Source organism: Podarcis cretensis, assembly GCF_951804945.1.
Source record: "Podarcis cretensis genome assembly, chromosome: Z".
Taxonomy (NCBI): Eukaryota; Metazoa; Chordata; class Lepidosauria; order Squamata; family Lacertidae; genus Podarcis; species Podarcis cretensis.
In genome coordinates, this window is record NC_137184.1 from 17173620 (window position 1) to 17275554 (window position 101935).

General features: G+C 44.5%; 3 protein-coding genes and 2 long non-coding RNA genes across 13 annotated transcripts; 4 read left to right on the plus strand and 1 right to left on the minus strand.

Annotated features, from left to right (window-relative positions):
* The first annotated feature begins 8018 nt into the window (after positions 1 to 8018).
* Positions 8019 to 12675, plus strand: BRD3OS (BRD3 opposite strand). Of its 3 annotated transcripts, XM_079961544.1 has the most exons (4): positions 8019 to 8365; positions 11390 to 11700; positions 11815 to 11842; positions 12330 to 12675. In XM_079961544.1, exon 4 carries the CDS (start codon positions 12345 to 12347, stop codon positions 12597 to 12599), a length of 255 nt encoding a protein of 84 aa, XP_079817670.1. In that variant the 5' UTR covers positions 8019 to 8365; positions 11390 to 11700; positions 11815 to 11842; positions 12330 to 12344; the 3' UTR covers positions 12600 to 12675. The 3 variants fall into 3 exon arrangements, with proteins under 3 accessions (XP_079817670.1, XP_079817668.1, XP_079817669.1); XM_079961542.1 differs by having other exon boundaries at positions 8023 to 8365; positions 11815 to 12675; XM_079961543.1 differs by having other exon boundaries at positions 8023 to 8361; positions 11815 to 12675.
* A 2998-nt stretch (positions 12676 to 15673) lies between these two features.
* BRD3 (bromodomain containing 3) lies at positions 15674 to 54460 on the minus strand. Of its 3 annotated transcripts, none has more exons than XM_079961288.1 (13): positions 54256 to 54460; positions 46368 to 46698; positions 44002 to 44139; positions 42974 to 43121; positions 38743 to 38969; positions 37317 to 37688; positions 35713 to 35841; positions 33178 to 33369; positions 32013 to 32045; positions 28576 to 28817; positions 23617 to 23909; positions 22540 to 22668; positions 15674 to 20232 (listed from the first exon to the last, which is right to left on the minus strand). In XM_079961288.1, the coding sequence occupies exons 2-13, from the start codon at positions 46566 to 46568 to the stop codon at positions 20120 to 20122; spliced, it is 2217 nt and encodes a 738-aa protein (XP_079817414.1). In that variant the 5' UTR covers positions 46569 to 46698; positions 54256 to 54460; the 3' UTR covers positions 15674 to 20119. The 3 variants fall into 3 exon arrangements, with proteins under 3 accessions (XP_079817414.1, XP_079817413.1, XP_079817415.1); XM_079961287.1 differs by having other exon boundaries at positions 31980 to 32045; positions 54256 to 54459; XM_079961289.1 differs by lacking the exon at positions 32013 to 32045 and having other exon boundaries at positions 54256 to 54459.
* On the plus strand, positions 27459 to 42937 carry LOC307207547. 3 transcript variants are annotated; one of them, XR_013834703.1, is made up of 5 exons: positions 27459 to 27756; positions 31996 to 32106; positions 32809 to 33002; positions 34885 to 34919; positions 42811 to 42937. It is a non-coding gene; the product is annotated as an uncharacterized lncRNA (long non-coding RNA). The 3 variants fall into 3 exon arrangements; XR_013834702.1 differs by having other exon boundaries at positions 31996 to 33002; XR_013834704.1 differs by lacking the exon at positions 32809 to 33002.
* LOC307207576 lies at positions 38955 to 42626 on the plus strand. The gene is made up of 3 exons (XR_013834737.1): positions 38955 to 40355; positions 40439 to 41468; positions 41755 to 42626. It is a non-coding gene; the product is annotated as an uncharacterized lncRNA (long non-coding RNA).
* Positions 54461 to 63691: 9231 nt separating the features above from the next.
* On the plus strand, positions 63692 to 81358 carry WDR5 (WD repeat domain 5). 3 transcript variants are annotated; one of them, XM_079961458.1, is made up of 15 exons: positions 63692 to 63933; positions 65736 to 65913; positions 70089 to 70246; positions 70953 to 71061; positions 71865 to 71938; positions 72450 to 72539; positions 73597 to 73686; positions 75213 to 75296; positions 75853 to 75908; positions 77066 to 77112; positions 77208 to 77283; positions 78216 to 78249; positions 78969 to 79043; positions 79265 to 79352; positions 80273 to 81358. In XM_079961458.1, the coding sequence occupies exons 3-15, from the start codon at positions 70166 to 70168 to the stop codon at positions 80371 to 80373; spliced, it is 1005 nt and encodes a 334-aa protein (XP_079817584.1). In that variant the 5' UTR covers positions 63692 to 63933; positions 65736 to 65913; positions 70089 to 70165; the 3' UTR covers positions 80374 to 81358. The 3 variants fall into 3 exon arrangements, with proteins under 3 accessions (XP_079817584.1, XP_079817585.1, XP_079817583.1); XM_079961457.1 differs by having other exon boundaries at positions 63694 to 63933; positions 65736 to 65909; XM_079961459.1 differs by lacking the exon at positions 65736 to 65913.
* The last annotated feature ends 20577 nt before the right edge of the window (positions 81359 to 101935 follow it).

The window sequence follows — 101935 nt, forward strand, 5'->3', positions numbered from 1 at the left end:
GAACAGTCTCCACCAGCGAAATACAGTACAGTACGATCTGGCAGGTATGGCTATGACGCCTTCATATGCACCTCATGCTGTACCAATAAAAGAAAGGAAGAGAAAGATATAACAACATTCTTATTTCTTTCTTAAATACTCGCTCATTTTCTTCCAGGGTATAAACACGGCGGTAAGTGCCCAACCTGGCTCCAGCCCCATGGGAATCCACTTGCACGCTCGTGCTTGTTTCTCCCCCAACACAGAGGGAGGAGGAACTGCATCCTGATCGCTCCTCCTTTCCAGCTGCATCCTCCCTGCTTGTGATTCCCGGAAATGATATTCAGAGGCATACTGCCTCTAACTGTGAAAGCAAAACAAAGCCATCGTGGCTAGTGGCCACTGGCAGCCTTACCCTCCACAAATTCATCTAAGCCCCTTTTAAAGTCATCCGGATTGGTGACCATCACTACAACTTAAACTTCACCTCCATCTCTCCCTCCACACACCATCACCTGACAAGGAGTTGCAGAGGTTATCACAAATACTCAAAGAGCATCCTACTGGTGTGCTCAGACCTGAATATTGTTTCTCCAGTGGCATAAGTTCCCCATGAAATGCTCCTGGGTGCTGTGAGGCTGCTTGCCACTCCTCTCACTTTGCCTCCTACACCTGTGCATTGTGTGCATCTGCCTGGTTCACTCAGTCCCCTTCCAGAGGTGTAGAATTATGCACCTGCAGAAGACACTTCCCATTGAGTCTCTTCATGAGTGTCTGCTCTTCTAGGCAACTTTCTTCCAGTCATGAGGCACCCCTAGATCAGCAATCCTGATCGTGTGTGAACTGCAATTCTTACTTGGCATGCTCTGACAGTATGTCTCCAGTTTTAATTCACGAAAGGATATTGCTTTAGCTCTCTTTGTAACTAAGAATGTTTCCAGCCCTTTACCCTCCCAGTCAGTTTTCCCTTTTGTGTCCCATCTCTATAGATTGTGACTATGTTTTATCACCTATAGCTCTAATCTGTGCCAGGACCCCTTTGGAGCCGAAAAGCAACAGATTTATTATTGTTGTTATTAAAAGTCTGTGCATTGCTGGTCTGATACATCTAGCTACTTTAAATGAATTCAAATCTCCAGAGCCTGATGAGCTGCAACCAGGGCTACTAAAGAAGCTTGCAGGTGTAATCTCAGAACCCCTGTCTATAATATTTGACAATTATTGGAGAACAGGTGGGATCCCTGCAGACTGGAGGTGGGCAGATGTTGCCCTCATCTTCAAAAAGGAGAAAATAGAAGTCCCAGGTAACTACCAACCGGTGAGCTTGACATCATTACCAGGAAAGGTCCTAGAACAGGAAATTCAACAGTCTGTCTGGGAGTACTTAGAAAAGGATGCTGTGATTATTAAGACCCAGCATGAGTTTATCAAAAACTAGTTATGCCAGACGAATCTCATTTGGTTTTTTTTGACAGAGTTACAAGCTTGGTGGATCGAGGGGTGCTGTGGATGTAGTGTATCTTGATATCAGTAAGGCTTTTGACAAAGTCCCCCATAATATTCTTGTGGAGAAGCTGGTAAAATGTGGGCTGGACAAGGTGGTAGTTAGGTGGATTTGTGCCACAGATTTATGTCCTGGACCCATTGTTGTTCAACATCTTTATAAATGACTTGGATGAAGGAATTGAGGGGATGTTCATCCAATTTGCAGATTGTACAAAACAGGGAGGGGTAACCAATACCGCTGAAGACACAATTGGGATTGAATATGACCTTAACAGATTGGAGAACTGGGCCCAAACTAACAAAATGAATTTCTACAGTGAGAAATGTAAGGTTCTACCATTAGGCAGGAAAAACAAGCTGCACCAGTATAAGATTGGTACTTGTGAAAAGGACTTAGGGGTCTTAGTAGACCACAAGCTTAACATGAGTCATCAATGTGATGCAGCAGCAAAAAAAACTCACAAATGCTATTTTAGGTTGCATCAACAAAAGTATAGTGTGCTGATCAAGGGAAGTAAAAATACCTCTCTATTCTGCTTTGGTCAGACCACACCTGGAGTACTATATCCAGTTCTGGGTGCCACGATTTAAGGAGGATATTGACAAGCTGGAACATGTGCAGAGGAGGGCAACCAAAATGATGAAGGGTCTGGAAACCAAGCCTTATGAGGACTGGTTGAGGGAACTGGGTATGCTTAGGCTGGTAAAGAGGAGACTGAGAGAAGATAGCTTTTTGTGATAGCTGCCTTCAAACATATAAAAGGCTGTCACATGGAAGACAGAGCAAGCTTGTTTTCTCCTGCTCTGAAGGATATGACATGAACAAATGGATTCAAGTTGGGGGTTTTTTAAGCAGAGGTTGGATGGTCACCTTTCATGGATGCTTTAGTTGAAATTCCTGCATTGCAAGGGATTGGACTAGATGACCCTTGGGGTTACCTCCAATTCTACAATTCTATTATTATAGGAACAATTATTGCTACAGCTGCATTTCCCTGGTTCTGCCTTGAAAAGGGATGTTTGCAGCTTTTCAGACCCTGCCAATTGATTCGGCATATTTGTGTTCACATTCAGGTAAGGAAGCAAGCTGTGAATAACTCCCTGCTGTGCTGTAGACATAATGACTGTTTATAAAAAGCTTTCTAAGGCAACTGGATGAGACTCTGGCAAAGTCTCTCTCTCTCTCTCTCTCTCTCTCTCTCTCTCGTCCAAACTCAGGCTGCATTGGCACCAGCAGCCTCAACATATTGATTTCCTCTCAAGATTGTCTCAAGTCTTTCCCTGATGGATCTTCCAGCATCACATTAAAGAGAGACCAACAAGCTATTCCCATGAGTGAATTCACAAAATGCTGTGGGAATCCCTACCCCAGGTGTTCAGATTCTCAGGTTCAGGGGCCAGATGCAACCCTCCAGGCCTTGTTTTCTGGCTCTCAAGAATCTCCCCAGACCACAACTTTTACTGTCCCCATTCTTGCCTGCACCTGGAAATGTGATCCTGCTGCTTGCTTGCTTGAATGTAAGATATGGAGAAGAGTCCTGCTGAATCAAGTCAGTGGCCATCTAGTCCAGCCTCCTGTTCTCACAGTGGCCAGCCTGGTGCCCATTATGGGAAACCTGCAAGCAAGCATTATGGGAAACCTGCAAGAGCTCTTTCCCCTCCTGCGGTTACCAGCAACTGGGATTCAGGAGCTGTGGAGGCAGAGCATAATTATGATAGTTAGTAGCTGTTGATAATGGAAGCTGTGGGATGGATGGAAGACAGAGAGAAATGGGTAGGTGTTCAGAATGTTCTGAAATTTGCATGGTTGAAATGTAGATTCCTGTGCAAATATAAGTTGCACCTGCTTTTCCTTCTCACACCTCACACCATTAGCAAACTCCTGAAGGTACACAACTGTGGCATTTGGATTATTATTATTACCAGGGAGCTTTTTTCAAGGGGAACTTGCCGGAACTCAGTTCCAGCACCTTTCAGGTGGGTTCCAGCACCTCTCAGGTGAGTGCCATTGTCATTCTAAAAGAAAGACGACTTCTGGGTTGGCACCTCCGGCAATGGCTGAGCTCCTCCGATCGGGAGGAACTTACTCCGTGAAAAACAGGGTCTGACTGCCACGGCGAAGGCGGAGACCCACTGAAATCACAGGTGGAAGAAGCCTGTGAACCTGGGATTCAACTGGCACCTTTTGCGCCTCCCCTACTCGCGGGGAAACCCTGTTTAGGGGATCCAGAGCGATGTGGGGTGAGCGGCGCGGTGCTCTGAATCGACTGCTTCTTTCACGGAGTGAAGCCACATTGCTGTTGCTGGAGAGCGCTGACTTTTTCCTGTGGACATTGGATTTTAAACAACTACCCGTGAGTAGAACGGAAAATTGGATTTTTAAGTACCTTAATTTGGCGCCGAAGTGGGAAGGTCATAAACAGGAAGTCCGCCTTCCGCTTTTGTAAATAGACTGAAGCAAAGACATTACAAGCTAAAGTCTTTGAAAGCTTTTGATAAAGGATTAAATCTCCATCGGTTAAAAATACAAAAACCCCCTTGGAAGCAGGTGAAGAGGGGGAAATTTTGAACCTAGCAAGCCTGCAGGAGTGAGGGGAAAATCAAATTACCACAGCTCTGAACCTGGGAACGGCTGCCAGATGATGCTTGGGGAAAGTTTACTGACAGAACGGATTTGACAGCTAGCTAAAATAAGAGCAAGATACTGTTTCCATTGTCCTCTTCTGCATTTAAAATGGAGAAAAAGTAACTGAAAATTGAAACTATGATTATTGCCTGAGTTGTGCTTGAAAGAACTGATACAAGTGGAGACTGTTTCCCTCTAGAGGGAGCCTTTGAAATTGTTACAGGAGTGTAACTGGGAGGTCTCCAGCTGCAAGATAAAGATTCTGAGAACCAGAGATTGACCTTGGACTATTCAAAATGTTGATAGGAGAAGTTATTTTGACTGCATTATGCAAGACAAACTATTTGCTGGAAGAGATTCATAAAAAGATGGATGACATGACTTTTAAAATGGATAATTTGGAACAGAAAGTGACTAATACGAGACAAAAAGCGAGCACCAACACAGAAATAATCCAGGACCTGGCACAGGAACCTACCTTGGCAGAACAAATGGTGGAGGAAAAGGAGAAAGTCGTTGTTTTGGAACCTAAAATAACACAAGCGGGATCCTTAGTTCTACAGAAGCAAATTGAGGACTATAAATTGAGGCCTTTTATGATTGAATCTAGAAAAAGCCAGATTTTGAGGATTGGATCCCGGCTTGGACTGAAGAAGGAAAGTTGGAAAGATCTCTCTGTCCAGGGATTAATTGACTTTTGGGACTTGGACTTGGATTTGAAGGAGATTGAAGTTTGGGGGGCCTTTGGATTTGGAGGAATCTTGAAACACGTCCTGAAACACTGTATAGACCCTAGCTTCAACTATGGAAATTTGGCTGAACTGTCCAGAAGGAATAAAAGTAATGTTAGGATGGAGTTCTCTCGAGACTTGCTCTCAAGCATTAAAGAATATGATCTGCAGAAGGGACATGGGAAAGAGTTAAGAGCCTCGGACATAAGATCTCCAGGTTGATGGACTATATGGAATTGACAGAAAGGACTGGCAGAATCCGAAACCAGGGAGAGGAGTTGATAGAAGAAGATTGGAAAACTTAAAGTTTATATATAGAAATATCGCAAAATTAATGAGTGATAGAAAAATTATGGATTGATATTTTATGGATTTAGCAGAAATGTTATAAGGAGTTAAACACATACAAACATTTTAGTTTTAATGTTAAAATAAGGGTAAAAGAAAAAAGAAAAAAAATGGTGAAAAGAGGGAAAGTAAAGTTACATTATATTGAGATAAATTACAGAACAAAAATTGGAAAAGATGGAAAGGATTTGCTGAAATAGATAATCGAATTAGAATACAAAAAAGGGAGGTGTGAGGAGGTCAAGGAAATAAGCGAATGAAAAATAAGTTGGGAAGATTAGTTGTGTTTTTTGTTTTTTTGTCCCTTTTTCTTTTCTTTTCTCTTGTTGTGAAGTGTTGTTTTGTTTTTGTTTGGTGTTATTGTTTTTACTTTTGCTTTTTGTAACCCTTGAGAATTTTAATAAATATTATTTTTTAAAAAATAAATAAATAAAAGAAAGAGGGAGGAAAAATAGCACTTCTTATTATATATTATTTATTAGACTTCTTAACTGCTTGTTATCCAAAGGTCTCCAAGCAATGTACAGCATGTTTAAAGCATAAATAATAATGCATTATATGGTATAAATAACTCCCATAACCTACACAAAGATTTTATACCTCCAGCGCTTTTTTTTCTGGTGGAAAACTTTGTTCTTGCACCTCTCAGGTACGTGCCATTGCCATTATAAGAGAATAAGAGAGGCATTCATGGTGAGTTCCATCACATATTTTTCTAGAAAAATAGCACAGGATACCATGCTGTTGTTGCGGTTGCTGTTGTTGTTTTATTTAATTTGTTAGTCACTTTACCTTGGCCAGGCCAACCCAAAGTGACTTACAACCAAACAAACAGATGGCAATAAACCACACAGAGGAACATTAAAACCAAATGGAAAAATAAATAAATTTTAAAATCCTGCGTACTTTAAAAAGGTTATAGTTAAATGCCAAAAGCCTGGTTATAGAGGAAAGCTTTTGCCTGGCGCCTAATGATATATAATGAAGGTGTCTGAGAGAGCCAACAAAGAAAAGACCCTTTCCTGTCTTGTCACCCTCTGGACCTCTCACAGAGGAGACATACGAAGAAGGGCCGCAAATGATGGTTTCAGGATCCAGGTCATTTCATATGGGCAAAGACAGTCTTTGAGGTATTGCAATCCTGAGCTGTTTAATGCTTTATAGGTCAAAACCAGCTTTAAACAGCCATAGCTTCTTTCCCCCAATAATTCTGGGAGCTATAATTGGTTGATGGTGCTGAGAGTTGCTAGGACACCCCTCTAGGACACCATGGGAGCCAGCATGGTGTAGTGGTTAAGAACAGTGGGCTCGTAATCTGGGGAACCGGGTTCGCGTCTCCACTCCGCATGCAGCTGCTGGGTGACCTTGGGCTAGTCACACTTCTCCAAAGTCCCTCAGCCTCACTCACCTCACAGAGTGTTTGTTGTGGGGGAGGAAGGGAAAGGAGATTGTTAGCCGCTTTGAGACTCCTTAAGGGGAGTGAAAGGCGGGATATTGTGTCCAAACTCCTCCTCCTCCTCCTCTTCTTCTATTCCCCTCTCAGAGCTACAACTCCCTCAGTTCTCTGGGAAGAGCGGTTTGATTGTTCAACTACTTTGGAATTATAGAACTGGGAGGAGATGGGGGGGGGACTGTCTCCTAACAACTCTCAGCATGCTCAATAAACCACACTCCAGAATTATTTGGGAGCAGCCACTTTGTCTTTAATGAATTGTAGCAGACTTTGCCAAGCTGGTGTTTCCAGATGTTTTGGACTTCAAATCCTATTGGCCCCTCCCGAAAGCACCAAGCTGGCAAAGGTGGGCATCTGTGTAGATTTGTGTAGAGAACAGATCTGCTGCCCCTTGTTGGTGGCTAGCAGGTATTGTTCCATCTTCCTGGTATTTTTCTATCTCTCCTTATTTGAAGCATTCTTGCTAGAGGGAATTGTTGCTGATGTTGTTAAGATACTTTTGGCATCCTCATGCCATCGAGCCTAAAAAGAGGAAACTGGGAGAAGAGCCATCTTCATATAGCTAAAGGGCTGTCACAATCACATAGAAGATGGAGGAAGCTTATTTCATGCTGCTCTGGAGAGAAGGGCCTGAACCAATTGATACAAACTCCAAGAAAGGAGATTCTGATAACTTTCTGACAATAAGAGGTGTTGGATGCTCCTTCACTGGAAGTTTTTAAGCAGAAGTTGGGTGGCCACCTGTCAGAGGTTCCTTAGCTGTGATTTTTGTATTGTAGGGGGTTGGGCTAGGTGACAGTTGGGGTCCCTTATAGTTCTACAATTCTATGATTCTGCGCTTTGCATGCAGAAGGTCCCAGGTTCAGTCCCCAGCAGCATATCCAGTGGGGCTGGCAAAAGACACACACACAGCCTGAAATCCAGAAGAGCTGTGTGGACAATACTGAATTGTTACATTCCCTTTTTTATTGACATTATGGGCTTTTATTTTTACTTTTTCACAGCACAAAAGCATTGGAGAAATGCTTCAACGGCATGTTCACAAAAGAATCCATGGTGTCCCGACCTTGTCTGGAGCTTATTCGGTGCATGAGACCTCTTAATAAAACTGGATCTTTTGACTTGACAGCATCCTCATTCGGTGAAAGGGAGGAGAACTCAGCAGCGCTACAGCATCTTACATAAGGGGTGGAACCTTCCCGGCAGCTCTACACTACAAAGCTTAATGGGCATCGCAACGGCTGAACTGTCAGGCCGTCTTCCCCACCGGATCGGGGGAAACTGCAGTTTGAGCTGGGGAGGTGAGAGTTCTTTGTTGCAGATTTTAGCTTTGCAAAGCGCCCCCCCCCCCCCCCGCGGAAGACGCAGGTGCCCATTTCCTTCTCTGGCCGCGCCCCGTTCCTTGTGGCCCTCCGGGGCCTGCAGTGCGGCTCCCAGGGCTCCTGGCCAAGGTGAGCTAGCGCACGCGGGCGGAACTAGCTCCGAAGCCGCGGTAAACGGGGGCGGGCTCAGGCGGCTCTGCCAGCCAGCCTCTCCCTCCTCCTCCCGCTGCCAGGAGTGGGCGGAGAGGCTCGGAGCGCCGCCCGTCGACGCTGCCACCTCCTCCTCCGTAGCGTAGAGACAAACGGGGACGCCAAGAGCGCGCAGGAGGAGCAGGAGGAAGAGGCGCCGGGCCCTGCAGCCTGGCCGCGGCTGTACGCCCCGACGGAGGCCGGGAGGTAGGTGAGTGACCGCAGACCCTTAAGCGCATCAGCAAGGACAGGAAGATGGAAGAAGGGGGCTGAACGACGTCTCTCTTTCTGCACCCCCTGCCCGCCCCGTCACCCGCCCATTCCCAGCTTTAGGGTTGTTTGCAGGTACGTCTTTTGTTGTTGTTGTTGTTGTTGTTGTTTAGTCGTTTAGTCATGTCCGACTCTTCGTGACCCCATGGACCAGAGCACGCCAGGCACTCCTGTCTTCCACTGCCTCCCGCAGTTTGGTCAAACTCATGCTGGTAGCCTCGAGAACACTATCCAACCATCTCGTCCTCTGTCCTCCCCTTCTCCTTATGCCCTCAATCTTTCCCAACATCAGGGTCTTTTCCAGGGAGTCTTCTCTTCTCATGAGGTGGTCAAAGTACTGGAGCCTCAGCTTCACGATCTGTCCTTCCAGTGAGCACTCAGGGCTGATTTCCTTCAGAATGGAGAGGTTTAATCTTCTTGCAGTCCATGGGACTCTCAAGAGTCTCCTCCAGCACCATAATTCAAAAGCATCAATTCTTCAGCTATCAGCCTTCTTTATGGTCCAACTCTCACTTCCATACATCACTACTGGGAAAATCATAGCTTTAACTATACAGACCTTTGTCAGCAAGGTGATGTCTCTGCTTTTTAAGATGTTGTCTAGGTTTGTCATCGCCTTTCTCCCAAGGAGCAGGCGTCTCTTAATTTCGTGGCTGCTGTCACCATCTGCAGTGATCATGGAGCCCAAGAAAGTAAAATATCTCACTGCCTCCATTTCTTCCCCTTCTATTTGCCAGGAGGTGATGGGACCAGTGGCCATGATCTTCATTTTTTTGATGTTGAGCTTCAGACCATAGTTTGCGCTCTCCTCTTTCATCCTCATTAAGAGGTTCTTTAATTCCTCCTCACTTTCTGCCATCAAAGTTGTGTCATCTGCATATCTGAGGTTGTTAATATTTCTTCTGGCAATCTTAATTCTGGTTTGGGATTCATCCAGTCCAGGCTTTCACATGATGAATTCTGCATATAAGTTAAATAAGCAGGGAGACAATATACAGCCTTGCCGTACTCCTTTCCCAATTTTGAACCAATCAGTTGTTCCATATCCAGTTCTAACTGTAGCTTCTTGTCCCACATAGAGATTTTTTAGGAGACAGATAAGGTGACCAGGCACTCCCATTTCTTTAAGAACTTGCCATAGTTTGCTGTGGTCGACAGCAAAACCATCAAAATCCACCTATTGCAGTGTGGGTCTCTGCTCTCAGCAGGACTAGCGTTATGAACAGACTCCAGTTTTATGCTTTGACTTCTATACAGTGGTACCCTGGGTTACATATGCTTCACGTTACATACGCTTCAGGTTACAGACTCCGCTAACCCAGAAACAGTACCTCAGGTTAAGAACTTTGCTTCAGGATGAGAACAGAAATCGTGTTCCAGCGGCGTGGTGGCAGCAGGAGGCCCCATTAGCTAAAGTGGTGCTTCAGGTTAAGAACAGTTTCAGGTTAAGAACGGACCTCCAGAACGAATTAAGTACTTAACCCGAGGTACCACTGTACCTGTTTACGAACTACTCGGTTTATGAACTCCACAAAACCAAAAGTAGTGTCCCGGTTTGCGAACTTTACCTCGGTCAAATAACAGAATCTGTACGGTGGAAGGGCACTGTTGGTGGGAGGCCTCATTAGGGAAAGCGCACCTCGGTTTAAGACCGCTTTCGGTTTAAGAACGGACCAAGGTACCACTGTACTTTCGTATGCTCTGCATGCCAATAAAGGAGATGGACTGGTAAAAATGGGGAAAGTTGCTGTTCCACTTGGGTGCTGCTAGCGGTTTTCCCATTAAGGAATCTGGTTGGCTGTTGTGGGAACAGGATGGTGGAGAAGATGGGCCATTGGTCTGATCCATTGGCAGGGCATTTCTTATGGTCTTTCTTCCAGTATCAGAGGCAGGCTGCTTCTGCATGCCAGTTGATGGAGAGTTGCTGCTGTTCTTCTCAGGTCCTGCTTGTGGGCTTCTCATTGGGGCATCTGGTTGGCCACTCTGAGAACAGGATGCTGTTTTGACGGTGGACCCCCTTTGCTTTGATCCAGCAAGAGCTTCTTATGTTCTTATCAAAGTACATGTTAAAAAAGCATCCTCCTCGTAAGTCCTGTAGGACAGAAACTCAGGCGTCTTAAAACAAGGCACTTTCCCCCAAGCGTTTTGCTTAGCCGAGTCAAACCAAACATGTTGTTTTGTCATGAGTGTTTGTTTTTAAAATCTGTTGACTTTATCTATGTTTTGATAATTAGCATTTGTTTTTAAAATCTGTTGACTTTATCTCTGTTTTGATAATTTGTTGTTGTCTCCTTGTTCTTAAAGTTTGTTAGTTTTATCTGTGTTTCTTATAAATATTTCAGACTGCTGTGTGTAAACCACTTGAGAGATTTATCGATTGGCTGAATAAGCAAGTCTGTAGAGTTTGTTAATTAAGCAAAACAAACAACTCAGTACTGGCAGTCTTTTCCGCCCCAGACCTACATGGAGATGCCTCTGGGGACTGGACCCAGGACCTTTCATGTACAAAGCTTGTGCTCTACTTCTAGGCTATAGCTGTGCTTGGAGGGAAGCCTGTGGCTCCGTGGTAGAACAGTTGTTCTCCATGCAAAATGTACCAGGTTCAGTCGCCAGCGCCTCCAAAATGGCCTGCCCCTGAAACCTGAGGAACTACTCTCAGCCTGTGTAGACAATACTAAGCTAGAGAAACCAGTAGTCTGACTCAAAAAGCAAAGCAACCAGGACCATCTGAGTCTATTAGTGCTGAGGCTTCTACAATCCAGTTTTGCCCTGGAAATGTCCCCTGCCTAAAACTATGGCGAGCTGCTGCCAGTCAGTGTTGACAGTACTGAGCTAGATGGACCTGTGGTTTGACTCATTAGGAGGCAGCTTATTATGTTTATATGCCAAAAACCTGGAATGCTTTTATCAATCTCTGCTATGGTCCTGCATTCTCGTATCCCAACTAACTCTGATTGTTCTGCAGATTCTTCATTATCAAAGAGAAATGACTTGGATTTGATCCCAGCTCAGTTGGCAATGAGTAGGAAAAGTCCACAACCAGTTCTGGAGATGGTCCCAGCATCCAGCATTCTGGCACTCTCTCTCCATGGAAACAGATGTGTCATCTACACTCAGTGTGACTTCCAACCTCTGAGCAAGCAAGAGAATCACCAAACTGCCCTCTAGTCAAGTTCAAGAATCAATCATCAAATCCCTCCCCATTTGACTTGAAAAAGAACGTCACCCATACTCCTCTATTTCCCAGCGTAGTCCTGATGGCTCCTTGTTTTTTTGGTTTTTTTTAATAAATAATATTTATTAAAGTTTCAAAAATTACAGAAAGAAAAAGTAAAAATATCACATTAAACAAAAACAAAACAACACATCTGATGCTTCCTTGTTCTCCAGTCCCTGAAGAAGCAATAAACTGGGGCAGGTGAGTTCAAAAGGTAGACAAGATTAGGAAGCAGAGGTGGGTGAGGGGGGCTGAAAGAGGTCACACCAAGGAAGAGATGCAAGGGAAGGTGCAAAAGGACTCTTGAGAATGGGCTGTCTCTTGTATCAGGACTCTACCATCTTGGTACAGCCCTCTCCTTAAGAGTAAGATGATGGTCCTCATGGTTCTGAATAACCTTTAACCCTCCTGCGTTATATGGACTCGTGAGAATTTCCAGGGCAGAACTGGATTGCAGGAGCCTAATAGACTTGGGTGGAGCCTGTTTTTTGCCCTTTGAATCAAGCGCCTTCTGATGATGTGTCCATAGCTGGAGTGTTTCCTGTTGTGACCACAGGCCGCCCTTACGCTTCCCACACTTGCTGTGTCTGGCAGGGTTTCTCTCCTAGCCCAGAACACCTCCCCTGTGAGCCCTGAGCCACGGCTGGAAGACAATGACAACAAGGCTTCCTTCATCTTTTGTGAACAGGTGGTAGCTGTGGGGATGAGCGGACGGCCACCCCTGGCTGAGAAAGCTTTGTCTGAGACTTATGCTCGTCTCCGGTACAGGGATGCCTCTTTGCTGATCTGGCAGCAGCAGCAGCAGAAACTCGAGTCTCTGCCACCAGGAACGTACCTGAACAGGAGCCACAGCATGTGGTACTCACAATATGGCAACCAGGCGATCTTGGTGCGGGATAAGAACAAAGCGGACATCCCCAGGGATACCGGACAATCCAGGTTTTGCAGCGTGATGTGATTTCAAGAGCCAAGAGTGAGCAAGCGAACCCAATCTCTAGGCTAACCAAAATGGATCCAGAAAGTGGTTTTCCTTTTTTTAAAAAAAAGTTTTATTTTTTATGTTGTGGCTCTATTTATCTTCTACTGCATTTTTGGACAGTGTTCCCGAAGCAATTTGGGAAATGGATTTTCAGGGGCCTCAAGTGGCTGTCCAACAGGTTTGCCTAGATTCGTTGAATCTGTCCAAATCAATTTTGAAACTTCTTTGCTGCTACTTTGCGAAAGGCTGTTCCTGATAGACAACAGTGAATGTCTCGTCTTCACTCATCCACCTCTATCCCACCCAGGACTCTCCATTACAGATGGAATTTGAAGGTGGGGAGCCGGAGGCCTTCCAGATGTTACCCTGACCATTCACCAGACATCACAATTGAGAGCCACAATCTCCCCATCTGTTTTAAGTGGTGCTGATGTAGGCAAAGATTTCTTCCCAATCATCTGTTCTGGAGAGGAGTCACATAGGGGTCATTTTGGGGAGGTAGGAAGTGCAGTTCAAAACACCTGCTCTAACACACCTTTACCCCTGGCTGCTTACAAACAAGAGCCATTCCACCACCATCCCTTTTGCATGCCAGCTTTTTCCTGCTATATGTCCACATAGCGGTCTCCCTCTAAAACAAGCAGGATCTGGAAAATAATGTGATAACCCACCTGCTTGAGCACTTCTCTTTTGCTAAGGGAGGCAGGCCATTGAAGTGAATAAGTTATCTCTCATGGACAGGAGTTTGCCCCGTTCATCCTCTCATTCTGAAGCAGGCATGACTGCAAGCTTGGACTTCTAGGGCCTGGACTGTCAAATTGCTGCTGTGTTAACAGAACTACGCTAGGTTTGGGGGATGGAAGTGGCTGGGAACAGTTCAGAAGAGTTTTGTTTTGTTTGTTTGTTTTTTAAAAAAAACTCTTTTAAAGATGTACACTTCTCTCTGCAACCAGATGCCTTTTGTTCATCACTTGCAGTATTAAAATGAAGGGATACCTGTGTCAATGGCTGCAGCAAATTATTGCTTCTATGTGTGGACACACACTGACTGCCAAATGCAAAGTCTGTTTTTCAGAGATTATCAGTTCAATTTAGCTTGGACAGGCACCAGACTTGTGGCATTCTGGGAGTTCCCATTGCCTCTTGGGTAGGGCGCAAGAGGAGCAGCTGTAGTGACCCTTGAGGCTCTTTCCAGCTCTACAGCTTTCAAATGCTCCATGTCACACACATAGGTTAATCAGGTTCTCTAGGCCTCCACCCTCTTGCAGACCCTGACTTAAATTTAGGGGAGGGGATGCAGCTCAGTGGCAGAGCACCTGCTTTGCATGGAGAAGGTCCCAATCCCAAATGCCATTTCCAAGGATAGCTGGGAATGCCCCTTGCCTAAAATCTCAAGCGTGCCACTGCTGCCAGTCAGTGTAGACAGTACTGACCTAAATGGACCAAGGGTCTGAGCTCTGCATAAAGCAGCTTCCTATGCTCCTATTTAATTCAGACTAGTTCTTTAGAACTACTAGAATATTACTTTATTTTAGGGGAAAAGATGTAGCTCTGCAAGAAGCAACCTACCTCACAGTGTTGTTGAGAGGACACAACTGGGGGGGGGGGGCAAAAATACTACACCATTCTGAGCTTCTTTGAGGAACAGGATAAAATGAACCACAAGACTGGAACAATACCATCATAAGAAATTAAGAGCCTGCTGGATCAGGCCAGTGGCCCATCTAGTCCATCTTGTTCCCAAAGTGGCCAACCCATGAGAAGTCCACAAGCAGGATTTGAACACAAGAAGCAGTCCCTATCCTTGTGGTTTCCAGCAACTGGTATTCAGAAGCATTGCTGCCACCAATCATTTAAACCTACAGCTGCCAGGTCTGGAGAATCCCAGATGCTGAGATTTCAAGGCCCCAACCTGAAGCCTAGGGTGATGCCACCCCAGAGAAGGTCCAGCAGATGAAGGTTAATTGGGAGAGACATGGGGAGGTGGGCACACACTGCATAGTGTCTATGCTATAATTGTAGCCAGCTCCTACCAGGCTCTCTTGCCCACCTGGAGATTCAATACCTCCACCTGCCACCTATGGCTTCAGATGAGAGCTGGAGGTCTGGCAACCCTGCAGAGGCAGCTTCTTGGACCCTACTGCTGAGATGTGGGAACTGGAAGTATAACCTAAACCCTTTTAGATCCAAGTCACCGAGATGTGAAGAACCGAGGAGCAAAGCCTAGTGAGATGGGTTGGAGTTTAGCATTGCCATGGTGCGGTGGGGGTGGGAGTTAGCTGATGAAGGGCAAGCAAGATCTTGGTTGCCTTGGGTGGTCGAGTGGAAACTGATGGACCTAACTTGGCATAAAAAATGGCAAAATCTCATCTGCCCAGATTTGATTTTACTCCTCTCCCAAGCTTCCTCCTTCCTCTGTAGACCTTGGTAAAGATTGGGGCAGCTTGGGACCTCTGCTGTGCTGCCAGGTGTGGTCCCTTTGTAGTTTCAAGACAGATTTTTTAAAAGTCCTCCTTCATGCAGCACTTGGTTAAATTATGGAATTCACACCCACAGGAGGCAGTGATGGCGACCAACATCAATGGCTTTAAAAAAGGATTGGTCTGGCAACCCCAATGAAACCTTATGTTAACTTGTGAGGAATGGTTGCAAGAGTTGGGTGTTTTTAGCCCAAAGAAGAGAAGAAATGATGGAAGATGGAGCAAACTTGTTTTTTCCTGCTCTGGAGGTTAGGACCCAAACCAATAGCTTCAAGTTACAAGGAGATTTCTGACAGCAAGAGCTGTTTGACGGTGGAACAGACTCCCTTGGAAGGTGGTGGACTCTCCTTCCTTTGAGGAATTTAAGCAATGGTTGGATGACCATCTGTCATGGTTTCTTTAGTTGTGATTTCTGCATTGCAACTTCCAACCCTACAACTTTTATTAACTCTGCTGCACAATAAATTGAAAACAGAGTTGTGATCATCACACATTTGCCCAACACCCCCCCCAAGGCTTTACAAACGTGTGTATTACAGAAGTGGAATTTGCTTCAAAAAATACATAAATAAATCAGGTCTTTGTTCCTTTATTATTATTTTTTTCCAAACTGTTCTACTTTTAAAACAATTAAAGATACAGAGACTGACCTGGAAAGGGGGTAACTAGGAATATACAAATAAATCATGCTTTTATCTGGAAGGTACTAATACCTGTCAAGTCCAAAGTCTGTACAAAAAAAGAAAGCAAACAAATCCCCACCCTAAACCCATCCCTGGGGGGAAAAAACCCCTGAATACACAAATAAGGAATTAAGCACCCAGCACAGGAAACTATCAAAGAGCCATAGCACCTGTTGGTTAAAGTCAAATACATTTAAATTAAAAGTACTCCCAATTCTTTAGAACTTTGTTTTTCTTTCTTAAAAAAAAAAACCAAGACAAATCTGCATTTTTCTTCTTCTGTCACTCTTCAAAATGCAGGATAGTTTTTTTTTAAGTGACCATTGGTGTTAATAAATAAAATTACTTGTATATACAAGAAGACAAAAACAAAACAAGGGACAGTTAATTATGGAGTGTGTCTTTTGAAAAAAGTGCAGGGATCCAGACTGGAGAAAGTAGTTTCTAGAAAAATTGATGAATCTTACAAAAGTGTTGTTATCTCTCCCCACCCCCACACGCACCCCAGTGTATCCCCCCTCCCCCCTTCCTTTGAGGTAAAAGGTTTATTTGGGAAACCTGCACTTTCACAACACAGAAGTAGCTTTCCAGTCTTAAGAGCTTCTTTCCACTGTTAGAAAAAATGGGTTTAAAAAGGAATCAAGAGAGATTCACCCTCCCCCATTCATTTCCTATTTGGGGGACTTTGCTTGGGTCTCAACTATGCACCTCAGTGACCTCCTAAGCCAAGAATGTGCCCTTAAGTTAAGCAATTGGCTCTACGGTTAACCACATCCTCACTATACATTTACAGCACACTCTTATATAACCATTTTAAACAGGCATAGCTTCCCACAAATAATCCCAGGAGCTGTTGTTTGCTCAGGGTGCTGAGAGTTGTTAGGAAATCCTATTCCTTCTCCCAGACATACAGTGCCCAGAGTGGTTTAACAGTCAATCCCTCTTCACAGGGAATTCTGGAAATTGTAGCTCTGCGAGGGGAATAGGGGTCTCCAGAAATTCTCAGCACCCTGAACAAGCCACAGTTCCCAGGATTCTTTGTAGGAAGAAGCCATGACTGTTTAATGTCATATCATAATGCTTTAAGTGTATGGTGTAGATAGGACCTAACACAGACCACATAAATTTAAAGCGCTAAGATACCGCTTTAAGCAGGCATAGTTTTCCCCAAAGAATCCTGGACACTGTTCTTTGTTGAGGGTGCTGGGAGTTGTTAGAAAACCCCCTATTCCTAACACAATATCACAATTTTTGTTTATTTAAACAATTTATATACCACTTCACTACAATGAGTCTCTTAACAAAGATACAATATATTTTCTTAAAAAAATATCAGTTAAAACTATAAAATCAGACATCAATTGAAATAGCTGCTGGAATAATAATAAAAAAAGTTTTCATTAGGAACTGGAAGATCAACAGGGAGAGAGGGTCTGTCTGATCTCAACTGGAATGGAGTTCCACAAATTTGGGGCCACAACACTGAACGCAACATGGCTCCTGGTTGATATGAGCCATGCATCCAAGTCACAGGGGATTACCAACTCCCTTGAAGAGTTCAGCAATTGGGCAGGGATATAAGGGATTCAAGGTGATCAAGTTATCCTGGCCCAGATTATTAACGGCCCTGTAAATTAATGCAATAACCTTGAATTTAGCCCAGTAGCATATGGGCATCCCCGAGAAGAGGTACTGATTGTTTAAGCACCCTGGGAATTGTAGCTCTTAACAACTTCTCAGCAACCAAGGACTGCCTCCTGCAGTCAACATGGTGCCCTTCAAATGCTGGTGAACACCAGCTCCCAGCATCCTTGGCTGTTGATCACACTAGCTGGAGGCCATGGGAGTTTGGAGTCCAGCCACCTCCAGAAGGCATCACATCACCTAAGCCCAGGTGCTGTGTCTTTTGGAGATCAGTTGGCCACCATGAGGACAGGATACTGTACTAGATGGGCCATTGGTCTGATCCAGTAGGGTTTGTGTTGTTAGAAGCTCTCCAAACATTCCTCATGGAGGAACACCACAACAGCTACTCAGGATGCAGTTGGCTTCCATATGTTGTCCGGACCTCTCAAAAACTGGACAGTGGTGCCACATGCCTCACTGGCTAATGTGAATACAGTGATACCTCAGGTTACATATGCTTCAGGTTATATACACTTCAGGTTACAGACTCCGCTAACCCAGAAATAGTAGCTTGGGTTAAGAACTTTGCTTCAGGATGAGAACAGAAATTGTGCTCTGGTGGCGCGGTGGCAGCAGAAGGCCCCATTAGCTAAAGTGGTGCTTCAGGTTAAGAACGGACCTCCGGAACGAATTAAGTACGTAACCAGAGGTACCACGGTACTTCCTACCTTCCTACCTACAAAAGGATGATGTGGACCTAGGGCAAAGAGACTGAATGACATCACATAGAAAAGGTCCCGAGTAACAGACTGACCAGGGTGAGAGGGTTTCGTTTTTTAAAAGCCATCAATACAGAATATTGTACAAATGTTAAATCAAGGGGTGTATCCAATTGCTAGTCCTAGGCCACATTCACACCACATATTTAAAGCACTATGGTGCTACTTTCAACCACTATGGCTTCCCTCAAAGAATTCTGGGAACTAGTTTGTTCATGGTGCTTATACCCCAAGCCCCCAATTCCTTTCCCAAAACTATGGTTTGCAGTTACCTGTGAAGAGGGATTGATTGTTAAAACACTCTGAAAATTGCAGCTCTGGAAGGGGAAGAGGAGTCTCCTAACAACTCTTAGCAACCTGAACAAACCAGTTTCCAGGATGTTTTGTGGGAAGCCATGACTGTTTAAAGTGGTCTCATAGCACTTTAAATGTATGGTGTGAATATGGTGCTGCTTAGAGCAGACCAAGTGAAAGTAAGGGGTACCCAACCAACTTAGATCCATTCATTTCAGTGGGTCTACTTTTGAGGGGAATTTGGTTGGATGCAAACCAATACTTCACAGACCCTTAACAACAGCAAGCAAAACTGGAAAGGACTACTATCCATCCCCCAGCACCAGCACCAACCAAGGTTTGCAGATTGCCGAGAAAAGGTCATTGGGTTCACCCAGAGTTCTACATCAGTGAAGTTCTTCCTGCGCTCTAAGTGTGCACAATGGGATTGGACCATTCCCAGACATTTTTTTAAAGCTAATGCTTGTGATGTGTATCGTATGCCTCTCAACCTCCTCCATGCACACACCCAGAGCGACAACAACCTCTCCTTTTCCTGTCCTGTAGCCAAAGCAGTTTTTTGTTTTTTGAGTTTCAACAATTTCATCTGCTAGCTTTAATAGGTCAGCCAACCTCTCATAACAGAAGCACAAATCTCTAGTATCATTTTTTTACTTAAAAAAAAGTTTAAAAGAAATATCTAAAAAGGTACATTTTAAAAACAATCCACAGTACGTGAGCTTTCTTCTCCTCCTTCCCTCATATATATATAATATATTTATATATATATAAAAAATGATGCTCTTCAGCACACATGTAGACGCAGGGCCCAATCCACAAGGAAGGTCTGCTCATGGTCTCTGTACTCCCACCCCACCAAAACAAACGGGAGAGGTGCATTTTGTACACCTCCCTCTCATTTGAGAGAAGGGGGCATGCCCAGGAGCATTCCATGGTGGATTGGGCCCCTTGGAGGTTAGGAATACTAGTGCTAGCAACAAATACAATCAACTACTTCAAAAGCTAACGTCTTTCAGATACAGTACCGTTTTACAGAGAGGTTCTCCTCCCCACCACCCCACCCCATTTAAAAAGTTCCGCACTCCACATCAGCAGCAGCACTGAGCTGAGTCTTGGGCTGTATTAAAAAGGAATTTCCATGGGGGAGGAGGGAAGAGTAAGAGAGAAAAGTTACCAAAAAACACCCCCTTTTTTAATATTACATCTCGCAAACATTTTTTTTACTCATCTCTCCAGTTCCCACATCTCTTGCTGTTGGTCACCAAAAGACGTCTCAATGATTTGATTTTTAAAAAAAGTTTAGAGACCTTATATGCAAGGGAAAGTTCTTGCCTTAAAAAGTCTAGCCACACACACACCCCAAAAAGATCTTGCAACCTAATAAAAGCTGGGTGGGGAAAGTAGGGGGAGGAAATTAAATTCTGGAAGGTTTTATAACACTGAATTAAAAGAAAAATTAAAAGTAGAGGGGTGGAATGAGATGCAGAGCTGGTCCTGTTGCAAGAAAGCAGGCTGGTTTGTTTTTTAAAAAAATAGAGTAATGAGGAAGAAGCAAAAGGGGACGCTGCAGAACTTTCCGGGGCAAGTGCCTGTGAGACGTCCATTTGCTGTCTGGGAGCATTTAAGGGTCTGTTGCTTTATTCTGAATCGCTACTGTCCGAAGTGGAGCTTGAGCTGCTACTCCCCGATTCTGAGGAGCTGCTACTGCTCAGGCGAGAAGGGCCTCCAGAAAGGGTGGAGCCAGATTTTTCTAGCAAAAGAAATGAGAAAAGAAATAGCATTTTAGGTGAAAGCAATCTTCAGCCTGGATATTTAAGATTCAACTTCTCTAGGCTAAAAATAGTGCATTCAGACGTGTGGAACTTTGAATTAGGATCCCAGATGAGAACACTAGTGCTTCTGTCCCATATTCTAACACTTGTTTCACATTGCAGTACCTGTTGCATTAGAAGGATCATAGACTCAAAGAATCGTAGAGTTGGAAGGGGCCAAAAAGGTCATCTAGTCCAACTCCCTGCAATGCAGGAATACCAACTAAAGCATCCACGACAGATGGCTATCAAACCTCTGCTTAAAAATCCTCCAGCTACCCTCCGAGTTATGACACTGTGGCTTTAAAAACCAATATACTGGAACGTTGTGCGAAATTTCATTCGTACCAGTTGTGGAACGACAAATGTCACTGGGCATCAGTGCTACTCTTCCACCCTTTCTGCACATGCACACTTCTGTTCCCCCATGATTCCCCCCATGAAAATGGCAAAAGAGAACTGTATGGTTGGCGTAACTGCCTCACATTTTATCTCTTTGCTCTCCTGATTTTCTGGGTAAAGGAGGCTGCAAATGGATTTTTTCTGGAATCACAGTAATGAGTGCTAAATATGTACTATGTTCCTCTAGATTTACGAAACTGGCTCTTACACCATGTGGAAGCTTAACTATAACACAGAAATTGGCTGGGGAACACCATGAAAGTGGAATAAACTGTTGTGTGAATGCAGCCAAAACAAATCCTCCTTCCCTGTTAGGTCCCTAAATAAAACCCCCAGGAATGATGAAGTCTAATTCTGGACATAGTTAACTCACTTCAGCAGGAGGCAGTAATGGCCACCAACCTCAATGACTTCAAAAGAGGGTTGGACAAATTCATGGAGGAGAAGACTATGAATGGCAACCAGCCAAGATGGCTATGCTCTTCCACCACTGTCAGTTATGTTTTGGAATGCCAATTATTTGGAATCACAAGTGGAGAGAGTTGCTGTTGCTCAGATCCTACCTATTGGTTTCCAGTTGGAGCATTTGGGTGGCCACTGTGAGAACAGCATACAAAACTAGATGGGCTCCCTTTGGCATGATCCAACAACATCTTCCTATGTACTTATATTATTCTTGGACATCATCATCATCATCATTATTATTATTATTATTATTATTATTATTATTATTAGCATTTCTATACAGCCCTTCATCCAAGTATCACAGGGTGGTTTAAAATATATAAACAAATGAACAAAAACCCATAGTTACAAACAATAAAATCCCCCTCCCCAGTTTAAAAGGCCATAGATTATTTAATTAGCCAAAGGCATGGGAGAATAGGAATGCTTTTATCTGTTGCTTAAATATAGGTAGTGATGGCGGCAGGCGAGCGCCTCTGGGGAGAGCATCACACAAATGGGGAGCCACCACAGAAAAGGTCTGTTCTTGTGTTGCCACCCTCCAGTTCGCTTGTGGAGGAGGCACGCGAAGAAGGGCTTCAGATAATGTGCACAATGTCCAGGATGGTTGATATTAGGAGAGGTGATCCTGCATGCAAACCTTTGCATAGGGAAGGTTGCACAATGGCCAACACAGTACAGTGGTGCCTCGCAAGACGAAAAGAATCCGTTCCGCGAGTCTCTTCGTCTTGCGGTTTTTTCGTCTTGCGAAGCAAGCCCATTAGCGGCTTAGCGGATGAGCGCTATTAGCGGCTTAGCGGATCAGCTGGTAAGCGGCTTAGCGGATCAGCTGGTAAGCGGCTTAGCGGATCAGCTGATAAGCGGCTTAGCAGATCAGCTGATAAGCGGCTTAGCGGATCAGCTGTTAAGCGGCTTAGCGGATCAGCTGATAAGCGGCTTAGCGGCTTAGAAAAAGGGGGGGGGGAGGGAAAAAACCCAGCAGGAACTCGCAAGACATTTTCGTCTTGCGAAGCAAGCCCATAGGAAATTCGTTTTGTGAAGCACCTCCAAAACGGAAAACCCTTTCGTCTAGCGGGTTTTCCGTCTTGCGAGGCATTCGTCTTGCGGGGCACCACTGTATAGTGGTTAGAATCACAGAGCTGCAAGCCCCAAAGGATCATCTTGTCCAACCCCCTGCAATGCAGGAATCAGGAGTGTCAGAGGCTAGGATCAAGAAGGCATGGGTTCAAATCCTCCATTTGGCCATGAAGTCTACTGGGGCGGTCACACTCCCCTGCCCCTTCTTCTCAGTCTAACCTACCTCACAAAGTTGTGAGGACAAAACAGGGAATCAGATGCAGTTAGTAAATGCATACAGGAAGGGAGGAGGCTTTGTTCACCTTTTTTCGCAGGCTTCTTGTTGTTGTTCAACTGCCCACTGACGTCCTGAAGCCTCTTCTCCAGCTCCTTCTTCTTTTCCTGAGCAATCTCCTCCTTCGACTTTGCCACCTGCTTCTTCCCACTCGCAGCTGCGGGGGAGAAAGGCACAATTGGTGACATGTGAAGAGAGAAGGAAGAGTCAGCAACCACTGTCTTTTGCATCGTCATGCCAATGACTCCCAAGAGATGCTGGATGGGGGGGGGGGGGTCAGATGGCCTCTTGTGGGTTATGCAATAGCATCTCCCCAACTCCAAAACCTGAGAAGTGGAGTGGTGTGGGGGACAATTGGGGGAGTTGCCCTGGAGGAACAGCCTTGAAGGAAGCCTCTTTTGACAGGCTGGTGGGGAAGGTCAAGGCAAACACAGAGATGGAGGAAGAGAGATGGGTTTTGGACCTTGTCCTGGGTGCTGACAACCCATGTTATGCCACTGTGAGTGAGGGAAGGGCCTTAGATGGTAGAGCACCTGCTTTGTTGAATGCCCAGTGACATCTCCACGTAAGGCTGGGAAAAGAGCTTCTGCCAGTCAGCATAGACGTCCCTCAGCCGGATGGACCAAGGGTCTGACTCGGTATAAAGCAGCTTCCTATGCTCCTATTAAATAATCCAGCCCTTTCCTCAGAACTATGAGGATTAGAATCATGCCATGTTTAGAGGAGGAGCCATAGCTGAGTAGCAGGGCATCTGCTTTGTATGCAGAAGGTCCCAGGTTTAAACCTCAATGGCATCTCTAATGAACCCAGGGCCTTCTGCATGCAAGCATAGGCTCTGGCACTGAGAAGTGGGCCATCCCCTAAAAATAAAAGAAGTTCATTGTTTACAACCTTTGGGACCAGTTGTTGCTTAGCCTACCTCACTGGGTTGTTGTGGGGATTAAATGAGTGGGATTAAATGAGGAGGGGGAAGAGACTCATGTATGCCTTTTGAATTCCTTGGAGGGAAAGGTGGGATATGAATGCAATATATAGGTAGATAAAAATAATTAAGATATGGCCCTGCTCATTTCAGGATGGGTCCTGGAAGGCTCCCTCCACTTACAGAATGGCTTCCGTTGCTTCTTCTGCAAACAGGATTTGACGTATCTCTCCAGCTCCCGTAACGTGGTAGGCTTCAAGGTTTCGAAATCTATCTCAATTTCATCGGGGTTGGAGTCCCGGAGTGAGGGCTCCCTTGACTGGATGATGTGCACCACCCGGCCCAGCTTCTCCCCCGGCAAGCGATTGATGTCCAAGCTGAGTTGGCGCTTCTCATCATAGGTCATGGGGAGTCCCTCTTCCTCCTCATCTGAATCGTAGGCCACAGGAACCTGTTTCCCGCCTTTTTTCGGCTGCCTGCAAAGTTACTTTGCTATTATTGCCTGCAAAGTTAATTTGCTCCCCACTGTGAGGGGAGGGAGGTTTGTGGCAAAGTGGAAAGAGAGGGTTTGGTGAGCAGCGTGAGCAGGGAATAACTAGGGGCTGCCTTCCCTGCTTGTGTTACAGTGGTGCCTCGCAAGACGAAAAGAATCCATTCCGTGAGTCTCTTCGTCTAGCGGTTTTTTCGTCTTGCGAAGCAATCCCACTGACGGCTTAGCGGATTAGCGCTATTAGCGGTTTAGCGGCTTTTAGAGGCTTATCGGCTTAGCGGATAAGCGGCTTAGAAAAAGGGGGGGGGAGGAAAAAAAACCCGCACGAACTCGCATGACATTTTCATCTTGCGAAGCAAGCCCATAGGAAATTCGTTTTGCGAAGCACCTCCAAAACAGAAAATTCTTTCGTCTAGCGGGATTTTCCGTCTTGCGAGGCATTCGTCTTGCGGGGCACCACTGTACTCACCAAACCCTCTCTCTTTCCACTTCCAGTGAAAGCATTTCTACAAGCACCAAACACGAGGAGCAGTACCCAACTAAGTTCTACTCAGAGTAGACACATTGAAATTATTGTACCCAAGTTCATAATGGCCATCAGTTTCAGTGAATCAACACGGAGTAGGGCTAGCATCGCTTTCAACCCCCTTAAACAATTTCTGCAAATGTGCTATTAATATTCCATAAAACGACTGGGTCACACACTTTGGGGAAGCTTATATATGTGTGTGTGTGTGTGTGTATATTAACATCCATGCCGACACGACCTTACAAGGGGCCGCTCGGGACTTCGTGGAAAGCATGGCCTCCATGGGGCTGTCCCTGAATAAGTCTGGCCCAACCCATAGCCGCGGATATGCCTTGGACCTGGTGTTTACCTCTATGGATGTTGGTGGTCTGACACTAGGTAAAAGCGAAACGAAAGAAGTGCCATGGTCAGATCACTTCCTGGTGCAACTGGACTTCTCTGCGACCCATCCCCTCTGCAAGGAGGTGGGACCGATTCAGATGGTCCGCCCCCGCCACTTAATGGATCCGAATGGTTTCCAGAGAGTGGTAGGGGATGCTTTATCCCATGTTGATGGCCTTTCAGCCAATTCCCTGGTGGCCCGCTGGATTGTGGAGTTAACCAGGGCTATTGACTGTTTGGCTCCAAAGCGCCCTCTCCGATTGCATGGAGCCCGGACAGCCCCGTGGTTTTCCACGGATCTGAGGGCAATGAAACAATCGTTGAGACGGCTAGAGCGCCGGATAACTCATTCCGAATCTGACCGGACACAGGTTAGAGCTCAACGTCGAGCCTACCAAGTGGCGATAGCGACGGCGAAGAAGACTTTCTTCGCCGCCTCTATTGCATCTGCAGAAAACAGCAGCAGGAGACTTTTTCAGGTGGTTCACAATTTAGCGGAACCACCTGTGACATTGGGGCCCAGTACGGGCCACATGATCTCCTGCAATGATTTTGCAAAGTTTTTTGCAGATAAAATCGCTCAGATTCGGGAAGAAGTAGACTCCACCGTGGGAGCAGGGCCAGAGCAGGAGAGTGCTAGAGTCCTGTCTAGTCAAGTTGTGTGGGATCAATTCTAATCTGTTACCTCCGAGGATGTGGACAGGCTGCTTGGACGAGTGAAGCCAACCACCTGTCTCCTGGATCCTTGCCCATCCTGGCTTATAAAAGCTAGCCGGGAAGGACTGGGTGATGGGCTTCGTGGGGTGGTGAATGCTTCCCTCCGTGAGGGAGCCTTCCCAGACCCGCTGAAAGAGGAGGTTATTAAACCGCTTCTTAAAAAACCATCTTTAGATGCGGCCACGATGGCCAATTATCGCCCAGTCTCAAATCTTCCATTCTTGGGCAAGGTGATTGAGCGAGTGGTTGCTGAACAACTCCAGGCACGCCTGGAAGAAGCGGACCATTTGGATCCCTTCCAGTCGGGATTCAGGCCTCATCATTGGACTGAAACTGCCTTGGTCGCACTGGTTGATGATCTCCGGCGGGCTAGCGACAAAGGTGAGAGCTGTTTCCTAGTTCTGCTGGATCTCTCAGCGGTGTTTGATACCATCGACCATAACATCCTTCTGGACCATCTTGAGGGGCTGGGAGCTGGGGGCACTGTCATACAGTGGTTCCACTCCTTCCTCCTGGGCCGTGTTCAGAAAGTGGTGGTGGGGGATGAGTGTTCAGACCCCTGGGCTCTCACTTGTGGAGTGCCTCAGGGTTCTGTCCTCTCCCCTATGCTTTTCAACATTTACATGCGGCCACTGGGAGAGATCATCAGGAGGTTTGGGCTGGGTGTTCATCAGTATGCGGATGATACCCAGCTCTACCTCTCTTTTAAATCAGAACCAGTGAAGGCGGTGAAGGTCCTGTGTGAGTGTCTGGAGGCGGTTGGAGGATGGATGGCGGCTAACAGATTGAGGTTGAATCCTGACAAGACAGAAATACTGTTTTGGGGGGACAGGAGGCGGGCAGGTGTGGAGGATTCCCTGGTCCTGAATGGGGTAACTGTGCCCCTGAAGGACCAGGTGCGCAGCCTGGGAGTCATTTTGGACTCCCAGCTGTCCATGGAGGCACAGGTCAAATCTGTATCCAGGGCAGCTGTTTACCAGCTCCATCTGGTACGTAGGCTGAGACCCTATCTGCCTGCAGACTGTCTCGCCAGAGTGGTGCATGCTCAGGTTATCTCCCGCTTGGACTACTGCAATGCGCTCTACGTGGGGCTACCTTTGAAGGTGACCTGGAAACTACAACTAATCCAGAATGCGGCAGCTAGACTGGTGACTGGGAGCAGCCACCGAGACCATATAACACCGGTCTTGAAAGACCTACATTGGCTCCCAGTACGTTTCCGAGCACAAGCCCTAAATGGCCTCGGTCCAGTATATCTGAAGGAGCGTCTCCTCCCCCATTGTTCTGCCCGGACATTGAGGTCCAGAGCCGAGGGCCTTCTGGCATTTCCCTCCCTGTGAGAAGCCAAGTTACAGGGAACCAAGCAGAAGGCCTTCTCGGTAGTGGCGTCCACCCTGTGGAACGCCCTCCCATCAGATGTCAAAGCGATAAACAACTACCTGACATTCAGAAGACATCTGAAGGCAGCCCTGTTCAGGGAAGTTTTTAATATGTGACATTTTAGTGTATTTTTCATCTTTGTTGGAAGCCGCCCAGAGTGGGCGGGGTACAAATAATAAATTATTATTATTATTATTATTATTATTATTATTATTATTATTATTATATATGTGGGGGGGCAACCAATTACAAAGGGCTGGAGATGCAGTGCTATAAGGAGCAGGTGGCCCAAGTGACGCCAATACAAAAACCTCACACATACACTTAAGTAAAATAATGTTGTTTACCACCCCCTCCCCTCCTCTCTCTCCTCCTCCCAACTTTATACTGTGTACAACATCAATGTCTCACACTGAACATAACTGATTTGTAGAAAAGACTCTATGAAAATAGAGACAATGTCCGTACTTCTGTAACCCAAGAATTTTTTAAAATAAAAACTATTTTTTTAAAAAACAAAAAAACCACCTCCTCCTCAGGGGGGCTTTCCCATGCAACCTTGGGAGCTGATCCTCTGTGACCAACTCCTCCTTTCCTTTTGATTAGTTCCAGTCAGCACAGAGCAGGAGGAAGCTTCTTTTTTTGTGGGATGAAGCATCCAAATCGCTAAGTAAAAGAGTTAACGCTCACAAAGGGCTATAGAACTCTGTGATGTCACAGGCCGTGGCAGTTATTTTCCGTTGGTTCAGTTATGGCAGTTATTAACAGTCTTCAGAGTCGGAGCAGCAGATATGTTCCGTTATGCTGCTGTCTACCTCAGAGTTAGGTCAGTCTGCAACAGTCTTTTGTTGTCTTAGGTATAATATGTATTAGTAACAGAAGTAACATCTGCCTGCCTTGTATATTTAATCTAACAAGTTCAAGCACACTGTGTAAAAGTTGTTTGTTATTTAAGCTTTAAACAGGGAGTGTCTTGCATATTTTTTTTATAGGAGGGAAAGGGAACTAATGAAAGGATCAGACCCGGGCTCTCTTCTGCGTAACTCTGTAAATGGGAACTAGAGTTTAATTCCCACACTTTTCAGTGACTTAAAAAGCCCCCATTCAATGCTGATTGGGTGGCTTTAATAATAATAAATTTTTATTTATACCCCGCTCTCCTCAGCCAAGACCGGGCTCAGGGCGGCTAACAACCAATAATAAAAACAAGTTGATTAAAATACAATTTAAAAGATTAAGATACAACATTAAAACATTAGGATGCAGCCTCTTCACAGGAGGAGAAAGGGGGAAAAAAGAGGGGAAGGGAATCAAATTGATTCTAAGCCAAAGGCCAGGTGGAACAACTCTGTCTTACAGGCCCTGCGGAAAGAAATCAGATCCCGCAGGGCCCTGGTCTCATGAGACAGAATGTTCCACCAGGCAGGAGCCAGTGTTGAAAAGGCCCTGGCTCTGGTTGAGGCTAATCTAACTTCCTTAGGGCCCTGGACCTCTAGGGTGTTGCTATATATGGACCTTAAGGTCCTCCGTGGGACATACCAGGAGAGGCGGTTCCATAGGTATGAGGGTCCTAGGCCGTGACATCAGAGACAGGGACCGTGCTGCAGAAACAGTAACCCCAGACCACTACACCTCTCTCCTTTACCTGTTTGCGGTGGTGGTGCTGTTGGCCTTCTTGGCCGGTGGCTTTTTCTGCTGGGCCTGCTTCACCGGCTGAGTGACCTTCACCTTCTTCTCTTCCTCAGCCTTTGCCTTGTGCTTCTCTTTCTCCTTCTCTTTTTCCTTGTCTTTCTTTTTTTTCTCTTTTTCCTTCTTCTCCTTCTTCTTCTTTGGCTTGTTCACGGGGGCTTGCGAGAGAGCAGCAAGTTGCTCGTGGACAGCCTTCAACTGGCAGGGGAAGATGGAAGAGTAAAAGCTTAAGGTGGCCATATTGCTCCAGAGCCAGCTCCGTTGGAGGGAATGAGCCACTCTAAAATTGTGCCAGGGGATCCCTCCTGCATTTCCCACCCCACCTAGATCATTCTCCATCAATTAATGAGAAAAGAAATCACATTCAGCAACTATCAAATTTGGGTGAAATTCTCTCCCTTTTACCTTTATCTTACTTTCCTGGTGGCTGAGGGATATTTGCCAATGTTCTCTCAAATCTACAAATCATCTCACCACTGGCTGCACTTTCTGCAGGATCTTACAGGGGCTACCACCAAGCAGTGCTCCTGGCAAAATGCCATTGGCGAGAACCAAAAACTAGCCCCTCCACCACCTCATGTGTGGTGGCTCTATATGCGCCTGCCATGATCTGGGCTACAACTGCATGGATAGCAGTGGCTTCATACCCCCCCCTCTCCCAATTGATTGATTGCATATTTGTATACCACTTGACTGTAAAAAACAACAACAACAACCCTCAAAGAGGCACCAGATGTGGTCCCCTCCCCATGGAGGTGTCAGTTCTCAAACAACCCTGCAGACGTAGGGTGGGAAAGCAACAAGCCCAGCTTTGCCTGTCTGATATATTCCCAATGCATTGACACCAGGGGAGTGAGGAAGACACACTGCGTTTGGTGCCTGCTAAAAATTGTTTAGCCAAGCTTTTTTTTGGTAACTTGTAATTTCATTTTATAATGTACTAGGGGTTGCCACCCCTGCTGTCGCGTTCCCCAGCTGTGTGCCAATGCAGCTACCGCGCGTGTTCACTTTACTTGCTAACCCCATCTACCCCTTTTGGCTTTCCGCGACACCTGACCAACCTCTCTTCCCTTTACACCTCACCTATCCACTCTCCCCCCCCCCCAACAGCTTGCCCTAAGCCCCACCCCTTTTAAAGGAGGGGGTGGCAATTCACAGAGTGGCTTGCTAAACAGCTGTGTGAAGCTCCTCTCCCTTCTATGTTAAGCCTCACTGCAGGCACATTTAATGGAGGGGGGAGGTGTTAATAGAAAGCAGCTTGTTAAACCACTTTATGAAGGACCACTCTGCCTTCCATTAAACCTGACTCTAGCTGTGTTTAATTGGGGGGGGGGGTTGCTTCACACAAGAGCTTGCTCAGCTTTTGTGTGAAGAGCCTCCCCTCCCCCTAAGCCTTGTTGCATGCCTTTTTAGTGTAGGCAGTAGGTGCTTTGCAGTGCTTCCCTTCCCTGTTAAAATAGCTCACCTGTTCTTCATGCTGTAGTTGACACTGCCCCCTACTGGCGGCCATGCAAACTGCAGAGCATAACGGCACCTTGCATTTCTCCATACTGTATATAGGAAGATATCTTTTTAAATTCCTATTTTATTTTGGGGGTAGTGGGTGGGAAGGTTTGATTGGCCGTCATTGCGTCTAAAGAAATAAAAGCCTCTCTCAGTACAATGACTGATGGGCTCTTTCCCATGTTCAACCACAAGCTTACAAACACACCACAGACCACCTGAATGAAGCTCGTGGCCTACTGGTAGTGCACAGACCAAGGTTTGGGAACCCCAATCTTCAAAGCAAAAGAGATGCCCTTACGGGCAGCCTCCCCTACCCACTTGTGGGGCTGTCTTTCCCCCCAGAGGTCTGTGAACATCCAGTCCCGAACATTTCCTTGCTTGGCCATCAACTGATGGATGAACACATCAACATTCAGAATAGGGTCCCTTCTAATGTCATTTTTGTTTTTTCTATCCCTGCATTTTTAACTTGCCCCAGGCACTAAGGATTGAGTGAGAATGGAACTTCGTATTTTTTTTAAAAAACACACACACATAAAAATAAGGGGTCCTAAAATAAAAATGGAACAAAAACAGAGCAAGGGGTCCCTTTTAAAAGTGTTAAAACACAAATAAGACTTGGTTCAGCAATATCACTGTGTGTCCCACCTCCACCCCAGGAAGAAGCAGAGACATCACCTTTAAAAGAATTATCATGAGGACTAGAAATTTGCCCATCATTTAAAAAAAAAAGAAAAAAGTGGGATTCTCAGGAAATCTGGTGGGAGCACTGATTATCGCTTTGGATTGCAAACACTCTATGGACTCAGCAGCACTGGCTGTGGAAGAGAATGTACTGCCAATAGGTTCCCCCCACCCCCCGCCCAATGGAGGAGGACTGAAATATGGGACTTTGTCTAAATCATCATCAGATCCTTTAACAAAACTCCTAAGATAAGCATCAGTTAAAAGCAGTGATGAGGCCCTGCCCTTGGGGGCTCACAATCTCATTTTTTCCTACTCTCCTGCCATGCCAAGAGCAACAAAACTCAAAAAAGCCCTCTAGAATATAAACTGTTGTAACAAAATAGTCTATAGCGGGCCACCTTGTTCAATTCTTATCTAAACCAGGTGTAAGAAACATGTGGTGCCCTCTAGATGACGCTGGACTTCCAGCTCCCATCAACCCCTGCCAGCCACACTGACAATGGTCAGATGGGAATTGTGGTCCAACAACATCTGGAGGGCCCCCAGGCCCCCCCCATCCCTGATCTAAGAAGGAGTATTCCACTACTGCATGCAAGAGGTGGAAGGATGCCTCTATATAGAAGAGGCATTCCCTCATGTGAGAGTGGAATCCCTCTCCTTGGATAAAGGGTGGGGAACCCGTGGTCCTCCATTTCCTGTTGGACTTCAACTACTATCAGCCCCAGCCATCTTGGCCAATAGTCAGAGGTTGATGGGAGTTTTAGTCCAGCAAACAGCTGATGGGCCATTGATGTTCTCCAGTGCTGCCTTAAGCATTCTCTCATCATTGACCAGATCCAGGTGCTTTTAAAGTTCCCGTCCTCCATGACTGTTAAAAGGATCAGAACTCAAAGCTCTTGACCTCTTGTCACCCTCTCTTGTTCCCCTTTCACCCCCAATTTATTTTAAAACAAATTTATTATCAAAACACCTGCAGAATCCCACCTTGCCAGCTGAAGCCCAGAGCTTTACTGGATCAGCAGGACGGAAAAATTATCTCACATGCAACACAGCAAATAGATATTATATATATATATATATAGCTATGCTAATGCTACACAACTTGACATATCCGGACAGCAATAAGAAAATGAAAATTTTAAAATTAAAATTAAAATAAACAAATACATTCCATCCATTCCAGTCTCGGGAGTCATTGACCTTGTAGCACTGCCTCAATGATCGGGAACAGTCCTGTGTGAACAAGAAGACAGGCGAGGAAGCTAATCGTGCATCCTGAGTGCGAATCCATTCGGTAGGAAGGGGGGGAAGGGTAGGGGATCCCGCAATCTGCATTTGCCACATGAACACACAAAAAATTACACTCTGGTCTCCCAAGGAATCCTGAGAATCTTTTCATTTTTTCCTCTCTTTCCTTTTAAAAGGGCCAACTTTCTAGCCCTCCAGGCCACTCAAAGTGCATGAAAACGCAAGGGCCAGCAGCATTTCCCCCACTCACAATTCTTTTTTTCATAATGTATTTTTTGCATTATAAGAACCACACAATGTATGCCTTCAGGCACCCAATTTTTTAAAAAAGAAAGAAAGGTTCCTAGTAAGCCAAAACTGTTTGGATTATTTTGGGATTATTTTTTTTTTAAAGCCTCTGAATATTAGCCACATTGCAGTTTACTTTATAAACACTAAAAAGCAGGACCTTGTTTCAAACAAGTAAATGATCATTTAAATTCTTCAGAGGCAAGTGTAGCTCTCATATTACAGATCAGCCCAACTGAGACTAAGTGACTTATACTCCAAAATAAGTTATTTTGCTGAGGTGGTTCTCAAACTGAAGACTTCTAGAACCATATGTGTGCTGGCTGAACACAAGGTTTTTTCACAGACATATTTCATAGATACCAAAATGTCAAGCAAGCTCACGTGTAGAGGGGCTTTTATTGGAGCTTGGCCTGGAACCCATTGGGAATGAGATCTCAACGTTTGTTTGTTTTTAAAGGACCATAAGAACATAATAAGAGCCATCCTGGATCAGGCCAGTGGCCCACCTAGTCCAGCATCCTGTTCTGACAGTGGCCAACCAGATGCCCCAAAGGGAAGCCCGCAGGCAAGACCTGAGAGCAACAGCAACTCTCCCCGCTTGTGATTCCTAGCTACTAGCATTCAGAAGCATCATTGCCTCTGACAGTGGAGGTAGACCAAAGCCATCATGCCTAATAGCCATTGATAGCCTTCTCCTCCCTTAACCTGTCCAATCCTCTTCCAAAGCCATCCAAGTTGGTGGCCATCACTGCCTTGCAGGACTGAGTTCCACAGGTTAACTGTGTATGGTGTGGAAGAGGACTTCTGGCATGGGGTCACCTCTCACCTGCTCCTGCAGCTCAGCCAGCCGTGTGGCTCTTTCCTCTTCAGAGTCTGAGCTGTCCGAGTCGGAGGAGCTCTCCTCGCTGCTATGGCTGCTTTCCATGCTTTTGCTGACAACAGGTGCCGTCTGTGGGGGCTGGGCCAGGGGCTCTGCCGGCTCATCCGGCATCTTGGCAAACCTCATCTCAAAGACGTCCTGCGTGCGGAGAGAGAGGGCATATGAAAGAGAGAGGTTTGTAGAGGGGGCAGAGAGAGCCCACAACCCTTCTAGGAACATAAGATAAGCCACTGGCCACATCCAGTTCAGCATCCTGTTCTTAGAATGGCCACCCGGATGCTCCAAAGGGAAGCATGCAAGTAGAGTCCAAGCACAAGAGCCCTCTTTCCTTCTGTGGTTCCCAGCAACTGGTATTCAAAAATATCATTGCCTCCGACCACAGAGAAAGAGCACAGCCATAGAATCAAAGAATCACAGAACTGTAGAGTTGGAAGGGACCCCAAGGATCATCAAGTCCAACCCACTACAATGCAAAGAATCTCAGCTAAAGCATCCATAGCTAGCAGCCATTGACAGCCTTATCTCTTCCACGAATTTGTCTATTCCTCTTTTAAAGCCATTTAAGATTGGTGGCCATCACCACTTTCCATGACAGTGAGTTTCCCCACCCCCTCCACCCACTATCTCTTTGGAAGCAGTGTTCCCCAACCTCCCATTCAAAAAAATAAACAATTTGGAACAAAGGCAAGGATGTGAAACACAAGAGCATCATTGCTGAGTCACCCCCCCAAAAAAAAAGATGGGACGTATATTGGCCAACTGGGCATAATCTGCTTTGATGCAGCCTAGTTGCAGAATCCTCTCACATTTAGCTGTTATTTCTACACTGCAGGAGATTGAACTAGATGCCCCTTGAGGGCTCCTTCCAACTCTCCAATTCTGTGCTTCAAACCAAATCGATGAAAAGCTAGCAGGACTGGATGATAAATAGCTAAATTACAGGAAGCAGATGCTGAAATTGAAATGCCTTCCATACAAGGATTTGGAGGAGAAGATAAAATCACAAATAGTGATATGGAGAATTGTCTGGATATGGCATTGATGGATTTGAGAGGGGGGAAGCACTGGGAAAAACTTCATTCCTGGCCTTTCTTCAGTTCTAGCAGACAAAGTATATTCTGCAGTCAATTTGGAGTGAATTCAGAGAATGCTGCTGCTAAATTTATGCTATTCTCTATGGAAAAAGACTTGGAAAAACAAAAAAAAAATCAAAGGTCCTAGAAGAGCAGATTGGGATGCTATCATAAATACAACAGGAAATGGAAACACAACAGGAAATGGAATTTGAACATACAGGACATGGACTAATGGATATATAGTAAGAAAAATATAGATTATCCTAATATGTGACCACACTGGATAGATTTAAAATGGACACAGAAGAATTTACTGTCAGCTGATATGGAATAATGCTGATGGGAATTAATGGAGGTAAAGTTAATATTAAAGAAAAAATATGGTTGACAGGTACCAATAATAACAATTCGGGAACCTATCTTAGGCTTTTTGTGGGGAAAATAAATGATTGATTCTGAGTCACCTTGACTTAAAAGAAATATTGTTTAACAGAAAATAGAGAAGATGGGTGTTAGCATGGACTGAATGTTTTAAATAATCATATTTTTAATGTACATGGAAATGTCACTCTTTCAGGGCCAAATGCTGGGAGGAGAAAGGAAAGATTCCAGGTGAGAGCTGGGAATGAGCTACTGTCCCCTTTAGGTGGTAAGGGCTAAAAATTACTCTTAAGAGAGGACTCCATATTCTACTTCTTCTGTTTGTATTTTTTGTAGCAGTTTTTATTGTGTTATTTAAAAACTTTAATAAAAATCTCATTACAAAAAATGATAGCTCCCCCCTCCCCTCCCCAGAAGGGACACTTCTGTCCATAGGTCCAATTATGCCAACCAAACCAAGCTCCCTGTCCTTCACCTTCAGGTAAATACCCAGCTGGTCTAAAAATGCCTCACCTGTCAGCTAACCAGAGGCATCCACTTGATTATCAGTGCTTGTAAAGACCTCTGCCTTTGCCTGCATGATTCCCCCCACCTCCCGCAACTGCTCAGGCAAAACCCCCCCAACCCCCCCCCCCAGGTCACCCAATATCACCGTGACATCAGGTGGCTGACAGGCCGGCATCCTCACCCACCTGTCACAATTTTGCCCAGTGGGAGGAGAGGAGAAAAAGTTCTGGCCCACCAGCGGGACTTACTTGACCACCTCTGCTCTAAAAGTGTCCCCAATGCAGATGTGCATAAATGATCCACTCTGCTCCTATGAGGAGGCTGCTTGTCACTTCTCTGCCTGAGTCACTTCCCTGGGACAGGCCAAATCAGGGACAGAAATGCATTATTTTGGAGGCAGGCAAGGGGAATTAGGCACAATCCAAAGCCTCATAGGCACCTTTAACAAGGAAATTAATTTATTTCTCATATCAGTTTTTGAGTCTCTGTTCTGGTTCCATTTTGTCCATCACTTTACCTGAAGCTTCCTGGCCATAGCCACGACTTCATGGTCTGGAGGGTTGTACTTATAACAATTAGAGAACATTAACCGGATGTCCGCCGCAAAGCTCTGGGCATCTTGATAATCCCGAACGTCCATTTTTTTCTGCAAATACAAGAAAGTCGGGAGGGAAGGAAGAACAGGGAGAGGGAAAGTTGGATAACAGGTCGAAAAAGCCCTAAGCAACTTGAATTCACATATGCAGAAAGGTTTTTATTTTATTTTAAAGGCAGAGTTTAATCTGGGGCAGGGCTGGAAACCATCGACAAACTACTATGGTCACTGCAGAGAACAAAACAATTATTTACAAGCACTTTTGATGCTTAGAAATGCTACAGGAATAAAATGATACAGCTGAGAGTATGTCATGTGGGATTTAAGTTTTGCTCATGTATGTTGTGAAGGTGGTGGACTCTCCTTCATCGGAGATTTTAAAGCAGAAATTGAATGGTCATCCATCAGGGATTCTTGAGCTGTGATTCCTGCAATTCAGGGGGTTGGATTAGATTACCCTTGACCCCTGAACCCTAAAATTCTATTATATCGGAAATCTGCCAGCAAGCATTGGAGGAACAGCAAAAACAAGTCCACTGTTGATGGACCAGGCCACAACTCCCCCTCATCCAATGCCAGCATCAGCCTGGCAGCTGCCTCTGATGGTAGTCCCTGGGTGCTGCCTGATTAGTTTTGACCCGTGACAGGGTCTTCTCTGTGGTGGCTTCCTGGTTGAGGAAAGTCCGCCCTAGTGAGAAGCACTTGTCCCAACATTATTAATTTTCAGGAGGGGTTTGAAAACATTGATGTATTACCCTTTTAACCCAAGCTTGTGGTGGCTGAAGAAGACTGTTCCTGGCAACCCCAAAATCACTGGATTTAAAACATTTTAAATTGTAACCGTTGTTAATTATAATGGTTTTTAAACGCTCCAGCGTTGTTTTTTCTTTTAAACTGTATACCTGTTTGCTGCCCTGAGCTCCTTGGGGAGGGAGGGCTGGGCATGAATTAAATAATAAATATAATCAGTAGGATTTGCAACTGGGACAAGTTCAAGAAGTTATGGTTAGTGTATTAAGCCCTTAACAACTTGGGACCAGTTTACCAGTGAGATCGCCTTGGTCATATATAAGCACTTGACTGCTTCAGTCCATAGAACTGGCACTGTCCCATGTGCCACATAATGCCCACTCTGTGCTTTTAAGAACTCAAACTTGCACTGTAGAACGCCCTGCCTATTGACAGCAGGGAGGTGCCTTCACTACCTGGTGCTTGCTTAAAACCTTTTTGTTTGGACAAGCCTATCCAGGCATGCAAACAATTCCTAGTCTCCTTTTAACTTACTCTTATATTTCACTATGAAAAGGTTAACAGACCTTTTTTAAAAAGTGATCTAGCGGTTAGAGTGTTGGCCTAGGAACTTCAAATCCTCCCACTCGGCCATGAAGCTCACTGGGTGTGACCTTGGCTCACAGCCACTGCCTCTCTCAGCCTGACCTAACCTACCTTTACAGGGTTGCTGTGAAAAGGGAGGAGGAAAAGGTGGGCTATCAACACAATGAATCAAGATTTAACAGGGGACATACTTTCACAGTACTGAGATCCATCGGGTGCTTGATGATGTCATGGTAGTCGTGCAGCTCGAGAGCCTCAGCATCCACTGGCTTGTAGAAGGGCCAAGCATATGCTGCGTGCTTCTTGGAGAGCATCTCCTTGAGGATGCTGTCACAGTACTTGAGGTGTTCGGAGAGCTTCCCCTTCTTCCCCGCATGCTGGGGCACCTCCCCATCCTCCAGGTCTTTCTTGGGAGGCTTGATGGGCCGGCCCCCGCTCTCCCGGCGGGCCACCACCTTTGCCTGTTTGGAGTCCAACAGCGGGGTGGGCGACTCACTCCGACTGGCTGTGATGGCTGATGTGGTCGGGGTGGTTGTGTCCGCTTTCCGCTTCACTCCCTTTTTCTGAAATTCAAAGGAAAACACACATACACAATTTTTTAAAAATTAATTTTCTTCTAAAAGGAGAGGCTACAAATAATAAATGATGAATGCATGGGCCCTTTATTCAGAACTATGAGGACTAGAATCTTGCTTTGGATGGGCCATAGATCACTGGTAGTGTATGTAGGAGGGTCTCAGGTTCAATCCCCACTTGCAACTCTTTTTTTCTTTTTAAATTTATCATTTTCAATTTTACATAGTTTGCACAATGGCATTTAACCAAAATACAAACCATACATTTATCATCGATTTTCCTTTCCGCCACCTTCCATGCTTCGTTTTATTAACCCATTGCCGCTCCAAATTCTAATTATTCCGTATTCTCTTTTTTTGAAAACAAAAAACAAAAAACAACAACAACAAATTGTCCAGTAGCACCAACTAAGTTTGTTCTGGGTGTAAGCTTTTGTGTGCATGCACAGTTCTTCAGCTTATACCCAGAGCAAACTTACGTTGGTCTCTAATGTGTTACTGGACAATTTTTTAATTTATTTATTTCGACTGCGTCACACCAACACGGCTACCTGAATCTCTCTTTTTCAGTTTTATTTCAATATACTTCATACTGCTGAATTTATTCTAACACTGCTAACATTTTAGTTTACAGTAATTTTTCAAGTATGTTGCAAATCTTTTCCAGTCTTTCTTAAAAATTCTTTCATCCTGGTCTCTTAGTCTGCTAGTCAAATTAGCCATTTCTATATATTCTATCAATATAATCTGCCATTCCTTTGCTGGTATTGTGCCCTCCTTCCATTTCTGAGCATATACCATTCAGGCTGCTGTAGTTGCATATGAGATTTTCCTAATCTCTAGGTATATCTGCATCAATTATTCCTAAAAGAAAACTTCCAGTCTTTTTACAAATTTCCTTTTAAACATTTTTATTTTCAATTCATTATGTATCATATCCCAGAAGCTCTTAGCCATTTTACACGTCCACCACATACTGTATGATAAAAGGTACTTCCTACTCTATGATTCCTGTGGGTTGGATTTATTTTCTTTTGCTTACCTTGACAATAGGTGACATAGCAGTTACCACAGGCATGATGGGAGCGGCAGCAGGAGGGGGAGGCAGTGGGGGCACAGCAGCAGGGGCCGCAGCAATGGGGGAGATGTTCGCGGTGATGGTTGGCACAGGCGTGGCAGCGATGACTGGTGTCTGCGACACGGAGGGAGGGACATTCTGGAAGGGGGCTGATGGAGACACGGAAGATAAGGCTGCTGGGTGCTGAGCTCCTAGTTGTTGTTTTTTTAAAAAAAGAAAAACAAGAGAGAAAAGGGTCAAAGTAGCAAACCCCTCCCTGGTTCTTTTGGGGATGAAGGCCAGCTCAATCAGAAACATTCTACCCCAGCTGGTCATGATGATAATTACTGTTTAAGAAACGGTACCCGAGTTTGCTGCTTTTTTCTTCCTTCCCCTCTCCCCTCCCTCTCCCTTCTTCCTTGTGTGCCGCTTCTTTCATGACTGCAAGGTCTTCTGCAACGTCTTGTTCCATTAGCTTTTGCCAAAAAGCAAGCTCCAACAGGCGTTTCCTACCCCTGAATAGGGCCGGGCGATATATCAATATATTGTCTTATAATCAATATTAAGAGCAAATTGTGATACCCATTTTTAAAAAATTACCTGGCAATATATCGTGAGTTGTGTGTGTGCTTGTGTGCAATAGTCAAAAAGCATGATATTGCAAAAATCGGGAAGCCAACGCTGCTTCCTGTCCTGTTGCAGCCATTGTTATTGCTAACTCTGCCTCAGCTGCTTCTCTGTGCTTCCTGTCGCAGCAGCAGCAGCAGGCTGACGCAAAAATCGCTCACTTAGAAACTTTGTGTGCACTGCAGGGTAAACTCTCTGCCTTAGCTCTCCGTCTCCCCTGCCTGCCTCCTCAGCGGCAGGCAAAAACTCTAACTCTGCCTGAGTGCTCTGTCTCCTGAGCAGGTGGAGCTCAACAACCTGCGAGCAGGAACTTCCCTCCCTCAGAGACGCCAGGCTCTTGCTGAATCTGGAGCCCCCTTTCTCCTCCTGTTCTCACATAATAATATAAACTGGGGGAGTAGTAAAGAAAAAAACACACTGCTCTAGCGTAAGAGCCGCTTCCCTCTTTCCCTTCTTGTGCTTGTTGTGGGTGTGCAATTGTCTGTGTGTATGTCTCTCTCCCTCCCCACTCCCATGTTTGTGTTTGTGTTTTGTTTCTGAGAAGCAGCAGAACACCTTGTGTTGTTGTTGTTTTAATTAACCCAGCCTCTCTTCACTGGCAGGCGGCAGGTCGTCTTAACTTTACTCTAAAGTAGCTCTTCCCCTCTCTCCCACCCCCGCTTCCCCTGTCCCAAGCAAGCTGCAGAGAAGCACACTATGTAGTTGCTTCAGATTAAAAGAAAGAAAAACACGCTGCTGTGGCATTAGAGCTGTTTCCTTCTTCCCCCTGCTGTGCTTCTTGGTTGTGGGTGTGCGATTGCCTGTGTCGTGTGTGTGTGTGTGTGTGTGTCCCTCCCTCTCCATCTCCTGTGTTTGTGCGCGTTTTGTTTTTATGAATACGCAGAGCAGTTTTTTATACAGTGGTACCTCAGGTTAAGAACTTAATTTGTTCTGGAGGTCCATTCTTAACCTGAAACTGTTCTTAACCCGAGGTACCACTTTAGCTAATGGGGCCTCCCGTTGCCGCCGCTGTATGATTTCTGTTCTCACCCTGAAGCAAAGTTCTTAACCTGAGGTACTATTTCTGGGTTAGCAGAGTGTGTAACCTGAAGCGTCTGTAACTTGAAGAGTCTGTAACCTGAGGTACCACTGTATATATAAAAATTAACTTAGCCTCTTTCTGCTAGCAGGCAGCAGCTCCTCTTCTTAACTTTAAAGTAGCTCTCCCGCCCCCCTCCACCACCTCCCCTGTCCCAAAGAAACTGCTGAAGAACATGTTCCGTAGTTGCTTCAGATTAAAAGAAAGAAAAACACACTGCTCTGGCCACTTCCCTCTTTTCCCCATCTGCATGTATTCTCTCTCTCTCTCTCTCTCTCTCTCGCTGTGTGTGTGTGTGTGTGTGTGTGTGTGTGTGTACACGCAGGAACGCAAAATTGTCTCTGTCTCCCTCAATATGCTCCTCATTTTCTCCTCCAGACCCTCCTCCCTAACCTGGAACTCTTCTCGATTCTCCTCTTACCCCTTTGCTTTCTCACACATTTATTATTAAGTTATTAACATTAATATATTCTCCAGAAATCTGTAACGTTACTGTTGAAGCACACTATCAATGAATAAATTTTCATATAATTAAATGCATCAAATTTTCCTTGCATATATATATATATAGAGAGAGAGAGAGTTTAACCTTTTTTTATTCTGTAACATTCTATCCATTCTTTCTGGTTTCGCCTAGATTATAAAAGAAATGCAGATTCCCCTGGCACTAAAAATATAAAATTTGTTTAGCAATTTTTTTTATTCTGTTAAAATTTATCCATTTCATTCGCTCTATTTTGGCCTGGTTTAGAAAATAAAATTAACAAACAATCTAATAACTGGTGTTGTGGGATGCATACATTCAACGAAGACTCAATAGTGAAATATATTTGAATATCTAAAAGTGTGACAGTGATTGTGAATTGGCTTTTTTTCTTGTTTCGTAATGTAATTTATTTTTTAGGAAACATTCTCTCACCTTACCTTTGATATCTATGCTACTGAATTTCTTCTACAGCTTTAATTTTAGAGAAAATGTGCTAATTTAAACATTATCAGTACAGTAGTACTATAATACAGTGGTGCCCCGCAAGACGAATGCCTCGCAAGACGAAAAACTCGCTAGACGAAAGAGTTTTCCGTCTTTTGAGGTGCTTCGCAAGACAAATTTCCCTATGGGCTTGCTTCGCAAGACGAAACGTCTTGCGAGTTCCTGCAAGTTTTTCCCCTCCCCCCCTTTTTCTAAGCCGCTAAGCCGCTAATAGCGCTAATCCGCTAATAGCCGTGCTTCGCAAGACGAAAAAACCGCAAGACGAAGAGACTTGCGGAACGGATTAATTTCATCTTGCGAGGCACCACTGTATAACAGTTTTAACAATATGTTAAAGGTAAATAAAAATCTATCAATTTTAGACTTAGACCTGTAGGTAGGAGCAGTTGCCAGGGCATTACCACATTCATCTCTACATACTTCCAGCCTTATTTCAAGCATTGTGATATACTGAAATATCATAATGTTTAGCTGGTGATATATTGTCATATTGAAAACCAGATATCACACAGCCCTACCCCTGAACTATTTCTGAATCATGAAAACAGCTATTATTTAAGAATAATATTATTTAAGTTTACTGTTCCTCGTCCCATCCATCTCCCTTTTCCCTCATGGGTTGTTTTTATGGTGTTTTTGTTTTGTTTTAAAAAAGCTGTAAGCCTATGAGGAGGGATTGTCTTGTTTTAAGCCAGTCCTGTGAGCCTTTTTGAGTGACGAGAGCCATAGAGAATCTCTAAATAATTAAAATCCTCTACCTGAATCTTATCTCCTTCTCTGTAACTTGGAAAGTGTTGCAGCAAAAAAACTGCTAGCCTTTAATGTTTCTGAGAACAAGTTTCTAGTCCTCACGGTTCTGAATACAGGGCTTCATTAGATAGGAACATAGGAAGCTGCCTCCCACTGAGTCAGACCACTGGTCCATCTAGCGCAGCACTGTCTACACTGACAGGCAGCAGCTCTCTAGCCAAAGCTCTCCTCAAGCACTACCTGGAGATGCCAGTGGCAGCTTAACCTGGGACTTCCTGCATGCCAGGCAAACACTCCATCCCTGAGCTATGCCCCCCCCCCTAAAGATTAAGATTCTAGTCCTCATGATTCTGAATAAAGAGCTGTGTTCAATAGGAGCACAGGAAGATGCCTTATACGAGTCTGACATTTGGTCCATCCAACTCAATAGTGTCTACACTGACTGGCAGCCGCTCTCCAGGGTTTCAAAGAGGACACTTCTGCAGTTCTACAAGCTGCTGTCAGAGATTGAACTTGGGACCTTCTGGATGCAAAGAAGACACTCTGTCACTGAGCTACACCCCTTTCCCTATTTGCTTCATCCATAAATAATCCACTTGCCTCTCAGGGGATTGGACTAGATGACCATCTAGGTTACTTCTAACTCTACAGTCCACCTGCCAGGGATTCTTAAGCTGTGATTCCTGCATTGCAAGGGATTGTACCAGATGACGCTAGAGGATGCATCCAACTCTACAATTCTATGGTTCTATGACAGATGCCAACCCAACCTGTGCTGTGCCCGCTGCCAGCCATCTTCCGCGCTTTGCCTTTCGGAACCGGAGGCAAGAGCTCAACCTCTTCCTGTGGCATCTGAGCAACTTTTTGAAGAAAGATCTTCTCCAAGGCTTGGGCCATGAGAACGATGTCATCGGTGGGCTGGAGACGGGGTGGGAGAAAGCAGGAGGTCATGGGGAGGACACACAGGAAGGCTCGACACCTCACATCTATTTATTTGTTTGCTTCATAACATTCATACACCACTTGAGTGTGGTGGGGAAAGACCTCAAAGTGGTTTGCAAAGAAAGAAAGAAAGTTCCAAAGTATAGGTGCTGCCACACTAAAATTTTGAGTTCTTACAAACATGGAACAAGTATTATGTGGCACCTGTAACAGCGCTAAGGCTGCTTATCAAAGGTGCCTGCCTGATGTCAGTAGGAACCCACTCATGCAGCAAAGCATTAATCACACTCTAGACCCAACCAGTCAGTCCCACTATGATAGATCTAACAAGCCAGGAGGAACAGGGGTCAAGGTTGCATGTGGTCAGACGAATTGCCACCAGCATCTTGTCCACATCGGCTGATTGCATGAGGAGAAACTGATCCCACAACACATCCTTCATGGCAGCAATGGATACTTCAACCAGAGCTGCAACAAGCACAGAGTCATGATCCCTCCAAAGCTGAGTGATTTTATCCTCAAAAGTGTGTAGCCAGTTGATCACTGCAGGTCTTCAAGGGCTCGAGGTCCCTCCTCTACAGTGGGAGTTAGTAACCCTAAGACCCTCCAAAATATCTCCACCAGCTGGTTACTAGAGGACACAATGTGAGCTGCAAAATGAGCCATTTTTGCAGGCCTACACTGCCACATTGTAGGCACAGTTAAGTGTTTTTAATAGTGTTTGGTCATCTTCAGAGTAAGACTTATACCACTTGCACTAAAGTTCTCATCCGGCTTGTTTCATAGTCCGGACCTCCTCAGAATACTAAAAGGACACAACACCCGACAATATAATCTCAGCCCCCAGATCCTTTACCTTATTGTAGATGTAGCAATTTGTAAACATGGTGTTGAAATCTTGCATACATTCGCTGGCACTCCAGTAATAGTTGTGCTCCAGCCGTTTCTTGATAGTCCCCATATCCATCGGGTTTTTAATTATTCTGTGGTAATCCTGTTGGGAGGAGGGAAATCTCGTTTATTAATTATTTGGGGAGGGGGCGGGACCGTTTCAGCTAGAGGGACCTGTAGGGAACCTTTCAAGAAGTCACAGACCAGTGGCAGAAAACCAGCCAGGGTGAAGGCTTGTGGCCTCCGAAAGACAGATCACACAGGAATGCAGCCCACATGCTGAAGGAAGTTTCCCATCGCTGGTTTAGATAATCATATGCAGCATTTGGCGATAGTTACAAGAAACAAACCATGGTTAAGTGTAACGTGGGGGATGGAAAACGCATGGCCCTCCAGATGTTGTTCATTATAGAATTATTATTTTTAATTCTCTTTGTAAACTGTTTTGAGATGTTTTCTCTCTTTTTTTACAATCCAGTAGAGTATAAATTTTATGAAATAAAATTACATTACATTATGAAATTACAGGTATTGGAGGTGTATTAATTTTTATTTAAGTAAATACATCTCCATCTCCTGTAATCCACAGCAAGCATGGCCAATGACCAGGGATGATGGCATATTTTATTTATAAGCATATTTATATATCCCAATTTTATAACAACAACAAAAATCAGAGCAGTTTACAACCATTATACATAAAGCCATATAAAAAGTTAAAATTTTAAAAAACCAGCTAACTATTGTGGAAAAGATGTACAGTGGTGCCTCGCAAGACGAAAAGAATCCGTTCCGCGAGTCTTTCGTCTAGCGGTTTTTTCGTCTTGCGAAGCAAGCCCATTGATGGCTTAGCGGATTAGCGCTATTAGCGGATTAGCGGCTTAGCGGATAAGCGGCTTAGAAAAAGGGGGGGGGGAAAGGAAGAAGAAAAACGCAGGAACTCGCAAGACATTTTCGTCTTGCGAAGCAAGCCCATAGGAAATTCGTTTTGCGAAGCACCTCCAAAACGGAAAACTCTTTTGTCTAGCGAGTTTTCCGTCTTGCAAGGCATTCGTCTTGCGGGGCACCACTGTATTGATTTCCTGTGTAAGTCTGAGGGAACTGAAAAGTTTTCAGGAGGCATTTAAAGGTTGAGATGGAAGTGGCAGGCAGTTCCACAGCACTGGTCAATGACCTAAAGATTTAGTTTCTTCTTGCTGCCAAATGAGTCTCACCAACTCAGGAAATGATGCTCCTGCAGAGTATCTCAGCGATGGACTTGGAATACAAGGGTTCTGGCACTCCCTGAGGTACCCTGGACCTCAGTTGCTCAGGGCTTTGTAAGTTAATACAAGGACCTTGAACCAGGCTTGGTAGTAGATGGGGAACCAGAGCAGGGTGTCCCATGTTCTCAACCAGACTCTCTCCTTAGTAATCTGGATGCTGCATTCTTCACCAGGTGGAGCTTCCAAACCAGGCCCAAGGCCGCTCCACACAGAGCACATTACAGTGATCCAGGCTCAAAATTATGCATGGACTACAAGGGTATCCCTGTCCAAGTGTCCAGGAATGGCTGTGATTAGCAAACCAGATGAAGCTGGTAGAAGGCACTCCTAGCCACAGAGGACACCTGGGCCTCTAGTGAAAACGATGTACCCAGGAGTACCCCCAAACTACGCACTTGCTCCTTCAGAGATAGGTAAGTTACCTGTTCTGGGTGGGGTTGCCCTATCTCCAGATATGGGACCCACCCACCTTAAGAGCCTCTGTCTTCTCAGGAATCTAACACAGTTTACTGACTCTCATCCAGTCCACCACTGCATCCAGACACAGGTCCAAAGCTTTCACATTCTCTCCTGATTCAGATGTCAGGGAGAAGTAGAGCTGCGTGTGTCATCAGCGTACTGGTGACATCTTGCTCCAAAACTCCAGGAGCTGTCCCATGAAACACGGAGCAAGCTTCTTTTCTGCTGCTCTGGGAGGGGAGGACCTGAACCAAAGGATTCAAATGACAAGAAAGGAGATTCTGACTAAACAGTATGAAGAACTTTCTGACGGTAACTGCTTGGAAATGGAACTTGGAAGACGGTGGACTCTCGCTTCTTGGAGGTTTTTAAACAGAGGTTGAAAGGCCATCTTTTGGGAATTCTATAGCTGTGATTTCTGCATTGCAGTAGGTTCTATGGTTCCTCATGACAACAGATGACACCTTGTCGGAGCCTTTAAATAAGTGGGGAAACACCTCAGAAATAAGAAACATTACTCACTAGTAAAATCAGTTTAATTGCATCAACAGGCTGGTAGCCTTTAAATAAGTGGGGGAACACCTCAGAAATAAGAAACATTACTCACTGGTAAATTCAATTTAATTGCATCAACAGGTTGGTAGAAAGGCCAGGCGAACTGGTGTTTCCACAGAGTCTTCACCACCACATTCTGCATGTACTGAAGTTGGTTGGTCTTCCGCCCAGGCTTGGCTGAGTTGGTGACCTCTGGGGGAGGTGGGTTCGCAGGGCCTTGGGGAGCCTGGATGGCTGAGGTGGCAGCAGACATCTTTCTCCTGCCTCCTCCTCGACTTGCTGGCGTTCAAGGCAGCAGCAGCAGGTCCTCGGGAAGGAATCGTTGTCTTTCTACGATCCCTGGATGGGATGGGCATCCCATTCCCAGGGACCAGCCATGCAGCCTGGAGAGCAGGGAGAGGACAGCAAAACATCAGTCGATGATTTCTAGAAAAGGGCGGAGGGAAGACACATCGTGGAGGGATCGATCTTTTGATCACAAGGAGCCAAATCTCATTAGGCCCTCCAGTTCTATGACATGGAAGGAGAAGGAGGAGGAGGAGAAGGAGGATGGTTCCCCACCACGAGTCCTTTCTTGCATACAAGGGAGAAGCTTGCGGGGCAATCACAAATAGCAGCTAACTACTAAGCCTGCAAAGCCAGGGCCAGCCCAAGGCTGCACCCTAAGCCACACCACCCCAGGTCCTTTGTACATACAAGAGCACAACTGGCAGGGCAATCACATTTATGGGGCAATCCTTAGAACTGGCCTTGTTCATAGCAACTGATGGCACAAGAGCCTATTTCTGGTGAAGGACTGGGAGGAAATTTGCTTTGCTCAGAGACTGGAATTACATCTTGACTCCTTACAATGATGATGCAGTGGCAGGAAAAAGAGTGGGGAATGAGCTCCTCTGTGACTTCTGTAAAATCAGACATCAACCCAGCATTCAAAAGTTGCCAGGAGCATTTTGCACCTTGCTTTCGGCCACTTGTGACCAAGTGAAGATGCCTGAGTGCCAGGATGACACCTGGTGCATCTACCATCTGGAGGTGCATGCCTGGGGATTATTGGATCTTGACTGTTTTCACACACTAGCAACACATCCTGTAAAATTCTATCCATATTTTATCTGCACAACTAGAATTAATTTCAGGAACTAAAACGTTCTATTGAAGAATAGGATTTTCGATCCGCCTGGCCCAAAAATCACAACTAGGCATTCCGTTTTGGTGACTATTACATTGGTTTAAGGAGCTATATTGGTGCCTAGCTTATATATCTGAGCTTCTAACACTGCATCAACCTTCTGTATTTACTACACTACAAAGAGGTTTTAAAAAATGAGTTCTAACCACCCAAGTCTAGAGAAAGAATCCAATCTACTACGTTTTTCTTACCATCCTGAAACACATACTGAGCACAAATTCACAACACTGAAAGAAAGCTAGGTGGATATATATACTGGGCAACATGGCTCAGACTCAGAACACGCCAATATAACTCCTAGACTACTAACAGCTAAAAGTAAGAACATGCCAACAATGTTTTATTATTTCATACAATTTTATATACTTGTTTAAAAAACCTCAAAGCAGTTTGCAAAAATACTAAAACACTTTTAAAAAAATTAAAGCATGCAATAACAATAATAATAAAACCAGCAACAACCTAAAAATTCACTAGCCTTCTAGATACCTGTGTAGGCTTATCTATACAAAACTGTTTTGAGCAGGCACCAAAAAGTGTAGTGAGGGCACCTGTCATTAGGCAGGGAGTTCCAAAGTGTAGGTGCCATCACACTAGAAGATGAATTTCTTAATGACATGGAATGGGTATTACATGGCATCTTTAACAGTGCCAGTTCCAGAAATCAAAGCAATTGAGAGAGCTTACGTGAAATAAGGCAATGGGGAGAGAGAGATGTGCTCAATCATATCAACCAATTACTTATTTGAAAACCAACTATAAAATGTTGAATCTGTAATGGTGAGCAGCCCAAATAAGATCACATCTAAATCATAAGTGTAGATCAAATTGGATTTATTTGGGTGGTGCCCAAGTAAATTCTACTCAGAGTAGAGCCCACTGAAGTTAATGGAAACAAGTTACTCGTTGCCATCAATTTTTGTGTGTCTACTCCAAGTATGACTAACATTATGTTGTAATTATAAGTATCATAAGCTACCCTTCACCCAAAGCATCTCACACAAACAAAGTACCAACGAATGCCAGCAGCAGGGTTCAAATCCCCACTTGGCCAAGAAACTCTTGAGCTCACATCCCCCAGAGCCATCTGGTTGGTCTTGTGCTCTTGCATGTGCTAAGGACTTGGGAAGACTGGCCCTGGCTTTGCAACCTCGGTAGCTGCTATTTGTGATTGCTCCCCCAACGTCTTTAGTTGGGTTTTCTTTAGTGCCGTTTTTAAAACTAGCTCTTTATGGTTTTTATGGTGTGTTTGCAAATTTCCTTGAAATGCATGTAAAGGGGGATTCATAAATTATTATTATTATTATTATTATTATTATTATTATTATTATTAAGCTTTTGGTCCAATCCAGCAGCCAGGCTCTTATTACATTCTAAGAACCTATGCAGAGTTTGCTAGATCTAGCCAAAAGTTACCCATCTCCTCCAGCATCCTGTCCTCACAGTGGCCAACCAGATGCCCTAAACCCTCAATCAGGACCAGAGTACAATAGCACTCTCCCATTCTGCAGTTTCCATAAACAAGTATTCAGAAGCATTACTGCCTCTAATCATGGAGTCAGAGCCTGGCCATCATGGCTAGCAATGGTACCCCTTGATATCCTCTGTGAATTTGTTCTCTTTAAAAGGAGGAAGGCAGGAAGGTGTCAGTGGAAGCTGAGGCCACCTGTCCACTAAGAGCCTGGCACAGTGCATATTTACTTGCAAGTATATGCCTCTAAATTAAATGGAACTTAATTCTATGTGAGCATAGAACTGTAGCCTTATTTGGGTGCAAGTCTTGGGGAACCATCAATCAGCAGTAAACACCAAGAACCTATGCTAGCAGAGTCCATAACCTTTTTTTGATGAACACAACACCCTTGGAAGTGCGCAATGTCTTGGATTCAGACTAAGTGAGTAGAACTCAGATCCCACTGAAATAGACAAGGCTGAAGTGGTCAAAAGTAAGCTAGCAGTGACTTAATTTAAACCCTTGATGGCAGCTTAAACTCAGCTAACTTAGCCCAGGAATTGTGAGCAATTCTGGTCACCTTACTGCAAAAGGCATATTAGACTAGATGGCGATTGGCCTGATTCAACAAGGCTCTTCTTATGTTCAATCAGTGCCTAGTGCCCTCCCTGACAATCCCCATCAGTCCTCAACTGGAACAGCCATGCTTTCATCAGCCCCAGCATTAAAGAGCTGTACAGGCTGGGGCTGATGGCAATTGTGGTCCCAAACATCTGGAAGGTGACAGCTTGCGAAAGGCTGATTTAGACCCAACACAAAGTTTCAACCTCCTTAAGAGCATAAGAAGAGCCTGCTGGATCAAAACAATGGTCCATCTTAGTCCAGCATCCTGTCCTCACAGTAGCCAACCAGATGCTCATTATGGGAAACCCACAAATGGGATTTGAGCACAAGAGTACTCTCCCCTCCTGTGGTACCCAGGAACTGGTACTGTACTTCTTTTAGGAATGACTCCTTCTGGCATTTTGTTTCCCAGTGCCTGGTTGCAGTGTTAGAAACTCAGATGTATAAGGTAGGGACCAAATGTTTCCTTAAACCAAAGCTTCAGTCGCCAAGACAGAATGTCTAGTTGTCATTTTTGGGCAAGATGACTCTAAAGTCTTACTTTTCAAATGATGCACTAACATATTTGATTATCAGTTAAACATCTGGCTAGTTCAGATGACAACCCTGAGCTAGGCTAAGAACTTTGAGAACTTAAAGAAAAGTCACATTATCCAGGAACACTTCACATACCTGGACCATTCCTAGCTCTTTTTCTTAATGATGACACAGTCCATTCATAACATATGAATATTTTTCACAACTGTGAGCAGGGCAGTGGAGTGGGGTAAGTGAAGACAAGCTTCAACAATTAGCTATAATTGTTCACTGCTCCTGCTTAGGCTGCATAGAAAAAGCATTTTGGTTCCTGAAATTTATTCTGATTGTGCAGATAAAATGTAACTGATAGAATTCCACAGGATGTAGTATTAATGTGTGAAAACAGTCAAGATCCAATGATCCTCAGAAACGCACCTCCAGATGGTGGAGATATCAAGCACCTTCCTGGCACCCAGGCAACCTCACTTGGTCACAAGTGGGGAATAGTTAGGTGCAAAATGTGCCTGGCGCCTGGCTGATTTTGGACACTGGTTGGGATATACAAAAGAGGACCCCCACTGGTATATATACGGATACCACCCTGAACACACCAGCAGGGTCAGGACTGGTTAGTACTTGGATGGAATACCAGGAATACCAGGTGCTATAAGCTTGGCTTGGAAGGGATAGCTCAGTCAGTAGTGCATGAGATTATTAATCTCAAAGTTCTGGTTTCAAGCCCCACATTGCAGGTGGTTGAACTAGATGGCCTTTACGATCCCTTCCAACTCTACAATTCTATGATTCTAAGGATAATGAACTGTTCCTAGTATTATTGACCACTGTCTCCATGCCCCCTCATCATGACCACCATCTCCCCCTCTCACAAACCCCAAATTCTGACACAAAGTTGTTGAATTTGTCATTAATGGATTTCTCCAGGGGATTCTCACCCCCAATAAGCCTGCAATTCTAAACACACTTGCTTAGATGCAATGGTGAAAGTAAGAACATAAGAAGAGCCTACTGGATCAGGCCGAAGGGGCTAATCTAGATTCCCAAAATGGGATGCTCATGAGCAGGACATAAATACAATGACACTTTCCAATCGCTGTTCCCCATCACCTTGCATACAGAGACAACAAAACCTGCATGCCCAAGACAGTCTATCACACAAGCCTCCAGGCCAAAGGGGGCTCATCAAAGTCCAGCATCCTCTTCTCAGAGTGGCCAACCAGATCTGGAAGCACATAAGCAGGACCCTAGCGCAAGAGCAACTCTCCTCACTTGAGATTCCCGGCAAGTGACAGTCAGAGGCATCCTGCCTCCAGGAATAAGGAGGAACATAAGAACTTGCTGGATCATGCCAAAGGGGGCCCACCTAGTCCAGCATTCTGTTCTCACAGAGGGCAACCAGCTGCCCCAATGCAAAGCCTGCAAGCAGGACCAAGCACAAGAGCACTTTCCCCTCCTATGGTTTCCAGCAATGGGTCACACAATTAATAAGCACAACCATTCAGTTTAAGGCAACAGAGACTCTGGGCAGAGATGACACCCCAATGAAATCAATGTAACCGGCAACACAATCTTATTGGCCTTGAACTGGAACTAGATATCACAACCAGGCTTCCACAAGAATGCTACAAGTGCGTCAGGCGGGCTCTCCTTATCCAAGGAAGAGGACTCAACATTTGCCATACCTAAACTCTGGAACAATATGTGTTTAAAACAAAACAAAACAAAAGAAAACAACACTGCTCTAGGGCGTCAGGCTTCAACTGGCAGGTCATGGGCAACTTCCACCTTGCAACTTGATCAATGGTGGCTTGCAACAGCAGCACTACCACCACAATGATACATGGGAAATAAACTAAGAAATGGGTCCCTCAGTGCAGAATTGTGTTCATAGTGGGTTGTGGGTCTGAAAAAGTTGAATGCAGCTGGAGTGAGCAGGGGGAGGGAAATATGAAAGCTGCTTTATACACAGAGTCAGGTCATTGGTCCATCTAGCTCAATAATGCCCAGTGACTGGCAGCAGTTATCCAGGGTTACAGGCAGCGACTCTTCCAGCTCTTCCTGGAGAAGCTGTGGGGGACTGCACCTGGAATCTTCTATGTGCAAGACAGATGCTCTACCACTGAACCATGGCCCTTTTCTTAAAAATGTCTAGTCCTTGTGGTTCTGCATAAAGGGCAAAATTAAACAGGAATACCTTAGTATGGTCCCTTTTCTACACTAACTGGCATAGGCTCTCCAGGTAGGGATAGGGGTATTTCCCAGCCTGACCTGAGACTTCCAATTCTGCATTTCTATTATTCTGTGCATGCAAAGCAGATGTAGCCTTTTCTCCAAAATAAATTAAGGTTCCAAACCTCCTGGTTCTAATAAAGGGATAGTCTAGCTCAGTACTGCCTACACTGACTGGCAGTGACTCCAGAGTTTCAGACAGGGAGGCTCTCCCAGCTCTACCTGGAGATGCCATGAGAGATTGAAGCTGAGCATTTCTGCATGCAAAGCAGGTGATATACGCGCTGAGCCACAGGATCCAAAGTTAATTGGGATCTACTGTTAGATATCCACGCAGTCTTCAGTAGACCAAGGAGTTTCCAACTCCTAGTTATTTTACAATAGCAACAAAACAAGGATCCCCCCCCCAAAAAAAAAGGCTACTGAAATGAAATGAAGAGCCAGGAGTGGATTTTTTTATGCAAAAGGATTGCAAAATCAGTTCAGTTCTGATACAGAAAACAAATCCTTTGGATCTGAATATGTTCAGAGGCGGCCTGCTCCTCAGTTTGAAATTCTCATTTTGGAAGCGATTATAAACAACAACCAAGTAAATCCAACAAGTCTTAAGTCTCCTTGATGCTGCTCCAGAACATGGGCAGAGTGCTTGAGGCAGCATCCCTGTCCATGTCTCTATTTTTAAGGAGTTGGCCTGCAATCCTAACCACAATTCCATTGGAATAAGCCACACTGAAGCCAAGAGAACAGACTTCCATAATATAGACATAGTTAGCATTGGGGGTCCCAATAAAATCAGCTGATTACCTTCCAGGCAAACAGGTCTAAATCAGCAGGTACAACACACATCAGATAGACACACCAGTTAACTCCAGGGACCAAAATCGGGTCCTTGGACCTTTTGACTGCGGAATTGAGAGTGCAGAGCCCAAGCTGGTGATGGGAAGTAATGGAGCCATATTGAGAGCCAGTCTGGCATAGTGGTTAGAGTGTTGGGTTTGGGCATGTGAAAATCAGGGTTCAAATTCCCCACTCAGCCATAAAGCTCACCGGGTGGGCATGACCTTGTGGCCAACCAGTCTCAACCCAACCTACGGTATCTCACAGGTTTGCTGCTGGGGATAAAATTTGGAGATGGGGTCACGGGTATGTAAGCCACCATGAGCTCCTTGGAGGAGATGGGATATACATGCAATAAACAAACCAATCAACCAAACAACCAACTGCAATCGCCCCTAAAAGAGATCTCCATATGCAACAGGGTTTTTAAGGAAGAAGAGAATAGTCCCCCCCCCGCAATCTTTTCTGAGTTTTCTAAAGTGACTACCACACAGGAAAATTAAAAAAACGCAACACACCCCGAGAGAAAAGCGAGGAAACAGAGCGCGACGCGACAGGAGACAAACCAAGGCGCTCGCTGAAGCCGCCTGGACGAGGAAGCGGCGCTGCTTCCAGCCGAGCGGAGCCAGGCGCGCAGCAGCGGCAGCAAGGCAAGCGGCGGGCGCCCGGGGGGCCTGGGCTGGTGGAGAGGCGAGCTTCTCCCCGCCCGCCGTTCCTTTGTGCGAGCGCGGGCCGGAGGAAAGCGGGATCGCTCGCCCTTCTCCCCGCTTCGAAAGATGGCGGGCAAGGAGGGAGGGAGTCCGGCGCAGAACGAGGGCGCACGGAGCCCTCCTTGCGTCTGCGGCAGGGCAGCCGCGCGCTCGCCCTTTTGTTACACTGTTGCCAGCAGAGGAAGCGCAAAAAGGAAACGCCGGAGCGGCGCGCTTGGAGAAGGGAAAGGAGCCTTTGTGTGCGCGATTTTGCCTCCGCCCTCCGCGGCCTGCTCTCTTCTTCTTCTTCTTCTTCTTCTTCTCCTTCTCCACCACCACCAAACCAAAGAAGCCCCCCCAGAAGCGCGTCTAGCTTGCTTACTCGGGCCGGCCGGGCTTTTTCTTCCTTCTCCTCCTCCTCCTCCACCACCACCTCCTCTGGCTGCTGCCGGTAGGGCTCGACTGATTCCCCCCTCCTTCCACTACCACCACCTTTTTTTTCTAGTTCTCTCCAAAGCAAGTAAAGAATTGATGTGCTACGAGCTACAGAGAGAGTCTTTTCAGAGCTAGCCAGGCGCTCTGCTCATGCGTCCCCGCCGCGGGGGCCGCTGGGTAACGTAGTTTGCTGGCCCAGCTTGGGAAAGGTGCTCCGCCCCGGCCAAGACTACAAATCCCAGCCTGGAGCACAGGCTCCTTTCTTTCTTTGCGCCCTCCTTTTTCTCTCTCCCCCCCCCCCCGTATGGACCAGAAAGCGGAGGAGGATCAAGCTTGCGTAGGTTTCACATGCGTCTGTATGTGTACACACAAACACAGGAGCAACATGGGTGGAGGGAGGTGCAAAAATGTGTTTCCCCATTATGTCTATTTTGAGGAGGGGGTGTCCAGGGGGGAAGGCATTTCCAAGAGGAGAAAGTCTGCCGCCCGGGTCTTCCTCCATGCAAATACATCTCTCCCGCCTCATTTTGCTTTTTTAGACTAGGAAAAGGCGCGAGGGGCGTGATACAGCTCTTCTCTTTCAGATTTTCTCGTTTTTGCTTCCTAAAGACTTACTAACCGGTAATAATTTGTAGTAGTAGCGCTGTTATTATTCCTGACTTAATTATCGTCACGGATTTGCATTTGAATCATTTCCAAAGGTATCTGGCATATCCCTGGCTGGCCGGCGATATATTAAATCCAAAACACATAATATTTATTGATTCCTGAAGACTTAAGGCTGGTAGAAAATATTGTTAATAGTACTATTATTACTGATATTATTATTACTGGTTTGCATTTGAATCATGTCCAAAGGAGTCAGCATTCCTGGCTCGATCATACATATTGTAAATGCAGAACATAGCACGTATATTTTTCTCCTAAAAACTTACAAACTGATTTATATTATTATTACCAGTTGTTATTACTAATGTTTTTTATTAACAACAACAACATTTTGCATTTGTATGATTTCCAAAGCGTATCTGCATTCCTGATAGGCCGGAAATATAAATGCAGAACACTGCATGCTTGTTTTATTTATTTATGAAGTGTGTTTTGCTGGATCTTTCAATCATACAGAAACTAACAAAAACTAAACAGACAATCATATCCATAAGAAAAATAAAGAAAAGTTTGTTAAAATGAAACTAACTAAATAAAATAAATAACAAAGTATTCCCATCAAAGTATATGGAGTTAAGTGTTCTTGGGCTTTATTGTATCAATATATAAAGGAAAAGGTCATTTTTATTTTCCTCAAAGCAATCAGTTCCGTTTGCACACTCTTACCTGAATAAGACTAGCCATTTTCATTTATTTCTCAGACAACTCATTTTATATGAAAGTATTTCTGTAGTGCTATATTATTCTAGAGCACCATGTTATGAAATAGTTGTTGGTTGGTGTTTGTGTGTGTGTGTGTGTGTGTGTGTGTGTGTGTGAATTCCCGGGTGCCAAGGTCCAAGTCTGGGGCAAGTGGTTATTGGTGAGAGAACCCCAGCAAAGATTGAAAGAGTCAAAATATGCAGCAAAGTGAAGCATGGAATTATAAACTGTTAGGGCTTTACAATATGCCCTTCTAAGTGAGTTCCAATATTTCCCCATTCAAAGTTCCTTACAGACATTTGGAAAGAAAGATGACGGACCAGACACCTGTCAACAGCTTGTTAACAGAGATAATTATATCATGATTAATGATAGCCAAGCCATAAATCTTGGCGATCATATTTGCTCTGGAAAAGCAGAGGGAACAAGAGATCAAGCTCTGATGCTCTGGAAAAGTGGCTTTCCATGCTGGGAGACCAAGAAGCTTCGGGGAACCCAATGGGGGCGAGTGACATAGAGCCAAGGAACCTTCCTCTTGCCCAAACACATAATAGTCCTTAATGTCAGCCCTTAGGGTATATAATGATGATGATGATGATGATGATGATGATGATGATGATAATTTATTATTTATACTCCGTCCATCTGGCTGAGTTTCCCCAGCCACTCTGGGCGGCTCCCAATCAAATGTTAAAAACAGCACAACATTAAATATTAAAAACTTCCCTGAACAGGGCTGCCTTCAGATGTCTTTTAAAGATAGGATAGCTGCTTATTTCCTTCACATCTGAAGGGAGGGTGTTCCTCAGGGTGGGTGCCACTACCGAGAAGGCCCTCTGTCTGGTTCCCTGTAACCTCACTTCTTGCAGTGAGGGAACCGCCAGAAGGCCCTCGGCGCTGGATCTCAGCTGAATGATGGGGGTGGAGACGCTCCTTCAGGTATACAGGACCGAGGCCGTTTAGGGCTTTAAAGGTCAGCACCAACAATTAGAATTGTGCTCGGAAACGTACTGGGAGCCAATGCAGATCTCTCAGGACCGGTGTTATGTGGTCCCGGCAGCCACTCCCAGTCACCAGTCTAGCTGCCACATTCTGGGTTAATTGCAGTTTCCGGGTCACCTTCAAAGGTAGCCCCACATAGAGCACATTGCAGTAGTCCAAGTGGGAGATAACTAGAGCATGCACCACTCTGGCAATGGTCAGCGAAGCCTTCCTTTCTCATTTTTTTAAAATAACTTTTTTATTCAAAATTAAAACAAAACATATTATCTGGAAACATATCATCCTTATTCCCCCCCCCCCACTTTTCCTCCCCCACCCACCCCCACCCCCTGATTTCCCTCAGTTCCAGTCTTTGATTTCTCTAAAAATGCTGTTTTCTGCATGTTACAAAGTTGTATAGATCCTCAAACTATTTAGCTGATTATTATCAATAAAAGGTTTGCAAATGTTTATTCAAAGCGACAAAGCCTTCCTTTCTCTAATTACTTTTGAGACTGTTATAAATCATGACTGTGGTGATACGTCCGCTGGTTGAAATTTGCATCTGGAGTGAGAGTTAACTTCTGGATTAAGAAGAGATTATCACAGAAGAAGTTAAAAAATGTGATAGAAGAATTATTACACCCTTCAAAGAATTAGTGAAAGGATATAAGACAGATAGGGCCAAAATAGTTTCAAAATTGTATAAGGTGTTATTAGACAAGGAGAAATCACCAAAGGAAAGTTTGAAAGAATATAGGAAGTTAGAAATTCAGGAACAGATTTTAGATGAAGAATGGGAAAGAATCTTTCGGCAACCACCCTTTGTTGCGACCTCTAGGATAATCCAGGAACAGGGGTTGAAGTTGGTACAAAAATAGTATTATACACCTGTAAGGTTATATCATATTACAAAATCTGGAAGCAAGAATTGTTGGAGGAAATGTGGAGTGATGGGAATGTACAGTCATGTGGTGGGATTGTCCGTTAGTTAATGAATTTTGGAAACAGATTGGTATAGAAATATTGGGAATTGTGGGTAGGAAGGTGGGAGTATCTAAATTAATGGTTCTTATTAGTCTGAGTAGCACCGAGTTAAAAACAAAAGTGGAATGTAAATGGGTAAAATTGATGGTAACTGCAGCCAGACAGGTTATAGCAAGTAACTGGAAAAATGCAGAAGAGCTAGGGGTGAACCAATGGAGGGAAAAACTGAATAATATAATTTTAGAATATCTAACTATGAAGATCCACAGAATGAAAGGGTTTAAGGTCAGTGAGAAAGAGGAGGATTGGTTTGAGAAGATAGTGAATAATTTGGGTAGGTTTGAACAATTTGGGGCAATTAAAATGTTAAAAGTTAAATAAACCTTGTGGATGGAGGAGTGTTAACATATATAAAATTGTACATATGGCTGATTTGAATATGTTATTATTGATTATGTATACCCAATGTATCAGCCGCCTGGGAGGTTTCACTGTTTGTATTTTGGCTGATGGTAAAAAATAAAAAAAGGGGGGGGGGAGAAGAGACTATCATTAAAAACTGAAAGCAAAACAAAAGGCACATTTCAATTGTTTGTGACTAAGAAAGATTCCAAGAAATGGCTAAGGGGTGTTCCAACAGTTAGAATTCTTTATTTTATTTTGATGAAAGTGCTCAGTTCTGGCACCTCTCATTTAGGCACCATTGCCACTCTTAAGAGAATGAGGGAGGTGTTCATGGTGAATTCCAGCACCTTTTTTCCTGTAAGAATAGCACTGCATACACCTGTCAGAAAAGTTGCAGAAACTGCAAAACCTAGCTTTGTTACAAAGTGGTAAACGTTCTTAAATTATTGGTATAGGTCAGAACACAAGAGTGGCTGGTGAGAGCCATGTGGTTGAACTAGAGCAATCAGCTTAAATCAGCTGGGTTTCTCAGGTAGACTGGGGGTGGGGGACAATAGGACTGCTTACCTGTTTGTTCCCAAGGTAAAGGAAGTGACATAGCTAAGCCTGGCAGGACAGCTTACTCTGTTTCCGTGCGCTGCTCTGGTTCGCCAGAAGTGGCTTAGTCATGCTGGCCACATGACCCGGAAGCTGTACGCCGGCTCCCTTGGCCAATAAAGCGAGATGAGCGCCGCAACCCCAGAGTCGGCCACGACTGGACCTAATGGTCAGGGGTCCCTTTACCTTTACCTATGTTGGTTATAGGAGGCTGGTTATCCCACAACAATGAGACAATGTACAATGTTTAGAACATAAAAATTACACCATTAATTAAAAATAATAATAATACAGACATCCATGAAACTAAATGCCTCCTTACAGGACTGAAGCCCTGATTCAGCAGTTCCTGGCAACTCCTGCAGCTGAATTGGATCACCTAGCTGGAATGGTGAAGTCAAAGCTGGGCTGAGCTAGCCAGGGTGGGGTTAGTGCCAGCTTGTTGTGCCAGGGGTATCGCTTGCCACTGAAGACACAATCGGGATTCAAGATGATCCTAACAGATTGGAGAACTGGGCCCAAACTAGCAAAATGAATTTCAATAGGGACAAATGTCGGGTTCTGCCCTTAGACAGGAGGAACCAGCCAGACAAAACTAAGATAGGGGGACACCTGGCTTGCCAGTACTCTGCAATTCTATTATTCTATGTAGATATTTATCTATTTAAAAAAAAATGTACGAGAAATTCCTCTGACCAGGTAAACGTCTTCCTTATGCTACTCTGTAGATGGATAGCCCTTTCGATTTCAGTTCTTCTCCCTAATTTTTCCAGTTTGCACATTTCCACATCAACTTGCATTAAAAAACGTCTTCGCAAAAAATCAGCTGCCTGTTCATGCATACACCTAATGTGCAATTTTTTGCAAGTAATTTACCTGGATATTTGCATATGTTATTTTCACTGTGTGGATTTTGATATATATATATATATGCACCTGGGGAGGGCGGGCACATGACATAGCCAGAGAATTGCATTGCAAAACATGGGGAAGTGTAAATTTTTGAAGGACGGCTATATTTTGGTTTGTGACTTGTTTTGGGAAGGATGAATTCATAAACTCATAGAACTGTAGCATTGGATGGGATTCCCAGAGAATCATCTAGTCCAACCCCCTGCAATGCAGGAATCACAGCCAGAGAATCTCTGGCAGATGCCAATCCAACCTCTGCTTAAAAACCTGTGAAGAGGAGTGCACCACCTTCCAAGGTAGTCCATTACAAGGTTGAACAGCTCTTCCCACCAGAAGAAATCTTACCATCAGAAAAGTTCTTCCTAATGTTTACTCGGAATCTCCATTTTTATCATTTGAATCCATGGTTACAGGTCCTCCCCTCCAGAGGAGCAGAAAACAAGATTGCTCCATCTTCCAGGGAAGATGTTATTGGTCAGGGATGTTACAACATACATACAGATCATCCTTTCTGAGTCTTGATGCCAAAGCAGAGAGAGGGATGTTTCCCAGGGGGGCCATAAAAAACTCAAGGTCTAGTGGTGCCTGGAGTAAATAACTGCAGGTGTCTGGAAAATTAATGAGACACTTAATTGCATAAATGTGGGTTCCTGTCGAGAAAAGGACCAGGGAGGCTAATCAGGAGGATCCCAAGAAGTCTGGGACAGTGAATGAAGAGAGATAAACAGCTGTTGCCTGTTGTGTATGTGGCTTTGTTGTCATCTTCATCTGCCATTCGACCAATTTCTGCTCGCACAACCACAACTACTTTGCCTTTGTAGCGCTGCAATGCTTCAAGCAGTAGTATGTTACTTCAGAACTACCTGACCAGAGTAAACCATATAGTCCAGTGTCCCTTTTCCTACAGCAGCCAGGAGGGATGTGATGAAATATCCACAGTCTGTTATTTGTCTCTGCAGATATATATATATAATGTTATTCACAACACATCACTACAGTATGTTGCTTGAAAATCAAATCAAATTCTTCACTAAAAAAAAAAAAAAATCTTTCCACATACTACCACAAGATTGAAGGGGATTATAAACACGATCTTCATGCATATAACAAAATAAGGTTGCCATACAATTTAGAAAAGATAGGGCTTAAAATTTCCTTTGGTTGCATAAATCTGATGTTCTGATAGATAGCAAAAGCAACCCTGGACAGCTCAAACAACCTTAATGTGAGTTTGTGGGAGGGTAGGTTGTATGCTTAAGTCCCTTAATTCCTGGATCCAACAAGGATTCAATTGCTGTCAAGTTTCTTGGTATGTGTTGTTGTTTAGTTGTTTAGTCGTGTCTGACTCTTCGTGACCCCATGGACCAGAGCACGCCAGGCACTCCTGTCTTCCACTGCCTCCCGCAGTTTGGTCAGACTCATGTTTGTAGCTTCGAGAACACTGTCCAACCATCTCATCCTCTGTCGTCCCCTTCTCCTTGTGCCCTCCATCTTTCCCGGCATCAGGGTCTTTTCCAGGGAGTCTTCTCTTCTCATGAGGTGGCCAAAGTACTGGAGCCTCAGCTTCACGATCTGTCCTTCCAGTGAGCACTCAGGGCTGATTTCCTTCAGAATGGATAGGTTTGATTTTCTTGCAGTCCATGGGACTCTCAAGAGTCTCCTCCAGCACCATAATTCTTGGTATGTAATGGCCCTCAAAGTATGGGTCATTAAGGTAACAAAGGAAGTGGCTCTGTGCCAGAGGTAGTTAGAAAGACAAAAGCCTGGGCTTAGGTGTGTGAGCCAGAAGGTAGAACCAAATATGCCTGGTGGGAGACACAAGCTGATCTTTGTCTGGGTATACCAGTTTGTGGCTATGGGAGAAGCAAGACCCTCTTTGGATGCTAATGCTATGAGCCCCTCCATTGTAGGCTCAAGTTCTATACATGTGTAAAAAAGCTTCTCTCCCTGTGTCTTTAATTGATGTGAGTCATTCTGGAAGACAATAATTGTCTGCAAAGCAGGATAATATTGTGGCATGCACACCACCCCAATCTCTGGGCTATAGTCTGCTACTACATCACATACATGAACTATTATCTTGAGTTACAGATAGGTAGCCGTGTTGGTCTGCCATAGTCAAAACAAAAAAAATTCCTTCCAGTAGCACCTTAAAGACCAACTAAGTTAGTTCTTGGTATGAGCTTTCGTGTGCATGCACACTTCTTCAGATACACTGAAACAGAAGTTTCCAGACCCTTCTATATAGTGAGAAGGTGGGGAGGGGTATTACTCAGAAGGGTGGTGGGAATGGGTGATTGGCAGATAGCTGTGATGAGCCTGTTGACGACTCTTAACGACTGCAATAGGTCTTACAGGAAAAAGCAAGGGGTGAGAAGGTGAAAAATGGCTTTGTCATGTATAATGAGATAAGAATCCAAGGTCTTTGTTCAGACCAGGACTCTCCATGGTTTTAAGTTTGGTGATAAGTTGCAATTCAGCAGCTTCTCTTTCCAGTCTATTTCTGAAATTCCTTTGTAGTAAAACAGCTACTTTGAGATCTTGTATAGAATGTCCTGGGAGATTGAAGTGTTCTCCTACTGGTTTCTCTGTCTTGTGATTCCTGATGTCTGATTTATGTCCGTTTATTCTTTGGCGTAAGGTCTGGCCTGTTTGTCCAATATAGAGAGCTGAAGGACATTGTTGGCATTTGATTGCATACACAATGTTAGACGATGAGCAATTAAATAGTCCCGAGATGGTATGTGTGATGTTGTTGGGGCCAGTAATGGTGTTGTCCGGGTGTATGTGGCAGCAAAGTTGGCATCTGGGTTTATTGCAGGCTCTGGTGCCAGTGTCCGTGTTAGGTCTGGTTGTAGTATTATTGTGGGTTAGGAGTTGTTTAAGATTGGGTGGCTGTCTGTAGGCAATGAAAGGTCTTCCTCCCAGAGCTTGAGAAAGAGAACTGTCATTGTCCAGGAGAGGTTGTAGATCTCTGATGATGCGTTGTACTGTTTTAACTTGGGAGCTGTATGTGATGACTAGAGGTGTTCTGTTATTTTCTTTTTTGGGTCTGTCTTGCAGCAAGTTCTCTCTGGGTATCAGTCTGGCTCTGTTGATCTGTTGTCTAACTTCATCTGCTGGGTATTTTAGTTCTAAAAAGGTTTGCTGTAGATCTCTTAGGTGAGAGTCTCTGTCTGTAGAATTGGAACAGATGCGGCTGTAACGTAGTGCCTGGCTATATACAATGGACTGTTTGGTATGTTCGGGATGGTAGCTAGAGGCATGTAGATATGTTTGTCGGTCAGTTGGTTTACGGTATAAGGTGGTGTCTATGCGCCCATCCTGTATTTTTATAGTAGTGTCCAAAAAATGTATTTCTTGCATAGATTGATTCATTGTTAGGTTGATTGTGGGGTGAAAATCATTGAATTTCTGGTGGAAGGTGTCCAGGGTCTGTTGACCATGTGTTGACCTTGCTTTTTCCTGTAAGACCTATTGCAGTCGTATCTGAAGAAGTGTGCATGCACACGAAAGCTCATACCAAGAACTAACTTAGTTGGTCTTTAAGGTGCTACTGGAAGGAATTTTTTTTGTATTATCTTGAGGTGCAGGAATGCATTTATTTATTCATTTATTCATTCACTCACTCATTCATTCATAGCATACAAATGGTTAGGTGTGGGTGTGAAATTTTAACTCTAACACTGATGCAAAATAATTAATACTTTATGCAATATATAAAGGTAAGGAAAACTTCTTCTGCCTTGCTCAGTTATACAAGCCTCGCCGCTTCTAATTCAGCCCCTGCCCTGAGAAGGACCGACACGTGTCTTTTTTTTTTTTTTTTTGCTGCTTCCAACACATTCGCACATTCAGGCGGCGAACAAAGACGTCGCTCCCCTTTAAGGCGTTTAGCGTCCGCATTCCCATCCACGCCGCCTGCCTTTTTTGGTTCCTCTCTTTGGAAAAAAAGATCATTGTCCCTTTGCGGACACTATACCTTTAAGGGTGGGGCCTCCCTCCCTGGACTGCAACTCCCTTCACGCCTTGGTCGCTGCGCGTAAGGGACGGGTCGATGGGAATTGTAGTCTGATAACGTCATCGCGGCGAAGCCGGCCCGTGGTAGGTGCGTAGAGCGCATGCGCCTGGGCCGCTGCCGCCGCCGCCGCCGCCGCTGCTACCGTCTCTTTCCCTCGAGCTGCAGCCAGCGCGGGTGCCGTGAGTGGTGCGTCGCTTTTTCCCAGCCGGGTGCGTTTAGTGCGCCTGCGCGAGGCCCTCCTCCTCAAGAGAGAGCTGCTGCCGCGGCTTCTGCTGCTACTGCTGCTTCTCCCGCCGAGCGCTGAGGTGAAGGCGGCGGCGGAGAAAGCGGCGCCTCTAGCCGCGCCTTAAGGTGAGTTCGACTTGTGAGGAGAAAAGCGGCGGCGGCGGCAGCACCACCTCCGCCTCGTTCGCGGAGAGAGGAACCGGATCGCTGAGGAGAGGAGGGGGGATTGAAGGGGGCAGGGGAAGGGTCTGGGCCCGCACCCTCCGCCCATCCCTCGCTTCCTCGCGGGAAAAGCGCACGCGCGGGGCGGGGGGGGGGAGAGAGCTTCTCCTGCTGGAGCCCAGTAGCGATTCCTTCGGGGTGGGGAGATGCACGCTGGCGCCCCTGCACGCTCCTCCCGCCGTCCTTCCTGCCGCTGCTCCTTATGGGCCACCACGGTTAGGCTTCCCTGTGGCCACGATGCTCGGGCTACTCTTCTAAGTAGTGCCACCGATGGCGAGGATGCCCCTCGCGAGAATGCTGGGTAGTGAGTGCCACCACACTCGTGGCGATGCTCCCGGTGAGGCTGCTGCTTGGCGCCTCCCGAAGTAATGAGGCTCCCGGTGGTGGCACAGGTATGGCGATGAGGTCATGGATGCCGGCATGCTTGAGGAGGGGGCTGTTAAGTAGAGCCCCCAATAGTACAAGTGGGTTGCATCCCACGATGATCTGCTCAGAGCAGACCCATTGCCGTGAATGGGCCTAAGTTAATCATATGCAGAGTGCGCAGTGGCTCCCCTGCCCTTTCCTTGCGGAGGAAGGGGATTCAGCAGCGTGGAGGGGGGTTCCCTGGGTTGGGTTTGATGAAGTCCCACAGGGACAGGTTGTGGAAGGAGGAGAGCTGAGGACTGATAATGAATCATTGAGGGACCCCAAAAGAAAGAGGGAAATTAGAGAATTTTAACCCCTCACCCAATTGAATATTGGACAATTAGGAAGAAAAGTTGGACCATGTGGAAACAGAATCATGGAGTCCTACTGGGTCCTTTCATGCTGAGGTCTATGTTTTCCTCCTCTCCCTTTATTCCCACAACAGTACTGTAAGGTAGGTTAGGCTGAGAGGAAATAATAGAATCATAAAATTGGATTCGGAGTTGGAAGGCCATACAACTTCTGTTTAAAAACCTCCAACAAAGGAGAGCCCACCACCTTCCCAGGTAGTCTGTTCCACACCATGAAGCTTACTTTGTTTTTTAAATAATTTTTACTGATTTTTTTCTCATAACAAATATCCAATATCCTAACTAAACATTCATTTTCCAATTCCCCCGCTGCCTATTGAGTTCCCTCAGCTTCCTTGTTCTCTGTAAATAAGATTGTAAATGTTTATTTAAATCCTGCCAACAAGTCCATTTTTTTTGTTGTTTCGGCAAATATATTGTAAAAGGTCCCCATTCTTTTTAAAAATCACCGTTGTCCTTTTCATGCAGTTTGTCCGTTAACTTTGCTAACTCTGCATAATTCATCAACTTTTCTTGCCATTGTTCTTTTGATGGTACATGAAGCTTACTTTGGACTACATATACATAGGATCACACTGCTGATGACTTATCTGCCTGGAATTTGTGAGCTGTGATTTCTGCATTGCAGGGAATTGGACTAGATGATCCTTGGTGGCCCTTCCAACTACAGTTCTATGATTCTATGTCCATTAATCTCAGTGATCCTACTCTTGGATAGAACTACTGTTGAATAAAATCCAATTTTCATAATGAGACTGCTAAGGAACTACTAGTACTGGTATACGCCATTTTATTTCATTTTGCAGAGCAGTAGCATTGCTTGGGTTCCTGTTGATTTGAAAGGGGAATGTGCAGGAAAACTTCCTGCTCGGTTGTGTTTAGGGCTATTGTGTGTGTTATTACAATGATATCCCATCTTTTCTACAGGGAGCTCCAAAGTGGTGCATGTGGTTCTTTCTGCCCTCTTCCCTATTCTGTCTGCACATCAACCTTGTCACGTAGGTCTGGCTGAGAGGCAGTGACTGGTCCCCAAGTTCGCAGCCAGGGAGCTTCATAGCTGAGTGGTGAATTTGAAGCTCTGAAGTTGCCCCAGCCCTCTTGGTAGGTTTGATCATTATTCCTTTACCTCAGTTTTTTCAGCTCATCAAAATGGGGCAGAGATGGAGGCAACTGTAAGGCATTTAGTTTACTCTAGAGCCTGTACTTGGGTAATAGCAGCAATGGTGCAAAAAGGGGGTGGGACTGAATGTGCTGGGGAAGGACGGCAGGCGGAACGAGGAATCCCCACTTACGTGTACGTGGTTCTTACAGGGAATCTGCAAGGGAGCCATGGACTCAAAAAAGGTTGAGAATCACTGGACCTCAGTATAGTGAACATATTTTTTTAAAAAAATAATTTTTATTAAGTTTCTTTTCTCATAACAAATATCCAATAACATTACTAAACATACATTTTCCAATTTCCCCCCTCCCTGTTGACTTTCCTCAACTACCATTTCTGGTTTGTTACATCAACTGATACATTCTGCTGTTTGTATACTGTAATATGTTGTCACATTGTTAAAGTTCTTATTCTCTGTAAATAAAGTTGTAAATGTTTATTTAAATCCAGCCAACGAGACGATTGAATTGTGCTGCTCAGAAACTGAAGGTCTGTTGAGTCATGTCAGAATGAGGGACGGAGGGAGCCTCCGTGAGCAGAGGCAGTCTACCTGAGGGAAGGGGAGCGGTTGGTTGGTTGCTTGGTTTTATTCTCATTCTCATTCTCATTGTGTATTTTGTGTTTTTATGCTGTGAACCACCCTGAGATCTGCCAGGTGAAGGTATAGAAATGTAATAAACAGAAGCAGAATGTAGGGTGTGTGTGTGTGTGTGTGAGAGAGAGAGAGAGAGAGAGAGAGAGACTGACTAAGACTAACCAACGAAAATACCAGATGAATAATAAGAATAATACATAAACAATGACATAGTGATTGATGGGGGTTATTTTATTTTGATTTTATATATTCTGATCTTTTTTGCGAACCACCCTGAGACCTCCAGGTATAGGGCGGTATATAAATTCTAATAATAATAATAATTTATTCTTGTTGTTTCTGCAAATATATTGTAAAAGGTTCCCATTCTTTTTCAAAGTCACTATTGTCCTTTTCACGCAATTTGTCTGTTAACTTCGCTATTTCTGCATAGCTCATCAACTTTTCTTGCCATTGTTCCTTTGATGGTACTTCTCCAGTCTTCCAGTTTTGAGCTATTGTAGCATACATGCTGTTGTAGCATACATAAATAGGTTTCCGTTTTTCTTTTGGCAATTCTTGTCCTAAAATACCTAACAGAAAAGCTTCTAGTTTTTTAACAAATGTTATCTTAAACATTTTTAAAAATTCATTATATATCATTTCCCAAGAGTGAGTATAACTTTTATATGCACTGAGAAAACAACAAATTTGTGTGACTTGCTTTATTGTGATGTTTGCTTTATTGCGGTAATCTCGGACAGAACCTGCAATATTTCTGTGGTATGCCTATAGCTGTTTGTGTTACAGGCATCCCTCCCAACTTAAGCGGGCATTACGTTCTGGGCCCCTGTGTGCATAAGCAAAAATCACATAAGGGAAGGAGTACCCTCTAAAAAGCCTCTAATTGCCTGCCCCCCCCTCCAGTTCTCTCTCTCACACACTCTCCACGCAATACTCTCTTCAACTAGAGTTGAAGCTTTGGGGCTGTCTGGAGGCTGGAGGACATGTGAAAAAGCGGCGGCAGCTGCACTACTGTATCCCCTGCACTTCTTGTCTCTCTGGGGCTTCTTCCGCCCTCACTGAAGTTCTTTTTGAGCTCCCGAGAGGGTCTTTTTTGGCGAGCCACAAAAACTCCAGTTCTGTCCCACCATCTATTTGTTTATTTCCTGGCTCTGTGCATATACGTGGTCAAGTTAGTCATGTCTAAGGTGGGGTGTGTGTGCCTGTATTAGTGTAGCAGTAATGCTCTTAGTAATAATTCTGCTACTAATTGTTGTGATTATTGTTTGTGGTAGTGATAATGCTCCTAGTAATGTTACTACCACCTATCCATTGTATTGTTTAATGCTGGTATTAAAGCAGTGCCAGCAGTAGTGCTAACACTCTTCCTCCTCCTCCATACCATCCATCATTACCTGCACCCACAGTAGCAGTAAGAACTTAAGGAGATCCCTGTTGCCAGGCCCACCTAGTCTATCATCCCTCCTTTCCTAGTGGCTCCTCTTCCTGCCCACATTCTGCAGGAGAGACTCCCTGTTTGAAACCTTAGAGAGCTGCTGCCAGTTAGTGCAGACAGTAGTGGGCTAGATGAACACAAGGGTTCATTTGACTTTGTTTAGGACAGCTTTCTGTTTTCCTGTGTCTTCTGAACCTCAACTTGTGGTGTGTTTCCTTCAAACAAGCCACGGCATTAACCAAGGTTTGTTCTTGGCTTACCACTTGTGGTTTGTTTGCAGGAAGCAAAAGCAAGAGTCCAGATCTGGGCAACACAGCAAGGCCAAATCTAGCTTGTTTTGTCTTTGATACATGGGAACAAGGTTGAATTTCTTTTGAGAAGTGAGTGCTGGCACCCTTCTCATTCTGGATAAACCATAAGTTGTTTTAAAACTGTGGCTTAATGTGTGTGTGTAATATAATTAAACTGTGTGTGTGTAATATAATACATTGCCTGTACTACACCTGGAGGCAAGAGTCCTGCTATATCTGGTGAAAACACACCTGTAGCAATGCTGCAGTGAGACGGTTCCCTCTGCAGTAACAGCTCAAATTTCCTAGAATATGAGTGCAGCATTTTATCAGACTTCTTTGGAGACTCAGACATAGAAGATGGGATTTTGCTGCAACAGCAGCAAACCCTCTTTTCTCCCTAGCTGGTTTGCGCGCTGACCTTTAAACTCCCAAACTCTTAATTTAATTTCATTTCTGAATCTTACTATTAGCATTTGTTGGTATTGCCATCCCAGAAGACTTGATTTCTTAAATCACCCAGACCTTTCATGTTTGAGGGTCTGACTTCCCAGTTTAACAACAACTTATACATGGCAGTTTGTATTACTTTTTGCAGATTTGCACAGATGTGGAATGGGAGGCAAGCTTTACAAGCTTTCTGTTTTAAAAATTTCAAATGGAAAATATGTTTAATGGGGAAAAAGAATGAAGTGTCTTAATTCAGTTAAGAGTTATAATATATGCAAAATAAGCTGAGTGACTCTCTGCCATAGCAAATAGGTAGTGCTGAATTAATTAACGGTTGTAGTGGGAAAGGAAACCATTGCATCTGTTCAGATCCAAATGAATAGACGTGAACTTCTTGATGAATCATAGATCATGTCCGCACTGTTAAAGCACTGTTAAGGCATGTGGCTTTCCCCAGAGAAATCATGGGAACTGTCATTTACCACTTCACAGAGCTGCAATTCCCAGCACCCTTGGCATACTGCAGTTCCCAGGATTCTTTGGGGGAAGCTATGGGTTTTAAATGTATAGAATAGATTTGACCTCAGTTGTTTCTCTCTGGACCCTGCCTTTGAAATTGTTTTGCTTAGGTCTGGTCACCTTAAGATCAGTGGCATAGTGTCTTTCCAGACTGAAATGTACTATGGTTTTTTAATACTGCCTTTTTCTGATGTCAGATTTGTGCCAGTGACTCCCTTGTGGCGGGACTAGGTGTAGCATGCAGAAGGGTCCTGGTAGTAGTGCATATGCTGTGTTTGGGTCTGAATAGAGACAATGGTTTCTTCTTTGTCTTTGCTGCCAGTCTACTGCAGCTACCCCTCTGGAAGTTATATTTGGGGAAAGCAAGTGCAGAACAGGAGAGCAAGTATTGAAGGACAAAGCCCTGGGGTAGGGCTGGTAACTAGCTTAAAAACCAACCCCTAACTTTTCTCCTGCCTCTCCAGTCAGCGCTTACACAAACACTAAAGAATTTATAACATCAGCTTTAGGAGACTGCCATCACAGTCCAAGAGATGGTCACTACAAAGTGTGATAATGGCTTTAAGAAGCTTTAAAATTTGTCATTGGGCATGATTGAACTTCTATGTTCAGAGATGCTCCACATTGGAGTATCAGGTGCTGGTGAGCAAATGGGAAGGCTGTTGCAGGATGAGGTAGGCTGTGGTCTGATCCAGCAGGACTCATGTGGGTTGAAGGTGTATTGGTGCAATGGGCTTCTAGTTTTAATTTGGGGTTTGTGTGTGTGATGTGTGGCTTGGCTGCCTTAAGTTTGGAAAACCATTATTTTCTCCCTGTTTTCTTGTAGGAGACACCCTCCTTTGAATTGGCTTGCACTAACATCCCGTGAAGTGCCCGGATCCTGGCTTGCTAGTTTTCATAGCCATGGCAACGGAAGAGAAGAAGCCAGATTCAGAATCAACCAAAACACAATCAACACCCTCCTCTTCAACCAATCAGAGCAAGGTGTGTGTCAGGGCTTCTGGGCTGTAATTCTGTCTGCAAGTTCAAATATTCTGAGGATGGTAAACTCTTGTATGTAGACCTTAGTTTATGGGGGCATGTTTGTTGGCTATTGTTCAGCTAAGAGCCCAACCCCAGCTCCGACTCTTCTGTCACTAGAGGCAGATCTAGATTCATTCATAAGGATCTAACTGCCATACTGTTTACTGTTGCCTGCTTATAGGTTGCCTCCCTTTGGAAAGTATCGAAAGGGATTGTAAGGGAAAGTTCTGATCCAGCTCTTTCCAAGCATCTAACACAGGCTTCCTCAAACTCGGCGCTTCAGATGTTTTTGGCCTACAACTCCCATGATCCCTAACTAGCAGGACCAGTGGTCAGGGATGATGGTAATTGTAGTCCCAAAACATCTGGAGGGCTGAGTTTGAGGTAGCCTGATCTAACACAACACAGAAGGGTTGTTAGAGGTCAAACTAAACTTGATCATTTTGATTAGATATGGCCCCCATCCATCTTGGGCTCCCTTATCTTTGAGTATTTCTGACTGTTTCCTGAATACCTGTTGGGTTTGGATCCTGCCTGCCTGGGACAGCAATAACAGGTGCCGTGGCAGGCCACCTGATAGACCACAGCATGCTAAGTCAGGCTCAGAGAGTCATGCAAGTTTTGTAGGGCTGTTCTTGAAGCATCTCTTGTGGTTTTCTTTTCTCAGCCTGCCCCTGTAAAACCAAACTATGCCCTGAAGTTCACGCTGGCAGGACACACAAAAGCTGTCTCATCAGTGAAATTCAGTCCCAATGGGGAGTGGCTGGCCAGTTCTTGTAAGTATCCATTCTGACATGGTCAAGAGGGATCCTTTCCTGACTCCTATTCACATTTATTTCTAGGGCTGTTTTCCAGTTCAAGAAATCTAGTGTTCATTGTGTTAGCACATGCATCAAGCAAGAGCCAAACCCTCTTTGTTTTTTTAGATTATTCTTTCTTGGGGCAAAGATTAGGCATTCTCTCCTGTCCGAGAAGGTGGGAAGCTGCCTTATACATGGTCAGACCATTGGTCCATTCAGGTCAGGATACCATCAATACTGACTGGCAGCAGATCTCCAGGATTTCAAGTGGGGGGTTATTTTCCAACTCTACCTCAGTTTGCCAAGTATTGAATCTGGAACCTTCTGCATGCAGAGCAGATGCTCTTCCAGAGTGAATGTCCCTTTTTAGATGGTTCTTACCATCGCTAATTTCGCACTTGGGACTTCCTGTACACTATGAAAACTAAGGGAGGGAGGGTTTTTTGGTTTTTTTGCTAGAGGGAGAATTTAGAAATATCCTATTTATAGTCTGCATTTGAAACTGAATTATATGCCTTGTGTAAGTCAAGTACATTTGCACAGTTTCCTACTCAGATGTGAGAGGTGTAAAAATTCTTCTGCTAATATCATATGATGGTGGGCTGTATTTATGTATTCACTTAAACAAATGCATCTTTATAACCCCCATCTTCTCTAAAAAGAGGGCAAAAAAGAGTATAATCAGGGTTCAGAAATACCTGCATGCTTCCCCACCCTCACGTTGCAGGGTCAAGGTGCCTAAAATAATTTTTGTTGGTGGATTCTCTTCTTTTTTTTAGCGGCTGATAAGCTTATAAAAATCTGGGGTGCCTATGATGGCAAATTTGAGAAAACCATATCTGGCCATAAACTGGTGAGTACCTCCCAATTAATAAGGGGACTGCTTGAAGTGTTTGTTGCAGAGTTAACTGGACAAGTGCCTCAAGATGTAACAGCGGCTTCTGCCTATGCAAATAAGGAATCGGTGGCTGGGGATTTTTAACCATCTTCTTGCCTGGAGGGATTTAGCCTATGGGGGCATGGGGAATAGGTTACAACAGTTGCTCACTTCAGGAGTAGATCGTTAACCATTTCTGTTGCTTGGGTTGTTTGGTTTTTTTGCCTTCTAGAACATGAGAAAAGTTCATTGCAAAATAGTACATGAGAGTGAAGGAGTTATTTGGCTAACCCTTTTTTTTTTGTTTCTGTTATGCTCTGCTGCTTGGAGGGAGGAGGTTTTTTTGCTAGAGGGAGCATTTAGAGATATTATCCTATTTACAGTCTGCATTTGTAACCACCTCATTCTTTGTAAATTGTACACAGTTTATCAGTTAAAAACAGGTGAATGACTTTTTGTAAAGAAAACTAAATATTATCTGTTGCAGGGAATCTCTGATGTCGCTTGGTCATCCGATTCAAACCTTCTTGTATCTGCTTCAGATGACAAAACTCTCAAAATCTGGGACGTGAGCTCAGTAAGAAGCTTGTAGTTGCATCCCCTACTTGTTTTGCTTACCACCCAGCCATCTTGGAGAGCCTTAACTGGATTCTAATATGACTGTCTATCTATAATGGTGCTCCTGATCCAGCTAAACTCACTTCTGACTTTTCATGGCACTGAATCACAAACTCAGCTTTATCAGGACTTCTAGGTTTTCCTGTCCATTGAACTGAGTCTGCTCTTGGTTGTTAAAAGGCTAGATTAAAAGTTCAAAATAAATTTACCTCAATTTATATCCTGTTCATTTTACAAAATGTTGCCAGCAGTCTGTGCATAACGAATACATAAAAACTACCTGTGTGGTTAAAATAAATCTTTAAGGGATCCGTCCTGATAATTCAGACAATGTCAGAGACCCGTTTTAGGCAGTAATATAATCCTTTTTGTGTGTGGATTATTAACAGTCCAAACTATAAACAAATACCTTCACCCCTTAATGTGGACCCAGCCACCAGATATATAGCCTTTAAATATCTTAAACTGCTATGGAAAATTTAACAAACATTTTCCTTCTCGTGGGTATTTATGTTCCTGACAACAAAAAGAAGTTTGTGTTGGCTAAACTTTGAGAGCTGTAGTGTTCATATTTTCATTGAAATGTGCATGGATAGCAAAGCATTTTTTTAAGGCCAAGATTTGTGAGTTTTTCTTAACGGTTGTTTTGCAGGCTGAATAGTTTTTAAATGCAGTTCCCTTTTTGAAGGGGAGATATAGGAATTCCCTTCCTGCATTGCTGGCTCATTGTTGTCCTGTTAAACCTGTTAGTGGTTCATTCCACTAATGGTGCTGTGGTCACTTAACATTGGGGGATGGGGAGCAGGGAACCAGGACACCCTGCAGATGTAGCTTTGTCTCCAGGTGAACTGACACTGGTTCTCTCCCACCCAATAGCTGAGCATTTTAAACTTGAGTCCCAGTCCAGTGTGTGATATCTCTAGTGTCTCCACCCTATGGTGCTACATTCCTCACTGTGCAGCCAGTCCTAAGAATATGGAGCTCTGGCTCATTTACTGTTTTTATTATCATTTTAGGGGAAATGCTTGAAAACCCTGAAGGGGCACAGCAACTATGTCTTCTGCTGCAATTTCAACCCACAGTCCAACCTCATTGTCTCAGGATCGGTGAGCATTTGCTTTTGCTGAAAAGAGGCAGTGGGTCGCTCCTGCTATCTCTTTCATAAGACAGAAAATGGTGGGCTGGGCTCTGACTCAAATCTCTAGCTGTGTTGCAGCAGGCATTAACTGTTTCATTTCAGGGCATCATGGTGCTGGTAGGACACAGTTTCCTCTTGCCATGGCAGATATTCAACTAATGTATGTGGGGTTGTGGGGAGGGGGTGGAGAAGAGAAATATTGGCCAAGTATCTGCTCTGTTGTTGATTTCATCAGTGAACACACCATTGTGATATTTGAGTCACAAAGGTAGAGTCCACAGGCCTATAAATCACACAGGCTTATGCAGAGGCATTTCCTTACCTTAGGTTTACACAGGTGCAGAACAGGTGCAAGGAGAACAGGGTGCCTGCTCCTTACCAGGCTAGCTGAAAGCTGAGTTTTTCCTGCACAAGCATTATTGGCACATTCTTAAAACAGTCTGAGGAAGCGGGTGAGCCCAACAATTTCCTCTCACACTCTTTTACAGAATTTACATCTCTTCGCGTGTTAAAGGTAAAGGTAAAGGTACCCCTGCCCGTACGGGCCAGTCTTGACAGACTCTGGGGTTGTGCGCCCATCTCACTTAAGAGGCCGGGGGCCAGCGCTGTCCGGAGACACTTCCGGGTCACGTGGCCAGCGTGACATCGCTGCTCTGGCGAGCCAGAGCCGCACACGGAAACGCCGTTTACCTTCCCGCTGGTAAGCGGTCCCTATTTATCTACTTGCACCCGGAGGTGCTTTCGAACTGCTAGGTTGGCAGGCGCTGGGACCGAGCAGCGGGAGCGCACCCCGCCGCAGGGATTCGAACCGCCGACCTTTCGATCGGCAAGCCCTAGGCGCTGAGGCTTTAACCCACAGCGCCACCTGCGTCCCCCTTCACGTGTTAGCTATCTGTTAAAGCATATACTGTAATTTCTACTAATTTCCAAAATGCATAAAGATGACAAGCCATTTGGATCTGGGCCTCCTGCTGAAAGGCAGGAGTAAGCCCTGTCTATCTCTGCTTTTTGTGAGTGGGGTGTCCCTGCAGTGCACTCTATAGAGCAGCTGCTATATAGGACAGGTAGCTTGTGATGCTCCAGGACAGTTGGAAAGGCCCCCCTGGTTGTTAATTTAGTCCCAGGGTGAACCTTCACTATCTGTCTCTGCTGTAGTTCAAACTCGGATGTTCTGTGCAATGGCTGTGTAACAGGACAGCAAGGAGAAGGAACAAAAATTGGTAATAAAACTTTTCGCAATAGAGGTAGCATTGTTTGTAAAATCTCAACTGTGCAATAAACTTTGCCCTGATTTCACACAGAGGTACTTGAACAGTGACTTCTTGCTTTGGAAAGAGGAGAGAGGATGGAACCTGATTCTAGGTTTCTTGTGAAGATATTAACCACAGAGAAATCTTGTCCCTGATTTTGTCAATGGAGTTCCTTTACAAGTAGTTGAAATTTTAAGAGACAACACTGAAATCTTCTGAGTTTATTCCTTTGTTTTGTCTCCAGTTTGATGAGAGTGTGAGGATATGGGACGTCAAAACCGGGAAGTGCCTAAAAACCCTGCCAGCCCATTCTGACCCGGTTTCAGCGGTAGGTCCTCTTGGGATGAGTTGAGATGAGCTGGTCTGTCCCTTATGCTCCCCCACCCCCGCCCCATCCCATGACAAAGTTGCCTGCCACCTGTCAGTAACATTTCAAGCTTCTTGAGTGAACTCCTGGTCTTCCAGGCTGAGCAAGTGGAGTAAAATATTGCTGCTGCTGCCGCCTTGTTTGGCTAATGGTTCAGCAGTGTCAGCTGGGGAGGAAAGCTTGCCCTGCTAGATGTGAAATCCTACATCTGATGCTTACTCCAACCATAGGAATACAACACTCCATGCCACAGCAGTCTTTGGCTCCAGGTGGATGTCTTGCACCTTAAATTCTGCAGTAAACATTCAGCAAACTGGCAGAGTCTCTTAAAGAGCAGCAGTGTATTTAAATTGGGTCTTGGTATGGGGGGCATTCTGGCACCAACCTTAGGGAATTTTCTTCCTGAAAAAGGTGCCTTGTACCACAGATGCAATATCGCCTCTTGCTAAGCCACCAAAATAATGTTTATTTATGTGTGGCAGTATAAATTCAATTAATAATAAATTCTTGCCTCCAGGTGCATTTTAACCGTGATGGCTCCCTGATAGTGTCCAGCAGCTATGATGGCCTCTGGTAAGTGGGAGAAGGAGAGAAGGCTGGGTTTAGATCCTGAGTCTGTGAGGTGGGGGCATTCAGCCACCCAAGGAATGATGGGTAGAGAATGGGTCCCTCTGTCCACAATTTTGACTTGATTTCCAGTCCCTCCCTCCAACCCCCCAAGAGGCAGCTCTTTTGTTCTCCTGCCGCTAAACTGGCTCAGACTGGCTGTATCTTAAATATTGATAATTTTAAGCCTCAACATTGGAAGAATAGGCTAAGAGGTGTGTGCGCACATGTGTGTGTGCACATGGGCTGTGTATATGGGAGATCTGTGTCACTTGCTTTAATTATTTAATCTGATGATTATGCAGGTTCTGACCTATAAAAAAGAAAGAAAAAGGAGCTGTCACACAGTGCATAGGGGAACACACAGCTTTCATGCAAAAGGTCCCTGCAGCATCTATAATCATCGTTTATTTATATGTCATCTTTACATAGTTATACCATGCTCAGGTCAGCTTACGTAATTACAAAAAAAATCAACATTTTCAGTCATAAACAATACATGAAAACTTTTTAATAAGTATAGAAGGATTTTTTTTTTACAGAAAACCCAAATAATTCATAAAGGGTCTAACTGTAAAGATAGAAAAGCCTAATTCCATTAACAGCAAAGCTTATTCACACTCACACACCCACACACCCTGATTAAACCTTGACAGAGACGCCTTCATGTCCCACCCCAATAGTCTCTAAGCCAGGCATCCCCAACCTTCAGTCCCCCAGATGTTTTGGACTACAATTCCCACCATCCTTGACCACTGTTCCTGTTAGCTAGGGATCCTGGGAGTTGTAGGCCAAAACATCTGGAGGGCCGCAGGTTGGGGATGCCTGCTCTAGGCATTCTGAACAGTAGGTCCTGCAGGACTCACATTTAAGATGATCTCTGGCCCCTTCAGCAGCAGCAGCGCTTGCAGGACTCGTTTGGAGCTCTCTCAGGCCAGGTGGGAATAGCTCAGCAAAGCAGGGAGCAGGTCACCAGCAAATACTTCAGCAGTTAAGAGCAGAGGATATACCAACTGTCTGATCCTCTGCTTTTGCCAAACTTGTGTGTTGTCCCCCTCGGCTCTCTCCCCCAACCATAGTTTTTTGTTGCCTTACTAATGGTGACTTTCATCTTCACCTTGCAGCCGAATCTGGGATACAGCATCAGGACAGTGTTTGAAAACACTGATTGGTAAGTTTTGTGTGTGCGTGCTCCAAAGGCCCCTGCTAACTTATCCTGCAATAATAGCCTTTCATATGATGGGTTTCTCTTTCCCTTCGCTGCAGATGATGACAACCCCCCTGTGTCTTTTGTGAAGTTCTCTCCCAATGGCAAATATATTCTAGCGGCAACGTTGGACAAGTAAGAGTCAAGGGGTGTTGTGCTGCTTTTTCAGAGCAAATAACTAATTATTGTGGCAGGGTTGCTCAGCTTTATCAAAGAAACAAAACTTCCAAATACAGGGGCATTAGACCTCCTGATTTACTAGATCACAATCATACATATTTAAACATTAGCTAAACTAGCACAAAAGCTTGGAGAAAGAAGTATGCGCAGTCATAACCATCCAGACTTCATTTTGGTTGACAGCTTTGAATATGTTTCTGCATATATATTGTGCTCTCATTTTTCTGGCCAATTTGAAACCTAAGATAAAAGACCACTCTTTTCAGTTCCAGGGATCCATTCTAGAAGATGAGAAGTAGGGGTGGGAACAGAGTGATTGTGAGGGCAAGTTGCTGAAAGGGTGAACTGTGAGAGTTCAGAAACATTAAACTCTAGTGAGGAGGTAGTTGAATAGATATCTGAGTGGGGAAGGTACAGTGAGCTCACAGAAAAGTGGTCATGGCGATACAATGAATGGCAATGGGAGAGAGAAGTCACTCTAAAGTTTAGATGAGAAGAAAGTCTCTTCTCTAGGTAAAGAGATAAAATATGATAGACATTTGATGAAGAGGCTTAAAACTAGCAGATACAGTGGTACCTTGGGTTACAGACGCTTCAGGTTACAGACTCTGCTAACCCAGAAATAGTACCTTGGGCTAAGAACTTTGCTTCAGGATAAGAACAGAAACCGTGCAGCGGCGGCAGGAGGCCCCATTAGCTAAAGTGGTACCTCAGATTAAGAACAGTTTCAGCTTAGAACGGACCTCCAGAACGAATTAAGTTCTTAACCCGAGGTACCACTGTAGTTGCTTTAGATAGGCATGAGGATGTATGAAACATCTGAACACCCTAGAAGCCTAGATACTATTTTAAAGTATTGTGCTTCATTTCCCTGTCTTTTGCTCCAGCACTCTTAAGCTTTGGGACTACAGCAAAGGAAAGGTGAGTCTTGATATTTTCCTTAACAGTGAACTTACTAAGGGAAGTCTTTTTAATAAATGTTTCGGTTGGCTGGTTGGTTCCCCCCACCTTTTACTTACAGTCCAAATCTCTGTGTGTGTTAACTCAGAAATAACTCGCTGGGTTCAGTAGGGCTACTCCCTAGTAAACGTTTTAAGACTCCAGCCATAGGTTATTACTGAAATTTTTCAGTTCTATACAGCTTTATATTTTCAAGAAAAAAATCTCAAAGTGATTTACAGCACATTAAAATAATAGTCCACAGTAAAACATTACTGAAGAAAGTAAAACAAGTAAAAATGTGATATTAAAAATGTGTCACTGGAGTGAATTGTGCATTGTTTCACATGCTGGGGGGGGGCAGGGAAAGATGACTGTAATTGGTAAAATGTCCGACTGAATTGTTAAATATATTAACATTGACTATAAGCACAATTCATTTTTTGCTTTGCTATCTTGAAAAACAAAAACAAAAAAGGCCAAAGGTGACTATAATGGCACCCCCAGCCTACGTTTAAGGGGCCATTTGGTGAATAGCTTACACATCTGAGTTTCTAACACTGGTGAGCACAGGTTGCTGGATCCAGCATCTATGCTCTTCTTATGTTCTGTTGTAAAGCTTGGTCAAGGAAATGTGCTTGAGGGCTTGCTTTTCTGCCTCTGACTTCTGTGGTGTATTCTGTGGTCTTTTTATATTCCAGTGCCTAAAGACCTACACAGGCCACAAGAACGAGAAGTACTGCATCTTTGCCAACTTCTCTGTTACTGGTGGAAAGGTGAGAATTTCTTTTTCTGGGCTGCTGTGGAAAGGGTTTTGAGCCTACATCTGCAAACTCAACTCATGGTTTTGCTTTGAAAGTAAACAGGGATGCTCAGTCCTTCTAAACTGTTCTCTAGAGTTCATTAATAATAAATCCTGCATGCATCATTTTAGTTGGCCTGGAGTGAGGTTGCTCCTTTTTCCCATTTTAATACATTTGTTTTCTCCCTCATTTAGTGGATCGTTTCTGGTTCAGAGGACAACCTGGTTTACATTTGGAACCTCCAAACGAAAGAGATTGTACAGAAGCTGCAAGGGCATACAGGTGGGAGGTCCCAGAATATTTTAAGTGGTTTACCCCTAAGTGGTGTGAATTCACAGCTATTTTGGACTGCTTACTTAGCTAGGAAAGGAAGACCTGACTAAATAAGATCCCCCCCACCCTCAGCAAGCATCCCTCTCCAGTGTCTCATGTCTTGTAGAGGGGTTGCTCTAGAAGTGTCTTGAAGATGGTTCACTGAGGACTAGTGAACTTGCTTCTGAATGCTTTGGTACAGAAATTCTGTCATGGGTGTGTCCTTGACTTTAAAGGAGTAATTGTATTTGATTAATCAAGAAGATTTTTATCCTTCATAATCAGTTCACAGTAGAATACAGTGGACCCTCCGGATACAAACTTAATTCATTCTGGGGGTCTGTTCACAACCCGAAAGTTATGCTCAGAGTGCTTCTGTGCATGGCGAAACCCAGAAGTATACACTTCCAGGTTTGCCGTGGCCATAACCCAAAGATTCTGTATCCAGAGGGATACATAAGTAGAGGTACGACTGTATACAATTAAAAAAAATATTACAACTATAAAATGCACAAAAACCTTTCTAAGTGGAACAGAACAGTGTAAATTCATCCTACTGAATGAAATTCCTTAACTATTAGAAGGTTGGCAAGCAATTAGGGCAGGTCTATTATAGCTTAGTGGTTAGAACATCTGCTTTGCATGCAGACAGTCCCAGGTTCAATCCCCAATCTCCTGGTAGGGATGGGAGAGATTCCTGCATGAAACCTTGGAAAGCCACTGCCAGTAAGTGTAGACAGTACTGAGCTAGCAGCAAACTTTTGTGGGTTTATTTTGCAGGTTACCTTCAACAATGGTCCACTCACCCAAGCAGATTGACGTTTTGTTTTGTTTTTTTACTGAATCACTGGATGACCATGCCTTTTGTTGCTTTCTGTCTCTCCCAACAGATGTTGTGATCTCTACAGCTTGCCATCCAACGGAGAACATCATTGCCTCAGCAGCTCTAGAAAACGACAAAACAATTAAACTTTGGAAGAGTGACTGTTAAAATGCTTTCAGCATCACTTCAGAGACTGCTGGGGGGTGTCTGGAAAACATGGGGGTATTTTGTGTTTGTGTTTTTTGAAGACCCATTTGCCAGGAAACAAAGCAACCTTTGAGAAGATGATTTCTCCTAGTCTTTGCCCAAAGAACTTCTTTCTTTGGCTTGTCTCCAAACTGGGCAAATACAGGTTTTTTTTTTTTTGGGGGGGGAATAATAAAAAGGTTCTGTTTTCTTTGATGAATTGGCGGCTTTCCTACTGGGAAGCCATTAACTATTCTCTCCTTGGAGAATAAGATGGCATCCTCATTCCTTGGAGGGAACTCTGTCTCCTAACAGCAACCACCGCCAAGTCATAAACTTAGAAAGAATCTGGATATGTTAACATTCTTAAAGAAAAAAAGATCCAGGCAGGTAGGCCCTAGTACATAAAACTTTAAATAGAAGAGCCATGGTGGCTCATTACTAAAGGCAATTTTTTTAACGTGACCAAACAAGTGTTCTTTTGCCTTGCGCCTCTTCTCATTTCCCACCCATGCAAGTTTCCAGAACCTGTGATTAAATCACCCTTTCTTTGTCCTTCTGTGTAATGCACCCTGTTCATCATGCTCTCTGATAGATGCTACTTGACAGTAAAAGTCTATTCATGCTTTTCACCCCACTCCCACCCCAAATTATCTGTTCAACCTCTGTCCTCCAGAGTCCTTGCTTGTGGCTTTTTGTTTGTTTTTACTTAAAAAAAAATATTCTGGCAAATTTCACAAACTGTACAGTTATTTCTGTGTAAAAAACAAAACAAAAACACTTTTTTAATCTTGGAAACCTCATTGTATGAGCTTGTATTTGCTAATGGTATGGCTTTATTCTATCCCCCCCTTCCACATTGGTATATTCCTTTTCTACCCTTTCTTCCCTCCTCTGCGCTTATCAATATTTTACACATCAAACCTGGTTACCATATGCACAATAAAAAGGTGGGATTTTTTGTGAATTGGTCGTCATTCAAGTGGACTGGTGTACAGTGTCTCTGGATGTGGCCCCTGCCAATTCCTTGTGTGGACCACAATTCCTTGGGGTCACAGCTGATTGCCTCATGACCTGCTTCCAAAGACAAAAACCAGTGTGCAGTGGAAGGAACTGAAGACAAAATTATTATACATTCAGATTCATTACATGCTCTTCCCCATCTCTTCCCAAGACAGGTTACAATTTAAAAATCAGTGTTAAATTCAGCCATAGGAGTAGGGTGGATCCTGGAAATATCAAAGGCTCAGGGTAATGAAGGCATTGAAGGAAACTCACTTAGCTATTGCTGAAGAGAGATTGAAAATAGTCTTTCCTACATAAGAGAAGCCTGCAGGACCAGGTCAGTAGCCACCCATCTAGTCCAGCATCCTGTTCATAGAATTCATAGAATCATAGAGTTGGAAGAGACCTCTCCCCTCCTGTGGTTCCCAGCAATGTATTCAAAAGCAGTGCTGCCTTTGACGATGAAGGTAAAGCATAGCTAGTAGCCATTGATTGCCTTCTCCATGAATTGGTCCACTCCAGCCCAATCTTTTAAAGCTGTCCAAGTTGGTGGCCAGTTATCTTGGCAGCTGTGATTTTAGGGATTTTTTAGGGACCCTAACTGCTTGGGATGATGTACTGACACCCATTTCCACTCATAGGAGATGGCCATGGAAGAGACCAGCTTGTGTTAGTACAGTTTGTTAGTTTCCATAGGTCTGACTGGTGTACAGGATATGTGTGTACACCTGGAACTCCTTTACATCTGCAGGTGAGGCAGTGGATGTGCTTGCCTTGGTAATGGACTGGATGAGAGCCAACAAACGAGCTCAATCCCAATAAGACGGAGGCACTCTTAGTGGGCAGTTCCCTAGACCAGATGGTTGGGAGGCTGTCAGCTCTTGATGGGATTACATTCCCTCTGAAGGAGCAGCTTGGGGGTACTCCATGATCCATTGCTGACATTTGAGGCTCAGGTGGCACAGAGTGCCTTCCATCAGCTTTGACTGGTGGCCCAGCTGCGCTACCAGTCAAAGTGGGACAGATAGCCTAACTTCTGCTGCCTATGCTCTGGTAACCTCTGCTACATGGGCTGCCTCTGAAGACTGTTCAGAAACTTCCACTGGTGAAGAATTCAGTGACCAGGTTGGGCACCAGGGCAATACAATTTGAGCATATAATGCCAATCCTGGCCTGACTGCATTGGCTGCCAATTAGTTTCTGGGCTCAATTCAAAGTGCTGGTTTTCACCTATAAAGCCCAGGGCAGGGCAGCAATACTTCAAGGACTGCTGCTCCCCAATATGAACCAACCCAGACCCTGCAATCACCATCTGAGTCCCTTCGTGTGCCTCCTTGATGAGAGGTCTGGAGGATGACAACATGAGAACAGGCCTTTGCTGTGGTGTTTCCTCAATTGTGGAAAGCTCCCCAAGAAGGTTCACCTGGTGCTTTCCTTACATAATATTAGGCACATTCCTCTTCTTTCAGACCTTTGGTTAATTAAGCAATCTATGGCCTTTTAAACTGTATGCTGGAGCGAAGGGGTGTTGATTGTTCCTATGTTATGCTTTTTCTGTTTTTCTATTGTAAATTGCCCTGTGGTCCTCTCATGAAAGGCAGTATATAAATTTAATAAATATTAATATATTAATAATAAAACATCACACTTAGTGGTATTGGTGAAGAATGAAAGGGATGGCCATGAGTACATACCGGTACATGGATTCATTTTACATTAGGTTGACCAGTAAAGGACCCCTGACCATTAGGTCCAGTTGTGACCGACTCTGGGATTGCGGCGCTCATCTCGCTATATTGGCTGAGGGAGCCAGCATACAGCTTCTGGGTCATGTGGCCAGCATGACTAAGCCGCTTCTGGCGAACCAGAGCAGCACACGGAAACGCCATTTACCTTCCCGCAGGAGCGGTGCCTGTTTATCTACTTGCACTTTGACGTGCTTTTGAACTGCTAGGTTGGCAGGAGCAGGGACCGAACAACGGGAGCTCACCCCGTCGCAGGGATTCGAACCACGACGTTCTGATCAGCAAGTCCTAGGCTCTGTGGTTTAACCCACCACGCCACCCACGTCCCTTAAGGTTGACAGGTACTTGTGTCCAATTCAGATTCACCCCTTGACCACAGCCACATCTATTTAAACATCAACATTTAACTTCAAGTATCTGAAAAGCTGCTATATGTGAAGCATTGGTCAAGCTTGTTTTTTGCTGCTCCAGAGGGCAGGACTTGAAACTATAGATTCAAATGACAAGGAATGGGAGTCCAGCTAAACATTAGGAAGAACTTCATGGTGGTAAGAGCAGTTCAATATTGGAACAGGCTATCTCAGAAGGTGGTGCTCTCCCTTCCTTGAAGGTTTTTGAGCAGAGGATAGATGGCCGCCCGTCAGGGGCTCTTCCTTGCTGTGATTCCTGAATTGTAGCAGGTTGGACTAGGTGGCCCTAGAGGTGGGGATCCCTTCCAAATCTACAATGCTATGATTCTATTTATTGTATTAATATTCCACATTTCCTTCAATGAGCTCAAGGTGGTGGGTATAGTCCTCCTAAGAACCCTGTGAGGTGGGTTAGACTGCGAATCTTCTTCCAGTCTATGTGCTTGTTTACCCACCCAAGCTTACATAAAATCAACATTAAGTTGTCTCACTACTTCTGTGGATGCAAAAATAATAATGCAACATTTTATTTTTACTGCTGCTGCTAATGTTTGAGTTTTCATTCTTGGAGTTACATTGTTTTTTCCCCCTTCTGCAAAACTGGCCAACCTCATCAGTAAAAAAAATGGTTAGATGCCACAAAGTAAGCGGCAATATCTTAAACACCTCTTTCATCCTTCGCATTCTCTCCTTTTATGCAGCACGGAAGTATGGGATACATATATTTCAAAGTTTACGGGGAGCCAATTTAGATTATCTCTCTCTCCCCTCAATAATGCTTTAATTACCTCCTTTTCTCATTTACACCAATCAATCAATAAACAAACAAACAAACAAACACACACTGAGTATTTCATTTAATAGCTACGGAACACTTCATTAAGAAAACAAATCTGCACGACTTAAAAATTCGGCTGCTTCCTGAACATATCGTCCTAAAATATGTATGCTTTTAACCAATCGAAAGTTAAGACTTTGGAAAGCTATTAGAATTCAGGAGCAGATTAACTCCGTCCCTGTTTTGTACTATTGGAAAAATAAACACGAGGATTATTTAAAGCCTGGTCCTCCTTTATGCTTAAATTCAGGGCAGGTTTACTTAAAAAGGTATTTAAAAGTAGAACAATTTGGTTGGGTGGCGAGGCGATGGAAATGAAGGGTGAATCCTCGATTCCGAAACGTCCGATAGATATACTCGACATGTTAACATCGGGTAAATGTCGCCAGAGTGGCTTTTTTTTTTTCCCTCTTCCAAGATGGCGACCTTAGTGAGCTGCATCAGAGAGATTAGGTTGGGCGTTCGAATCCTCACCCCAACCAAGCCTAATTAATTATATTTTGATTTGGAACATATATTTCATTGCTTTTTAACTGAGAAAGTGAGATGTGATTTTTTTTTAAGAATACGTGTTTATATTTTGCTCATTTTGAAAATAATTTCTATGATTTTGCTAAAAAAGCTCAACAACTTTTCTGTCTGGATTTTTACTGTTTGAAATATGGGAAGCCTACATTCTGTCTCTGTATACAGTGATTTGGTATACAGAGATTTGGTAAAAGTGGGGAAACTTGTGTGTTTCACTTATTTGCAAAAATACAGGAGCAACCATTGCATGTTTCTTCATTTCAGCAATCCTGAAATCTTCTCAACACTTATTCATATCAGGCTGAAAAAGCTTTAAAAAAAATGTTACAGGTACTTGTTTTAAAATTCTGCTGATTTTATCAACATGTTTGATAATTTTATTGCATCTGCTGGTTTTTAAATTTGATTGACTTTATTGGTTGTGCTAACTGCTTAGGCACTTTGTGCTCTTGATTATTATGCCCTCTGTATAACTTTTCTAAAATAAAATGGGGTCCAACATAAACTTATTTTTAACTAAAATAAAATGGAGTCTGCAGTCTTACTCTCCCCACCCCCACATCCTAGGAGCTGTAGTTTACACCTGGCAGAACTACAGTTCCTAGCACCCTTATCAAATGACAGTCCCCAGGAAGGGGGGGGGGGGTCATGTGTTTTAAATGTGTGCTGAATATGCTTTAAAGTGACGTTTTAGGGGTCTCAAGGCATAGGAAGCCATCAGCTAAGTGGATCGAGTGCAGTTAGCAAACAAAAGTGACAAAAAGAACAGAAGGAAATTCTCAAATGTTTAAAGCCAATCCCTTCATATGGCTTTGTAAAGCAGTCAGAAACAGCACTACATAATCCCTCAGATGTAGAACATTCCTGTTTACAAACAGAAGAAAATCAAGTAGACTTCACTGTGTGGTCTGAGCAGACAGAAGAAAATCAAGTAGACTTCACTGTGCGGTCTGAGCAAACTCAGTTCATACTTAACCAAAACCATATGCGAAGAGGTTATCCATTTGATGGCTAATCCTGTTTGAGAAGCAATACTGAGCAACATCCAACAGGCAGGTTATTTTCCTTTATTAGTTGATTCAACCCCTGATGTTTCTGTTGTTGATCAACTTGCTGCCATTGTTAGATATGTTTCTCCTAGTGAGTTGAATGCTTTTTGAGGTGTGCTTTTTTTATGAAATGAAAGATCAGACCGGGTGAAAGTACGGCTGAGATGATACTAAACTACTTCAGTGAACTTGAACTAGGTTTCAGTAAATGTAGAGGGCAATCATATGACAATGCAGCCGAAATGGGTGGAAAGTATAATGGCGTTCAACAACAAATTCTGGAAAGGAACAAGTTTGCAAAATTTCTTCCATTCTCTAAATCTAGTTGGACGAATCGCAGTTGACTCGTGAATGGATGCAGTGAAATTTTTTTTTTTTTTGCCACAATATATTGTTGTTGTTTTTTTCTCAGCTTCTACAAAAAGATGGGCAGTGCTAAAAAAAAAAAAAAAATCTTGCCTCTTCAGTCAAAATTTCCTAAACATTTACCTGACACAATATGAGAGGCTCCTGCAGCTGTTAGCGAAAGTTATGCTTACACTGTGGAAGACCTCAGGTGAAGCTCTCCCCTCTCCATGGCTTTATCTCTGTGCCAGGAAGAAGAAGCTCAACCTGTGCCATTCCTGCCTGCCAAAGCTGCATCAAGATTAAAAAAGGCCCCAGAGCAGGTCAAGTGGTGGTAATTGACCAGCCTTTCAAAAATATTAGGCTCTCCTCCCTAGCCCTTAAAATCAGAAACAGCTGGCAATCTTAGTAAAGGCCCAAGCACTAGGGGATTTATTTATTTATTTTGACTGAGCAGGGGGAAATGACTGTGATGAAATGAGATCGGTTGTGTGTCCAATATGGAATGATCTCTAAGAAGGATTGCCAGGCAAAAACCGTCTAATCTGTGCATGGCTTATCCGCCTTTCTGGGGATCCCAAAGGTTTAAGTGAGAACATGAACACCCTCCGGGCTTGTTAATAGAGCCTGCCCCCCCCCGCCCCTTTCTTGATCAGTGTCGAGCAGCAACAGGTTTCCCTGTCCCCCCCCCCCCCCGCCCCCCACAAAATTACTAAGGGCAGCTTTCTGGAGAAATTGCTGCTTCTTTACATTGAGACTTAATGAAAAAGGAAACCCATGTGATTCCCTAATTGGGGAGAGGGAAAGGTGAGGCAGGTTTGCAAAGAAAAGAAACCCAAAGCCACCTCTACCTTTTATTAAAAAATGGAGGGTTGGGTATGTTTTCCCTCCCCACCCCCCGCCAGTTTCCAAATGGAAAGAGACTGCAGGGGTTCCTGTGCTTACCTGTGGTCCAGGCATGAAAATCAGCAGAGACTGTGGTATCTTTGGGATATAGGGCTTTATCTACACACATCTATATACAACCTGAGCATAGGATGGAGAGGCTCACAGCACTGACACCCAAACAGATCTTGTTACCCAACTGAGTTTCTAGGAAAGCCCCAAGCCACTGCTTTCAGTCCAGTACACAACAAGACATGTCTCTGTTTCTCCAGCTTCCAGCATCAGCCCAAAACTCTCTCTCACGCACATCTGCCCTTGGCCTACTGTTCTCCCTCCTAGGATGATGTGGCATCCAGCCATGTGAGATGAGGAAAGGCCCACCCATTTGTCACTATGGCAACAGAGCTCACTCTTTGGGCATGTCAATGGCAGTGCTCAACTGGCCTGCCAAGCCCTTTACCTTTAACAAAGCAGCTGGTTGGGCTGGTTCTGCAGATTTTCACATATTGATTCCAACCTCATAGGATCACAAGTTTGGAAGGGACCCCCAAATAATATCCAGAATGACACCCCCCCCCCAAAAAAAAAAGCTATGGCAGGTACACCATGAGACTTACCAATGTTTTTTTTAAAGAAATGTAATTGTCTCCACGGTTATTTCTGAAAGCAGCCTGGATTCTATGTGTGATTTGATCACATAACTGGCAAGTTCAAGTCTGCACAATCAAAGCTGTCTTAGTGCTCATGTTCCAAACACACTTCTCTGCCTCCCATCCCTGCAACCTTTTGCAACAAGGAAAGTGATGGGGAAAAGCTACTAGAAATTGTATGATAACCATTGTTTGACATAACCACATCTAACCTCCAATAGATCAGAAGGAATGCACAATAAATAAGTTGGCTCATCTCCTCACAGTGGGTAATCTCTGAGTACCTGAATGTTGCTGAACTACAACTCCCATCAACCCTAGCAAGCATAGACAATGTTCAGGGGCCAAATGTTCCCCCACTCCCATAGTGAACAATAAAATAATGCATTTCTTCAAATATTTCACAACAGTTTAGTGGGGTTGATATTACTGTGGTTGATATTAACTATGGTTTGTTTAAAGAAGTTCTGTTTTAAAAAGGATATTGACAAGCTGGAAGGTGTGCTGAGGAGGATGACCAAGATGATTGAGGGTCTGGAAACCAAGACTTATGAGGAACGGTTGAGGGAGTTTGGTATGTTTAGCCTGGAAAAGAGGAGACTTGAGAGGAGATATGGTAGCCATTTTCAAATATCTGAAAGGCTGTCACGTGGAAGATGGAGCAAGCTTCAGAGGGCAGGACCACACCGATGGATTCAAATGACAAGAAAGGAGACTCTGACTAAGCATGAGGAAGTCCTAGTAACAACTTAATAATAGCTTTCTGACAGTAAAAGTTGTTTGAGGGTGGAACGGATTCCCTCAGAAGGTGCTGGACAGTCGCTTTCATTGGAGATTTTTAAGCAGAGATTGGATGGCCATCTGTCAGGGATTCTTTATCTAGGATTCCTGCATTGGCCTGGAAACGATGGCCTGGAAACGATGCCTTATGAGGAACGGCTAAGGGAGCTGGCCATGTTTAGCCTGGAGAAGAGGAGGTTAAGGGGTGATATGATAGCCATGTTCAAATATATAAAAGGATGTCACATAGAGGAGGGAGAAAGGTTGTTTTCTGCTGCTCCAGAGAAGCGGACACGGAGCAATGGATCCAAACTACAAGAAAAAAGACTCCACCTAAACATTAGGAAGAACTTCCTGAAAGTAAGAGCTGTTCGACAGTGGAATTTGCTGCCAAGGAGTGTGGTGGAGTCTCCTTCTTTGGAGGTCTTTAAGCAGAGGCTTGACAACCATATGTCAGGAGTGCTCTGCTGGTGTTTCCTGCTTGGCAGGGGGTTGGACTCGATGGTCCTTGTGGTCTCTTCCAACTGTATGATTCTATGATTCTATGATTGCAGGGGGTTGGACTAGATGGTCCTTGGGGTCCCTTTCAACTATACAATTCCATGATTCTACGGTTTACACATTACAAGAGGCTTGCTTGCTTTAGTAATATTGTTTCGGGCCTAATTAGGGATCACGAAAGCCAGCCGCAAATGAATTCTGGCGGGGCGTCCCCCTCTTTCCATCTCTGTTGCTCGAAGGTCTTCATTTTAGCTTTTAAAATTAGCTTGACGCCTGGCTTTCTGTAATAATTTTTTCCCGTGTTTACCAAGCCATCGTAAACATTTGCTCTCTCTCTCTCTCTCTGGGGTCTTCTGTTGGTTTGTAAAGATGCAGGTGAGAGAGCTGGAAAAGTGGTGGTGGTAGGGGCGGGGGGGCGGGGGGGGGGGAAGAAGACTGGGGAAGCTTTCCCTGCTTAATCCAACTGAATTAGAGGATTTTGAAGTGGATTTAGAGTTAAATCTTGATTAGGGAGAATTTCTCTCCCAACAGCTTCTGCATGGTTTGTATTAATGGGTAGTGATCCTGGGCCGAGGAACTAGGACAGATATAGCTAAGGGAAATGTAACACACATATGCTAGCGTCTGTTCATCAACGAGGAAAATTTCTGAGGAGGTGGAGGAGGAAAGGAACTCTCTCTGTGTGTGTGCACCTGCTAATTTCTAACACCAGGCTGATTATTATTATTAGAAAGATTCAACCAAAAGATCTCTCTTGCACACAAAGAGGTTTCTGAAGACCTGGGATTCAGAGCTGAGAAGGACTAAGGAGATCTCAATGATTTAAGGAATCCAGAGTCTGCTCTGTCTTCAGTCTCTACACACACAAAAATTGATTATTATTATTTTACGGGGGAAAAGAAGCCTCTACAGTAGATATCTGGAATCAGCAACCCCTCACGATGTTAGGAGGTATGTTATTGAGCGCTGCCTACGGGATGCTGTCTCTGGCGATGACGTCTTCTCTGCTTCCTGTTGGTAAGTCCTTCTTTTATCATTAACGATGCACTCGGAGTTCAAATTGTGCACAGAAGCCAGCTTCCCCTCACCTCTATTTATTTATATATTTAAGCAATTTAAATGCCACTTAAAACCCATACTCCAATAGGTTACAATAATGGAATGTTGCTTTCCTGAAAGTCCTCAGCGATCAGACAGGAAGTTAAGGCATGAGGTGGTCCTTAAGGTGTCATCAACACAGGGTTTTTTTCAGCTGGAACTCACCAGGACTCAGTTCCGGCACCTCTCAGGTGGGTGTTGTTGCCATTCTAAGAGAACAAGGGCAGCGTTCAGGGTGAGTTCCAGCACTTCTTTTTCTAGGAAAATAGCACTGCATGGACCCAAGTCGTTAAGGGATTATTACAAGATCCTTCAACCTGACCCAGTACAGTGTGGGCATCAAGTACAAGCTTCTAAAGCCCAGAGTTATGTGCTGAGAGGGGGTTTGAACTTGGGTCTTCCCATATGCAGTCTTGTACACTGATCATTAAACTGCATCTTGCTCGTTGCATGAATCAACATTCTGGGCACAGTGGTGTAGCTAGCTGCTTGGGTGCCCGGTGTGGTGCGTGCCCCCTGCCTCACCTAGCTACCAGTGGCGTAGGAAGGTGTGTGTGGTGGGTGCAGGTTATTTTTTCAACAAAAGTGTCGTGAGCCCAATTTTTAATTTTATTTTAAAAACACACATTCTTTTTGCCATTTTATCACACACACCCCCTCAGTGTTGACACCCGGGCTGGCCTGCACCCACCGCACTCCCCTTCCTACGCCACTGTCTGGGCACAGCTGATGGAAGGAAGTGATCCCAGAACTTCCTGGCGAGAACCTAGTCTTCTGAGGGCAGCGATTGTGTGGGTGTGGCTGATTGATCCAGAGGAGGAGGAGGAGGAGGAGGAGGAAGGAGCCAGAGTGTTTAAGTATGCAGAGACTGAGCAGGCAGCCTTCCCTATGGGTAGATCTTTTGGGCTTGCAGGATCCTATCGTTATTTTTAATGACACGGCCTTGTTCTTCCTGGAAGCAGTTGAAAGCAGAATTAAAACAGTTGCTCCCCCACTTGGTGGAGTATAACACTATTTCATATTTTATATGTGTTTTCCTAAATAAATAATAATGCCCATCTCTGTAAGATATTATACGTTTACTCAGAACTAAATCTCAGGGTTGTATCCAGTGTAAGCCCTATTCAGCATACTTGCATAGGTGACTTAGCGGGCGGCGCTGTGGGTTAAACCACAGAGCCTAGGACTTGCCGATCAGAAGGTCGGCGGTTTGAATCCCCGCGACGGGGTGAGCTCCCGTTGCTCGGTCCCTGCTCCTGCCAACCTAGCAGTTCGAAAGCACAGCAAAGTGCAAGTAGATAAATAGGTACCGCTCCAGCGGGAAGGTAAACGGCGTTTCTGTGTGCTGCTCTGGTTCGCCAGAAGTGGCTTAGTCATGCTGGCCACATGACCTGGAAGCTGTACGCTGGCTCCCTCGGCCAATAAAGCGAGATGAGCACCGCAACCCCAGAGTCGGCCATGACTGGACCTAATGGTCAGGGGTGCCTTTACCTTTACCTTAGTCATGTTTATTCTTTTTTCTATGGGTCTACTCTGAGTAGGGCCACCCTTAGTCAACAAAAGTCTTGCTTCTTGCAGGTACTGGCCCTTTAAATTTGCAAAAACAAACCCTTCTTCCATATTTGCTGTGCTTCAAAGTGCCTCTTGCTCATTTCTTCCACTGTCCCTTTGGTTAGTCATTTTCTGGTACAGTACCACAATTGGCCCTTCAGTAAACGACTTCCTACTTGCAGCCTGAGAAATTCCTCTTTTAACGTTCTCATTGCAACAATAAAACACAAATAAAAGTCTGTGTGCGTGTGCATTATTATCACAATTGCAATAATAGTTTTTAAAAGGTGGAATCACTCAGATCCCAAACAAGAAACAGTTGTGGTCCTAGGAAATGACTGACCAAAGGGCCAGAAGCAGAGGAAAAAGCTCAAAAGTGCTTCCCAGTTCCTGCAGGGAGGCCATTGCTTTTCAGGAGAGAGAGAGAGGAAAATACCACCATTAATGGGGTCTGGGAAAATGCAGAGAACTACAAAGAAAGCTGGATTGCAATAGCTTGGCAGCAATGTTTCTTGGATTCTCCATAAATCTGAATAAACAAATGAAGCCCATTTCAGAGATAACAGATCATGAGAAAGAAACCTTATTTTGGGAAGTTGCTGACCTAAGCGGTGACTGTGGTGGTAGGGGAGGGAACTACCATATTTTTTGCTCTATAAGACTCACTTTTTCCCTCCTAAAAAGTAAGGGGAAATGTGTGTGCGTCTTATGGAGTGAATGCAGGCTGCGCAGCTATCCCAGAAGCCAGAACAGCAAGAGGGATTGCTGCTTTCACTGCGCAGTGATCCCTCTTGCTGTTCTGGCTTCTGAGATTCAGAATATTTTTTTTCTTGTTTTCCTCCTCCAAAAACTAGGTGCGTCTTATGGTCTGGTGCGTCTTATAGAGCGAAAAATATGGTATATCAATTCACAATTCTGCATCTCCTCTAGCCTCTAGCCTCCAGTGTTACGGCTGCAACATTGTCGCTGGCACCAGATCTGTAGACACGGGATGCGCCCACCCTGAAGTGATGACCTGTTCCCATTCACACCAGGGATTCAAGCACAGGTTTTGCATTAAGATGGAAAGCGGTGAGTGGATGCAAGGAGGATCCATTCTGTCCAGGTTTCTCAATGGTGGGGGAGGAGGCTTTGCTGCTGCTGCTGCTGCTGGGGTGGCCAGGTGGGCATGGAGGTTCTGCTATCCCTGAATTCAGTGGTACCTCAGGTTACATAAGCTTCAGGTTACATATGCTTCAGGTTACAGACTCCACTAACTCAGAAATAGTACCTAGGGTTAAGAACTTTGCTTCAGGATGAGAACAGAAATCGTGCAGCGGTGGTGCAGCGGCAGCAGGAGGCCCCATTAGCTAAAATGGTGCTTCAGGTTAAGATCAGTTTCAGGTTAAGAACAGACCTCCAGAACGAATTAAGTTCTTAACCTGAGTTACCACTGTACCAGACAGCAGTTGCAGAGTACCATTGCTCTCATATGCTGCTTGCAGGCTTGCCACTGGGGCATCTGGTTGGCCACTGTAAGAAGAGGATACGAGACTAGGTGGGCGTTTGACCTGATCCAGCAGACAGGCTCTCCATCTGGAGGTCCACTGTGAAGGTCAGGACCTCAGTGCCCATGGGCAGTCTACCAGACAGAATACCAAACAGTGGAGGGACACAACGGGGGAGTTGCTGTTGTGCTCAGGTTGTGAGCTAGGTTGGCCGATGTGAGAGCAAATGATGATGGTCTGCTATGAGCTGCATTTGCCTTGATCTGGCATGTTATTCTTATGGGAGGTCTACTGTGATAGCAGAACTTCCATACCCAGGGCAGTCTACATTTGGATAGCTCAGTCAGTAGAGCAGGAGACGCTTAATCTCAGGGTCATGGGTTTGAGCCCGCACTGCGCTAAAGATTCTAGCATTGCAGAGAGTTGGGCTAGGTGACTCTTGTGGTCCCTTCCAACTCTACAGCTCTATGATTCTATTAACATCAGACAGTGGTAAACACTAATGGCACATTCTGTTGCACTCAGATCCCGCTTACAGGCTTCACACTGGGGAATCTGGTTGGCCACTGTAAGAACAGGATGCTGGACCAGCAGGGCTCTTCTGATTTTCTTATGCCCTCTTTTATGTGCCCCCCTCCTCACTCTCTCACTCCCTGCTTTACAGTGGTCCTGGGAATCCTGTTGACCAGTGGATGTGCTACATCCAGGCACTGCCAGCAACAAGAGCTCCCAGGAATCCGAATCCACTGCTGTGACAGAGATCTTTGCAATGGAGCCCTGAGGACCACCCTTGCAGACTACTCCAGCCCATTCTGTTGCCTCCTGGTATACTGGATGCTTCTTCTTGCCTGCTTCCTATGAATGGATACTGCAATCCTTGAGGGTGGGGGTGCAAAGCAAGCACAATTTGGGGTGGGGTAATAAATTCAGTTCAGCCACACTGAAAGGCAAGCTTACCTAATTTGCACTTTCCAAAACAATGCAGGAACAGAAACACAGCTATTTATTTACTTTTACATTTGCCAGCTATTTTTTTTTTTTAAATTTTGCAATGCAGTTTACCAACCAAGTCAAGAGCAATGGGAAAATGTATAGACTGGAATGAAGAATGTATGTGTGTGTATGTATGCATAAGTTAGAGAAAATATCAGTAAAGAATGCATTCTATCAGGGAAACAGCTATTGTTCAAGATTTGCGCTCCTCCAGATACAAAAATGGCATTTAACAGGGTAAAGTGTGCATAAAAGAATATGTATATCACAGAAAATAATGCACAAAGATGCATTACGTTAGGCAAAATTGCATTACAAAATGTGTATAGTAGTAGGAGATGCATACTAAAATGCTGATAAATTTAGATGAGTACTTTAAAATCAATATTAAAAAATCACAAACTGATTTGGAAATGTGGAGAAATGAAGATGGAGAAAAAAGAGAAACTTAAGAGATATCAAAATGGGCAGATTCGCTCAATCCTGAAAATTCCTCCAGAGGATTATTACTTATTTATTTCTCACATTTCCTCCCACCTTTTTCCTCTAAGGAGCTCAAGGTGCCATGCGTGGTTCTCCCTCATCATTTATACCTCACAACAACCCTGTGAGGTAGGTTAGGCTCAGTGAGCTTCGTAGCCAAGTGGGTCTCCCAGGTCTAAGTCTGATGCTTCAACCTCTACACTACACACTGGCTCATACTGTCTCCTAGCATACGCTCTTACCCACTAGGCCTGATGTTGTCCTAGGTTTGACAGTTCCCCCATCCCTTGATGCCTCCTCTGCTTTCCACTTTCCACTTTGTCGTCAAGACCCTTCGGCATTGCAAAAACTTCCATTTTCCTTGCACTCCCGAAAGGTTCATTGGGATGGGGTGGCAAAGTGTCTGCTCTCTGTGTTTATGCAAACACATATATCAATATATAGGTCAGTTTTAAAGGGGAGCTTTAAAGTGGCAGCGGTTCTCATGGCTTTTCCATTTGTTTTCCTTAAAATTGTTGATTCAAAATAAAAATAAAAAGGTTTTCGGAAGCTGGTTCCTGGATTTCATAATCCTTTAGTGTTAGCTCCATCAAACATTTTTTCTTTCTCCATCCTAACACACTTCCCTTAGTTCCTGAAGTTCCTATTTATTCAAAACAATGAGATCTAGGATATTACTTTTCTTTTAAGGGAAGGGCCATAGCTCGGTGCTGGATGATCTGCTTTGCATGCAGAAGATTCTAGGTTCAATCCCCAATGGGTGACTGGTCTCTGAAACCTTGTACAGTCAGTGTGAACAGCAGTGTGAGCTGGATATGCTTCAGCAGCTTCCTGTTTAATTCAGCCCTCTTCCACTCACAGAGGTGCAATTTCCAGAGTGGTTTAACAATGAATCATCCCTCTTCCTAGGGAACTACTGGAATTCTGGCTCTGTCATAGGAGTCTCCCAGCAACGTTCAGCAATCTGTTCCTGGGATTCTTTGCGGGGGAGCCATGGCTGTTTAAAATGGCACGAAATTGCTTTAAATGTCTACTACAAATGGGCCGTGGTCTGGAATCACTCCATAAGAAAGAAAGTGTGTGTATAACAGGATGCAGAGCCTCTAATCCAGGGGTTCTCAACCTTTTTTTGGGGTCCTGCCCCCTTTGGTTTCATAAACTCATTTCCAGGAGCCCCTATGGTATATAAAAAGAAACGTTATTCAGAATATTGGTTTGCAGGACCTACTAATGAAGATAATGACACAATATTCAGAACAGTAACAATTAATTGCGCATTTATTCAAAACACAGTTTAAACTACTTAGTTTTATTGATTCAGCAAAACAGATGGACTTGATCCAGTGACAGCAACTTTCCAAAGTCTGGTAGTCATTTACAATTCCAGTGCCCTTGGCCTCTTAGGGATGCCCTACGTAACGGAGCAGTGTCACCCACTTTCGGAACCAATGCTCTAAGATTCCACTGTCAAAATGCCCTAACAACTCTCTGTAGCCCAGGGGTTGTCAGCTTGGTCCCTACTGCCCACTAGTGGGCGTTTCAGGATTCTAGGTGGGGGAGAGGGGGTTCTATGGCACAAGCTGAATCCTCCTCCCATCGAGCACTGGTGGGCAGTAAGGAAATTTTACCATCCAGAAAGATGCATTAGTGGGCGGTAGGTATAAAAAGGTTGACTACCTATGACCTAGCAAAAGGCTTGTCACTATCCAGTTTTCTCTCTTATTGCAATGCTTCCGGTTTGCCACAGGGTGGCGCTGTTGTTCGTGCAATTGCTCAGTCAGTTCTGGATGGCTGTTTCTTGCTCCAGAGACACAAACGGGCACGCGCGCACGCGCGCGCGCGCCACGGTCCCTACTAAAGTAATCCATCTTGCTATGTGTAAGAGGCTCACTGTACACTGAAGTGTGCTTGAACTCTTTAACCTTTGCCCACCATGTTATACTTTGCTAACCCAAGGTAGTGGATGGGCTCCATTGCCCTCTGCAAACAGCTCTCTCTCTCTCTCTCTCCCCCCCCCCCCCACTCCTCCCCACACTCAGACAGCGACACAATCTCTCCCTCTCTCTCCTGCTGGATTCTATTAGCACCCGGAGGTTGAAAATGCAACTCTGGAGTGTTTCAGGGCGAGCTGATTTATACCGGCAAAGCAGGAGCAATTAATTTCATACCTGAATTACACACAAACAGCGGCGGGGAGGAAAGAATAATAGGATGACTGTGAAAAGGGTATTTGCCACTCATGACTGGAATGCAAGACTGCCCATCTCGCTCAGTCTTCTCATATAAAGTCCACTGAAAAAGAACCCTGCCTCTTCATATGCTCCTGACTGAAATGCAAGGGGCCCTTTGAACATGTGCAGAGTGTCAAAACTTTTACCTCTCTGAAAATGTGCTGTTGATTTCCAGCTGTTTGTATGAAGTAGGCAACCTCTGGGGTGGTGGTGGTAGTGGTGGTGAACCCCCCCCCTTTATTTATTTCTCCATATCCTTTGCCAACACGCTCATGACAGCAATGCAAGAGTCCCTCTGAGTGTTGAGGATAATAAGGCGATATATCGATGGCTACTGGCCATGATGGCTGTGCTCTGCCTCCATGGTCAGAGGCAGCAATGCTTCTTGAATACCGGGAAGCCCAGGAGGGGATAAGGCTCTTGTGCTAGGAGCCTGCTTGTGAGTTTTCCATGGGGGCATGTGGTCTGCAACTGTGAGAACAAGAGGCTGCGCTAGAGAGGCCATTGGCCTCATCCACGAACCTATTCTTATGTTCTTAGATATACAAATCACATCCATGGATCTGCCACACTGGCCCCTACTTGCAGGTTATAATCTTTCCTGTTGCATAATGGTGATGGCAACAATGGCACTTTTGCCTTTGGAAGAGCAGAGGAGGCAGAGAAGCATGGAGGGTTGTGTATGCAGCGGAAATCTTAAAGAATATACTAGAAGTTTATTTTGCATTCTCAAGTGCAAGCTCCCCACCCCCTCTTTTAACTTAAACTGTTCGGGCATCAAAAGATTTTGCAGAAAGCTTCAGTAGTTGAAGAGTTGCCTTTGTCTCAGTCTCTTGTGAGTCCAGGGCTTAAAATAATTCCAGTTTAAAGCACGTATTGACGTCTTGCCCAGACAGGCGAGAGCAAGCGAGCGAGCAAGCAAGCAAGCAGGAGTTTGGGAAACTTCTCTTCAAGACACCGTTCTTTTCTTAGAGAGTTTTCTGTTTCATCAAGGAAGGTTCTGGATTTAGGTTTTTGGTTTGTTTGTTTTTTTAAATAAAATCCCACCCTTCCATCAAAAAAGGCTCCCAGAGCAGTTTACAAATCACTGAAATGAAAAAGTAGAAACAAGCGAACAGGAAAAAAACAGCCCTCTTTTGTAATCTAAAAAGACAGAACATGAAACGAAGATAGGTTAGGAGGGGGGTAGATTATTTAAACCAGTGGTGTCCAAACTTTTTTCAATGAGGGCCAGATATGATGAAGTGAAACCAGTGGTGTCCAAAGTTTTTTCAATGAGGGCCAGATATGATGAAGTGAAGGGCCGTGGGGGGTTGTTGACCTTTTTTTAGGATTGAAGTTTTTGAGCTTTTTTTATGATTTTACCCCAAAGTTGTTAAGCTTCTTTTAGGACTGAAGTTGTTGAGGTTTTTGTAGGATTTTACCCCAGGAAATAAACTGCCACAGGGGCTGGATTAAACTGACCGATGGGCCAAATTAGGCCCCTAAAACGGACTCTGGACATGCCTGATTTAAATAAACCGCAAACTGGACATCACTCTAGCTCAGTATTGTCTACATTGACCAGCAGTAGCTCTCCAGGGTTTCAGACAGGGGACATCCCCAGTCTTACCTGGAGATGCCAGGAATTGAACCTGGGACCTTCTGCATGCAAAGTAGATGCTCTGTGGTCCTTCCTCTAAACTAAGATACCAGTCCTCATGGTTCTAAATAAATTAGCTCCCTTATATTCAGTCAGACCTGTTAGCTCTCCAGGATTTTGGGCAGGGGACCTTCTCAGCCCTGCCATGCTAGGTTGTAGATGAAACCTAGGGCCTTCTGCACTCAGGGCAGATGCTTTTCCACTGAGCTTTGACCCTTCCCCATTTTTGCAAATAATTTTTCCAAACATACAATGCATTTTTCTATGCTATTGATTAATTTTTTTAAAAAAGCACATTTTCCACTACTGTGCAAGTTGGAGAACAGTTGCAAAATTCAGAGAAGGTTGAATTTTTGAAGGATATATGTATTTCATTTTGCATATTGTTTTGGGAAGGGCAAATCAGGTTCGCCTTGAAATGTATGATGAGACCCCCTGCTCTTAGGCTGGAGCACTCTACTGGCTGCTTGGATCCAACAGAACTTAGCAACTGCACCCTTCCTCGTGACCTCCACATGGCTGTTTCCCAAACTTTGGTAGATTTGAGGTGCACATTTTTCTCAATTAAAATGATTGCACAATTTTTACACTCTCCCTACTCAGCCCCCAAAACCAACCTGTGAGGTAGCTTAGGCTGACAGGCCAAAGTGACAGGCCAAAGGTGAATTTTAGGGCTGCGTGGGGGAGCTGAACCCTGATGTCCCAGGTCCTAGTCCAACACACTAATCTCTGTACCACACTGGCTTTTACCAACCTAGCAGTTGTGTTATTATACCCCTGGATGAAAGTTGCTTCTCAGGGACAGAGTTCTGCTCTACTCCCTCTTCCTGCTAGTCAATTTACACCCCCCTTCAGGAACGTGTTAATGGCGTCACAAGCATATTTCTTCTTTTGCTTTTTCCTGTTGCCCTATTGCCTCATTTATCCAGCCTAGCATAGCCTGCTCAGAGTGTTTTGCTCTGCTGTTGTTTTAATGTTTTGACCCCCTTGGGCCACAGTTGCTGATTCTGCTGAGGATGGCTGGGCAGATGGGGAGGGAGGGGTGTTTGCACGCTTTTCCTGACAACACGCCTTTCTTCATGTTCTTCAGATGAAGGTCGTTAGATTGTCAGGACACAGGAGGAATATGGGCAACTGAGCAGCCTTCCTTCCAGCCATGTAAAAATTAGAGGGTTGTATGCAACAAAGTTCCATGTGGGCTAAAAGTTATTCCTGTCCATTATTTTCAACAGGTCTCCTCTAAGTAGGTTTAACATTGGATGCAACCCAGAGATTACTACAACACCCACCCACACTGCTCCACATCTCTCCATGTAGGCAAACACAAGGCGTTATTCAGGGACACATTCTGCTTGAGAAGGATGCAGAGTTGGAGAGTCCTGGGGGCAAAAAAAAGAAGAAGAAGAAGAAGAAGAAGAAGAAGAAGAAGAAGAAGAAGAAGAAGAAGAAGAAGTCTGGAGGGCCGCTTCTGGCCTGTGGCCCAGAGGTTCCCTGCCCCTATCTTAAGCTCCCTTGTTATTTATTTCAATTGCAAATTACTTCCTTGAGCAATTTCACAATGCAATAAAAACCCAATTAAGACAATTCCATATTTAGAAACCATTAAAGCCTGTGTGTATGTGCTGTTGGCTATCTGTCTGTCTTGGGGCTATCTTTGGGGGTGAAGTCAAACTGCTGGAAGGTTACAGTAGCTGCTGTGGCTGTGGAGACCCATTTGGGAGATACCTGCTTTCTTGCATCTGGGGCAGTTGAAGGCATCCAGTTGTGCTGCTGCAGATGCACTATGGCACTTCTTTTCTCTGTGCTCCTCCTAGCAGTCATTCCTCCTCTGATCACTGCTGTGGATACACAACCTGACTGCCTGTCTCCAGGCACTGTGGTCACCTGCAAGGGATTCCAACACGTTGGGGTTGATGTTGTCAGCCTTCATGTCATATTTGCAGACATCTTTGTAGTGCAGAGTTAGCCTGCCAACGGGCCTGGTGCCTGAAGCCAGCTATCCCATAGAGCACATCCTTTGTGATCTTCCATTCTGTGGGCATGCCCAAGCCAGCGTAGATGTCGCTGAGACAGTAATGTGAACATGCTGGGAATGTGGGCTTTGGAGAGCACATCTTTGTTTGAGGCTTTGCCCTGCCATGTGGTACCCAAAATCTTCCTGACACAGTGCACATGGAAGGCATTGAGGCATTGCCCCCTGATAGTTGTAAGTTGCCTACAACTCACTTCAATAAAGCTGCATGCTCAACACGCAAGCGTGGTAGACCTTCATCTAGGTATTGGTCATTGGCATCACATTCTCCGATACCCTTTTGGAGAGGCAAGCCATTGCTGTAGTTGCCTTGCCAATACACTTGCCCAGCTGAGCATCAATGCAGAGGCTGCTGGTTATGACATGGGTAGGCAATGTAAGGCCCGGGGCCGGATGCGGCCCATTCGCCTTCTCAACCCAGCCCGCGCATGGTCCGGGAATCAGCATGTTCTTACATGAGTAGAATGTGTATTTTTATTTAAAATACATCTCTAGGTTATTTGTGGGGCCTGCCTGGTGTTTTTACATGAATAGAATGTGTGCTTTTATTTAAAATGCATCTCTGGGTTATTTGTGGGGCATAGGAATTTGTTCATTCCCCCCCCCAATAAAGTCCGGCCCCCCATAAGGTCTGAGGGACAGTGGATTGGCCCCCTGCTGAAAAAGTTTGCTGACCCCTGGGTTATGGTAGGCTCACAGTGAAGGCATTGCAGTGAGGAACTTCCTTTTGTCTGTGATGGAACTGCTGACCAAAGGCTCTATACTAACATAGCTAACAAGAAAGTGTGGCCAAACACTAACATCAAAAATCAAAGGGCAAATCAAAGCAGAACAGGATTACTGGAGGCACATACTTCAACAAGTTATTGCAGTGATTTCCCTTTTGGCAGAACATGACTAGGCATTTAGAGGAGATGATGAAACATTTGGTTTCCCAAACAATGGTAATTTTCTTGGATTGCTTGAGTAGGGTTGCCATATGTCCGGTTTCCCCGCCACACATCCTCTTTTTCAGGGCTAAAATTTCTGTTCAAGCAGATTTTTTTTTGGGGGGGGGGTTGTGACACAGATTTTTAACATTTGGCAGATTTTTTAAAAATTTGGTGGTCAATTTACTGTCATTGTTAGATACATTTCTCCTAGTGATGAATTACTACTTTAATGCTTTCTGAGTTTTTCTGAACTGAAAGATTACCTTGGTGAAAGTATGGCTGAGCTGATACTGAACCATTTCAGTGAATTTGAAAGAGATTATTCTTATTCTTTAATATGAAGAATGGCAGATGAAGGT

What these genes read in the sequence shown, in the direction of transcription:
- BRD3OS (XM_079961544.1), top strand. Translation starts at nt 12,345, where the DNA reads ATGAGCGGACGGCCACCCCTGGCTGAGAAAGCTTTGTCTGAGACTTAT.
- BRD3 (XM_079961287.1), bottom strand. Translation starts at nt 46,568, where the DNA reads ATGTCTGCTGCCACCTCAGCCATCCAGGCTCCCCAAGGCCCTGCGAAC. An exon ending in AGCACCACCACCGCAAACAG is followed by an intron (nt 23,910 to 28,575) that starts GTAAAGGAGAGA and finishes GTAACTTTGCAG; the next exon opens with GCAGCCGAAAAAAGGCGGGA. An exon ending in GAAGCAACGGAAGCCATTCT is followed by an intron (nt 22,669 to 23,616) that starts GTAAGTGGAGGG and finishes TCTCCCCCGCAG; the next exon opens with CTGCGAGTGGGAAGAAGCAG.
- WDR5 (XM_079961458.1), top strand. Translation starts at nt 70,166, where the DNA reads ATGGCAACGGAAGAGAAGAAGCCAGATTCAGAATCAACCAAAACACAA. An exon ending in ACCTCATTGTCTCAGGATCG is followed by an intron (nt 73,687 to 75,212) that starts GTGAGCATTTGC and finishes TTTTGTCTCCAG; the next exon opens with TTTGATGAGAGTGTGAGGAT. An exon ending in AGCAGCTATGATGGCCTCTG is followed by an intron (nt 75,909 to 77,065) that starts GTAAGTGGGAGA and finishes TTCACCTTGCAG; the next exon opens with CCGAATCTGGGATACAGCAT.